This window comes from Peromyscus eremicus, chromosome 1, assembly GCF_949786415.1.
Source record: "Peromyscus eremicus chromosome 1, PerEre_H2_v1, whole genome shotgun sequence".
In the NCBI taxonomy this organism is placed as follows: Eukaryota; Metazoa; Chordata; class Mammalia; order Rodentia; family Cricetidae; genus Peromyscus; species Peromyscus eremicus.
The window spans coordinates 194,877,131-195,021,309 of NC_081416.1; the positions used below are offsets into that span (position 1 = coordinate 194,877,131).

A 144,179-nucleotide genomic window follows, 5' to 3' on the forward strand; every position below is an offset into this window, starting at 1 on the left:
TGAAATTATTAAATTCGCAGATAAATGGAGCTGGAAACAATCATTCTAAGGCAACCCGGGCCCAAAAAGACAAACTTCTTTTTCCCCCCCTCCTATCTGTGGGTGTTAGCTTTGAATCTTTGGAAATGTATGTTTCATTTGAAATACTCATAGAAGCCAGTAAATTTTGTAAGGGGCCACAGGGATGTGCGTGCGTGTGTGTGTGTGTGTGTGTGTGTGTGTGTGTGTGTACATGTGCACGGGTGATTTCATGGGAGAGGGTGACAGAACAAAGTGGTATGAAAGACTTAACGGGTAATAACAGTACAGGAAGGCTTAGATTGGGATGGGGAATAGGAGGGCATGGTAGATGAAGAAATACTGGGAGGGTTAACTAACACTAAAGACGTTTTGAAAAACATCATGAGGAAACCTACTACTGTACAAGCTTGTTGGTGTTGTTGACTGCTGGATATCAGGGATTTCTCCTGTCTCGTCCTGTGAAAACTAGGATTACGGACACAACAAGTGAGCACACCATACGGCTGGCTTTACATGGGGCTGGGAATTCGAACTCAGTTCTTCATGCTTGCACTTTCCCTACTCAGCATCTCCCCAACTCTGTATTCTTAGTATTAATGTAAGCATGAGAATGGTGACTGACACCCAGAGCGGCACTCAGTTTGTCTTAGGCAGCTGGAAAAGTTGGGATAGAAGCCCTTCCCTCTCGGGTGGACGGTTTTCAATCACTGCAATATTTGCCCCAAGCTCGGGGATTCCAAGTCTTGCGACAAAGCCTGGACCCAAGGCCAAGATCCTCCTCAAAGACCCCGAGATCCCTAGAGGCCAACCCCACCTCCTCGGTCCGGTCCCTTGGGTCCCCGAAGCGACACCCATAGGGATAAAGAAGCAGAGAGAACTCGACATGCACCGGTGCGGGTTGGGTACCTTCTCCGACTGTGGCCTCAGACCCCTCCCCTCGCCCGCCCAGCCTCCCACCTCCACCCCAACGCCCCCATCTTACTCACCGCCGAATCGCAACACAAAGGCCGCCGCTACTAGCTGGGATTGCGCCTGCGCGCCGACTACACCTCCCAGAGGCCCGTGCGTGCGCTTCCGGTCTCGCCCCTTGGTCCTGACCCTCATGCTGTGGCAGACAGGCTCGGAGTGCGAGCATAGACCGAGATCGACCCCGGTTCGTCACTTGTCACAAACCGCAGGAGGAAAGTTGAGAGCAGCACCAGAGCTTAATACTGTAGCTCCCAGAAGGCTGCGCGCGGGCTTTACGTCTCTCCGCTCGCCCCGCCTCCTCGAACTCGGACTCTTGGGCGCCTGAGAAGTCGGTTTCCTGCCCCATTGTGCCTCCCGACACTACAATTCCCAGAGGGCCACGCGCGCCTTCGCTTTTTCTTTTGCTGTTAGGTTCTCGGCGCTGGCCTATTTACCTCCATGCTGAAGAGTTTTTGACTGACTGAAGGGCTAATAGAGGATCTGAAGAAGTTGAGAGAAGCAGTGGGAAGGGGCCTGGTAACGGTTTCCCAGACATGAAAAGCCCTGAGGTGTTTGATGAAGAGAGGAGGTTGGTCGTGAGAATGCCAGGACATTTGAGCATTGACTTTGCTTTCTTATTGGAAACGCAACCATTAACTCTATAAGACAAAGCTGTGAACAAAACACGAGCACAAGTTTTTTTTTTTTTTTTAATTTTTATTTTGCCATACAATTCAGTTCTACATATCAGCCACAGATTCCCTTGTTCTCCCCCCTCCCCCCCCCCTCACCTTCCCCCCAGCCCGCCCCCCATTCCAATCTCCTCCAGGGCAAAGCCTTCCCCACAGACTGAGATCAACCTGGTGGACTCAGTCCAGGTAGGTCCAGTCCCCTCCTCCCAGGCCGAGCCAAGCGACCCTGCATAGGCCCCAGGTTTCAAACAGCCGACTCATGCAATGAGCACAGGACCCGGTCCCACTGCCTGGATGCCTCCCAAACAGATCAGGCCAATCAACTGTCTCACCCACTCAGAGGGCCTGATCCAGTTGGGGACCCCTCAGCCATTGGTTCATATTTCATGTGTTTCCATTCGTTTGGCTATTTGTCTCTGTGCTTTATCTGACCTTGGTCTCAACAATTCTCGCTCATATAAACCCTCCTCATTCTCGTTAATTGGACTCCCAGAGATCCACCTGGGGCCTAGTCATGGATCTCTGCATCCAGATCCCTCAGTAGTTGGATGAGGTTTCTAGCACGACAATTAGGGTGTTTGGCCATCCCATCACCAGAGTAGGTCAGTTCGGACTGTCTCTCGACCATTGCCAGCAGTCTGTTGTGGGGGTATCTTTGTGGATTTTCTGTGGGCCTCTCTAGCACTTTGTTTCTTCCTATTCTCATGTGGTCTTCATTTACCATGGTCTCCTATTCCTTGTTCTCCCTCTCTGTTGTTGATCCAGCTGGGATCTCCCACTCACCCAAGCTCTCTTTCCCTCGACCCTCGCCCTTCACTACCCCCACTCATGTCCAGGCTGTTCATGTAGATCTCATTCCATTCTCTGTCATTGGGCGATCCCCGTGTCTTTCTTGGGGTCCTGTTTTCCAGGTAGCCTGCCTGGTGATGTGAGTAGCAGTCCAGTCATCCTTGTTCCACATCTAGTATCCTGTTATGAGTGAGTACATACCATGTTTGTCTTTCTGAGTCTGGGATACCTCACTCAGGATGATTTTTTCTAGATCCATCCATTTGTCTGCAAACCTCATGATGTCATTGTTTTTCTCTGCTGAGTAGTATTCCATTGTGTATATGTACCACATTTTGTTTATCCATTCTTCAGTTGAAGGGCATCTAGGTTGTTTCCATGTTCTGGCTATTACAAACAACGCTGATATGAACATAGCTGAACAAGTGCTCTTGTGGTGTGGTTGAGCATTCCTTGGGTATATGCCCAAGAGTGGTATAGCTGGATCTTGGGGGAGATGGATTCCCAATTTTCTAAGAAAGCGCCATATTGATTTCCAAAGTGGTTGTACAAGCTTGCATTCCCACCAGCAGTGGAGGAGAGTTCCCCTAGCTCCACATCCTCTCCAGCATAAGGTGTCTTCAGTGTTTTTTATCTTAGCCATTCTGACAGGCGTAAGGTGGTATCTCAGAGTTGTTTTGATTTGCATTTCCCTGATGATTAGGGATGTTGAGCAATTCCTTAAATGTCTTTCAGCCATTTGAGTTTCCTCTGTTGAGAATTCTCTGTTTAGTTCTATAGCCCATTTCTTAATTGGACTGTTGGGCATTTTGATGTCTAATTTCTTGAGTTCCTTATATATTCTGGATATCAGTCCTCTGTCAGATGTGGGATTGGTGAAGATCTTTTCCCATTCTGTAGGCTGTCGCTTTGCTTTGTTGACCGTATCCTTTGCCCTACAAAAGCTTCTCAGTTTCAAGAGGTCCCATTGATTGATTGTTTCTCTCAGTGTCTGTGCTACTGGTATTCTATTTAGAAAGTGGTCTCCTATGCCAATGCGTTCAAGACTACTTCCTACTTTCTCTTCTAGCAGGTTCAGAGTAGCTGGATTTATGTTGAGGTCCTTGATCCACTTGGACTTAAGTTTTGTGCACGGTGATAGATATGGATCTATTTGCAGCCTTCTACATGTTGATATCCAGTTTTGCCAGCACCATTTGTTGAAGATGCTTTCTTTTTTCCATTGTGCACTTTTGGCTTCTTTGTCAAAAATTATTTGTTCATAGGTGTGCGGATTAATGTCAGGGTCTTCAATTTGATTCCATTGGTCCACATGTCGGTTTTTATGCCAGTACCAAGCTGTTTTTATTACTGTAGCTCTATAGTAGAGCTTGAAGTCAGGGATCGTGATGCCTCCAGAGGTTGTTTTATTGTACAGGATTCTTTTGGCTATCCTGGGTTTTTTGTTTTTCCATATGAAGTTGAGTATTATTCTTTCCAGGTCTGTGAAATTGTGTTGGTATTTTGATGGGGATTGCATTGAATCTGTAGATTGCTTTTGGTAAGATTGCCATTTTTACTATGTTAGTTCTGCCTATCCATGAGCATGGGAGATCTTTCCATTTTCTGACATCTTCTTCAATTTCTTTTTTCAGGGACTTAAAGTTCTTGTCATATAGGTCCTTCACTTGCTTGGTTAGTATTACCCCAAGGTATTTTATGTCATTTGTGGCTATAGTAAAGGGTGATGTATCTCTGATTTCCTTCTCCGCTTTTTTGTCCATTGTATATAGGAGGGCTACTGATTTTTTGGAGTTGATCTTGTATCCTGCTATGTTGCTGAAGGTGTTGATAAGCTGTATCAGTTCCTTGGTGGAATCTTTGGGGTTGCTCAAGTATACTATCATGTCATCTGCAAATAGGGAAAGCTTGACTTCTTCCTTTCCAATTTGTATCCCCTTAATCTCCTTATGTTGTCTTATTGCTCTGGATAGAACTTCAAGTACTATATTGAATAAGTATGGGGAGAGCGGACAGCCTTGCCTCGTTCCTGATTTTAGTGGAATTGCTTTGAGTTTCTCTCCATTTAATTTGATGTTGGCTGTTGGCTTGCTATAAATTGCCTTTATTATGTTTAGGTATGTTCCCTGTATTCCTGATCGCTCCAAGACCTTTATCATGAAGAGGTGTTGGATTTTGTCAAATGCCTTTTCAGCATCTAGTGAGATGATCATGTGGTTTTTTTCTTTGAGTTTGTTTATATGGTGTATCACATTGACAGACTTTCGTATGTTGAACCATCCTTGCATCCCTGGAATGAATCCTACTTGATCATGGTGGATAATTGTTTTGATGTGGTCTTGGAGTCTGTTTGCCAGTATTTTATTGAGTATTTTTGCATCAATGTTCATGAGGGAGATCGGTCTGTAGTTCTCTTTCTTTGTTGTATCCTTGTTTGGTTTGGGAATCAGGGTAATTGTAGCCTCATAGAAGGAGTTTCGTAATGTTCCTTCTGTTTCTATTGTATGGAACAATTTAGAGAGTATTGGTATTAACTCTTCTTTGAAGATCTGGTAGAATTCTGAACTGAAACCATCTGGTCCTGGGCTTTTTTTGGTTGGGAGACTTTTAATGACTGTTTCTATTTCATTAGGGGTTATTGGACTATTTAAATAGTTTATCTGGTCTTGATTTAATTTAGGTATGTGGTACCTATCCAGAAAATTATCCATTTCTTTTAGGTTTTCCAGTTTTGTGGAATAGAGGTTTTTGAAGTATGACCTGATGATTCTCTGGATTTCCTCAATATCTGTTGTTATGTCCCCCTTTTCATTTCTGATTTTGTTGATTTGGATGCTCTCTCTCTGTCTTTTGGTTAGTTTGGATAAGGGCTTGTCTATCTTGTTGATTTTCTCAAAGAACCAACTCTTTGTTTCATTAATTTTTTGTATTGTTCTCTTTGTTTCTATTTTATTGATTTCAGCTCTCACTTTGATAATTTCCTGGCATTTATTTTTCCTGGGAGACTTTGCTTCTTCCTGTTCTAGAACTTTCAGGTGTGCTGTTAAGTCACTAGTGTGAGATTTCTCCAGCTTATTTATGTGGGCGTTTAGTGCTATGAATTTCCCTCTTAGTACTGCTTTCATAGTGTCCCATAGGTTTGGATATGTGGTGTCTTCATTTTCGTTGATCTCTAGGAAGTCTTTAATTTCTTTCTTTATTTCTTCCTTAACCCATTGGTGATTCAGGTGGGTATTGTTCAGTTTCCATGAGATTGTAGGTTTTCTGTAGTTTTTGTTGTTGTTGAAATCCAACTTTAGACCATGGTGGTCTGATAGAACACAGGAGGTTATTCCAATTGTTTTGTATCTGTTTAGATTTGTTTTGTGACCAAGTATGTGGTCGATTTTAGAGAAGGTTCCATGGGGTGCTGAGAAGAAGGTATATTCTTTTTTGTTAGGATGGAATGTTCTGTAGATGTCGATTAAGTCCATTTGAGTCATGACATCAGTTAAGTCCTTTATTTCTCTCTTAAGTTTCGATTTGGGGGATCTGTCCAGTGGTGAAAGTGGGGTGTTGAGGTCTCCCACTATTAATGTGTGGGGTTTTATATGTGATTTAAGCTTTAATAATGTTTCTTTTACATATGTGGGTGCCCTTGTGTTTGGTGCATAAATGTTCAGAATTGAGACTTCATCTTGGTGGATCTTTCCTGTGATGAGTATGTAATGCCCTTCTTGATCTCTTTTGATTGATTTTAGTTTGAAGTCTATTTTGCTGGATTCAGGATGGCTACACCCGCTTGTTTCTTAAGACCGTTTGATTGGAAAGTCTTTTCCCAGCCTTTTATTTTTAGGTAGTGTCTATCTTTGAATTTGAGATGTGTTTCTTGTATGCAGCAGAAAGATGGGTCCTGCTTTCGTATCCATTCTGTAAGCCTATGTCTTTTTATAGGTGAATTAAATCCATTGATATTGAGGGATATTAATGTCCAGTGATTGTTCATTCCTGTTATTTTTTGGTGGTGATGTGTGTGTACTTTTCTTCGTTGGGGTTTACTGCTGTGGCTTTATCTATTGCCTGCATTTTCGAGGGTGTATCTGACTTCCTTAGGTTGGAATTTTCCTTCTAGTGCTTTCTGTAGGGCTGGGTTTGTGGATAAATATTGTTTAAATCTGGCTTTGTCATGGAATGTCTTGTTCACTCCATCTATGATGATTGAAAGTTTTGCTGGGTATATTAGTCTAGGCTGACATCCATGGTCTCTTAGTGTCTGCATTACATCTGTCCAGGTCCTTCTGGCTTTCAAAGTCTCCATTGAGAAATCGGGTGTTATTCTGATAGGTTTGCCTTTATATGTCACTTGGCCTTTTTCCTTTGCTGCTCTTAATATTCTTTCTTTATTCTGTACGTTTAATTGTTTAATTATTATGTGGCGAGGGGACTCTTTTTGGGGGTCTAGTCTGTTTGGTGTTCTATAGGCTTCCTGTATCTTCATAGGCATTTCCTTCTTTAAGTTGGGAAAGTTTTCTTCTATGATCTTGTTGAATATATTTTCTGTGCCCTTGAGTTGGTATTCTTCTCCTTCTTCTACCCCTATTATTCGTAGGTTTGGTCTTTTCATGGTGTCCCAAATTTCTTGGACATTTTGGTTCATGACTTTGTTGACTTTAGTGTTTTCTTTGACTGATGAATCTATTTCTTCTACTGTATCTTCAATGCTAGAGATCCTCTCTTCCATCTCTTGCGTTCTGTTGATTATACTTGCATCTGAAGTTCCCAATCGTTTTCTCAGATTTTCTATTTCCAGCATTCCCTCTGTTTGTGTCTTCTTCATTTTTTTCTATTTCCCTTTTCAGGTCTTGGACTGTTTCCTTCATTTGTTTCATTGATTTTTCTTGATTTTCTTTCAGTATTTTATTGTTCTCTTCCAGGACTTTTTTGATTTCTTCTAATTTGTTTGCCCTTTCCTCTAGTTGTTTACAGCGTTCTTCACATTTTTTTTGTCTTTTCCTCTACACGAGCCTCTAGCTTCTTCATGATGACATTCATAAGGCTATTTTCTTCTGCTTCTTCCAATTTCTGATGTTCAGGTCTAGGTGTTGGAGGAGGGCTAGGGCCCGGTGATGGTGTATTGCTATTCATTTTGTTGTATGTGTTTCTGCCTTGACGTCTGCCCATCTCCTTGTGGTTCGTTCTTGGCCTTATCTGCACACTTGGTTCAGACAGAGCTGACAGATTCAGGAAGTCTCTCTTTCTTGTCCAGATGGGAGCTCTCTTGTCCAAATTGGAAGTCTGTGCTTCAGAAGGGAAGTCCTGGGCAAGATGTGAGCTGGGGGGCCGGCCTCCAAGTCTCAGGAAGAGGCTTGGGGCTCAGGCGGATGGGCGTGGGGGCAGGGCGTGGAGACTGCAGGGTCTGCCAGTGGTCTTGGAGAAGGGGATCCTTCCCGGTGGGGCTAGAAGGGAACCTGCCCGGGGACCAGAACCTGGGGCCAAGTTGGGCAGGTCTTCCCCGGAGTGGCTGGTGCCCAGGGATGGGGTCGGGGGCAAGCTAGGGCACTCACCTGTGCTTCAGAAGGGAAGTCCTGGGCAAGATGGGAGCTGGGGGCCAGCCTCTAAGTCTCAGGAAGAGGCTTGGGGCTCAGGCGGATGGGCGTGGGGGCAGGGCGTGGAGACTGCAGGGTCTGCCAGGGGTCTTGGAGAAGGGGATCCTTCCCGGTGGGGCTAGAAGGGAACCTGCCCGGGGACCAGAACCTGGGGCCAAGTTGGGCAGGTCTTCCCCGGAGTGGCTGGTGCCCAGGGATGGGGTCCGGGGCAAGCTAGGGCACTCACCTGTGCTTCAGAAGGGAAGTCCTGGGCAAGATTGGAGCTGGGGGCCCGGCCTCTAAGTCTCAGGAAGAGGCCGAGCACAAGTTTTTTTTTTTTTTTTTGGTTTTTCGAGACAGGGTTTCTCTGTGTAGCTTTGCGCCTCTCCTGGAACTCACTTGGTAGCCCAGGCTGGCCTCGAACTCACAGAGATCCGCCTGGCTCTGCCTCCCGAGTGCTGGGATTAAAGGCGTGCGCCACCACCGCCCGGCGAGCACAAGTTTTATCTCAGAACACCAAAGACATCCCCGGAAGATCAGCCATAGGCAGTTACCAGGCCGTATTTAGTACCTCAGTATAAAAATCAACATTGGCCTGTACTTTGTTATGCAATTATTGAAACTGTGCTATTGAACAGGAGCACAATATTCAAAGATGATATGCTTCCATTCACTGAACTGACGTTTTCTGAAAATTCACTGCCAACACCATTCACGGGGGTAGCAGCAAACAGTAGAGTAGGTGTGGCATTCGTTGTCACTAAACAGTGATTTCATATCCTAATGTGTGCAAAGTCTTTTGGCCTTTGCCAAACAACTACAGCCAAGAAAGAATGTGGACAAAGATTTATTACCTGTAGCAGGTAAGCAGAGCAAAAGTGATGGCGTTTAGGGGTGCAGGGAAGGGTTCATTTTCTCTGTCAAAGAAAAGGTGAAGCAGTGTGTAGTGGCATAGCACCTTTAATCCCAGCACGGGGGAGGCAGAGGCAGGTGGATCTCTGAGTTCGAGGCCAGCCTCGTCTACCTAGATAGAGTTCAGGACAGCTAGGGCTGTTACACCACCACCTCCCCCCAAAAATAGAAAAGGTGAAAGATGTGTTACCAGAAATCTTGGGGAGTCCCAGCAGAGCCATCATATAATACTTGGGAAATTAGGGTCCCCTCTTGAGGTTCTTAGTTTAACTAATAAGAGAATTTAAGAACAGTTACAGATGGAAGCTTGAGGACAAACAGACTCAAACAGAAGCTTGCAGAGTTTAAAATGAAAACCCCAAGGCAAGCTAACTATGAATCTCACAGCTGCCTGAAAAGAAGAATGGAGAAGAACAAAAGCCGTGCTGTTTGAGATAAGGCTGCAGGAGGTCAGATACCTGCTAGCAGACATCCGCATGCTGCAGAGGAGGGGAGCTTTAGAAAGAGAGCAATTTCAGTGTTAGATAGGGAGTCTTGGTCTTTGGTAAAACATTCTTATTTTCATTTTATGTGTATGAGTGGTTTGTCTACATGTATATATACACTGTGTGTTCAGTAGTGTGGAGGGCATTGGATCCCTGTAGGATCTGGAGTTACAGTTTTGAGCCATCAGGTAGGTGCTAGGAACAGAAACAGAACCCTGTGCGCTCTCTTCTCTCTTCTCTTCTCTTCTCTTCTCTTCTCTTCTCTTCTCTTCTCTTCTCTTCTCTTTTCTCTCTCTCTCTCTCTCTCTCTCTCTCTCTCTCTCTCTCTCTCTCTTCCTCTTCACAAGACAGGGTTGCTGGGATTAAAGGTGTGGGACACCAACCCTGTGCTCTTAAACTGCTGAGCCACCCCTCCAGCCCCAGTTAGGACATTTAAAAAGCATACTTAGGCTCTGGCCAGCATCTAAAAGAAAAAGTTATACTTTTTGAAGGTGGATAGACTAAGTTGAACCTCATGGTGGCTCATCTCTTAGGTACTGCATTGGAGGTGGGGATTCTGAGAAGAAAAAAAAAAGCACATTAACATAAAGTGAACTCACCTTTCCTTGGGGCAGTCCAAGCCAGGTCCTTGATTAACTCTTAAGGGAGCAGACTATGTAAAGTTTCTATTCTTTACAAAAGGAGATATTTCCAAAGCAATACCTCCCGAAACAAAGGGAGCATGGGAATTTTATTCTGGGCATCTGTTTCTATGTGTCAGCAGGCATGGGACAAAGACTTGGCTCCTCACTGCCACTCTCAGTAGCCTCAATTGTTGACCTGAATTTTCAGGGATCTCCACTTAGGCCAAACTAGGATTCATGGCTTCCAAAAAAGATTTCAGGAGTAGCAGATTAATGAAATAGAGTTGGAGATTTTTAAAAATAATTTATTTTTATTTTATGTGTATTGGTGTTTTGCTATGGGTGTCAGGTCCCCTGGAACTGGAGTCACAGACAGTTGTGAGCTGCCATGTGGGGGCTGGGAATTGAACCCAGATCCTTGGGAAGAACAGTCAGCTCTCTCAACCACTGAGCCTTCTCTCCAGTCCCAAATTTGGAGATTTTTAGGAAAGATAAATTTTAAAAATGTGTTTATATTTTGCCTGCATATATGCATGTACACCACCATGTGTGTGTCTGTTGCCTGTTGAGACCAGAAGATGGTGTCAGTTCCCTGGAACTGGATGGATCTGAGGTGTTATATGGTTTCTGGGAACCGAACTTGGGTCCTCTGCAAGATCAACAATTGCTCTTTATCAATGAACCATGCCTCCATCCCTGAAGGATATATATTTTTAAAGATTTATTTATTTATTATGTATACGGTGTTCTGCCTGTATGTACGCTTACCTACCAGAAGAGGGCACCAGAGGGCTCATTATAGATGGGTGTGAGCCACCATGTGGTTGCTGGGAATTGAACCCCGGTCCTTTGGAAGAACAGCCAGTGCTCTTAACCTCTGAACCATCTCTCCAGCCCAGAAAGATATTTTAGTACAGGCTAAAGTATGAGAGTTAAGAGAAAAAGAAGCAGTCAGAATAAAGACACATTCAAGTAGGAGTGTGTGCTTCCTAAGGAAGAGAAAGGAAAAGACACACCCAAGGGAGAGCAAGCAATTGTCTTAGTGCTAGCCATGCATGCTATATTGGTGGTTCTTATATTATATCTGAAAAGGCTGCTAAGAAATCCTCCCTCCCCATTCTTTCTGTTTTTAGGCAAGAGAGGAGATGGCTCCAGGATTCTGTGTATGGAATTATAATCTGATAAGGGAAAACTAGAAGCTCCTAGGGTCCTACCAAAAGTTTGTAGGGTGAAATTATGAGAAAACTGCAGGTTTATGTGCTGTGGGATGGTCTGTATGTCAAATGTGTTGCTGATTGGTCAATAAATAAATCACTGATTGGCCAGTGGCCAGGCAGGAAGTATAGGCGGGACTAACAGAGAGGAGAATAGAGAGAACAGGAAGCTGGGTGAGGGAGACACTGCTAGCCACTGCCATGACAAGCCGCATGTGAAGATGCCGGTAAGCCACGAGCCATGTGGCAAGGTATAGATTTATGGAAATGGATTAATTTAAGCTATAAGAACAGTTAGCAAGAAGCCTGCCACGGCCATACAGTTTGTAACCAATATAAGTCTCTGTGTTTACTTGGTCGGGTTTGAGCGGCTGTGGGACTGGCGAGTGAGAGAGATTTGTCCTGAGTGTGGGCCAGGCAGGAAAACTCAAGCTACATTTATGGTTTGAAGAGGACTTTAAGCAGTTGCTATTGTTCTGGAATTCTTGCTTCTCTGCTGGCAAGAGGCTCCAACCAGAATCTGGAGTGAGGGGCTCCCTTTTCATGTCCCCAAGATTTTCTTTGACTTTTGGACCTGCTTCAATATAGAAAAACACCCTGTGTTCATACCTCCTCAGGAGTAGTGTCACAAAACAAAGGGTGTGAGCTGAGGAAGGCAATGAGGACTCTTCTCCTGGGCTTGGAATTGCCACTATATAACCATTGGCTAGATGTTAACAAATGCCGCTGTTCCAGGTACTAAGGCTGGGTGTTCCGTCATATTGGCTGCACTTCAAACTACTAGCAGCCGGCTACAAAGGAATTCTCTTTCCCCAGACAATGGCTGTGTTGCTGCCACTAAAGGCAACTTTTCCTAAGTCTCTATCATTCTAAGAAAACTCGAGATTCATAGGCTAGGGTGAAAGTCTGCAAGCTCAGAGAGTTAGAGTAGCTAAGTGGCTAACTTTCTCTCTTTGCTGGTGTCCTGTAAGCCGCTCTACTTCCACACCACCCCAACTGAAAAACCCATGCTAAGCTCCTCCCCGCTACTTCCTGCCAACTAGTTGCTAACCCTCCTCTCTGGGCCCAGTTTAATTTTATTTAATTAACGCTAATGCAGCATATCTTTACGTAGTTAAGCAAATGCAGCATAAACAAATGTAACACAGCTGTGCCTAGTTAAACAAATGTTCCACAACAGGTGGGAAAACATGTGACTGGACTGACATGGCTTTGGTTCATCAGAAGCCCACAGTTCTCTGGGTGCACACCACCAAACAGAACAGAAGCTTGCTGAAAGTGGGAGTGCCTAAAATAGGCCTGGAAGTAGAAAGTCCCTGGAGGATAGGAAGGGCCACCATAGTGGGATAGTCAGGGCTGTGTTCTGTGTCACCCGCTGCTGGCTGCTGGTCTCTGGAGTGGGAGTGTTGCATGTAAGTACTCACTGTGCAAAGTGGCTTCAGGAGGGAAAACAAAATGAGATTGCGGAGTCCTTGTTATTCGCTTTACTGTAAATTAGGGCACGGGCAATGCCATGGATCAGCTGCTTAATTTTCTTGGTAGTTAAAATTGATTTGGCCCTTCAGGGCAGTGCTGGCTCATTTATGTATTTATAACTAGTTGGGAAATGTCTCTTGTGAGAAAATTGACTTTGTAGAGTCAGGATGATCACTCCCACACATTCAGGACACCTCAAATCTAGATCCACTGGGAGGCGGCCTGGAGCCAGGAAGAAGTTTCCAATATATATATAAAATTAAATATATATTTATACAGATATAAGTATATATTTATATATTTCAAATATCTATATCTATATCCATGTATCTGACAGAGTCTCACTATGTAGTTTGGCCATCCTGGAACTCTGGAGATCAGGCTGGCCTCAAACTCACAGAGGTCCACTTGCCTCTGTCTCCCAAGTGCTGGGATTAAAGTTGTGCCACCACAACACCCCACTACCCCACCTCCAAACTTTTTATTAGCAAAACTTTATCCCAAATGAAATCTAATGCAAAAATTCCAACCTCAAAACCAGAGCATTTGAAAGTAGACTTACTGTAGCTAGCAAGGACTAGGGGTACAGGGAACAGGATTCTATTTGAAGTGTTGAGAATATTCTGCAACTAGGTTGTAGTGGTGGTATGCAACGCTGGAATATTTCTAAAATCTATGGAACTTCTAAGGGATAGCTGACATTTAATCCCTAGCTCATGGATGTCTGATGGGGTCCCACACCCAGGGTACAGGATCTTCTGAATTGCAAGAGAAACCTGTGGTTCAGAGTCTCCACTGTACTGGTTCTAGTTTGGGATCAGTTCTTTCCTTTCTCCCCACAGGATATTTGGCAGTGTCTGGGGATGCTTTCAGATGGAGTAAGGGGTGTTACTTGTCGTCTACCTAATGGAAAGGTGTCCACCTCATAGTATACAGAAAGTTGAAAGGAAAAGAGAGAGACGATGGTTCCATGGACAAGATAGGCTTTTCAAAAGCACATTACAAGTGGTCTGGTGCCTTATTGAGACCCTAGCTCCTAACAGCCCATTGAACTATGAAATCATCATGGATTTAATGATGAAGCTAGTGCCCTTATGGTCTCATCACGTCTTGATAATACCACCAACTGAGGACCAAACCTTCAACACCCGAGATAACAATATCATAACATTCTACCCTTGGCTTCCAAATGTTTGTGCTCATCTTTATGAAGCAAGGCATATTTAACTCATCTCCAAGAGTCTTGATGTCTCAATAATTCTGGTGTTTCTCAAAAGTCCACACCTAGAGTATCCTCTGAGACTCAAGGCAAACCTTTAACTGTGAGCCCCCTAAAAAACAAAGAACAACCTTTCATGCTTACCAAATACAATAACACAGCAAGCATTCCCATTCCAAAAGGAGGAAATGGAGACATAGAAAGGAGAGATGGGGCCTTGATGGTGGGGCACACCTTTAATCTCAGCACTTGGGAGACAAAGGCAGGTGGATGCCTGGGAGTTTTAGGTAAGCTTGGTCTATGTTAGTTCCAGGCCAACCAAGGCTACATAGTGAGACCCTCTCAGGAGGGAGAGAGAGAGAGAGAGAGAGAGAGAGAGAGAGAGAGAGAGAGAGAGAGAGAGAGAGAGAGAGAGAGGACTGAAACTCAGAAGGGTAAACATTAAGTCTTGTAGCTCCGTGCCTTGCATCAGAATATGTGATGGCATGATGTTACAGTAGGCTTGATCAGGGCTCTGTGGAGACACATTAGGGAAGCTATTTCTCTGGCATGGGTGGAGATTTAATATTTCAAGTTATCCCAAACACAGAAGAGTTAATCCAGGTGTGTAGTTGTGTTAGTCAATCATCTAGCCATAGAACCAGGCTAGTTCACCTTAAGCCACACCAAAAAGATAGAAGGAATGATTATACCTTTACTGAGCTAAAGGTATAACTTTGCTTCTGCACCAACCCCCTCCGAATTCCCAACCCATAGGGCAGTCAGTACAGAGCCTTCAGGACTCAGCAAAGCATAACAACATTTTCTTCTTTCTGTCTCTCTTCTAAGATGTTTTCTCTAACATTTTGGGCGTCTCTTTCTCTCCAAAGTTCCCCTTTCCCACCATGTGGGTGATTGCTGGCCATTGTGGCTGACGCCCATGCCTAACATTTCAAATAGCATGGCTTTCTTTCTTCCTCTTCTTTATCTCCCTCCTCTGGGCAGCTGGTGAGGGTCACAATTGGTCTGCTTTGGAGTTTTTTTTTAAACTTTAATAAAATTGTCCTCAAGTTTCTTTTGTGAGTCTGTTCTTCAATTCTTTGAATATGAAGACTAAGGAAAAACCGTAAGAGGAACTCTGACAACTCTAGTAGGATTCCCCAAATTTTCTGGGAACAACGTGAGCTCCAAAAGGGCTTTGAAGTTCTGTCTCTATGGCTTTTCTGGCTGCAGCCCACATGACTTTTCTCCTGGGCTGACTTTGCCTGTGGCCTGTGACATTCTATAGACATTCATATTCCTGGCATTTTGAACATCCTGGTATCTCTAGTGCATTTGGTATCTTTCCCATGGATGCATACATTATTCTCTCAGAGACTGCTGCAGGGAATCCTATCATATTACAAATTGTCTGACTTCTCAGGCTTTCTTTTAAAATTTGAGTAGGGGCTGGAGAGGTGGCTCCTGGTTAAGAGCACTTGCTGTTCTCCCAGAGGACCTGGTTTTGATTCTCAGCACCCATATGGTGGCTCATAACCATCTGTAACTCCAGTCCCAGGGGATTTGATACTCACTTTTGGCCTCTGAGATCACTTTTTTTCCATGTAATGCACAGATATACATACAGGCAAAAATCCCACACACATAAAAATAAATAAAATAAATAAATGTATTGTGGAAACCCTCTGTGACCCCCACACCTCATGCATTCTGTATGTCTGCAAAATCAGCATTGTGTGAAAGATAGAAGAAGGTTTGGTGCTAGTGTAAGCAGTAGTCAGACTGCAGCAGCTTCTGTGTCTGTGTGTAGATGGCTGAACATGGGAAGACACTTTCCTAGCCAGTCTGGGCAAGCAGGGAGCCCTGGATCTCTCTCTTTTTCACTTGAAAGCAGTCTTACAAACAGGTTTACACCTGTATAGTCTTTGCTTCCCTAATGGATGAAGTTCCATCATGGTCTAATCACCACTAGCTGAGGACCAAGCTTAAAACACGTGGGTCTTTTAGGTGGGCATTGCATATCCATACTAGAATGCATATCCTGTTATGTGATCTACAATGCACCAGACAGCCCCTAGCCACAAAGAATCACATGTTGCAAAATGTTAGTTGTTCCAAAATCAGGACATCCTGATCTCATGTAGATAACACCCTTTTGGTCCAAAGAAAGCACCTTGGGTTCTGTTTGCTCTTCTGGGTCAGATGTCTGTGTTCTTGTATATTAATGAAGAAGCAGAGGCTTAGCAAGCTTAAGAGTTACTTCCTCATTGCAATTTCCATTTGAAGTAGTGTTTCTCCAAAGTGATGAGTTCTAGAATGTTCCCCATATATATGGGCTTTATTAAGATGAAATCCACCTGTCATTTAATGATTTAACTTTTTTCCTTTTATTTTTTAATTAAAATTTCTTATTTATTTATTTAGTGTGTGTAGGTCAGAAAGACAACTTTTAGGAATCAGTTCTCTTTCTATCATGTGAATTCTGGGGATCGAACACATTGTCAGGCTTGGTGGCAAGCACCTTTACCAATTGAACCATCTTGCTGGCCCTAGTTAACTTTTGTGCAATATACAATTCAGTGTTATGGTATACAGTTGGCCCTTGAGCAACATGTGTTTGAACAGTATTTATTAAATAACATATTGATAATAGCTTTTAAAAAATAATTTATACACATATATATATCTATTACAAAAACAAATTTAGGTGACCATGGTGTCACATGAATATAATTCTAGCGTTAGGAAGGCTGGTTAGGAGGATCATGAGTTCAGGGCTAGCATGGGCTACATTGTGAGACTCTGTCTCAAAAAAAGCTTAAGGGCTAATTTCACCACATCATTTTTGGGGTCTTTTTCCATTTTCATGTATATGTGTATGTGTTATGCATGTGTTTGTGTATGCGTGTTCTTATTTGTGAGGGTGCACATGTGTGTGAGTGTGTCTGTAGGTGCTTGTAGGGAGAATCAAGGTTGATGTCGGGAATCTTTCTGGGTTGCTCTCTGGATTGCTTTCCCATTCTGTTCATCAAGATAGGCTCTCTTAATCAAACCCAGAGTTCACTGATATGGCAAGTCTTACCTTACCAGCTTGCTCTGGGGATCTCCTGCCTCCCTCTGAGGCTGGAATTACAGGTGGGCCACCACACCCATGCAGCATTTACTTGGGATCTGAATTCAGACCCTCATGCTTGCATGGCAATCACTCTCTGTGGAGGCATCTCTTCTTCACATCCCTACTGAGACTCATTTTTATTAAAAAACAGTTTTCTTATTGGGTCTAAACAGGTATCTCTCTGATGTGTAGCTGTTTCCTCTGAAGTAAAGCATTCTCTCCTGGAGGACAGAGGGAGACTCATAAAAGTCAGGAAGCCAGTTTAAAAGCTGCAGGAAGTTCCACACTTATGACTCAAGAAGTTCAAAAAGTTGTAAGATTCATAAGGCTCCTCCACAAGCTGATATAAACAGTAAGCAATTGGCAGGGCAACAGGAAACTCTTCTATGGTGGTACCTTCAGGTTGAGGGAAAGAGCTCAGGGATGCAGTTTTCATGAGCTATCATCCATGCTTAGGTGGGTTTTTCAGTAGCGCAGCTGGTCAAGAGTTACTCATGCTTCTATAAGTAAAGTCAATGAATGCACTGTTTCCAAACTGTACTTGAATGTCTTTGATCTGTCATTAGTGTTCTGTGTGGGTAAGTAGATATATGTTCCCACCTCCCCAGGACACTAACCCACCATGGTTTTAATTTAAATGACCTTGACCTTGCTGACAGGGAATGTTGAACACCCTCCTTCAGGCACAGAGAGCTGCTGAACTTTTTCCATTCTGGAGAGCTGCTCACAACTCAGCTTCCTTCTGCAGCATGGACCCATCACCCTGACCACAGAGACATACCACCTCATAAAGGACTGCCCTCTGGGGCTGAAGAGGCTCCATCCTGTCTGAGACCCTCTACTTGGTTGCTCAGGGCAAGAGGACTAGCCCAGGGCCTGGTAAAGCTTTGGGAACATCTATCTACAGATGCTGCCAGTGAGGCTCAAGGGGGTCATGGGCTATTTGCTTTTTGTACCCACCTGGGGTCTCTCTCCAAAACAGTGCCCTGAACACCATGGGAATAACTGCTCCTGGGCTTGCAAGTCCCCCAGGAGGCAGTCAGACCTGTTGTCGCCCTTCCTGTAGTCTGCAGATGATGCCCAGAGCTGTGACCTTGGATGCAGAGAGGCCAGAAAGCCTCAGGAGAAGGGGATAAAACTTTTAATGGCTCTGGGATTTAGTGGCTGTCCACCTCTACCACCTCAAGATCAATATTCTCCCCACAGCCTGCAAGCCTAGAGCTCCCAGTGTGGTCTTAGCCTGAGGTCCTTGATCAAGGGCAGTCTCCCAGATAAAAGCCCCCTTCACTGCTAGCCATTGCCCCATGTGGGGCTGTCCTGTCACTGGCTGTCTGGCCCCCAGCAGGCATGTGGCTGTGTACTCTCCTTCCTGTTCTCTTTGGCTGTCTCTCTGGGTCTGCTTTTTCTGTACCAAGATCCTGGCTGTTGCCAAGGCAGAGGCCCCGCTTTGACCGTCCTGGAGATGTAATAGTGGGGGGCAGCTTCTCCATCTTTCGTTTTTCTATTGGTAACCTGTCTGACTTCACTGCCCCACCATCTGGACTTGTGGCTTCAGGGTAAGTGCTGGATGTGGGATAGGATTCTCTGAAATCCCGAAGCAGCTTTATAAGCTTGTGTGAAGTCTTGGATAAGGGTTGATTCTCATAATCTGGGATAGATGGCCACCCCCTTTCTCTGTGTATACATGGAGCAGCTCTGGTGCTCTCCTTTTACATCACTTCTGTCTGTCTGTCTGTCTTGTTTGTACCAGACTGAAATACAGGCTGCTTATGTACTGGCTGTACTCCACAGGCCAGGGTGGGGAGGGGGGGATTCTTGATTCTTTTGTATATCCTTGGTTCTTAAAATAGTGTCTAGGTAGGTGTATTTGTTGAATGAATTCATGTGTAAATAATACATTTTCATCACTTATCAGCCCCATGATTCCTCTCTACTGTGTTCCTCTTCATTTCATTTTGATTTTTGAGACAGGATTTCTCTGCATAGCCCTGGCTGTCCTGGAACTCTTTCTGTAGACATGACTGGCCTCAACCTGGGAGATTCACCTGCCTCTACCTCTGGAGTGCTGGGATTATAGGTGTATATCGCTACCACCAGGTACTGTATTCTTTTAGCTTGTAGTTTTTTCTAAGAGTCTCATGTAGCCTCCAATTCACTAGGTAGTCACAGATGACCCTGAATTTCTGATCCTCCTGCCTCCACCTCCTGGGTGCTTGGGATTATAGGAGTGTACCACCATACTAAGTTTATGAGGTGCTGCAGATCAAACTTATGAATTGAGCCATAAACACCCCCACTTTTCCCATTTTTGTCCAAGCCTTTTCAACATACTGTTGCACGCAGTAGTTCCAACACAGCCTTTTTGGTTGTTTTTTAAATGTTTGTATTTAACTTTATTTCTTTTTAATTGGCTGAGTATTATGGGGCATATGACTGTACTCCTAGCACTCAGGAAGCCGAGGCAGTAACATTGATAGTTTCAAACAAGATTGGAGTACAGAATGAGACTTGAGTCAAAAAATAGTTAAGAGTGTTTTGTAAAGTAACTACAATCATTTTGTATTCGGCTACAAATGCAAGAGATTTTCACTTCTGCGTTTTCACATTTAAAAATCACTTTAAATGACAAGTTTTTTGAGACAATATCTCTTTGTGCTCCAACTGGCCTGGAACTCCTTGTGTAGTTCAGGCTAGCCCCAAACATGGGATTATAGGTATGAGCCACCCCACTGGCTTGCTTTTTCTTTTTTTTTGACACAGGGTCTTGCTCTGTAGACGTGGCTATTGTAAACTCACTATCTTCCTGCCTCCCCAACCTGAGTGTTGGAATCGAAAGTGTGTGCCACTATACCTGGATCCCATATTATTTTTTAAGCCAATGAGTGATAATTGTATGTATGCATTGGATGCAAAGCTGTATTTTAATAAATGTATACATTATAGAATGATTAATCAAGTTCACCAACAAACCCATCACTTTATATACTTATTTTTTGGTGATGTGAATGTTTAAAATCTAACATGGGAGTTGGAGACTGGAGAATTGGAAAGTAAAGGTCTTAGAGTCTGGGAAAATGCCTGAGGTGGTGAAGTGTCTGCTGTGTGATCATGAAGACCTGAGTTTGATTCCCAGCACCCAGGTGAAAGCCGAGCATGTTGAACATCTGTAACCCTGGTTAGGAAGAGTGAGACAGGCAGATCCCTAAAGGTCGATGGCCGGCCAGCTTATCTGAATGGATGAGGTCCAGGTTCAGTGAGATAACCTGTCTCACAAAATAAGATGAAGAGGGACCAGTCAGATGGCTCATGGGGTAAAGCACTCAGCATGCAAGCCTGATGGATAACCTGAATTTGATTCTTCCCTGGAACCCACATAAAGTTGGAAGGAGAGAATTGACTCACTAATTTGTTCCATGACTTCCATGTGTTGTAGCATGTGTGGGTCTACAGACACACAACGTACACATATGAACACATAACATTGTGCAGGCCTAGTGCAGACACCTTCAGCTGCCATATCACGTCTGCAATGTCTGAATCATGTTCTGAACCAGCATTGCACATCTCTTCTCCCCAACCTTTGGCTCTTAGGTTCAGCACTTCTGAAATAGATGTTAGTTGTGAGAAATTGTAACCAACCGTACTATGCAATAGATTTTTTTCTCTGTTTCCTCAAGACAGGGTCTTTTATGTAGTTCTGGTTCCTGGGTCTGGCTATGTAATCCATGCTGGTCTCCAACTCACCAAGATCCACCTGCCTCTGCCTCCTGAGTGCCTCCTAAGTGCCAGGACCCAGCTTATTTAATACATCTTCACTTATCCCTCCTGTCTTCTGAAACTGTCTCTTCTGATTACTGTCTCCACATTCCCTCTGACTCCCCTTTATGTATTCTGACCTGTGCTCCTCTGCACATCTGTGTGAAAGTATTTGTGGAGATGTAGGTTTTACATGTATCCTTTGAGTCACCGTGTTTATTCCTGTTCCATTTACCCCATCATGAGTGATGAATGTGGGCTTCTCTTTCCCTCAGCGTTTCCAACTGGGGCTACTGGGTGGCCCAGAGTTTCGTCTTTGCCATTGAGGAGATTAATAGGAGTGCTCACTTGTTGCCCAATGTGACCCTGAGCTTCTCTATTCGAAACTCTGGGGACACAGTGCATGGAGCCCTCCATGAGACAATGAGCTTTCTCACGAGGCAGCAGGAGCCCATCCCCAACTACACATGCCAGCATGGCTCTCCTCAGGCTGCCTTGGTTGGGGACACGAGGTCATCCCTGTCTGTGTCCATGGCCAGACTTCTGGGACTGTACAAGTTTCCCCAGGTGAGTTGCTCAAGCCTTCTTCCTTCCTGAATGTAGTGCAATCCCTTACTGATGATAGTGAAAATGATGGTGATGGTCACAGTAGTGAGCAGCTCTACTGTGCAATCCCTTACTGATGATAGTGAAAATGATGGTGATGGTCACAGTAGTGAGCAGCTCTACTGTGGAGCCAGTCTCTCTGTAAATATTCTCCATGTCCAACACGGTTCTCCTACATGTATAGAGTTTAGAGAGAACTATCATCCTCCTGCATTGAGGAGGAAACTGCATTTTTTATTAAATATATATATTTTAAACATTTTAGTGGTTTGAAAGAAAATGGCTCCAAACGGAATGCCACTATTAAGATGTAGCTTTGTTGGAGTAGGTGTGGCCTTGTTGGAGGAAGTGTGTCACTGTGGAGGTGGGCTTTGATGTCTTCTATGTTCAAGTTACTGCTAGTGTGGACAGTGCACTTTCTGTTGCATGTGGATCCAGATGCAGAATTCTCAGCTCCTATTCCAGCAACATGTATGCCTACATTCTGCCATGTCCTGGCGTGATGATTATGGACTAAACCTCCGAAGGTGTAAGCCACCCAGTAAAATATTTTCCTTTATAGGAGTTGCCATGGTCATGGTGTCTCTTCACAGTAATAGAAGCCCTAACTAAGACAAAGATTTACTTATTTTTTTAATGTGTATTAGTATTTTGCTTTCATGTATAAATGTATGCACATGTGTGCCTGGTGCCCATGGAAGTCAGAAGAGGGCACTGGATTCCCTTGAAGTTGAGTTACAGACTGCCATGAGGGTGCTAGGTCTTCTGAAAGTGCAGCAATACTGTTAACCACTGAGCCATTTCTCTAGCTTATTAGTTATTATTATTATTATTATTATTATTATTATTATTATTTTTTTTTTTTGTGTGTGTGTGCCACAGTGCCCATGTGGAGATCTGAAAACAACTTTTCTTCTCTTCTTCTATCATGTAGGTTCCGGGTATTAAGCTTAGGTTTCCAGGCTTGGTGGCAAACACCTTAACCTGAGGAGACATTTTTCCAGCTCTCTCACACCCACACAAAGCCCCCCAAACCAAAAACAAGCAAAGGGACAAAAGCAAAAAACTCCACCCTAAACAACTTATCAGTAAAGCTTGCCTAGCTGTAGATACTAGAACTGGGATTTGAGTTTAGGCAATTGGGCTCATGCCACTTGCTCCCATCTACCCCCTAGATGTTCCCTGTAGCCCAGCCATCAATGTCATTCCCACAATGGAGACCGTATCTGACAAACATCTCTTCAGTTCATAGTTTTAAGAGGAAACTTGAGGACAATTTCTCCATTTAAGGTGAACAATTCAGTGATTTTTATCTAAGCATGATTACCACAGTTGATTTGAGAGTATTTTCATCTTCCTGAGAAAAGAGCCACCCCTCTCAACCCATTGGCTACAACATCCCATGATTCCTACTCTGAAGCAAACTCTAATCTACTTTCTGTCTCTGTGGATTTGGCTTTTCTGGTCATTTCACATGACTAGACTCCCACTATGTGTGTATATCCAGACTGGCCTCTTTCACTGAGCATGCCTTCAAGGCTCATTCATGTTGTAGCATGTGCCAGCATGCATTTCACTCCTTATCAACATTTATAATCTTTGTATGCAAAGACCGGGTTTTGCTTTATCCATTTATCAGTTCATATACCTTCGATTATGAAGTACACTCATGTGTTTGAAGACTTAACCCCCCCTCCCCTGGCCGTGGGCTTGTGTTAGAAGGTTATGCAACCTTTAGGAGCTTGGCCAGTGGAGATGGGCCTTAGGGTTAAATATGGTCTCACTTTCTGTATGTTCCCTGCTTCCTGTTCCACAAAGAATGAGGATTCCCAGGTCCATATCTACCTCCATGGCACCATCTGCTGCTGTGTGTACACCGCCACATGGATTGTACTTTTTCAAACTGTGAGCCTAAAGCTTCCTCACTAAAGTTGCTTCTTGTCAGTTATTTCTCTCACACCAATGAGCAATCACTACTAGAGCTGGTTCCTCTTTGGGGCTCTCATGTGTGCTGTTTCTATGAATATTTGAGTATAGTTTTTTTTTTAATGTCCATATAATTTTGGTTATCATAGGAATGTAGATAAAATTGCTGGGTCAAATGGCAATTCTGTTGAACTATTTAATCAATCACTAAACTGTTAATTAGCTTTTCCTTGCTATGACAGACATACCTGAGATGCAGAAACAGCCTAAGAGAGGAAAAATTTATTCTGGCTTAGTTTCTGAAGCTTCACACTTTGTGATCTGATGCCATTGTTTCTGGGCCTGTGGTAATCCAGAGCTTCATGGCAGAAGTGTGTAGTAGGACAGACACCCCAATGGTCAGGAAGCAGAGAGACATAGTGTGTGGGAGACACACTACATCCACCTGGACACAGCTCCAGAGATCTGGTTCCTCCCACCTACTTTCCATGGGGTCTATAAAATGCCACCACTATGACTCCATTAAAGGACTAACCATTGATCAGGACAGAGCCCTCAGGATCCAGTCACTTCCTAGAAGCCCATCTGCTGGAAACCAAGTCCCCACATGTGAATCTTCTGGTAACATATTAGATTCAAACCATAATAGTCACTTCAAGAACTGGGATGTGGCTCTGTTGCTAGAGCACTTGTCTAGCACACACAAGGCCCTGGTTCTAAACTCTAGTGTTCCTGTAATATAGCAGTCAGGAGGTGGAACAGGAGGATCCAGTGTGCCATGTTATCCTTAGCTATATAGTGAGATTGAGGTTAGCCTTGGCTAGTTGAAACCCCTTCTCAATATATATATATATATTTATATATATAATATATATATAATATATATATGTGTGTAAATATAGACACATACACACATGTATATATACATACACACAAATGTATATATACACACATGTATATATACATACATACATACACAAATGTATATGTATATTCATGCCTCACATTAACATAAGTATTGTATGAAGATTCTGATTTAAATCCATTTGCTTTTTGCTATGAAGTCTCTAAATTTGAGTAAATTCCAGTCTCTTTGAATGTCTCACATTTGTTAATTTTTTTTTTGAGATGGGCTTTCCTCTGTCCTTTGAAACTGGATGGTGTAATCCACAGAATTTTATTCAAAGACTTATCTATCACCACTTTCCTCACTAAAGTGCTTCTGAACTTGAGATTTCTGTAAAGTTTGTAATTTTGTTTCTTGAGACACAGATTCTTACCCTGAAGACCTAGGTGGCTTAGAACTCACTATGTAGAACAGACTGGCCTTGAAATTGCAGATACATTCTCATGCCTCAGCCTCCCAAATGTTACATTACAGGTATGTTTCACTATGCCCCTCTGTAAGGCAGGATTATTTGTTTCTTTGAAATTCTGGCATATTTAATGTTTGTGTATATATTTCCATGAGTGTATGCTTCTCTGTGTGTGTGCCAGTGTATGAACCTTTTCATAGGTGTGGGGGCTACCTGGTGGCCTCCTTCATCATTCTCCACCTATCACCCCCCATTTTTAAAAACTAGGCCATTCTCTTTTTATTTAAAAAATTTCCATAAAATGTGTTTTAATCATATTCTTTCCCCTCTCCCAATTACTCCCAGACCTTCCCACTTCCCTACCCACCCAACTTCATGATGCATACTCTCTCTCTTTCTCTCCCTCCCTCTTAGTCTTTCACTCTGTCCCTCTCTCTTACCCCATCCCTCTCCCCTTCTCCCTCTCTGTCTCTCCCTCTCAAAAACAATGAAAACACAAACAAAAATTAATGACAAAACCCAGCAAATCAAAAAGAACCAAAATTCCCCCACAAAACAAACACAAACAAACAAACAAACAAACAAACCTGAAGTCTATTTTCCGTTGGTAACTACTTCTAGGCATGGGTCCTATGCTGCAATGTAGTTGTTATATCCAGTGAGATGCCATTTTAGAAAGCTAAATCCCTTTCCCAGTAGGTATCAATTGCAAATAGTTTCTTGGTTAGCAGTGGGACTTTGATTTCCACCTCCCTTTCTCAGAGCTGGGACTTTGTCTGGTTTGAGCCTATTGAGATCCTGTGCCTGCTGTCACAGTCTCTGAGTTCATATGTGCATCAGTTCTGTTTTGTCTGGAAGATGCTGCATCCTTGGAGTCATTCATCACTTCTTCTGCTTTTATAATCTGTCCACCTCTTCTTCCACATGGATCCCTGAGCCTTGAGGGGAGGGACTTGATGAAGACATCCCATTTATGACTGATTACTCCAAAGACTTTCACTCTCTGCATATTGTTCAGTTGTGGATCTCTGTTAATTACCAAGAAAGAAGATGCTTCTCTAATGAGGTTTGAGCAAGGCACTGATCTGTGAATGTAGCAATATGTCATTGGGAGTCATTGTATTGCTATGTTTCTTTAGCAGAATAATAATAGTAGATTTTCTCCCAGGTCCTATGACTTGTCTAGTCTCAAGTTATTGGCCACTTTAATGTCAGGTTGGATTCTATCTCATGGAATGGGCCTCAAATCCAATAAAAAAGTAGTTGGTTACTTCCCTAACATTCTTGCCACTATTGCACCAGTATATCTTATAGGCAGGTTGCTGTTGTTGGACACAGGGTTTGTAGCTGGGTGGTAGTGTTGATTACTTTCACCTCCAGTAATGTGGAGTGCTTTGCAGAGCCACAAACGCTAGTCAGTAGGGGGTAAAGCTTCTGGGTGGGCTCCAGCTCGATTTCTCCAGTGTTTGATGACATAAGTAAGCAGTATGTTCAGCAATAGAGCCTTACCATCAGGTTGTGGAGAATAAACAATGGTCTTAGGAATAGTCTATGATGTTTAGGAGATTCTGTGGGACCTCTTTGGCCAAATACTCAACAAGATGTAGCTCATTCCTGGCACTGGAAGGTTTTTAAAAACTAATTAATTAATTAATTAATTAATTATTTTTACATTCTGACTGCAGCCATCCCTCCTTCCTCTTCCCCTCCTCCCTCCTCTCTTCTCTCCTCTGTCCCCTCAGTCCACTACTCCTTTGTAATCAGTCAGAAAGGAGCAGGCCTCCCATGTGCTTCAGCAAAGCATGACATATCAAGATGCCTTAAGACCAAGCACCTCTCCCTGTATTCAGGCTTGGCCAGGCAATCCAGCATGAGGAATAGGTTCCCAAGAGCCAGCCAAAGCACTTGCTCCCTCTGCTCCCATTGCCAGGAGTCCCACATATAGACCAAACTACACAATTGTCACATATATGCAGAGGGCCTAGTTGGGTCCCATGCAGGCTCCCTGGTTATTGGTTCAGACTTTGTGAGTTCCCATGAGCCAGGCTAGTGGTTTCTGTGGGTTTTCCCCACAGAAATGTTTTCCCGCAATGTTCCTGACCCCTCTTTCCTACAGTCCCTCTTCCCTCTCCTCAGCAGGACTCCCCAGCCCACTGTTTGGCTGTGGGTCTCTGAATCTGCCTCCGTCAGTCACTGGATGAAGGCTCTTCGATGACAATTGGGGTAGTCACCAATCTAATCACAGGGGATGGTCAGTTCAGGCTGTGCATCCACTGCTGCTAGGAGTCTTAGCTGGGGCCACCTTATAGAGTCGTGCAAGTTTCCCTTGCCTCAGGCTTCTACTTGACTCCATAAGGCCCCCATTTCCATGTCATCTCTCTCAGCACTGTCCCCCTCCACCCACCCCACAACCCAACCCCTCAAGTTCCCAAGCCGACCCATCCCCAGTCCATCTAGGAGATCTCCTCTATTTCCCCTTCTCACAGAGATCCATGCATCTCGCCTTGGGCTCTCCTTGTTACCTAGCATCTCTGGGTCTGTGGATTGTAGCATGGTTATCTTTTACTTTACACTTAAGGTCCACTTATGAGTGAGTATCATGTTTGTTTTTCTGGGCCTGCTATCCCCCCTTTTTAACTTTTATTTTTCTCCCATACGTTATATCCTGACTGTAGCTCCCTCTCCCTTCACTCCTCCCAGTCTCCCCGCACCTCCCACCTCCCTGAGATCAACTCCTCCTTTGTTTCCCTTTAAAAAAAGAAAGAAAGAGCAGATATCCTCCCAGGGATATTCAGTGAACATGGCCTAACATGATATAATAAGACTGGGCACAAACCTTCATATCATGGCTGGATGAGGTAATGTAGGTAGAAAAAGGTTCCCAAGTATAGGCAAAAGTCAGAGACACTCCCACTCCCATTGTTGGGAATCCCACAAGAACATCAAACTATACAACTGTAAGGTATATGCAGAGAAGCTATCTCAGACACATACAGGGTCTACATTTGTTGCTTCAGTCTTTGTGAGCTCCTATGAGCCCTGCTTAGTTGATTCAATGGCCTGTTGTTCTCATGGTGCTCTTGACCCCTCTGGTTCCTACAATCTTTCTTCCTCCTCTTCTGCTGGGTTCCCCTTGCTCTGACTAGTGTGTGGCTGTGAGTCTCTGCATAAGCTGCTATCAGTTGCTAGATAACAAGCTTCTGATGATAATTGGGCTAGGCACTGATATATGACTATAGCAGAATATCATTAGGAATCATTTCATTGATTTTTTTGCCAGTTGTGTTTGATTCTGTCCTGGGTCTCTGGGCTGTTCTGCCTCTGGTTCCTGGCCATACAGGCAATGTGACTCTCTCTCTCTCAGTGTGGGTCACTAGAAGGACCAGTCATGGGTTGGCCACTCCAATAAGTTCTGTGCTACCATTGCCCCAGCACATCTTGCAGGCAGTGCAGAGTGTACGTTGAAGGTTTTATGACTAGGTTGATGTCCTAGTCCCATTGCCAAGAGCCTTGTTTGGTTATAGAAGATGGCCAGTTTGGGCTCTGTATCCCCCATTACTAGGAGACTTTGCTAGGAAAAACAAAAAACTCAGGATACCTAAAACAATCCTGTTAAATAAAAGAACATCAGGAGGTATCAACACCTCTGATTTCAAGCTGTACTACAGAGCTATAGTAATAATAACCTCATGGCATAAAACCAGACAGGTTAATTAATGGAATCTAATTGAAGACATAGATGTAAGTCTACACACCTATGGACACCTGATTTTTGATAAAGAAACCAGAAATATACAATGGTAAAAAGAACCCATCTTCAACAAACTGTGCTGGTGTAACTGGATGTTAGCATGTAGAAGAATGCAAATTGATCCATATCTATTACCCTGCACAAAACTCAAGTACAAGCTGGGCATCAGTGGTGCACAACTTTAATTCCAGCACTCGGGAGGCAGAGTCAGGTGAATCTCAATGAGTTCGAGGTCAGCCTGGTCTACGGAGCGAGATCCAGGATAGGCACCAAAACTACACAGAGAAACCCTGTCTTGAAAAATCAAAACAACAACAACAACAACACAAAAACAAAACCCCCAAACAAAACAAAACAAAACAAAAAACCCTCAAGTACAAGTGGATTAAAGACCTCAACATGAAAACAAAATACACTGAACCTAGTAGAAGAGAAAGAGGGGAATAGTCTTGAATGCATAGTCTTGGCACAGGAGATAACTTCCTGAACAGAACACCAATAGCATAGGCACTAAGAACAACTATCTGTAAATGGGACCCCATGAAACTGAGAAGCTTCTGTAAGGCTAAGGACACTATCAATAGAAAAACTGGCAGACTGCAGAATGGGAAAATATTTCCACCAACCCCACATCCAACAGAGGCCTAATATCCAAAATATATAAATACCCAATTAAAAATGGGGTAGAGATTGAAACAGAATATTTTCAACAGAGGAACCTTAAGTGGCTGAAAAACACTTAAAGAAATGTTCAACAACCTTACTCATCAAGAAATGCGAATCAAAACTATTTTGAGATTCTATCTTACACCTGTCAGAATGGCTAAGCTCAATAACAAAAGTGACAGCTCATGCTGGTGAGGATGTGGAAAAAGGGGAATACCCCACCACTGCTGGTGGGAGTGCAAACTTGTATAGCCATTTTGGAAATCAATATGGCAGTTTCTTACAAAATTGTGAATTGATCTCCTCAAGTCCCAGCTATAACCCTCATGGGCATATACCCAAAGGATGCCCCATCATACCACAAGGATACTTATTCAACTATATTAATAGCAGCATTATTTGTAATAGCCAGAGACTGGAAACAATGTAGATGTCCAACAACTGAAGAATAGATGCAGAAAATGTGATACGTTACATGATGGAGTATTACTCAGTTGTTGAAAACAATGTCATCATGAAATTTGCAGGCAAATGGATGAAACTGGAAAAAAATCTTTCTGAGTGAGGAAACCCAGACCCACAAAGACAAACATGGTATGTACTCACAAGTGGTCATTAGCTGTTAAGTAAAGGATAATCATGCTACAATCCACAGACCCAGAGAAGCTAAGCAACAAGGAAGGCTCAACGGGGGATGTACGGATCTTCCTGGAAGAGGATATGGAATAGATTTTTCAGGTGGACTGGGGATAGGTGGGGACAGGAACAAGAGGAATCAGTCCTTTCTTGAAAATTCTTCATGTTTTATATTTAAATATACATTTATGTGTATTTGAATATGTCTGTGTAGGAGGAAGCCTGAAGAGGGTATCAGATTTCCTTGAGCTGGAGCTACAGGCAGATGTAAGCTGTTTGATGTGGGTGCTGGGAATTGAACATGGGTCCTCTGCAAGAACAACAAGGGCTCTAAACTGCTGAGCCATGTCTCTATCCCTCTCCTTCCCACATTTAAACCAGATCATCAGCCCATGCTTAAGACTATATCTCATCCACTCTTCTATCCTGGATCTTCCTTGACAGGTCAGTTATTCATCCTCACTACCCAGCCTCAGTGACAAGATCCAGTTCCCATCTTTCCTGCAGACCCTGACTAGTGACCTCACATCCTCCCTTGCAGTGACTCAGCTGATAATTCACTTTCAGTGGTCCTGGGTGATCATTTTGGCCCATGATGATGACTTTGGGCAGCAGGCCAGCTCTCTGGCCACTCAGGAGCTGAGCACAGCTGATGTGTGCATTGAGGTCATCCTCCATGTTCCTTCCCATGAGTCCCTGGGGAAAATTAAAGAGATTGTCCAGAAGATGCAAAAATCTACAGCCAGGGTTGTTCTGGTTTTCCTAAGCAATGCAAATTTCCAGCTCATCCTGTATGGCTTACTGGATGTCCCTGTCTCAGGCCAGGTCTGGGTTAGCAAGGACACTCTGCACATGGCTCTTGCCCTGACCATTCCAGGCATTTCCCAGGTATTGCATAGCACATTTGGCCTTCTGTATCACAGCAGCAGGGCAACTGGCTTCCCTGAGTTCCTTGCTCACCTGTGGCCCAGCCAGACCCCAGAAGACATGTTCATAAAGAAGTTCTGGGAGTTCACCTTTGGTTGTACATGGCCCCACCAGAGCAGCACAATGACAGATGGTGTCCAGTTGTGCTCAGGGAATGAGAGTCTGAAAAACGAGCAGTGTCCTTTTGCAGAAGTGAGTAAAATTGATGCTGCTTACACAGCTGTCTACAGCATTGCTCATGCCCTGCAAGACATGATAACCCATGGGCACCAGCATGGGAAAGTTACAGACTCTCAGGACTTCCAGCCCTGGCAGGTGAGAGAGGCATGTGTGGAGTGGGTGATTCAGGTATGTTTGGGGAAGAGGACATTGGTTCCAACTAAGCTATAGAAGTGAAGCTGACTGCATGCTTCAGCAAGGATGCCTCATACTTGCCACTGAGAGGCATCTTAGAAGGAACAGTGGACAAGGATTCCATGCTATGTGTGTGATCTCAGATGAGTTCTGTCCATGTGGCTTGCCTAACTTAGCAAATACAGGATGCCTAGTAAAATTAGTATTTCACATAACAGTAAATAGATTTTTTTAGCGTCACAAATTTAAGCTTTGATAAACAGTTGATGACTTTTAGTATAGGCATGCTGCAAATCAGAATTTCAAACAGATATCCAATGCCATTTATTTGTTTTTCATTTTTTGGTATATGGTACATGTGTGTGGGCACATGTATGTGAGCTTGGAGACACATGTGGTGGGGAGCACACTCATGTGTACAACATGTGGGAAGGTCTGAGGATGATGAGGATTCATCTTTCAATCCTCTTCTATTTTGTTTTGGGGCAGGGTCTTTCACTCAATCCCAGAACTTGTTGATGTGTGTAGTCTTGCTAGCCAGCTTGGTCTGGGCATGTCCTGCCTCCACCTTCTGAGGATGTAAGTAGAGATTGGCTGCTACATCCACCTGACATTTACATGGGTTCTGGGGATTTAAAGTCTGATTCTCAAGCATTTATGACCAGTGCTTTAATCATGAAGCGATCTCCCAAGTCCTTACTTATTATTGTGTTTTAAAATATTAGTGATCAATTCATATACATATATAGTGCATTTTGGTATTCTTGGCACAAGTCTGTCTGTCCATCCATCCATCCATCATCTATCTATCTATCTATCTATCTATCTATCTATCTATCTATCTATCTATCTATCTAATCTTCTCAAATCCATTCAAGGTAGCATATGCCCAGATCTGTAAGGGACCCCTCTGTAAACCAATTGTTTCATGGTGAGATTATCAGTGGTGGACAAGGAACAGGTACATTTTCACTCAAATGACCCGAGTCTCTACTGTGTGCCTGGTGAAGGTACCTGTGGTTGTAACCAGATAGACAGTAATGGAAGTTGACTTTTTGTCTGAGAGTGACAGATTAAAAATTACAAGAGGCCAGACTTTCTTGGTCATGCCTGTCATTTGGGCAGGTTGGGGCCATAGAATCCTGAAGTCAAGGCCAATCTGCACTACAATGCAAGATCCTGTCACAAAATTAAAATATGTGTTGAGATATCTGTGTGTATTTTATGAAGATGTAAAGTAGATGAAGGAGTGAGGAATGAGTAAAGGAGGGAAATGAAAAGCTGGAAGAGTTCTCTTTGTGTGGAAATATGTGAGTTCCAGACTAGAGGATGAGAAGTCTCACCATGGCTAGAAGTGCTATAGCATTGCAGATGGCAGGGTCAGCATGTGTCAAGACCCTATAATGAAGACAAATAGAAGAGCAACATGAGTGGGACTGATGAATAATAGGAGACTGGTTGGAGTGAATGGGTGGTCTAGGTAGGCTGGGGAAGTCTGTGGAAGTCCTGCTAGGATTTGGAGTCTACTGAGTGTGATGGGAAGACTGAGGACAGTAGTGCACAGCCAAATGAGACCCTGGAGCAGGAACCACACTGTCATGTTTTTGGGTTTAATTTTAAGGCTGTTGCACATGTACATACACACACACACACAGAGTATCAGGTTTAAAATTATCTGGATTAATTATTATGAATTATTATTTATTAAAACTAGAATGTTTTTGTTAGTCTGAAAATATCACAGGTTCTTGATCTCTGTTATGCCTAATGGGTCCAGTCCTTGGATGAAGTGGCACTCAATCACTTCAGAGACCATTGGCATGTGGTAATTTGGATAAAAACACCTGACTGGTTCTTGCCAAGGTACAATGTCTCCTTTCTGTTTTCAGCTGCTTCATACTCTTAGGAAGGTGCACTTCAAGAATCCTGATGGAAGTATATTATGTTTGATGCCAATGGAGATTTGGTAACAAAATTTGACATTTTCCAAGGGCAGAAGACCCCTGAGGGTGTATTCCCTTTGGTCCATGTAGGCATGATAGACCCTCAAGTCTCTCCGGAGAGCAAAATGAAGTTCCATTTGATGGAGGATGTTCATGTGAGTTGCTTGAATGCAGAGATGACTCTTGTCTGAGTGTGTTAAAGTGACAGGGGAAAATCCAAGTCCAGGATTCCTTATCTCCATTTGTGCATGAAGTAGATGTAGCCCTAAATTGGGCCAGTCAGGTATAGCTGGCTATGCTGTTTACCTCCTAAGAGATCTTTCTCTTGATGGTCTTGATTCACCAGCAAAAATGAAAATATAAAAGCTGGGATCAGGAGATGGCTCAGTGGTTAAAGTATTTTGTATGCAAGTACAAGAACCAGACTTTGGATCTCCAGAACACTTGTACATGATGAGTGGGCAGTGTGGCCCACCTGTAATTTCAGTCTTGGAAGGTGGAGACAAAGAGATGCATAAAGCTAACTGGCTAGTAAGACTAGCCATATCAGTAAACTCTGGGTTTTACTTTGAGCCTCTGCCTCAAGGAGCATAGTGAAAAAGCAGTTGAGGATGATTCCCAACTTTAACCTTGGGCCTCCACATGTACTTGTCCATACATGAACATGATCCCTCATGAATGTACAAGTGGAAAACAAATATTTGTACCATACGCACACATAAACATGGAGAAAGAAAAGAACATACTAGACTCACTAATAGAATGAGAATCTGCAGCTTGTATTCACTTGGGATATTTTCATTGTCTGTGTTCGGGACCTGATCTGAGAGGTGGACGATACTGATCCACTAAGTCAAACACTTTCCCATAGTCTATCTGGGACGTGGACTCAACAGACACTTAGTTTATCTGCTGTGTTAGCTTCTTTTCCCCACTATGAGCAATACCTGATAAACAGTTCAAAGAGAGGAAAGGTTTTTATTGCCTCCTGGTTTGAGAGCTCCAAGTTCAGACGTATCCTTTGCTTTGGGTGTGTGTGGTTGAGGCAGTATGTCATACATGGCAGCAGGCATGTGTGGTGGAAGAGGTTGCTCAATTCATGGGTGCCAGGAAGTAGGGAGGTGGGGAACTAGATAGATTAGATAGGTAAACAAGTTACATCTTACCTGTGCATACTCTCTGTGACCCACTTCTGCCATCTAGGTCCTACTTCCATTTCCACCATCTACAATAAATCATCAAGTTATGAGTCCAATGAAAAAATAATCCGTTCATTAGGTGAGAGGCATCAAGATCCAATCATTCTTCAACAACCTACCATCTAGTAACTTGTGCTCCAACTCATGAGACTTTGGGAAATATTTGAGATTCAAACACTGACATTTATTAACACAATTAGAAGCAGTGTTGAGATAGATATGTCTATGTGTGGAGTGTGGAACATAGAAATGCCCCAGATCCCTGTCCGGTGCCAGTGAAGAAAGAGTCCCCTCCTATGCAGCTTTATCTAACTTAGTTCTGGTGGCATCTCCAGTCAATGGTGGCCTTAAGGTTTTCCACATGAGAATGAGATTCCCATTTTTGGATTTCTCAAGCATAAAGGACACATGCTATGTGTTCCAAGGACTTCTTTGAAGAACCTTTCAATGGCCTTGATCATGGGAGGGTTTTCTGCTGTCTTCTGTTGTGGCAGCGATGTCAGCATGCCACACTCCCATTTCATAATCCTTGCGTGGAGGTAGAACTCCACTAAGAAAAACTGAGTCATCCTTGGCAGGTCCAAGGTAAAGGAGAGGATGATTAAGTGTGGTGTGAAAATATGTGTGTGTGTGTGTGTGTGTGTGTGTGTGTGTGTGTGTGTGTGTGTGTGTTGAGGGAGTCAGTACCTGTAATTTTTCTCTTATTGAAGCTAGTTGATACTTTATTATTAGATTTTTAAGTGAAACACATCAGAGCAGTCAAACTGTAAATCTCAACAACTTCACAGAGGTAGATGGAGAAAAGTAAGAGAGATCATCATGTCTTCTGAGTTAGGCATGGAGGCCAGCAGGCAGGCAGCCACAAGGCTGCTGGAAGCTTCAGTTAAAGAAATAGAAAGCCAAGAGCATCAAGGAAAGCGTGTCTAGGATATGGAGAGTATCTAAAAGAAAGAAAGAGTTAAAAATATGGAAAAAGAAAAAATCCTCTTTTCTGAGTATTTGAGTTGAGCAGGCTGACTTGACAGTACTTCATGGCAGCACTTCTATAATGTCTGCCGATACAATGCTACTTCAAGTTTTATTTTGCATGTTTTCTAGCATGTATATTTGTGTAGTATATGCATGCTGGTGCCTGGGGAGGCTATAAGAGGGCATTGGAACCCCTGGAACTGGAGTTACAGTGTGAACTGATATATGGATGCTGGGAACTGAACCCTGCTCCTCTGGAAGAGCAGACTGTACTCTGAACCACTGAGCCTTCTCTCCTGCCCCCATGCATTCTATAGTTGATGTAGGAGCCCCAGAGACTGGGAAAGAAAACACATCACAATATTTAGCTATGTTTTTGAATCCCTTAGTGATGCAAGCCAGATGTAGCCCTTCCTATATTTCATTCAAAGGTACATCTCCAATCTGGCATCTGCTAGGATAGACAGGTTTTCTGAAAGGCATCTCATCTAGTGGGCTGTGAGGAAACTGTTCTGTTTTGGTTCTCAGGCTGAGGTCAAGCATCTGTATTCATGGAGAGTCCCTGGTGACACTATGCTCACTGTTACTAGGTGCCCAGCTCTGTCTGCAGTGAAAGCTGCCTTCCAGGGTTCAGCCAAGTGCCCAGGCTGGGAGCCCCCCACTGCTGTTTTGATTGCAGTCCCTGCCCTGAGGGACAGTTTGCAGACCAAAGAGGTAAGGGCACGTGGAGCTGGAATCTGAGGGTCAAGAGGGCACTGTGAGCCTCCTGTATTTGCCCATTGTCTTTGTTACTGTTCTACTGCTGTGAAGAGACACCATGACCAAGGCAGCTTCTAAAAGAAAAGCATTTAACTGGGGGCTTCCTTAGAGTATCAAAGGGTAAGTCCATGACCATCATGGCAGGAAACATGGCATGAGGCAGGCAGCCATGGTGCTTCAGCAGTAGCTTAGATCTTACCTTCTGATCTACAGGTACCAGGCAGGCTCAGAGGTGGAGGGTGGGCCTGGTGTGGTAGTTTGAACTTTCAAAAGCCACCCCCCCATAGACACCCCTCATCCAACAATGCTACACCTACCAATCCATCCCAACAGTCCACCAACTAGGAACCAAACATTCAAATATATGAGATGGTGTGTAGGCTATTCTAAGTCAAACCTCCACACCCATCCACTGAGGGATATGTGGGTATTACACAGTCTTTGCTTTCCTGTGGAACACCAGCCAGAATTTTAGACTTACAGTTGGTCTCAAGTAAATGCTTTATTGAGACAGACAAGTGTATGGATCATAATTGGAGTGCATAATGAATTCTCCTCTAGAAAACACTGTACATACTTTGCCCCTGATCAAGAAAGATAGCATATGCTACTTAGACAAGATTCTAATGGTTCTGTAATCAGAACCCTGGCTTTTGCTGACACTGATGAATTTCACTGGCTCTTGAAACCTTTTGTACGTGGAATTGCATGGTAGATGTTCTTTTGTGATTTCTTTCCTCCTCTGTATTAGTGGGATTCATTCTAGAAGTTGAATGGCAGCAGACCACCACATCCCACACTGTTTGAGCTTCAGAACATATTCCTTTACCATTCTGAAAGCTGGAAATATAAAGCAAGTTGACTTTAGGGTTGGTTCGGTATGTGGTCTCACTCCTGCCCTGGCAGAGTCATCTCCTAAGTGTGTGTTTTCATTTTGTCTTATTTGTGTGTGTGTGTCTTGCTTTTTTTTTTTTTTTTGGCTTGTTTGGTTTATAAACACTGTCTCATCATGCAGCTCTGGCTGATTTTTAACTCCTCATGTTGACCAGTCTGCCCACAAACTGATAGAAATCTACCGGCCTCTGCTCCTCAAGTGCTGAGATTAAAGTCATGCGCTGCCAGCCCCAGCCTCAACTCCCCTTTCTTATTAGGATAGTAGCCCTGTTGGAATAAGGGTCTAGCCTGGTGACCTCATTTAAACTTTATTACATCGTCTCCAGTTTACTCATGACAAAATATATCCCATTTTGAGGTGCTTAGGGACAGGACTTGAACAAATGAAATTTGTGGGCACAGCTAAGGCTAAAACATTTGTTAATATGATCAGTTACTGATACTCTTAGAAAGAAATGAACCATTAAAAACTCACAGAGGAGACAGGTTGTACTGGCACATTCCTATAATCTCAGCACTCAGGAGACAGAGACAGGAGGAACTTTGGTGATTTTGGTCTGCCAGTATAGTAAACTCAGTGATGTCCAGGTTCAGTGAGAGATCCTGTCTTAAAACCTAAGGTGAAAAGGGGGCTGAGGAGGTGCCTCAACAGTTAGGAACACCCACATGGTGGTTCACAACCAAGTGTACCTCCAGATTCAGGAGAACTGATGCCATCTTCTGAGTTCTGCAGGCACCAGGCATGCACATGATTTCCATACATAGGTATAGACAAAAGAGTCAACAAGTAAAATAAAATAAGGAATTACAAACAATGAGCTGCAGAGTCTGGTGAAATGGTTCATCAGTTAAAGTATTCACTGTCAACCCTGACAGCGTAAGTTCAGTTCCTGGGACCCACATGGAGGAAGATGAGCTCCAAATTCCTGACAGTTGTACTGACCTCCACTTGCACACCTTGGCATGTCTGAGCCCATGCAAACATGCACGCAAACAATAAACAAATAAGTTAGATTAGAAAAATAAGGAAGGGGAAGTGGTTGAGCAATAACATCTGATGATAATGTCTGGTCTTGACAAGTGTGTGCATCCACTTACATACATTTGTGCACACCCAAACCTGCACATACACAAACTCACACAAATTAGGGATAGTGGTGCAGGCCTGTAATCATAGCACTTGAGAGGATGTGGAAGGAGGCTTAGGAGTTGAAGGTCATCCTCTGCTACTCAACAAGTTCAAGGCCAGCCTGAGTTACATGAGACACTGTTTGAAGACAGAAACAAAACTCCTCACAAAAAGATACAGACTGTGCAGGGTTTTCCTTTGTGTCTCTGCCTCTAATACCAGACATTCCAGCCCTGGACACCAGGAATAATTCAAAATACATGACTTGATGGAAAGGCTGTAAGAGCAGTTAGTGCTTGGGACGCCTTCCTTCAGAGCTGGTGTAGTTCATTTGGTGTTGTAGAAATGGTGTCTGTGTGTCTCCCATAGACATGAAGAGCTGTCTTCTGTGCCCCAAGGAGCAGTACTCGAGCCACACGAGAGACCGCTGCCTGCCCAGGACAGAGATCTTCCTGGCCTTTGAGGAACCTCTGGGCTTCATGCTGGCTTTGGTGGCACTCTTCCTGGCTGGTCTGGCTGTCCTGGTTCTGGGAGTGTTCCTGAAGCACAGAGACAGCCCTGTGGTCAGGGCGAACAACAGAAGTCTCAGCTACTTACTCCTGCTCTCTCTTTGCCTCTGTGCCCTGTGTGCCTTGCTGTTCCTTGGGCGACCCAGTGTCTCGACATGCCTCCTCCGTCAGACCACCTTTGCTGTGGTGTTCACAGTGGCTGTGTCCTCTGTTCTGGCCAAGACTCACACAGTGGTCCTGGCCTTCAGGGTCACCAGGCCAGGGGACAGGATCCGGGTATGCCTGAGCCCTGGGGCTTCCACCTCAGTGGTCCTTATTGCTTCCTTCATGCAGGTTGTTCTTTGTGGGGTCTGGCTGGCCACCTCTCCACCATTTCCAGACAGGGATATGGTCTCAGAGCCCCAGCCATTGTCATCCAGTGCCAGGAGGGTTCTGGCACCATCTTCTTCTGTGTGCTGGGCTACTTGGGTTTTCTGGCAGCAGGTACCTTCTCTGTGGCTTTTCTGGCCAGGGGCCTGCCAGATGTCTTCAATGAGACTAAGTTCCTGACCTTCAGCATGCTGCTCTTCTGCAGTGTCTGGACAGCCTTCCTGCCCCTGTACCACAGTGCCCGGGGCAAGTCCACTGTGGCTGTAGAGATCTTTTCCATCCTGGCCTCCACTGCTGGCCTTCTGGGTGGCATCTTCCTCCCCAAGTGCTACATCATCTTGCTGAAACCAGAGAGGAACACTGCTGCCTGGCTAAGGCAAGGCCACCAGGCACAGCAGGAGAGGCAGAGTGAGATGCTCCAGAGAAGGTGTGTCCCCAGATCCATGCCATAAACCTTTATTACCTGTTTCTCGGGAAAGTCATCAGGACCAGCCATGTGATTTTGTCTCATTGTTTTTGTGGAGATCAAAAGGTATTTAAAAGACACATCATGATTAAAATGAGATACTTTTAACAAAACACTCATGAATATCACTTGATAGTAGGACCACATAGATGGTTATTTATTATTCTCTATGTATTGCTAAAATTTATCACAATTGAGATAGTTAGAAAGGGGAGCTGACAAGATGGCTCAATGGTAAGAAGCACTTACCATTAAACTTGGCAACCTGGGTTTGATACAGAGGATCCAGATGTTGGAAGAAGAGAGGTGACATTACTAACTTGTTGTGTTATCTCTGCTTGCTAATGGAAGCACCTCCTATTGGCATAGCACCTCCTATTTGCATACAAACAAAATATAAACGTAAATTGTGAAAAGGGTAATGAAATGATGATGATCTCAAGTGTTGCTGAGGGTGTGAGGAGTTGACAGGCTGATCATTGATCTCTCCTTTTAGTTTTGAGATCATCAGTAGTGGGGATTGAGCCTTTCACTTGCAGTTACTGCACAGACTTACCATGTGATTTAGCAATCTCACTAATATATATATATATATATATATATATATATATATATATATATATATATAACCCAAGAAAAATAAAAACATATCGGCAAAGACTGTAAATGAATCTTCAGAGAAACATTATTTAGGCACTAAAAGTTGAAACACTCAAAATATTTATCAGTTTATGAATGTTTGGTATGACTTACTCATTCCTAGGATGTTATTTGGCAATAAGAAAAATAATTATATAGAAGAAATAGAATACTGCTTAATATGTGGTTCAATACTGAGAATTTTATACTGAGTTAAGGAAGCTAGATAAAGAAAATAATATATTTTAATATTTCAATCTATGAAGAAGCAAACCAGAAAGACATATTTTAAAATAGTGTTTTTTTGAGGTTTGTGGAGGGGACATTGGAAGTGAGGAGTATAGATTAAAGGGTGCAGTATTTCTTTCTGGGATGATGAAGGTCTGAAATTTATTTGGTGGGGCTGTAGAATTGGCTCAGTGGTTCAGAGCTCTCACTCCTCCTCCAGAGGCCTCAGTTTGGTTGCCAGAACATACGTCAGGCAGCTCACAGCCACCTGTAATGCCAGCTCCAGTGGATCCAACACCCTGGTCTCTGTGTGCACCTGCACTGATGTGCTCATACTACACCCCATGCTTAATTAAAAAATGACTTGGTAATGGTTGTAAGACTCCACCAATATGCTAAACATCACTAAATTGTCATCTCCTTTTATTTATTTATTTGGGACCAGCTTTTCCCACATCAACCAGGCTGACTTCAAACTTGTAGCAATTCTCCTGCTTCAGTGTCCTGAGTGTTGGGATTTTAGATATATTCCCACACCTGGATAGTTGCATAAAGTAAATTGTAAATGGATGAATTTTATACTGTGTGAATTGTGTCTCAATAAAGTTTGTTTTTATAAAAAATTATCCATCAATTACAGAGTGTGAATTTCCATTATTTCCTGATTTCTAAGAAAAGATCAAGTAGTCTTCACCCCAGAGATGCATGGAGGGCTCAATATACGAAAATCTGTTAGTATAATACACCATATAAACAAACTGAAAGAAAAAAAAAAGCCCAGATTATCATCTCATTTTTGAAGATTGAAATTGAAGAGGATATCAGAAAATGGAAAGATCTCCAATTCTCATGGAAAGGTAAGATTAACATAACAAAAATGACAATCTTACAAAAAGCAACCCACAGATTCAGTGCAACCCCCATCAAAATCCCAACCCAATTCTTCACAGACCTGGAAAGAACAATACTCAACTTCATATGGAAAAACAAAAAACCCAGTATAGCCAAAACAATCCTGTATAATAAAGCCACCTCTGGAGGCATCACCATCCCTGACCTCAAGGTCTACTATAGAGCCATAGTAATAAAAAAGCTTGGTATTGGCATAAAAATCAACATGTGGACCAATGGAATGTAATTGAATATCCTGACATTAATCCACATACCTATGAACACCTGATTTTCAACAAAGAAGCCAAAACTGTACATTAGAAAAATAAATCATCTTTAACAAATGGTGCTGGCATAACTGGATGTCAACATGTCGAAGACTGCAAATAGATCCACATATATCAGCATGCACAAAACTGAAGTCCAAGTGGATCAAAGACCTCAATATAAATCCAGTTACACTGAACCTGACAGAAGAGAAAGTGGGATGTAGCCTTGAATGCATTGGCACAGGAGACCACTTTCTAAATCTAACAACAGTAGCTCAGACACTGAGAGAAACAATCAATCAATGGGACCTCTTGAAACTGAGAAGCTGTTGTAGAGCAAAGGATACGGTCAACAAGGCAAAGCGACAGCCTACAGAATGGGAAAAGATCTTCATCAACCCCACATCTGACAGAGGACTGATATCCAGAATATATAAGGAACTCAAGAAATTAGACATCAAAATGCCCAACAGTCCATTTAAGAAATGGGCTATAGAACTAAACAGAGAATTCTCAACAGAGGAAACTCAAATGGCTGAAAGACATTTAAGGAATTGCTCAACATCCCTAATCATCAGGGAAATGCAAATCAAAACAACTCTGAGATACCACCTTACACCTGTCAGAATGGCTAAGATCAAAAACACTGAAGACACCTTATGCTGGAGAGGATGTGGAGCTAGGGGAACTCTCCTCCACTGCTGGTGGGAATGCAAGCTTGTACAACCACTTTGGAAATCAATATGGCGCTTTCTTAGAAAATTGGGAATCCATCTCCCCCAAGATCCAGCTATACCACTCTTGGGCATATACCCAAGGAATGCTCAACCACACCACAAGAGCACTTGTTCAGCTATGTTCATATCAGCGTTGTTTGTAATAGCCAGAACATGGAAACAACCTAGATGCCCTTCAACTGAAGAATGGATAAACAAAATGTGGTACATATAGACAATGGAATACTACTCAGCAGAGAAAAACAATGACATCATGAGGTTTGCAGACAAATGGATGGATCTAGAAAAAATCATCCTGAGTGAGGTAACCCAGACTCAGAAAGACAAACATGGTATGTACTCACTCATAGCAGGATACTAGATGTGGAACAAGGATGACTGGACTGCTACTCACATCACCAGGGAGCCTACCTGGAAAACAGGACCCCAAGAAAGACATGGGGATTGCCCAATGACAGAGAAATGGAATGAGATCTACATGAACAGCCTGGACATGAGTGGGGGTAGTGAAGGGCGAGGGTCGAGGGAAAGAGAGCTTGGGTGAGCGGGAGATCCTAGCTGGATCAACAACAGAGAGGGGGAACAAGGAATAGGAGACCATGGTAAATGAAGACCACATGAGAATAGGAAGAAGCAAAGTGCTAGAGAGGCCCACAGAAATCCACAAATATACCCCCACAACAGACTGCTGGCAATGGTCGAGAGACAGCCCGAACTGACCTACTCTGGTGATGGGATGGCCAAACACCCTAATTGTCGTGCTAGAAACCTCATCCAACTACTGAGAGATCTGGATGCAGAGATCCATGACTAGGCCCCGGGTGGATCTCTGGGAGTCCAATTAGCGAGAATGAGAAGGGTTTATATGAGCGAGAATTGTTGAGACCAAGGTTGGATAAAGCACAGAGACAAATAGCTAAACGAATGGAAACACATGAAATATGAACCAATGGCTGAGGGGTCCCCAACTGGATCAGGCCCTCTGAGTGGGTGAGACAGTTGATTGGCCTGATCTGTTTGGGAGGCATCCAGGCAGTGGGACCGGGTCCTGTGCTCATTGCATGAGTCGGCTGTTTGAAATCTGGGGCCTATGCAGGGTCACTTGGCTCGGCCTGGGAGGAGGGGACTGGACCTACCTGGACTGAGTCTACCAGGTTGATCTCAGTCTGTGGGGAAGGCTTTGCCCTGGAGGAGATGGGAATGGGGGGCGGGCTGGGGGGAAGGTGAGGGGGGCGGGAGGGGGGAGAACAAGGGAATCCGTGGCAGATATGTAGAACTGAATTGTATTGCAAAATAAAAATTAAACAAACAAACAAACAAACAAACAAAAAAACCCAAAAAACAAAAAACTGAAGTCCAAGTGGATCAAAGACCTCAATATAAATCCAGTTACACTGAACCTGATAGAAAAGAAAGTGGGATGTAGCCTTGAATGAATTGGCACAGGAGACCACTTTCTAAATATAACAACAGTAGCTCAGACACTGAGAGCAACAATTAATAAATGAGACTTTCTGAAACTGAGACGCTTCAATAAGGTAAAGGACATGGTCAGTAAGACAAAATGACAGCCTACAGAATGGGAAAAGATCTTCACCAATCTCACATCTGATAGAGGGCTGATCTCCAAAATATATAAGGAACTCAAGTAACTAGACATCAAAATACCAAACAATCCAATTAAAAAATTTGGCTACAGAAATGAACATAATTCTCAACAGAAGAATGTCAAATGGCTGAAAGACATTTAAGGAATTGCTCAACATCCTTAGTCATCAGGGAAATGCAAATCAATACAACTCTGAGATACCATCTTACACCTGTTGGAATGACTAAGATCAAAAACACTGAAGACAGTTTATGTTGGAGAGGATTTGGAGCAAGGGGAACACTCCTCCATTGTTGGTGGGAGTGCAAACTTGTACAGCCACTTTGGAAATCAGTATGGCGGTTTCTCAGGAAATTGAGACTCAATCTACCTCAAGACCCAATGATACCACTTTTGGGTATATACCCAAGGAATGCTCCATCATAGCACAAGGACACTTGTTCAAGTATGTTCATAGCAGCATTATTTGTAGTAGCCAGAACCTGGATACAACCTAGATGCCCCTCAACCAAAGAACGGATAAAGAAAATGTGGTACATTTACACAATGAAGTATTACTCAGTGGTAAAAAAACCAATGACATCATGAAATTTGCAAGCAAATGGATGGAAAAAGAAAATATCATCGTGAGTGAGGTAACCCAGACTCAAAAAGACAAACATGGTATGTGGTCACTCATAGGTGGATACTAGAAGTAAAGCAAAGGAGAACCAGCCTACAACCCACAGCTCCAGAGAAGCTAGGTAACAAGGAGGACCCTAAGAGGAATGCATGGAATGCCCTGGGATTGGGAAATAGATGAAATCTCCTGAGTAAACTGTGGATGAGGGGAGCAATGGAGTATAGGAAGTGGTGGGTGTGAGCATGGGGGAATGGGATCGTTGAGCTGGAACATGGGCAGAGTGTGAGAGAAATGAAGGAGATTTCTTGATAGAGGGAGCCATCACTGCTATAGGAGAAACCTTCTGCTAGGAAAATTCCCAGGAATCCATAGGGATGACCCCAGCTTAGACTACTAGCAGTGGAGGAGAGGGTGCCTGAGCTGGCCTATCCAGGTGATTAGATTGGTGAATACTCTGTCATCATAGAGCCTTCATCCAGTAACTGATGGAAACAGATGCAGAGAGCCATGGCCAAGCACCAGGCCAAGCTCTGAATTCTAGTCTAAGAAAGAGATGAGGGATTCTGTGAGCAAGGTGCATCAAGACCATGATGGGTAAACTTACAGATACAAGTGAACAAAGCTAGCGGGAACTCGTGAACTTTGGACTGTCAGATGTGCATGGTCTGTATGGGACTGGACTGGGCCCTCGGCATGGGTGAGACCATTGTGTAGCTTGGTCTGTTTGAGGGGCCCCTGACAGTGGGAATAGGATCTATCCCTGGTGCATGAACTGGCTTTTTGGAGCCAATTGCCTATGGTGGGACAATTGCACAGCCTTGATCCAGGAGTAGAGGCTTGGATCTGCCTCAGCTGAATGTACCAGAATCCCCATGGGAGACCATAGCCTTTTAGACGAGGGGCTAAGCCGGGCAGTGGTGGCGCACGCCTTTAATCCCAGCACTCGGGAGGCAGAGCCAGGCGGACCTCTGTGAGTTCGAGGCCAGCCTGGGCTACAGAGTGAGTTCCAGGAAAAGGCTCCAAAGCTACAGAGAAACCCTGTCTTGAAAAACCAAAAAAAAAAAAACCCAAAAAACAAAAAAACCCAAATAGACGAGGGGCTGTGGGGTGGGCTGTTGGGGAATGCTAGGAGGGAGTGGGAGAAGAGATGAGGGAGGACCTGTCGTTGGTATGTGGAAGGAATAAAAAATTTCTCAATAAGAAAGGAAAAAAATAAAAATAAAGTTGCATAATGTAAATGGATGAACTGTACATTATGTGACTTATATCTCAATAAAGCTTGTATTAATAAAGAATTATCTATCAATTACAGAGTGTGAACTTCCATTATATCCTGATATTTAAGAAAAGATCAAACATTGAAAGTGAAAGTTCAATAAGCATAGGCTGAAATATTAGTGAACTGGAGTATTGCTGGTTTTATTTATCTGTTTTTAATTTTATACATTTATTGCTTGATAGATTTGTGTGTGCATGTTCCCATCTATGTTTTTGGACATGCAAGTGCCAAAGCACTATGTGGAGGTCAGAGGATAAGTTTGAGAAGTCAGTTCTTTTCTCTCATCACCTACGACCTGTACATTTAATGAGGATCATCAGGCTGCCTTTACTTCTAAGGTGCTGAGCCATCGATTTGGCTCCATTTTAGGCTTCAGTGTGGGAATTATGATTATGTTAGAAAATTCTACTCATCTGTTGGAGTAACAGAGTTTAGAATTTGTCTTCTTACCTGAGTATATCTTTTTTGTATGTATAAAGTGTGTGTGTGTGTGTGTGTGTGTGTGTGTGTTTGTGTGTGTGTGCCATGGCTTGTGTGTGGAGAAAGAGGATAACTTTGTAGAGTTGGTCCTCTCCTACCTCTATGTAGGTTCTTAGTATCACACACTGGTCATCAGGTTTGTGTATCAAGTGATTTTTACCTGAAAACCATCGTGGCAGCTTTGGGATCTGTTTTCAAGTGATAGAAGAAAGGCTCAGTCTTTTGGGAGGATTTCTCATGACTCTACAAAGACATGGATATTTATTGTTTTCTACTGATTGGTTTTTGTATGTCCAAATTATCCATGATATACCACTCTAAAAATTCCTAAGGAACAACAAAGATCACCCAGAACATAGAGTGTGAAAGAAATAATCCATTTTAGCTACTCAGGTATTTGCTTCTTGTACCTACCTGGGTCTCTCTACAGAACAGTGCCCTGAGCACAGCTGGTCCTGCACTTGCAAGTCCCCCAGGAGACAGTTAGAGCTGTTGTCGCCCTTCCTGTAGTCTGCAGATGATGCCCAGAGCTGTGACCTTGGATGCAGAGAGGCCATGAAGCCTCAGGAGAAGGGGTTAAAACTTTTAATGGCTCTGGGATTTAGTGGCCACCCACCTCCACCACCTCCCGATCAACATTCTCCCCACAGTCTGAAAGCCCAGGCTCCCAGTGTGGTCTTAGCCTGAGGTCCTTGATCAAGGGCAGTCTCCCAGATAAAACCTCCTTCACTGTGAGCCACTGCCCCAGGTGGGGCTGTCCTGTCACTGGCTGTCTGGCCCCCAGCAGGCATGTGGCCATGTACTCTCCTTCCTGTTCTCTTTGGCTGTCTCTCTGGGTCTGCCTTTTCTGCACCAAGAGCCTGGCTGTTTCCAAGGCAGAGGCCTCGCTTTGATCGTCCTGGAGATGTAATAGTGGGGGGCAGCTTCTCCATCTTTGACCTCTCTGTTGGTAACCTGTCTGACTTCACTGCCCCACCATCTCGACTTCTGGTTTCAAGGTAAGAGCTGGATGTGGCATAGGAATCTCTGAAATCCTGAAGCAGCTTTACAAGCTTGTGTGAAGTTTTGGATAAGGGTTGATTCTCAGAATCCCAGCTAGATGGCCACCAGTTTTCTCTGTGTATACATGCAGTAGTTCTTTTTTTCTCCTTTTACATCACCTCTGTGTGTCTGTCTTTCTTGTTTGTACCAGACTGAAGTATAGGTTGCTCATGTACTGGTTGTAATGTATGTGCTCCACTGGCCAGGGATGATTCTTGATTCTTTTGTATATCCTTGGTTCCTAAAGTGGTATCTAGGTAGGTGTGTTTGTTGAATGGGTTAGTGTGTAAATAATAGATTTTTTCATTATTTATCAGCCTCCCTGATTCCTCTGTACTATATTCCTTTTGCTTGTTGTTTTTTTCTAAGCCTCCTAAGCCTCCAATTCACTAGGTAGTCGAAGATGACCTTAAATCATCCTCCTGATCCTCCTGCCTCCACCTTCTGAGTGCTGAGATGACTGACCATATCACCAACTCAGTTCCTTAGGTGCTGGAGATAAAACTTATGAACTGAGCCATCCACAGTCACACTTTAAGACATTTTTGTCCCATCTTTCTCAAAATACTGTTGCATGCAATAGTTCTCAAACAAGTATTTGGAATATTATTTGGTTTTTAAATGTTTGTTTTTAGCTTTATTGGTTTTTCATTGCAGCAGTGACTGAGCATAGGGCATATGGCTGCACTCCTAGCCCGCAGGAAGCTGAGGCAGGAGCATTATTAGTTACAGGCAAGATTGGGGTGCATAATGAGACCTGAGTCAAAAAGAGTTGTTATGAGTATTTTCCAGTTTGGTGGCGATGGCGCATGCCTTTGATTCTAGCACTTGTTATCCAGAGCCAGGCAGATCTCTGTGAGTTCAAGGCCAGACTGGTCTACAGAGTGAGATTCAGGAGAGGCACCAAAACAACACAGAGAAACCCTGTCTTGAAAAACCAAAAACCAAACCAAACCAAAACAAAAAACCCAAAAAACAACCACCCCCCGAAAATAACATAACAAACAAAAAACAAAAAACCCCAAAATAAAAAACAAACAAAAAATCCCAGTATTTTCTACAGTAACTACCATCATTTTATAATCAGCTACAAATGCAAGAGATTTTCACTACTGATTTTTCATATTTATCATCATTTTTATTACTTTTCTTTGAGACAGTACCCTACTTTGTGCTCTAACTAGTCTGGAACTCCTTGTGTAGTTCATACTAGCCCTGAAACTCAGGATTACAAGTATGAGCCACCAACACAGTGATCACAATGACTTGTCCTTGAGTATTTTTTCTTTTTTGAGAGAGGGTCTTTTTGTGTAGGTGATGCTAGCCTAAAACTCACTATCTTCCTGCCTCCACAACCTGAGTGCTGGAATCACAGGTGTGTACCATCATACCTGGATCCCATGTTGCTTTAAAGTCATCGGGTAATAATTGTATGTACGTATTGGGCACAAAGATGTATTTTAATGAATATATACAATATAGAATATTTAATCAACCCACCAGAAACACATCACTTTGTATAATTATTTTTTGGTGATGTGAACATTTAAAATCTAATGTGGGAGTGGAGATAGGAGAATCTAAAATTGAAGGTCTTTGGGGATGAGGAAATTCCTGTGTTGGTGTCCTGTCTGCTGTGCAAGCCTGAAGACCTGAGTTTGAATTTCCAGCATCCATGTGAAAACCCAGCATGTTGATCATCTGTAACCCTGGTTAGGAACAGTGAGACAGGCAGATTCCAAAGGTCACTGGCCGGCCAGCCTATCTGAATGGATGAAGTCCAGGTTCAGTGAGTTAACCTGTCTCAAAAAGGAAGTTAAGAGGAGCCCTTGAGATGCCTTATGGGGTAAAGTGCTCGGCATGCAAGTCTTATGGATGACCTGAACCCTCCCTGAAACCCACATAAATGTGGAAGGAGAGAATTGACTCAAAAGTTGTTTCCTGACCTCTATGTGTTGTAGCATGTTTTGGTCTGCAGAGACATCATATACACACATGAAAACAGAATAATGTTCTTTAAAAGGTGGAGAAGCAATTGAGAAAGATATCCTGACATCCCATCAGCCTTTACCCTCCATAGGGATACACCATGCACACAATACCAACTCTGACACACACACACACACACACACACACACACACACACACACAGAGGTGCAGGGCATGGTTGAAGATGATACAAGAAGTCAATTTTTCTCTTATCCATATGTGCATACACATATACATGTAAAAGGAGTTCAATATCATTCTAAGTTATATAGTGAATGTGAGGTTACACTGGGTGATAGGAAGTCTTGGCCTCAAAACAATAACAAATCTACTCTTGATGTTAAGTTTAGAAATTAATTAAAATATAACAGCATCAGTTGGATGTGGTGGTGCTTGCTAATTGTCTTATTACTCAAGAGGCAGAGGCAGGTGGATTTCTGTTCTTTGATAGTTACATGCACTTATATTGTTTATTCTCATTTCCCCAGACTCTCTTCTCTTCCTTCCACACTTGAAATTACCTTCTCCTTCTTGGAGGTCACTTTCCCACATTCATGCTGTTTTGTTTTGTGACTCACTGATTTTAACCAGGACCAATTGTCATTTTGGAACTGTCCACTGCAGCTTGGTGGATTCACCTGTTCCTTACATGACTGAAGATAATGAGTCTCTTCTCCCCCAAATACATTAGTTGACAATAGTTCAGCAGGGAAGAGTAGGGCCACACAAGGAATTTTCCAGTGCATGACTGGCTGCTGACAGGCTCACATGTCTGCAATGTCTGCGTCATGTCCTAAAGACAGTATTTCATATCTCTTCTCCCTGTCTTCTGGCTCTTGGGTTGAGTACTACTGAAATAGATTTTAGTTGCTATAAATTGTAACCAACTATACAATGCAATAGATTTTTACTTTGTTTTCATGACACAGAGATTCTGTATGTATCTCTGGTTCTTAGGTCTGGGTATATAATCCATGCTGGTCTCTAACTCAGGAAGATCCACCTGCCTCTGTCTCCTGAGTGCTGGGATTAAGTTGTGGCTGCATTCCTGCTGAGTTATTACTCTTGGCCTGGCTCTGGAGAGTAGCACCTAGCCCTAATCCACCCTTTGTTTAACCAACACCTTTTGTTTCTCTTATTGCCCTATGTGAATCTTGTCTGGGAGTCTCCCAAGGATCAAAGGCCTATGCAAAACTTGGTTCAGAAAACCCAGAAAACTGTGGTACCTGTGAAATCAAGGAATTTGCAGTTGGCATTTTATCTTTGGGAGCTCCTTCCAGGTTGCTTTGAAGGTATGGAAATTAACTGGCTAAACTGTAATAGAGAGAAAATAAAAATGCCCTCGGTAAAGGGAAAGTACTTTGGTCCTTTGAAGCTGAACCCTCCTGCAGCCACCAAAGGGTAAATTCATTTTTTTTTTTTTTTTTTTTGGTTTTTCGAGACAGAGTTTCTCTGTGTAGCTTTGTGCCTCTCCTGGAACTCACTTGGTAGCCCGGGCTGGCCTCGAACTCAGAGATCCACCTGGCTCTGCCTCCGAGTGCTGGGATTAAAGGCGTGCACCACCACTGCCCGGCAGGGTAAATTCATTTTTAAGATGCCTCTGATTCTTCTTTCCATGGATCCCAGTGAACCCACACACCCTTGCCTTAACAAACAGCAACAATTGTCTCCCAACATGATGCCACCACACTCAGATTGTTTAATACATCTTCACTTATCCCTCCTGTCTTCTTAAACTGTCCCCTCTGATTACTGTCTCCACATTCCCTCTGGCTCCCCTTTATGCATTCTGACCTGTGCTCCTCTGCACATCTGTGTGCAAGTATTTGTGGAGATGTAGGTTTTACATGTATCCCTTGAGTCACCGTGTTTATTCTTGTTCCATTTACCCCATCATGAGTGATGAATGTGGGCTTCTCTTTCCCTCAGCGTTTCCAACTGGGGCTACCGGGTGGCCCAGAGTTTCGTCTTTGCCATCGAGGAGATTAATAGGAGTGCTCACTTGTTGCCCAATGTGACCCTGGGCTTCTCTATTCGAAACTCTGGGGACACAGTGCATGGAGCCCTCCATGAGACAATGAGCTTTCTCACGAGGCAGCAGGAGCCCATCCCCAACTACACATGCCAGCATGGCTCTCCTCAGGCTGCCTTGGTAGGGGACGCGAGGTCATCCCTGTCTGTGTCCATGGCCAGACTTCTGGGACTGTACAAGTTTGCCCAGGTGAGTTGCTGAAAGTCTCCTTCCTTCCTGAATGTAGTGCAATCCCTTACTGATGATAGTGAAAATGATGGTGATGGTCACAGTAGTGAGCAGCTCTACTGTGCAATCCCTTACTGATGATAGTGAAAATGATGGTGATGGTCACAATAGTGAGCAGCTCTACTGTGGAGCCAGTCTCTCTGTAAATATTCTCCATGTCCAACACGGTTCTCCTACATGTTTAGTGTTTAGAGAGAACTATCATCCCTCTCAATGATGAAGTTAGTGGAAAATTTCCTTTTTTTATTTAAAATATATTTTTATATTTTTTAATGTGTACATGTATTTCGCATTCTTATATATATAATAAATATATGAAGTATATATTTATATACAAGCACACACATATATTTCTCATATCGTATATCAATATATCATATATGTATCACACATATCACACACATACACACATATGTATCTATGTATATATGTATTTATGTAAATATGTATTACACGTGTGCCTGGTTGCACTTGGACATTCAGAACAAGGCACTGGATTCCCTAGAACTGAAGTTACAGATGTTTTTTATCTGTCACAAGGGAGCTGGATTTTGAACTCAGATCTTCTGAAAGAGCACCAAGTACTGTTATCCACTGTACCATCTTTTCAACCCTTATTTATAATTTGTGTGTGTGTGTGTGTGTGTGTGTGTGTGTGTGTGTGTGTGTGTGTATACTCAGCACCAGTGCAATGGTGTCCATGTTGAGGTCAGAATACATTTTTAAGGTGTCAGTTCTTTTCTTCTACTATGTTGATTCAGGGGATTAAGCTCAGATTTTCAGGCTTGGTGGCAAACACCTTTACCTGAGGAGATATCCTTCTAGCTCACAGAGAAATAAATACACATGCATGTACACACACACACACACACACACACACAAACACACACACGGATTTATCAGTAAGTTCTTCTAGCTGTAGGTGTTTGGAATTTGAGTCTAGGCAGTTGGGCTCATGCCACTTGCTCCCATCTACCCCCTGGATGTTCCATGTAACCCAGCAATCAGTGTCATTCCCACAAGGTTGGCCATATATGACAATCATCTCTTCAGTTTATAGGTTTAAGAGGTGACTTTAGGATAATTTCTCCATTTAAGATGAACAATTCAGTGACTTTTATCTTAGGATGAGTACCACAGTTGATTTGAGAACATTTTCATCCTCCTGCAGAAAGACATTCCCCTCAAGCCCAAAGGTACAACATCACATTATTCCTACCCCGAGACAACCTCCAACAATTTGGTGTGATCCTTACATATGCACCATCACACACACACACACACACACACACACACACACACACACACACACACCCCACATGAATTTAAAATATAACAACCTAAGAGCTGTGTGCATACCAGAGAGTCAGGCCAATCCTAGCTGAAGTACAGGAACTGAATATGAGATGGCAGATTAAGGACAGATGCTCAGAGGGGAGCAGGTAAAGCTATGGTTCTGGGCTTCATTCCAGAAGCCACAGGGCTGTGTCTGGGATGATCAGCCAGTGAGGCGCACAAAGCTGCTTGTTGAATCAGCACAATTCTCAAATCAGGATGCTCAAGTCCTTCCATGAAAATTATTTATGTTTTAAAATTTAATATACATATATGAGTATGTGTATATGTTGGAGTCTATGCCACGGATGCAGGAGGAAGCCAGAAGATGGTATCAGATTTCCTGGAGCTGGAGTTACGGGCAGCTGTGAACAACTTGAGATGTGTGTTGGGAATTGAACATGGGTCCCTTGTAAGAACAACAAGGGCTCTAAACTGCTGAGCCATGTCTCCATCCCCTTCCTTCCTACATTTAAAACAGATCATCAGCCCATGCCTAAGTCCAGATCTCATCCACTCTTCTATCCTGGCTCTTCCTTGACAGGTCAGTTATGGATCCTCACTACCCATCCTCAGTGACAAGATCCAGTTCCCATCTTTCATGCGTACTGTGACTAGTGACCTCACATCCTCCCTTGCAGTGACTCAGCTGATAATTCATTTTCAGTGGTCCTGGGTGATCATTCTTGCCCATGATGATGACTTTGGGCAGCAGGCCAGCTCTCTGGCCACTCAGGAGCTGAGCACAGCTGGTGTGTGCATTGAGTACACCCTCCATGTTCCTTCCCATGAGTCCTTGGGGAAGATTGAAGAGATTGTCCAGAAGATGCAAAAATCCACAGCCAGGGTTGTTCTGGTTTTCCTAAGCAATTCTAATTTCCAGCTCATCTTGTATGGCTTACTGGATGTCCCTGTCTCAGGCCAGGTCTGGGTCAGCAAGGACACTCTGCACATGGCTCTTGCCCTGACCATTCCAGGCATTTCCCAGGTATTGCACAGCACATTTGGTCTTCTGCCTCACAGCAGCAGGGCAATTGGGTTCCCTGAGTTCCTTGCTAATCTGCGGCCCAGCCAGACCCCAGAAGACATGTTCATAAAGAAGTTCTGGGAGTTCACCTTTGGTTGTACATGGCCCCACCAGAGCAGCACAATGACAGATGGTATCCAGTTGTGCTCAGGGAATGAGAGTCTGAAAAACAAGCAGTACCCTTTTGCAGAAGTGAGTGAAATTGATGTTGCTTACACAGCTGTCTACAGCATTGCTCATGCCCTGCAAGACATGATAACCCATGGGCACCAGCTTGGGAAAGTTACAGACTCTCAGGACTTCCAGCCCTGGCAGGTGAGAGAGGCATGTGTGGTGTGAGTGATTCAGGGATGGCTGGGAAAGAGGACATTGATTCTGAGTAAGCTACAGAAAAGCTGACTGTATGCCTAAACAAGGATTCCTCATACTTGTATCTAAGAGGCATCTTAGAAGGAACAATGGACAAGGATTCCATGCTATGTGTGTGATCTCAGATGAATCCAGTCCTTGTAGCATCGCTTGTTTTAGTAAATACAGGGTTCCTAATAAAATTAAAATTTCATATAACAATAAATAGATTTCTTTTAGTGTCTTAAAACTGAGCTTTGATAAACAGTAGTTGATTTTCAGTATAGGCATGATACAAATCAGAATTTCAAAGAGATACCAAATGCTACTTATTCATTTGTCCTCTTTTGGGTATGTCGTAGGTGTCTAAGGGCTCATGTGCATTGGCTTGCAGGCCCATGTGGTGGGGGTGCACTCATGTGTACATTATTCTTCCGTCACTCATCTACCTTATTCTTTAGGGCAGGGTCTCTTGTTCAGACCCAGAACTTGTTGATGTGGCTGGTTTTGCTAGTCAGCTTTTTCTGGGCTCCTCTTGTCTCCACATTCTGAGGATGTAATTACAGTTGTGCTGCCACATCCACCTAAAATTTAGATGGGTTCTGGGGACTTGAGGTGTAATCCTCAAATTCTTTTTTAATTTCCTCACAAACTTTAATTATTGATTACAAAGTCTTTTCATGGTATATACATTTTCTAAAGTCTTCCATGATTACAAAAGCATATCAAAGTAAAGAAACAAGAGGAGCAAACAGCAAATATCATGAGAACTAAAATCTAACATTATGATAAAATCAATTCTTTTAAGTCAGTATCTTTTTCCTTAGAGTTGGTATCATAAAGCCTTATGGTTACAGAAAAATTAGACAGTATATCTCTATTTAAGTTTGACTAAATTAAAATAACCAAAGTTATTTCCTACTACCTGTTATATCCAGCTTCTCCTGTATTATTCTATTAATCTACTGTAATAAATATCTGATCTTTCAATGGAAATCTCATTCCTCAGTCCCTTGTTTAAATTCCTTCTTTTATATCTGTTATAAGACCACCATCCTTTCCCTTGACCCCTGAAATACTGTGCATTTCTCTGTGTAATCCTCAAACTTTTATAGAGAGTGTTTTAATCCCTGGGCCAACTCAAAGTCCTCAATTATTATTCTGTTTTAAAATATTACTGGCCGGGCGGTGGTGGCGCAAGCCTTTAATCCCAGCACTCGGGAGGCAGAGCCAGGCGGATCTCTGTGAGTTCGAGGCCAGCCTGGGCTACCAAGTGAGTTCCAGGAGAGGCGCAAAGCTACACAGAGAAACCCTGTCTCGAAAAACAAAAAACAAAAAAACAAAAAAACAAAAAAAAATATATTACTGATAAATTCATATACATATATAATGCATTTTGGTATTCTTGGCACCAGCCTGTCTGTCTGTCTGTCTGTCTGTATCTATCTATCTATCTATCTATCTATCTATCTATCTATCTATCTATCTATCTATCTATCTATCAGTCTTCTCAAATCCATTCAGGGTAGCATAGGCCCAGATATGTAAGGAGGCCCTTGGAAGAAACGTTGCTCCCTGGTGAGGTAACTAAAGAGAGTAGTGACCACGGAGAGGGTATATTTTCATCACCTTCACTGAGATGACCTGAGTCTCTACTATGTGCTTGGTGAATGTACATGTGGTTATCAACCAGATGCACAGTGATGGTTGTTGGATTTTTGGCTGAGAGTGACAGATTTCAAATTACATGAGGCCCGGCTTGGTGGCCAATGCCTGTTATGCTAGCACACAGGATGTTGAGGTCAAATAGAAGAGGTTGGAGCAAATAGAAGAGCAACATAGGAAGGACTGATGAATAATGGGAGACTGTTTGGAGTGAATGGGTGGTCTAGGTGAGCTGGGGCCAGTCTGTGGAAGTCCTGCTAGGATTTGGAGTCTACTGAGTATGATGGGAAGACTGAGGACAGTAGTAGACAGCCAAATGAGACTCTGGAGCAGGAACCACATTGTCATGTTTTTGGGTTTAATTTTAAGGCTGTTGAGGTGGCTTAGTGGTTAAAGGCACTTGTCCCCAAGCCTAAGTTAGATTCCTGTGTCCCACATGGCAGCAGGAGAGAACATTCCTGAGAGTTGTTCTCTGGATTACTCAGTATGAAAGAGCTGTACAACACATACACACACACACACACAGAGCTAGGATTAATAATTATCTTGATTAAGTATTATGAATTTTTAATTAATTATAACTAATCATATTTGTTAGTCTGAAACGATCACAGGTCTTTTATCTCCCTTTTAACTAAGGGTGCTGTCCTTGGTTGAAATGACTCTGTATCATTGCAGAGGTGAATGGAATGTTGCATTTTAGACAAGACCCTGAGCTGGTCCTTGCCAGTGTACAATGTCTCCCTTTCTTCTTCAGATGCTTCATGCCCTCAGGAAGGTGCACTTCAAGACTCCTGATGGAATCAAGATTATGTTTGATGCCAATGGAGATTTGGTGACAAAATTTGACATTTTCCAAGGGCAGAAGACCTCTGAGGGTGTATTTCACTTGGTTCATGTAGGCATGATAGACCCTCAAGTCTCTTTGGGAAGCAAGATAATGGTCTATTTGAAGGAGGATCTTCAAGTGAGTTACCTGACTGCAGTGATAAGTCTTGTCCTAATGTGTTAAAGTGACAGGGCAATTCTAAGTCCAGGGCTCCTCATCTCTGCTTGTGCATTTAGTTGATGCAGCTCTGGATGGCCCAGTCAGTTATAACTGGCTATGCTGTTTACCTCACAACAGATCTTTCCCTGAATGATATTGATTCACCAGCAAAAATGACCTGACAGTACTGTAGCACTTCTTAATGTCTGCCAATACTTACAGTTGTTTTTCAAGTTTTGTTTATATGTATGGAGCTTTTTAAGCATGTATATTTGTGTAGTATGTGCATGCCTGGTGCTTGTGGAGGCTGTGGAGGGCACTGGATCCTCTAGAACTGGAGTTACAGTGTGAGCTGCTATATGGGTGATGGGAATTGAACCCTGTTCCTCTGGAAGAGCAGCCTGTACTCAGAAGCACCGAGCCCTCTGTCCTGCCCAAATACCTTTAATTATTGGTATAGGAGCCCCAGAGATACTGGAAAGACAACACATCAAACTGTTTAGCTATGTTTTTGAATCCCTTAGCTAAGTAAGCCAGATGTAACCCTTCCCTGTTTACACTCAAAGGTACATCTCCCATCTGCCATCTGCTGGGATAGATATGTTTTCTGAAAGGCATTTCATCTAGTGTTCTGTGAGGCAACTGTTCTGTTTTGGTTCTCAGGCTGAGGTCAAGCATCTGTATTCCTGGAGAGTCCCTGGTGACACTGTGCTCACTGTTACTAGGTGCCCAGCTCTGTCTGCAGTGAAAGCTGCCTTCCAGGATTCAGCCAAGTGCCCAGGCTGGGAGCCCCCCACTGCTGTTTTGATTGCAGTCCCTGCCCTGAGGGACAGTTTGCAGACCAAAGAGGTAAGGGCACGTGGAGCTGGAATCTAAGGGTCAAGAGGGCACTGTGAGCCTCCTGTATTTGTTCATTGTCTTTGTTACTGTTCTACTGCTGTGAAGAGACACCATGACCAAGGCAGCTTCTAAACGAAAAGCATTTAACTAGGGGCTTACTTAGAGTTTCAGTCTGTCACTATCATGGCATGAAGTGTGGCCTCAGGCAGGCAGGCATGGTGGCATAGCACTAGCTGAGAGCTTACCTTATGCTCCAAAGTGTCGCGTCTGCCTCGACCAGCAAGGAAGACGCAACACCAGGCTCTTCTCCAAGCAGTTTATTCAGGAACCTGAGACAATCTTCTGACCCCAGGGAAAGCCATCTTATGACTCCGGGGAAAGCCAGTCCTCACCCTTTATAGCCACTGGGCAACCAACCCCGTAGTGCCACGTGGACAATGCCGACAGGGTCAGACATACACAAGCAAGCCAGATACCACGCCCAAGCCAAATAATTTGTTTATCCCAGAGAGCACCTGCCATCGGGAAGGTGGAAGCTAGACGCAGGTGCCATCTTTGAGGCGCGGCCGTGCATGGCTCTCTACAGTTCCCCCTTTATTGTTTTAAGCAGCAGGCAAGAGCAGAGGTCTAATCTCTGCCCAAATACAACTTGGACATTGTACTGGTGTTAGTCCATGTGTCATCCACCCAGAGAACCCTTGACCCGTCCGATACCCTTTTTTGCAGAGGTGGGAATTAGGGTATCAACCCACATGCAATTAGACTGGCTCTTCTTGGGTTTTGCAATACAGCTAGACCCAAGTGCAGTGCACTAGCCTCGCATCCTGCACGATCAAGCTTGTAATGTGGCCAGCCAGGCTGGGGAGACTGTCCAGCCTCTATGCCTGTAAAGGCTTGGATAATCATGGCTGCATTGTGCTGCTGAGAAACCCTTAAACGAACAATGCACCACAGGCACATCAGGGAGACAAGTACCAGTAGGCCTGCCAGGGCACCTAATTTCACCCACTCCTTTAAAAAGGTGATAGAATTTCACAGCCAAGACATCATTTCCGCAGTGGAGGCCAGGTGCACACCTGTGGAGTTGACTGCAATGATCTCATTGCGCAGGATCTGGGTCAGGTTATCCAACTCCACCGACCAGGTTCCGCTCGTGAGTCGATCCTCAGCTGCTCCTGCTGGCAGCTATCAGGATCAGGCACATCAGCTTCCGGGGTGTCATCCCGTCTCTCCGTCTGAGGGGCCTGTCGCACCAATCGTTCAGGTACCCAGATAGGGTCTAGCTGGTCCTGTGGGAAAACACAAACAGAACCTTGTGCCCATGTCAGCACGGGATCGGTGCCATGCCAGCTACCCGTGAGGATATCTTTCCACTTTACCATGCCCTTCATAGGGCTGTATGGATTATGATGCCTATCTGCTGATGAACTTCCCAAGGCATCCAAATTAAAAAAATTTAAGGTGAATAATGCCAGAGAGAGTCTTTCTCTTGGGGTTTGGTCATGGCCTATTCCCCCTTTTTGTTTTTGAAGAATTTCTTTGAGGGACTGATGCGCACGCTCCACAATGCCTTGGCCTTAACTACTTGGCGCACATCTGCACGAGAAAGGGAAAATTTAGCCTGCAACGTGCATGCATTCATGATCCCAGTAAGACCTCTTATGGTGGTGGAGGATCTTTCTATCAATAAACCCACCGTGCCCGGCTTCAAAGGGCCTTTAAAATCAGACTCCACTAATTGTACTCCCATCTGCGGAGTCAGTAATTTTAAACTGCACCGTTTTCACTGTTAGCTCAGGTTTTTCTGTGTTGCATTGATTTTCCACAGATCTCAGCTGCGGATGCCTTGTTGTGCTGGTTCTGGCGTCCACCATTCTTAGCTTCTTAGCAGCTTTTGGAGCTTTTGAAAACCGCTCAGACTGCCTGCTTTGCAGTCTCCTAGGACACTAACTCTGTATCTCAGGTTCTTTCACCACATATATTAAGCTTAGATTCACAATCAACATTTACACCTTTTCACAAAATCACATATAACATGTGCTTAAGCCTAAACTCACACTCAACATTTACATATTTTTACGAACTCACATATAACATATTAACATCTACTTATTTATACTCTTTAATGAAACTATAGAACTACTTTAGCAAATATATTTCTTATTACTTCTTATATACTTCTTATATTCCTTATTTAAACTTACATTTACAACTAACATCTTATTTAAACTTACATTTACAACTAACATCTTATTTAAATTTACATTTACAACTAACATCCTTACTTCTTACAAGCTTATTACTACACGTCTTAAGACTACCTTAGATACTTCTTGCAAGCTTATATTCTTAAAGGAACTCTATAGATCTATTTTACAAACTTATATAGGGCTACCATTAGCATATATTTAACTTAGCAAACACCTAAAGATTTCTTAACACAGATTTAACAAGACAGAATTTCTACAAACTCACATATCTTATTTTCATCCCGGACAGATTCCGCTAGAGACTTGATGACCTTAAAATCCAAAGGTTCATGGTATCTCTGTTGAGTCTGGGCATTGAGAAACACTGGGCAAGCTAGCTGCATTTCAGTTCTAACCTGTCTCCAAACCTCCGGGTTACTCTTCTTAATCTTTAATTTCTTTGAAAGGAGCAGCTCTTTAAGAGCCAGAAAAATTGGGTGCAAAGAAGTTGCGCCCATGATACTAGCAGCACTTTAGCCTTCACCTGCTTTCACTTTCTTTAATTTTCCCATCCGCTTTTGTCACGGCTCTAGTCTTTAATTTTCCCGTCCGCTTTTGTCGCGGCTCTACTTAATTTTCCTGTCCGCTTTTGTCGTGGCTCTACGTTTTCCCGCTTTTGTTGCGGATCCCCACCTTACCTGGGGACTTACCAGTGCACTGCCCTGACTGCGAAGAGTTCTGAGCCTTAAAGGTTCCCTGTACGGGCCACGACTTGTCGCGTCCGCCTCTACCAGCAAGGAAGACGCAACACCAGGCTCTTCTCCAAGCAGTTTGTTCAGGAACCTTGAGACAATCTTCTGACCCCAGGGAAAGCCAGCCCACACCCTTTATAGCCACTGGGCAACCAACCCCGTAGTGCCACATGGACAATGCCGATAGGGTCAGACATACGCAAGCAAGCCAGATACCACGCCCAAGCCAAATAAGTTGTTTATCCCAGAGAACACCTGCCATCGGGAAGGCGGAAGCCGGACGCTGGCGCCATCTTTGAGGTGCGGCTGTGCACGGATCTCTGCATCAAAGACAGCAGGAAGGCAGAGAGGTAGACATGGGGCCTGGTGTGGGAATTTGAACTTTCAAAATTTCACATCCAACAATGCTACACCTCCCAATCCACCCCCAACAATCCACTAACTTCTAACCAAACGTTCAAATACATGAGATTTTGGGGGCCAGCCTCAGTCAAACCACCACACCCATCCACTGATGTTGCAAGTCTTTGCTTTCCTGTGGAACACCAGCCATAACTATAGTCTTACAGTTGTTCTTAGGTAAATGCTTTATTGAGATAGAGAAGTGCACAAACAAATTTAGGCAGCGTAGTGCATTCTCCTCTAGCAAACACTACACATCCTTTGGATCCAATCAAGAAACAGGCATAAGCTACTTACTCCACAAGATTCAAGTGGTCCTATAATCACAACCCTGGCTTTTGCGGATGTTGATGGATTTCAGTTACTGTTTAAACCTCCTGGAAGTGGAATTGCATGGTGGTTGTCTTTTTGTTACTTATTTGTTCCTCTGTATTTGTGGGATTCATCCTAGAGATTGAATGGCAAATGACCACCATATTCACAGTGGCTGTTTGAGCTATAGAACTTATGCCTGTATAATTCTGAAGGCTGAAAACGCAAAGTCAAGTTTTCATCAGGGTTGATTTTGTCTGAGTCCTATTCTTGCCCTGGTGGAGTCATCCTCTTTCTGTGTCCTCTCATTTTGAGGTAATTTATTTCTTTATCTATCTATCTATCTATCTATCTATCTATCTATCTATCTATCTATCTATCTATCTATCTATCAGTCTGTCTATCTATCTATCTATCTATCTATCTATCTATCTATCTATCTATCTATCTATCTATCTATCTATCTATCAGTCTGTCTATCTATCTATCTATCTATCTATCTATCTATCTATCTATCTATCTATCTATCTATCTATCTTTGTTTGTTGTTTGGATTTAAAACAATGCCTCATTGTGCAGCCCTGTCTTGCTTAGAACTCACTACATTGACCAATATGACCCTGAACTGATTCAAATCGACCTGCCTCTGCCTCTCAAGTGCTGAGATTAAAGTCATGTGCAGTCAAACCCAGCTGAGGGGTAGGACTTCATATAAATTTTGGTTTCACAGCTCAGTCTAAAACATTTGTGAATATAATCAGTTACTGATACTCTTGGGAAGAAATGACCCATTAAAAACTCACATAGGAGACCCGGTGTGGTGGCACATTCCTGTAGTCCTAGTACTTAGGAGACAGAGACAGAAGGGAGGATCTTTAGGATTGTGGCAGTCAGAGTAGTCAACTCAGTGATCTCCAGGTTCAATGAGAGATCCTGTCTCAAAAACTAAAGTGAAGAGTGGTCTGAGAGGGTGGCTCAGTGGTTAGGAGTGTTGGATCACACCATCTATAACTCTAGTTTCAGGGCAAACGATGCCATCTTCTGCAGTTTATGAAAGTGTACAGACCACAACTTCAGCAAGTAAAGTAAAACAAGAAACTTTAAAAGGAAATAGTACATTTCTGAGGCTGGTGAAATGGTTCATCAGTTAAAGCACTCCTTGCCCAGACGGAGAGCCTGAGTTCAGTTCCTGAGACCCACATGGAGGAAGATGAGCTCCAAATTCCTGACAGTTGTACTGACCTCCACTTGCACACCTTGGCATGTCTGAGCCCATGCAAACATGCACGCAAACAATAAACAAATAAGTTAGATTAGAAAAATAAGGTGAGGGAAATGACTGAGAAACAATATCTGATCGTCTCTGGTCTCCACATGCATGTTCATCCACTCAAATACTTGTGTTCACACACAAATATGCTTACACAAATTCACACAAATTAGTATAGTGGTGCAGGCCTGTAAACACAGCACTTGAGAGGATGTGGAAGAAGACTTAAGAGTTCAAGGTCATCCTCTGCTACTCAACAAGTTCAAGCCAGCCTGAGTTACACGAGACACTGTTTGAAGACAGAAACAAAACTCCTCACATAAACAGATACAGATTGTGCAGGGTTTTCTTTGTGTCTCTAATACCAGCCATTCCAGCCCTGGACACCAGGAATAATTCAAAATACATGACTTGATGGAAAGGCTGTAAGAGCAGTTAGTGCTTGGGACGCCTTCCTTCAGAGCTGGTGTAGTTCATTTAGTGTTGCAGAAATGGTGTCTGTGTGTCTCCCATAGACATGAAGAGCTGTCTTCTGTGCCCCAAGGAGCAGTACTCGAGCCACACGAGAGACCGCTGCCTGCCCAGGACAGAGATCTTCCTGGCCTTTGAGGAACCTCTGGGCTTCATGCTGGCTTTGGTGGCACTCTTCCTGGCTGGTCTGTCTGTCCTGGTTCTGGGAGTGTTCCTGAAGCACAGAGACAGCCCTGTGGTCAGGGCGAACAACAGAAGTCTCAGCTACTTACTCCTGCTCTCTCTTTGCCTCTGTGCCCTGTGTGCCTTGCTGTTCCTTGGGCGACCCAGTGTCTTGACGTGTCTCCTCCGTCAGACCACCTTTGCTGTGGTGTTCACGGTGGCCGTGTCCTCTGTTCTGGCCAAGACTCTCACAGTGGTCCTGGCCTTCAGGGTCACCAGGCCAGGGGACAGGATCCGGGTATGCCTGAGCCCTGGGGCTTCCACCTCAGTGGTCCTTATTGCTTCCTTCATGCAGGTTGTTCTTTGTGGGGTCTTGCTGGCCACCTCCCCACCATTTCCAGACAGGGATATGGTCTCAGAGCCCCAGCACATTGTCATCCAGTGCCAGGAGGGTTCTGGCACCATCTTCTTCTGTGTGCTGGGCTACTTGGGTTTCCTGGCAGTGGGTACCTTCTCTGTGGCTTTTCTGGCCAGGGGCCTGCCAGATGTCTTCAATGAGACTAAGTTCCTGACCTTCAGCATGCTGCTCTTCTGCAGTGTCTGGATAGCCTTCCTGCCCCTGTACCACAGTGCCCGGGGCAAGTCCACTGTGGCTGTAGAGATCTTCTCCATCCTGGCCTCCACTGCTGGCCTTCTGGGTGGCATCTTCATCCCCAAGTGCTACATCATCTTGCTGAAACCAGAGAGGAACTCTGCTTCCTGGCTAAGGCAAGGCCACCAGGCGCAGCAGGAGAGGCAGAGTGAGATGCTCCAGAGAAGGTGTGTCCCCACATCCACACCACAAAACTTCATGATCTAGTACTTGTGAAAGTCACTAGGATCATCCATGTGATTTTGTCTCACTGTTTTTGTGTGGATGAAAATGTATTTAAAAGACAGATCAAGATTAAAGTGAGATTCTTTTAACAAAACACTCATGACTATCAGTTGATAGTGGCCACATAGATGGTCATTTACTATTCTCTATGTATTGCTAAAATTGATCACGATTGAGACAGTTAGAAAGGGGAGCTGACAAGATGGGTCAATGGGTAGAAGCACTTACCATTAAACTTGGCAACCTGGGTGTGATACAGATGACCCATATTTTGGAAGGAGAGAGTTTACATCACTAAGTTGCTGTGTTACCTCTGCTTTCTACTGGAAGCACCCCCTATCTGCATACACACAAAATATAAATGTAAATTATGAAAATTTTGATGAAATGATGATGATCTCAAGTGCTGCTGAGGGTGTGAAGAATTGACAGGCTGATCATTGATCTCTCCTTTTTGTTTTGAGATCATCAGTAGTGGGGATTGAACCTTTCACTTGCAGTTACTGCACAGACTTACCATGTGATTTAGCAATCTCACTCACAGATATATACCCAAGAAAAATAAAAACACGTCTGCAAGGACTGTAAATGAACCTTCAAGGAAGCATTATTTAGGCACTGAGAGTTGAAACATTCGAAATGTTTATCAGTTTATGAATGTTTGATATGACTTACTCATCCCTAGGCATTATTTGGCAATAGGATATAAATATAAAAGAAGTAGAATATTGTTTAATATGTGGTTAAATACTGAAAACTTTACACTGAGTTAATGAAGCTAAATAAAGAACATAATATATTTTAATATTTCAATCGATGAAGAAGTAAACCCAGAAAGACATAAATTAGAATAATAATTTTTGAGGTTTGTGGAGGGGACATTGGAAGTGAGGAGTGTATACTAAGGGGCGCAGTGTTTCTTCATGGGCATTGAAGGTCTGGAATTTGTTTGGTGGGGCTGTAGAGGTGTCTGAATTGTTCAGAGCACTCACTTCCCCTCCAACTGCCTCAGTTTGGTTGCCAGAACCCATGTCAGGCAGCTCACAGCCACCTGTAACTCCAGCTCTAGAGGATCCAACACCCTGGTCTCTGTGTACACCTGCACTCATGTGCACCCCATGCTTAATGAAAGAATGACTTGGTAATGGTTGTAAGACTCCACCAATAAGCTAACTGTCATCTAACCACTAAACTGTCATTTCCTTTTATTTATTTATTTGGGACAGGCTTTTCCACATCCTCCATGCTGGCTTCCAACTTGTAGGAATCCTCATACTTCAGCATCCTGAGTGTGATCCCACATCTGGAAAATTGTATACTGTAAATGGATGAATTGTTCACTATGTGAATTATGTTCAATAAAGCTGATATTAAAAAAGAATTATTTGAATTGTGTAGAAAAGGGGGAGGAAAGATTCTGGGAGGCAGAGGGGCCAAGGACCCCACAAGAAAACCCAACCCCCAGAATCAACTGACTTGAGCTCATAGGAATTAACAGGGACTGAGTGGCAACCAGAGAACTAGCATTAGTCTCACCTATATCCTCTGCACATTTGCTATAGTTATGTTGCTTGATCTTCTTGTGCAACTCCTAACAGGGAGCAGGGAAAGTCTCTGACTCTTTTTCCTCCTTTTGTGACCCCTTCCTTCGACTGTGTTGCTTTGTCCAGCCTATGTGTTTTTGGTGGGGGGAGGTGCCTAATCTTGCTGTGGCTTGGTGTGCCATGGCTCCCTGATATACATGGGAGGAGCGCACTTTTTTGGAGAGGGGGGGAGGGAGCTGATGGGAGGGAAGGGGGATCTTGGGGGTGGAGAGACTGGGGGAAGGAAAAGGAGGGAGGTTGGCTATGATGGGTCTGGGAAGAAATTAATTGGTTAATAAAAAATAAAATTATCCATCTATTACAGAGTGTGGACTTTCATTATATCCTAATCTGAGAAAAGATCAAACTTTTTAAAGTGGAAGTTAAATACAGGTAGGCTGAAATGTCAGTGGACTAAAGTTATTGCTCATTTATTCGACTTCTTTTTAATTTTATACACTTATTGATGGGCAGATTGGTGTGCATGTGTGGGTCTGGGTTTTTGGACATTCAAGTGCCACAGCACACGTGAGGAGATCAGAAGGTAAGTTGCAGAAGTCAGTTCTCTTCTCTAATCACGCAGAGTCTGGAGATTCAGTGAGGGTCATCAGGCTGCCTTTACTTGCTAAGGAGCTGAGCCATCACTTTGGTTCTATCTTTAACCTCTATAAGGGGATTCTGGTTATGTTAGAGAATTATACTTATCTGTTGGAGTAACAGAGTTTGAAATTTGTCTTCTAACTTGAATATATCTATTTGTGTATGTATGAAGTGTGTGTGTGTGTGTGTGTGTGTGTGTGTGTGTGTGTGATGGCTTGCGTGTGGAGACAGAGGACAACTTTGTAGAGTTGGTCCTCTCCTTCTACCTCTGTGTGGGTTCTTGGGGAACACACACAAGTTATCAGGTTTGTGTATCAAGTGATTTTACCCGAAAACCACCTTTGGCAGCCTTGGGATCTGTTTTCAAATAATAGAAAAAAGGCTCAGTCACTTGGGAGGATTTCTCATGACTCTACAAAGACATAGATATTTATTGTTTTCTGCTGTTTGGTTTTATGTATGTCCATATGCTCCATGATAAAATTTTTTTGAAAAATTTTTAAAGAAGTGCAAAGACCACAGATAACATGGATTTGTGGATCAACATATTATAGAAACAGAGTGTGAAAGAACTATTCCACTTTAGCTACTCAGGTATTTGCTTCTTGTACCTACCTGGGTCTCGCTACAAAACAGTGCCCTGAGCACAGCTGGTCCTGCACTTGCAAGTCCCCCAGGAGACAATCAGACCTGTTGTCATCCTTCCTGTAGTCTGCAGATGATGCCCAGAGCTGTGACCTTGGATGCAGAGAGGCCATGAAGCCTCAGGAGAAGGGGATAAAACTCTTAGTGACTCTGGGATTTAGTGGCCACCCACCTCCACCACCTCCCGATCAATATTCTCCCCACAGTCTACAAACCTGGAGCTCCCAGTGTGGTCTTAGCCTGAGGTCCTTGATCAAGGGCAGTCTCCCAGATAAAAGCCCCCTTCACTGCTAGCCATTGCCCCATGTGGGGCTGTCCTGTCACTGGCTGTCTGGCCCCCAGCAGGCATGTGGCTGTGTACTCTCCTTCCTGTTCTCTTTGGCTGTTTCTCTGGGTCTGCCTTTTCTGCACCAAGATCCTGGCTGTTTCCAAGGCAGAGGCCTCGCTTTGATCGTCCTGGAGATGTAATAGTGGGGGGCAGCTTCTCCATCTTTGACCTCTCTATTGGTACCCTGTCTGACTTCACTGCCCCACCATCTGGACTTGTGGCTTCAGGGTAAGTGCTGGATGTGGAATAGGAATCTCTGAAATCCTGAAGCAGCTTTACAAGCTCTTATGAAACCTTAGATAAGGGTTGATTCTCAGAATTCCAGCTACGTTTCTCTGTGTATACATGCAATAGCTCTGGTGCTCTCCTTTTATATCACGTCTGTCTGTCTGTCTGTCTTTCTCATTTGTACCAGACTGAAGTATAGCCTGTTCATGTACTGGCTGTAATGTATGTGCTCCACAGGCCAGGCTGGGATTCTTGATTCTTTTGTATGTCCTTGGTTCCTAAAGTAGTCTTTAGGTAGGTGTGTTTGTTGAATGAATTCATGTGAAAATAATAGATTTTTCATCATTTAACAGCCTTAATCATTTATCTGCACTGTATTCCATTTGCTTATTCTTTTTTCTAAGGGTCATGTAGTCTCCAATTCAGTAGGTAGTCAACGATGACCCTGAGCTCCACCTGGGGCCTGGCTGTGGATCTCTGCATCTGCTTCCATCAGCCATTGGATGAGAGTTCTATCATGAATGTTAGGGTGTTTGGCCATCCGATCACCAGAGTAGGTCAGTTTGGGCTTTCTCTTGACCATCGCCAGTAGTCTATTGTGGCTGTATCTTTGTGGATTTCTGGAAACCTCTCTAGCACTTTGCTTCTTCCTATTCCTGTGTAGTCTTCATTTACCACTGTCTCCTAGTCCTTGTTCTCCCTCTCCCATTCCCCTAAGCTCTCTTTCCCCCGACCCTTGCCCTTCTTTACCCTTCGTGGGACCCCCCCCCACCCCCCATGAGCAGTTTGCTCATGTAGATCTCATCCATTTCTCTGTAGTTGGGAGATCCCTGTGTCTTTCTTAGGGTCCTCTTTACTAGGTATCCTCCCAGGAGTTGAGAGTAGCAGTCTAGTCATCCCTTGTTTTACATCTAGTATCCACTTATGAGTGAGTAATAACATGTTTGTCTTTCTGAGTCTGGGTTACCTTGCTAAGGATGATATTTTCTAGATCCATCCATTTGCCTGCAAATCTCATGATGTCATTTTTTTTCTCTGCTGAGTAGTATTCCATTGTGTACATGTACATTTTCATTTATCCATTCTTCATTTGAGGGACATCTAGGTCGTTTCCAGGTTCTTGCTATTACAAACAATGCTGATATGAACATAGCTGAGCATGTGGCATTGTCCTCCTGTCTTCTTAAACTGTCCCTTCTGATTACTGTCTCCACGTTCCCTCTGGCTCCCCTTTATGTATTCTGAACTGTGTTCCTCTGCACATCTGTGTGCAAGTATTTGTGGAGATGTAGGTTTTACATGTATCCCTTGAGTCACTGTGTTTATTCTTGTTCCATTTACCCCATCATGAATGATGAATGTGGGCTTCTCTTTCCCTCAGCGTTTCCAACTGGGGCTACCGGGTGGCCCAGAGTTTCGTCTTTGCCATTGAGGAGATTAATAGGAGTGCTCACTTGTTGCCCAATGTGACCCTGGGCTTCTCTATTCGAAACTCTGGGGACACAGTGCATGGAGCCCTCCATGAGACAATGAGCTTTCTCACGAGGCAGCAGGAGCCCATCCCCAACTACACATGCCAGCATGGCTCTCCTCAGGCTGCCTTGGTTGGGGACACGCGGTCATCTCTGTCTGTGTCCATGGCCAGACTTCTGGGACTGTACAAGTTTCCCCAGGTGAGTTGCTGAAAGTCTCCTTCCTTCCTGAATGTAGTGCAGTCCCTTACTGATGATAGTGAAAATGATGGTGATGGTCACAGTCTTGAGCAGCTCTACTGTGCAATCCCTTACTATGATAGTGAAAATGATGGTGATGGTCACAGTAGTGAGCAGCTCTACTGTGCAATCCCTTACTATGATAGTGAAAACGATGGTGATGGTCACAGTAGTGAGCAGCTCTACTGTGCAATCCGTTACTATGATAGTGAAAACGATGGTGATGGTCACAGTAGTGAGCAGCTCTACTGTGCAATCCCTTACTGATGATAGTGAAAATGATGGTGATGGTCACAGTAGTGAGCAGCTCTACTGTGCAATCCCTTACTGATGGTAGTGAAAACGATGGTGATGGTCACAGTAGTGAGCAGCTCTCCTGTGGAGCCAGTCTCTCTGTAAATATTCTCCATGTCCAACACGGTTCTTTTCCGTGTATCGATACATTGATGAAGTAACTGAGAAAGTTCTTTTTCATTAAAAAGTATTTTTAAAGATTTACTTATTTTTTAATGGTATGAGTATTTTGACTTCATGTGTATATGTATGTACCACATTTGAGCCTGATGCCTATGGAAGTCATAAAAGATCATTGGGTTCCCTAGAAGTGGAGTGGCAGATGTTGATTCTGGGAAGTGAACCCAGGTTGTCTGAAACAACAGTAATACTGGTAAACACTACACCATCTATCCAGCCCCTTATCTATTATTATTATTATTAATGTGTATGTACACTTAACACTGGAGCCATGCTGCCCATGTGGAGGTCAGAAGACAACTCTTGGGAGTCAGTTCTCTTCTCAAATCAGGATGCTCAAGTCCTTTCCTGAAAATTATTTATGTTTTAAAATTTAATATACATATATGAGTATGTGTATGTGTTGGAGTCTATGCCACAGGTACAGGAGGAAGCCTGAAGAGGGTATCAGGTTTCCCAGAGGTGGAGTTACAGGCAGATATGAGGAACCTGATGTGGGTGTTGGGAATGGAACATGCGTCCACTGCAAGAACAACAAAGGCTCTTAACTGCTGAGCCATGTCTCCATCCCCTTCCTTCCCACATTTAAACCAGATCATCAGCCCACGCCTAAATCCAGATCTCATTCATTCTTCTATCCTGGCTCTTCTTTGACAGGTCAGTTATTCATCCTCACTACCCATCCTCAGCGACAAGATCCAGTTCCCATCTTTCATGCGTACTGTGACTAGTGACCTCACATCCTCCCTTGCAGTGACTCAGCTGATAATTCACTTCCAGTGGTCGTGGGTGATCATTCTGGCCCATGATGATGACTTTGGGCAGCAGGCCAGCTCTCTGGCCACTCAGGAGCTGAGCACAGCTGGTGTGTGCATTGAGGTCACCCTCCATGTTCCTTCCCATGAGTCCCTGGGGAAGATTGAAGAGATTGTCCAGAAGATGCAAAAATCCACAGCCAGGGTTGTTCTGGTTTTCCTAAGCAATTCTAATTTCCAGCTCATCCTGTATGGCTTACTGGATGTCGCTGTCTCAGGCCAGGTCTGGGTCAGCAAGGACACTCTGCACATGGCTCTTGCCCTGAACATTCCAGGCATTTCCCGAGTATTACACAGCACATTTGGCCTTCTGTATCACAGCAGCAGGGCAACTGGCTTCCCTGAGTTCCTTGCTCACCTGCGGCCCAGCCAGACCCCAGAAGACATGTTTATAAAGAAGTTTTGGGAGTTCACCTTTGATTGTACATGGCCCCACCAGAGCAGTACAGTGACAGATGGTATCCAGTTGTGCTCAGGGAATGAGAGTCTGAAAAACAAGCAGTATGCTTTCCCAGAAGTGAGTAAAATTGATGTTGCTTACACAGCTGTCTACAGTATTGCTCATGCCCTGCAAGACATGATAACCCATGGGCACCAGCATGGGAAAGTAACCGACTCTCAGGACCTCCAGCCCTGGCAGGTGAGAGAGGCATGTGTGGAGTGGGTGATTCAGGTATGTTTGGGGAAGAGGACATTGGTTCCAACTAGGCTATAGAGGTGAAGCTGACTGCATGCATGCTCCAGCAAGGATGCCTCCTATTTGTAACTGAGAGGCATCTTAGAAGGAACAATGGAGAAGGATTCCATGCTATGTGTGTGATCTCAGATGAGTCAAGTCCCTGTGGCTTGCCTAACTTAGGAAATACAGGATGCCTAGTAAAATTAATATTTCAGATAACAGTGAATAGATTTTTCATATCCCAAATTTATGCTTTGATAAAAAGTGAATGACTTTCAGTATAGATATGCTGCAAATCAGAATTTCAAACAGATATCCAATGCTATTTATTTATTTTTTGTTTTTTTGGTATATGGTACATGTATGTGGGCACATGTGTGTGGGCATGGAGACACATGTAGTGGGGAGCACATTCATATGTACAACATGTGGTAAGGTCTGAGGATAATGAGGAGTCACCTTTCAATCCTCTTCTATCTTGCTTTGGGACAGGGTCTCTCACTCAAACCCAGAACTTGTTGATGTGTCTAGTCTTGTTAGCCAGGTTGTACTGGGCATCTCCTCTCTCTACCTTCTGAGGATGTAAGTAGAGATTGGCTTCCACATCCACTGACATTTATATGGGTTCTGGGGATCTGAAGTCTGATCCTCAAGCTTTGATGACCAGTGCTATAATCCCGGAGCCATCTCCTAAGCCCTTACTTATTTTTCTATTTTAGAAATATTACTTGATAATTGTATATACTCACACACATATATAAATTTACATATGTTTGTCATTTCCCCCAGTCTTTATCTATCTATCTATCTATCTATCTATCTATCTATCTATCTATCTATCTAACCATCCATCCATCCATCCATCCATCCATCCATCCACCCACCCACCCACCCACCCTTCCTTCCATCCTTCCTTCCTTCCTTCCTTCCTTCCTTCCTTCCTTCCTTCCTTCCTTCCTTCCCCCCTCTCTCCTCCCTCCCTTCCTCCCTCCCTCCCTCTCTTCCTTCCTTCCTTTCTTCCTTCCTTCCTTCCTTTCTTCCTTTCTCCAATGCATTTATGGGAACCTAGGCACAGATATGAAAGGGGTCCCTTGGAAGACTAGTTGTTCCGTGGTGAGGTCACCAGAGAGAGTGGTGGCCAATGAAGGTGAGCATGTTCCTGACTTTCACTCAGATGACCTGAGTCTCTTCTGTGTGCCTGGTGAAGGTACAGGTGGTTTTAAACCAGACAGAGAGTGATAGCTGTTGTTGGCTTTTTCCTGAGGGTAACAGATTAAAAGTTACAAGAGGCCAGATTTTGTGGTCATTCCTGCCATTTTAGCACACAGGAAGTTGAGGCCAGAGAAGCCCCAGTTCAAGAACCACCTGAACTATAAGCAAGATCATATCACAAAATAAAAATATCTGAGTGTTAGTTTTTCGGCTGCGTTGTGTTCTTACCCTGCAAGGAAATGCCACGAAACATGACAGAATCCGCTAACAAGAGTTTTATTAAAGGTAAAGGGACAGAGAGTGAACAGGCCTGCGGGAAACACGTGTGTGGAGAAGAAGAAGGAACCGGGAACATGGCGCCAGATTTTAAAAGCTGGGCGTGGACAGATCAGCGTCACTACTACATGCAAGCGCGTAGATCACACGGCCACGTTGCACACCTATGTGGCTAATGGAACGTCACGGATCTTGGTCACGCGAGATGCCCTGACCCGGAAATGGCTATCCTGACCTGGACCTGGCTAGGCGGAAGTGTCCGCCAGGCATATGCGAACACGCCTGACCATGGGGACTTGTTGTAAACCTTTCATCCCTGACTCTTCCTTTTTTAAAATAGAAAAATTGTGGTTGACTGGGTATGGGGGCGACGTTTCTCTCAAAGACTGCTTCCAGCTGAATAGTGGGCGTTGGTTGGCTCTTGGGGGGGGGGAGATGAGAGGATATCTTGTGAAGTCCTGGGATGATGGTGGGCAGGTCCTGGAATGAAGTTCTGCCGTCCTCTCATTCTGCGGCTGTTCATCCGTGCTGTGGCGGGGAACCTTCCGTGCTGTGGCTAGGAACCTTCTGTTTGACAAGATACTGTTGACATAGAAAAGGCTTAGAGAGAAAGAATCATTATTATATTTTGGAGTTGGCATTTGTCTGAGGTAGATCTGGCCTGTCCAGATAAAGACATGTGATTTTTACCTGAGGTAGATCTGGCCTTAGTACTCTGCTTAATTTTTATCTGAGACAAGCCTTATTAGAGGTAGTTTATTTAAGGTACCTGTTTCCCTTATTAGGTTAGCATTTAGGAAACGCAGGTGATCAGTTGCTGAGTATTGAACAATGATAGATTATTGTTATTACATTATTCCTTACCGCCTGGATATTTCTGATGGTCCTTTTTGCCTCCGGCTCTGTGTGGTCCTAGTTGGGAAAGGAAGGGGTGATACCTTATTCCTCTGGAATTGGTGACAAGGCAGTGGATCCTGATGTCCTCTGGAGCTTGAGAGTGAGAGGCTCTGTTTGTTTCACTGTATATGAAGAGAGATTTTTCTGGCATGGAGGTGAGATAAAAGGTTTTAGATGAGACAGGTGGACCCAGTGAGGAAAGCCCTCGAGTTCAGCAGCCATGGGGGTTACAAGAATGACCTTGAAGGGTCCCTGCCACTTAGGGGAAAGGGGTGAAGGGCGCTGGCCTGGAGGGAAGAGAAGAACCTGATCCCCAATGTGTATTGGAGGTGGACAATTATTGTCACACGGCTGAGGTAATGAACAGTCTGCATAGCTCCATAGAATAGACCTTAGGAACAGTTGGAGGTTTGGATAAAAGACCTGGTGTTAGAACTGGCCTTCCATACATTAGTTCAAACGGAGAGACTGAAAGAGGCTTTTTAGGGAGAGCCCTGAGCCTGAGGAGAGCTAGAGGCAATAATCTTACCCAGTCGAGATGAAGTTCCTGTGACATCTTAGTAAGAATAGTTTTTAAAGACCGGTTGGTACGCTCCACCTTTCCTGAGGATTGAGGGCGGTATGGGATATGGAAATTCCAGGAAATATTTAACGCCTTAGCTAGTGTCTGAGAAATCTGAGAAGTGAATTCTGGGACATTGTCAGACTGGAGAGAAGCAGGGACTCCGAACCGAGGAATAATTTCTTGGAGAAGGAGGTCTGCAACTGTCTGAGCCCGCTTATTAGAAACCGGATATGACTCCACCCAATTTGAAAATGAGTCCACCATTACGAGGAGATACTTAACTTTCCTGACAGTGGGCATATGGGTAAAATCGAGCTGCCAGTCAGTCCCTGGAAGGGAACCTCTAGCCTGGTGGGTGGGAAAAGGCTGACTCCTGTACTTGGTATTGGGATCTGTTTTTTGGCAGATCTCACAAGAGGCAGTAATAGTTCTTAAGAACTGTAAATCCTCAGAGGTGGGCTGCAGGTGAGCTTTTATGAATTGAGACAGAGCAAGATTATTAGGATGAAAGAGCTGGTGTAGATAGGAAAGAATTTGTCTAGTGTCTGAAGTTCCCTGTGAGGGTGTAGGCTGTACTGTATGAATTCCCTGTGGTGGGTGAGGTGAGACTTGGCCCTGGAGGGCCGCTGTCCTGGCTGCCTGGTCAGCCTGGTTGTTTCCCTTAGAGATGATGGAGCTATTGGTCTGATGAGACCGGCAGTGGACAATTCCTATAGCTCTGGGGAGGTGGGAAGCCTCCAGCATGGCCATTATTTGGCCTGAGTTAGATATGGATCCCCCTTTTGTTGTGAGGAGGCCACGTTCCCTCCAAATAGCAGTGTGGGACAGGAGGATATGAAAAGCATATTTGGGGTCTGTGTAAACATTTAGAGATTGTCCCTGTGCCAATTGGAAGGCACAGGTGAGAGCTATCAGCTCAGCTTGCTGGTTAGTGGTGTGTGTGGGTAATGCCTGTGCCTCTACTATCTCAGTATCTGACACTATGGCATAACCTGCTTTACAGGTCCCTTCATATAAGAAGGAGCTGCCATCTGTGTACCAGGTATAAGTAGCCTGAGGCAATGCGCCCTCCTGTATGTGTGAAGGGTGAGGTAGCAGCTCTTCTAAAGTTTCAGTGCAGGAATGAGAAGGAGACTAGTCAGCATTAGGTTGAGGAAGGAGGCTTGAAATATTGAGAGGTGGACAGGTCCGGAAAGTAAGCGTGGCATCCTCTAGTAATGCCACCTGGAGAGAAAGAACCCAGGAAGGAGGTAAAGTTTGTAAGCCTTTATAAGTTAAGAGATGGGACAGATTATGGTGAGAGAAAACAGTAATAGATGACCCAAAGCTTAGCTTCTTTGAGTCCCGAATAAGGAGCTCTGCAGCTGCTAAGGCACGGATGCAAGGTGCCCAGCCCTGACTGGTAAGGTCTAGCTTCTTTGACAGATAGGCTACAGGTGCAAAGGAGGGTCCCAGCTGATGCCCTAGAGTTCCCAGGGCAAATCCCTCTTTCTCTGCTACATAGAGGGAGAAGGGACGGGTTAAGTCTGGGAGATGGAGAGCTGGAGCCTGAAGAAGAGCCTGCTGGAGCTTTTGGAAAGGTTTAGTGACAGGATGAAGGAGGGGCTCGTGCAGCGAGCCCTGAGCTGCCTCGTATAAGGGGCGAGCAAGGAGAGAAAAAGATGGAACCCAGGACCGTAAAAAGCCAGCTATTCCTAGGAAAGACAGAATCCGCCATCTGTGGTGGGGCCGCTGCCAAGATGCAGATTTTCGTGAAGACCCTTACGGGGAAAACCATCACACTCAAGGTTGAACCCTCGGACACTATAGAAAATGTAAAGGCCAAGATCCAGGATAAGGAAGGAATTCCTCCTGATCAGCAGAGGCTGATCTTCGCTGGTAAGCAGCTGGAAGATGGCCGTACTTTGTCTGACTACAATATTCAAAAGAGTCCACCCTTCATCTTGTGTTGAGACTTCGTGGTGGTGCTAAGAAAAGGAAGAAGAAGTCTTACACCACTCCCAAGAAGAATAAGCATAAGAGGAAGAAGGTTAAGTTGGCTGTACTAAAGTACTATAAGGTGGATGAAAATGGCAAAATTACCCATCTTCGTCGAGAGTGTCCTTCTGATGAGTGTGGTGCTGGAGTTTTCATGGCTAGCCACTTTGACAGACATTACTGTGGCAAGTGTTGTCTGACTTACTGCTTCAACAAACCAGAAAGACAAGTAGTTGTGTATGGATAAATAAAAAGATGGAACCCAGGACCGTACAAAGCCAGCTATTCCTAGGAAAGACAGAATCTCCTGTTTAGTAGAAGGGACTGTGAGGGACTGGATTAGACGCTTCCTGTCTACAGTAATAGTTTTGTGAGTTGGAGTAATGGATAGACCTAAATAGGTGACCTGGGGAGTTGACAGCTGAACTTTAGAAGGAGATACCCTGTAACCCCGGCTGGATAAGAAATTTAGGAGAGCAGAGGTGTTAGTTTGGCTAACCTGTAAGGATGGGCTACAGAGCAAGATATCATCCACATATTGTATTAGTTTAGAGCCAGGGAGAGATAGAGAAAGCAGGTCAGAGGCCAGAGCCTGACCAAATAGGTGTGGACTGTCTCTGAATCCCTGTGGCAGAACAGTCCAGGTCAGCTGTGTGGACCGGTGGGTGTCAGGGTCAGTCCAGGTAAAAGCAAAGATATTTTGAGACTGAGGACTGAGAGGAATAGAAAAGAAGGCATCTTTGAGATCTAGAACTGAGAAGTGAGAGGTTCCTGAAGGGATAGTGGACAGGAGAGTATAAGGGTTAGGCACTACAGGATGGAGAGGGACCACTGCAGAGTTAATGAGCCGGAGGTCTTGAACCAGGCGGTAGGTTCCATTAGACTTTTTAACTGCAAGTATGGGAGCGTTAAAAGGTGAAGAGGTTAGGCGGAGCACCTTTTTCCTGAGAAGGTCAGAAATGATAGGCTTAAGTCCTCTTAGGCTCTGGAGTGAGAGAGGATACTGAGCTTGGGTGATATACCTTGCAGGATCTTGTAGCTGGATAATAACAGGCTGATGGTGCCTAGCAATAGAAGGGTTCTGGGTATCCCAGACTTTTGGGTCTACCTGAGAGCCTGGTAGGGGAAAAGAATTGTTAGAGTCAGAAGAGTGAGTGGCTAGGAGGAGAAGTAAAGGAGCTGCTGGCGCATCTGGGATGAGGCAAATGTGTGGAGCGAAAGAAATGGACGCTCCTACCTTAGCTAGAAGATCCCTCCCCATTAAAGGTACAGGGCAGCTTGGCACCACTAAGAATGTGTGTGTGCGAGGGATGCCTCTGAAAATGCAATTGAGTGGTGGTGTCTGATGAGGTAGATAAGGCTGTCCCCCAACTCCGACAATAGGGAGACGAGCAGGAGAGGTGGGCCCCCAAAACTCTCTCAGGACAGAGTAGGTAGCTCCGGTGTCCAAAAGGAACAAGATGGGGCACCCATTGACCTTTATAATTACCCTGGGTTCCCTGTGTGAGATGGGAGTGGCCGGGGCGGAAACCGGGCAGTGTCAGTCCTCGCTGTAAGACAAGCCTACAAAGTCAGCTGGAGGGTGGTCTTTATCTGGCATTCCTTTGTCGCTTGGGACACTAGGACAGTCAGCTGACCAGTGACCCTTTTGGTAACAGTTTTGACAAGGCTTTGTTGGTGCCCTTCGTGGGCCGAAGGTGCAAGCCCAGGCCCAATGGCCTTCTCTCCCATACTTGAAACAGGGACCAGACGGCTTTCGGGGAGCCAGTCGGATGGTGCTTGCCAGCATCTGGCAGCTCCTTCTATGGGCTTTTTCATCTCTACCATGGTACACCTTAAATGTTATCGCCAGCATATCTGCCTGTGGAGTTAGAGGGCCGTTCTCCAAACGTTTAAGTTTATCCCTAATGTCAGGGAAGCTCTGTGAGACAAAGTGGTCATTAGCAGCTGCCTGCCCTCAGGGCTCTCTGGGTCTATGCTAGTGAACTGAAGTAGAGCCTTGGTGAGCTGCTCTAGGAAATGAGACGGATTTTCGTCCTTATCTTGAATAACCATTTTTAGTTTTTCATAGTTTACTGGTTTTAGGGCAGCCTTACGGAGACCTGTCAGGAGACAGGTAATAAACCTATCTCTGGCTAGACAGCCACCCTGGGTGTTATAATCCCAGTGTGGCTCTCGGTCAGGAACCGCCTCAGCTCCTGGAGGGTGTGAAAGGTTAGTTTGATGAATTTCGTCTGCGTGAGTCCTAGCCTGCTCCCAAACCCACCTGCACTCCTCAGGAAGTAAGTTATTAGAAAGTATCATGAATATATCATGAAAGGTGAGACTATAAGATTGAGTTATATATTGAGACTGTTTAATAAATGCAGCAGAATTAGAAGTATAAGAACCCAGCTTACTTTCTATCTGAGAGAGTTCTGCTAGAGAGAATGGAACATGAACTTTAACCAGTCCATCCACACCAGCCACCTCTCGCAAAGGGAGAACAGTGGAAGGTTTTGAATGGCTGGAATCTGGCAATTTAGCAGTCCGAGAGCGGGTGGTAGGAGGAGTGAAGTTTGGAGCTAGGGCAGGGCCTTTGGAACTGGCCACTGCCGAGGAAGGAGCAGCTTTAGAAGAAGAAGAATCCAGAAGAGGAGCGGAAGGAACAGTTGTTCTAGGAGTTGGAGCTAGAGGTCGAATAGGTGGAGGTTGGTTAGCAGGATCTAGAGTCAGAGATTCCGGAGTCAGAGAATCCTCCAGTTCAGGCATAGCTAAGAGCATATGAGCAGGAGAGAAGGAATCCAGAAGAGACGGTTTAGCCCTGAGAAAGAAAAACGCTATGATATAGGGCAACTCTTTCCATTTGCCTGAACGCTGACAGTAATTAGATAACTCCTGTAAAATATCAGGATCTAAGGAGCCGCTCGGCGGCCATTTTTTGTTGTTTTCTAAAGCATACTTTGGCCATTTTTTAGAACATAGACAAGTTAGCTTAGGAATCTTTATGTAAGGCATTAAACTGAGAGGTTTTAGAGCTTCAACAAGACAGCCTAACAGAGAGGAAGGACTAACAGGGTTGGAAGCCTTGTTTCCCATGTCTGCAGCAGAGAGGCAGAAAAAAAATAAAAAAAAACAAAAACAAACGTGATCCGGAGCCAAGGCCCCAGGCGTCCCAAAGGCCAAGGACAGATACCAGGCACAAGCTGCTCCTTGGCTCGTCAGCCACAGAAGCAGGGGCCTCCTGCCACGTGAGGAAAGGATTCCCCGGGAGTCCAGACAGCGTCTGCCGCTTCGTCAAGTCGGATGAGCGTGTGGGCCCCACGTGGCCCCCAGGACGCACCCAACGGTGGTGGTCCCAACGCAAGAAATATCTCAGGCTGCAGATGTGGGAGAGGGCTAGAAATCTCAGGTCTGCGATAGGGGCCGACCATAGCCAATGAAGACGGTGGCCGGGGTTTCCCCCGGTCTCAAGAATACTTGTGAGGTGCCGGATGATCAACGGTTGTTCTCACAGATTCAGGAAACACTTTACGCTGGCTGAAAAATGGGGGGACTCACCAATCGGAGAAAGCGGTGTTGCATGGAATTTTTGCGGTCAGGCGAAATGGAGAGCGGTCTGTCGCGTACGGAGCAGAGTTTCACAGTCCCCGGTTTACGGGTTTCCAGGTGCAGGGAGCCCGGAAGTGGCCGCTTTGTTCACAGCACCAAAATGTTAGTTTTTCGGCTGCATTGTGTTCTTACCCTGCAAGGAAATGCCACGAAACACGACAGAATCCGCTAACAAGAGTTTTATTAAAGGTAAAGGGACGGAGAGTGAACAGGTCTGCGGGAAACACGTGTGTGGAGAAGAAAAAGTAACCGGGAACATGGCGCCTGATTTTAAAAGCTGGGCGTGGACAGATCAGCGTCACTACTACACGCAAGCGTAGATCACATGGCCACGTTGCACGCCTATGTGGCTAATGGAACGTCACGGATCTTGGTCACGCGAGATGCCCTGACCCGGAAATGGCTATCCTGACCAGGACCTGGCTAGGCGGAAGTGTCTGCCAGGCATATGTGAACACGCCTGACCGTGGGGGCTTGTTGTAAACCTTTCATCGAGTATGAAGAAGTCTGTGTGTATTCTATGAACAAGATGTAAAGTAGATGAAGGCTGAGGAGTGAGTGAAGGGAAGTGAAAGGCTGGAGAAATTCTCTCTGTCAGGAAATACCTGAGTTCCAGACAAGAGGATGAGGAGTCTCACCATGGGTAGAAGTGATAGCATTGCAGATGGCAGGGTCAGCATGTGTCAAGACCCTAGAATGGAGCAAATAGAAGAGCATCATGGGCGGGACTGATGAATAATGGGAGACTGGTTGGAGTGAATGGGTGATCTAGGTGGGCTGGGGCCAGGCTTCGGAAGTCCTGGTAGGATTTGGAGTCTACTGAGTGTGATGGGAAGACTGAGGACAGTAGTGCACAGCCAAATGAGACCCTGGAGCAGTAACCACATTGTCATGTTTTTGGGTTTAATTTTAAGGCTGTTGAGGTGACTCAGTGGGTAATGGCACTTGTCCCCAAGTATAAGTTGGATTCCTGAGTCCACCATGACAGCAGGAGAGAACATTCCTGAGAGCTGTTCTCTGAATTTTACACCATGAGCTTCACACACACACACACACACACACACACACACACACACACACAGAGAGAGAGAGAGAGAGAGAGAGAGAGAGAGAGAGAGAGAGAGAAAGAGAGAGAGACAGAGAGACAGAGACAGAGAGAGACAGAGAGAGACACACAGAGAGAGACAGACAGACAGAGGTTTAAAATTATCAGGATAGATTATTATGAATTATTACTTTATTAAAGCTAGAACATTTTTGTTAGTCTGAAAATTTCAGGTCCTCAATCTCCCTCTTGCCTAGCGGAGCCAGGTCTTGGTTGAAGTGGCACTGTATCACTTCAGAGACCATTGGCATGTGGTAATTTGGATAAAACACCTGGCTGGTTCTTGCCAAGGTACAATGTCTCCCTTCCTTCCTCAGCTGCTTCATGCCCTCAGGAAGGTGCACTTCAAGACTCCTGATGGAAGCAAGATTTTGTTTGATGCCAATGGAGATTTGGTGACAAAATTTGACATTTTCCAAGGGAAGAAGACCCCCGAGGGTGTATTTCACTCGGTCCATGTGGGCATAATAGACCCTCAGGTCTCTTCAGGGAGCAAGATGATGATCTATTTGAAAGAGGAACTTCGAGTGAGTTGCTTGAATGCAGAGATGACTCTTGTCTGAGTGTGTTACAATCACAGGGCAAATCCAAGTCCAGGGCTCCTCATCTCTGCTTGTGCATTTAGTTGATGCAGCTCTGGATGGGCCAGTCAGTTATAACTGGCTATGCTGTTGACCTCACAACAGATCTTTCTCTGAATGATATTGACTCACCAGCAAAAATGACCTGACAACACTGCATAGCAGCACTTTGTAATGTCTGCCAATACTTAAAATTGTTCTTCAAGTTGTATTTGCATATATGAATTATTCCCAGTATGTTTTTTTTGTAGTATGTGCATGCCTGGTGCTTGTGCATGCTGTGGAGGGCACTGGATCCTCTAGAACTGGAGTTAAAGTGTGAGCTGCTGTATGAATGCTAGAAATTGTACCCTCCTCTTCTGGAAAAGCAGCCAGTAATCTGAACCACTGAGCCTTCTTTCCTGCCCCATACCTCTAATTGTTGGTTTAGAAGCCCCAGAGAGACTGGAAAGACAGCACATCTAACTGTTTAGCTATGTTTTTGAATCCCTTAGCCATGCAAGCCAGACGTAGCCCTTCCTCAATTACACTCAAAGGTCCATCTCCAGTCTGGTATCTGCTGGGATAGACATTTTTCTGAAAGGCATCTCATCTAGTGGGCTGTGAGGAAACTGTTCTGCGCTGCTTCTCAGAATGTGGTCTAGCATCTATATCCGTGGAGAGTCACTGGTGATACTGTGCTCACTGTTACTAGGTGCCCAGCTCTGTCTGCAGTGAAAGCTGCCTTCCAGGGTTCAGCCAAGTGCCCAGGCTGGGAACCCCCCACTGCTGTTTTGATTGCAGTCCCTGCCCTGAGGGACAGTTTGCAGACCAAAAAGGTAAGGGCATGTGGAGCTGGAATCTGAGGGTCAAGAGGGCACTGTGAGCCTCCTGTATTTGTCCATTGTCTTTGTTACTGTTCTACTGCTGTGAAGAGACACCATGACCAAGGCAGCTTCCAAAAGAAAAACATTTAACTGAAGGCTTCCTTAGAGCATCAAAGGGTAAGTCCATGACCATCATTGCAGGAAACATGAAATCAGGCAGGCAGTCACGGCGCTTCAGTAGTAGCTAAGATTTTACCTTATGATCTACAGGTAACAGGCAGGCAGAGAGGTGAAAAATGTGTTACCTTATGATCTACAGGTAACAGGCAGGCAGAGAGGTGAAAAATGTGCCTTGTGTGGGATTTAATTTTCAGTGGCCACCCCAAGTGCCACCCATCATCCAGCAATGCTACACCTCCCAGTCTATCCCCAAGAGTCCACCAATTAGCAACTAAACATTCAAAAATATGAGGCTATGGGGTCCATTCTCAGTCAACCCGCCACACCCATCCACTGAGATGTTGCACAATCTTTGCTTTCCTGTGGAACACCAACTAGAATGATAGTCTTACAGTTGTTCTTAGTTAAAAGCTTTATCAAGACAGACAAGTGCATGGACCATAATTTGGCTGCAGAATGAATTCTCCCCTAGCAAACATTGCATATCTTTGCCCCCCCCCCAAATAACAAACAGGCATAAGCTACTTTCACAAGCTTCTATTGGTCCTGTAATAGAACCCTAGCTTTTGCTCACACTGATGAATTTCATTTGCTTTTTCAACCTCTTGTAAGTGGAAGTGCCTGGTAAATGTTCTTTTGTGATTTCCTTCCTCCTCTGTATTAGTGGGGCTCATTCCAGAGGTTGAATGGCAGCACACCACCACATCCCATACCGTTTGAGCTACAGAACTTTTCCCTTTACCATTCTAAAAGCTTGAAATGCAAAACAAAGTTATCACCAGGTTTGGTGTTGTGTGTAGCCTCACTCTTGCCCTGGTACAGTCATCCCCTCGTGTGTGTGTGTGTGTGTGTGTGTGTGTGTGTGTGTGTGTGTGTGTGTGTTCCCTCTTTTTTTCAGTTTGTTGTTTGGTTTTGAGACAAGGGTTTGCCATGCAGCACTTGCTGGCTTGGAACTCTCATGACACCAGTCTGCCCCCACACTGATAGGAATCTATCTGCCTTTGTCTTTCAAGTGCTGAGATCAAAGTCATGTACAGCTACACCCAGTCTCAACTCCCCATTCTTATTAGAATAGCAGACTTATTGGAATTAGAGTCTACCCTGGTGACCTCATTTAAGCTTTATTAGAAAATCTCCAGCTTGCTTATAGCAAAATACAGTGGCATTTTAGGTGCCAAATAAGAGGACTTCACAAAATGAAATTTGTGGGCAGAACTCAGTTGAAAACATTTGTTAATATGACTAGTTACTGATACCATATTAGGAAAAAAATGAAACATTAAAAACTCACATAAGAGACCAGATGTGGTGGCACATTCCTTGAATCTCAGCACTCAGGAGATGAAGACAAGAGGTTCTTGGAGATTGTGTCTTGTTATTACAGTCAACTCAGTGATCTCCAGGTTCAATGAGAGATTCAGTCTCAAAAAATATGATCGTGAGGGACTGGCAAGGAGGTTCAGCAGTTAAGAGCACCCATATGAGGACTCAGCCTTCTGTAACTCCAGTTTCAGGGGATCTGATGCCATCTTCTGACTTCTGCAGGAACCAGGCATACACATGATTTCCATATATATATATACCGAAAAACACTGAACAAATAAATAAGCAATTCCAAGAAAGTTATTGAGACTAGTAAATGGCCCTTCAGTTAAAGCATTCACTGTCAACCCTGATAGCCTGAGTTCAGCTTCTGGGACCCACATGGTGGAAGATGAGCACCAAATCCCTGACAGCTGTACTGACTTTCAGGTGCATACCAAGGCACAACACATACACACATCAAAATATACAAATAAGTTTGATTAGAAAATAAGATGGAGGAAATGATTGAGAAATAATATCTGATAAACTCTGGTCTGGACAAGCATGTGCATCTACTCAAATACATGTTCGCACACACAAACCTGCACGTAGGGAAACTTACATAAGTTAAATATAGTGGTGCATGCCTGTAATCACAGCATTTGAGGGGATGTGGAAGGAGGCTTAGGAATTCACGTCAGCCTCTGCTACTCAACAAGTTCAAGGTCAGCCTGAGTTATATGAGACACTGTTTGAAGACAGAAACAAGACTCCTCACATAAAACAGATACAGACTGTGCAGGGTTTTCCTTTGTGTCTCTGCCTCTGGTATCAGCCATTCCAGCCCTGGACACCAGGAATAATTCATAAATACATGACTTGATGGAAAGGCTGTAAGAACAGTCAGTACTTGGGACGCCTTCCTTCAGAGCTGGTGTAGTTCATACAGTGTTGTAGAAATGGTGTCTGTGTGTCTCCCATAGACATGAAGAGCTGTCTTCTGTGCCCCAAGGAGCAGTACTCGAGCCACACGAGAGACCGCTGCCTGCCCAGGACAGAGATCTTCCTGGCCTTTGAGGAACCTCTGGGCTTCATGCTGGCTTTGGTGGCACTCTTCCTGGCTGGTCTGGCTGTTCTGGTTCTGGGAGTGTTCCTGAAGCACAGAGACAGCCCTGTGGTCAGGGCGAACAACAGAAGTCTCAGCTACTTACTCCTGCTCTCTCTTTGCCTCTGTGCCCTGTGTGCCTTGCTGTTCCTTGGGCGACCCAGTGTCTCGACGTGCCTCCTCCGTCAGACCACCTTTGCTGTGGTGTTCACGGTGGCCGTGTCCTCTGTTCTGGCCAAGACTCTCACAGTGGTCCTGGCCTTCAGGGTCACCAGGCCAGGGGACAGGATCCGGGTATGCCTGAGCCCTGGGGCTTCCACCTCAGTGGTTCTCATTGCTTCCTTCATGCAGGTTGTTCTTTGTGGGGCCTGGCTGGCCACCTCCCCACCATTCCCAGACAGGGATATGGTCTCGGAGCCCCAGCACATTGTCATCCAGTGCCAGGAGGGTTCTGGCACCATCTTCTTCTGTGTGCTGGGCTACTTGGGATTATTGGCAGTGGGTACTTTCTCTGTGGCCTTTCTGGCCAGGGGCCTGCCAGATGTCTTTAATGAGACTAAGTTCCTGACCTTCAGCATGCTGCTCTTCTGCAGTGTCTGGATAGCCTTTCTGCCCCTGTACCACAGTGCCCGGGGCAAGTCCACTGTGGCTGTAGAGATCTTCTCCATCCTGGCCTCCACTGCTGGCCTTCTGGGTGGCATCTTCATCCCCAAGTGCTACATCATCTTGCTGAAACCAGAGAGGAACTCTGCTTCCTGGCTAAGGCAAGGCCACCAGGTGCAGCAGGAGAGGCAGAGTGAGATGCTCCAGAGAAGGTGTGTCCCCAGATCCATGCCACAAACCTTTATTACCTGTTTCTCGGGGAAGTCATCAGGACCAGCCATGTGATTTTGTCTCATTGTTTTTGTGGAGATCAAAAGTATTTAAAAGACAGATCATGATTAAAGTGAGATACTTTTAACAAAACACTCATGAATACCACTTGATAGTAGGACCACATAAATGGTTATTTATTATTCTCTATGTATTGCTAAAATTTATCACAATTGAGATAGTTAGAAAGGGGAGCTGGCAAGATGGCTCAATGGTTAGAAGCACTTACCATTAAACTTGGCAACCTGGGTTTGATACAGAGGATCCAGATGTTGGAAGAAGAGAGGTGACATTACTAACTTGTTGTGTTATCTCTGCTTGCTAACGGAAGCACCCCCTATTTGCATAGCACCTCCTATTTGCATACAAACAAAATATAAATGTAAATTATGAAAAGGGTAATGAAGTGATGATGATCTCAAATGTTGCTGAGTGTGTGAGGAGTTGACAGGCTGATCATTGATCTCTCCTTTTTGTTTTGAGATCATCAGTAGTGGGGATTGAACCTTTCACTTGCAGTTACTGCACAGACTTATCATGTGATTTAGCAATCTCACTCATATATATATATATATATATACCCAAGAAAAATAAAAACGTGTCGGCAAAGACTGTAAATGAATTTTCAGAGAAGCATTATTTAGGCACTAAACGTTGAAACACTCAAAATATTTATCAGTTTATGAATGTTTGGTATGACTTACTCATTCCTAGGATGTTATTTGGCAATAAGAAATAATTATATAGAAGAAATAGAATACTGTTTAATATGTGGTTCAATACTGAGAATTTTATACTGAGTTAAGGAAGCTAGATAAAGAAAATAATATATTTTAATATTTCAATCTATAAAGAAGCAAACCAGAAAGACATATATATATATATATATATATATATATATATATATATATTTTAAATTTTTATTTTGCAATACAATTCACTTTTACATATCAGCCACGGATGCCCTTGTTCTCCCCCCTCCCGCCCCCCTCACCTTCCCCCCAGCTCACCCCCCATTCCCATCTTCTCCAGGGCAAAGCTTTCCCCGCAGACTGAGATCAACCTGGTAGACTCAGTCCAGGTAGGTCCAGTCCCCTCCTCCCAGGCCGTGCCAAGGGGCCCTGCATAGGCCCCAGGTTTCAAACAGCCGACTCATGCAATGAGCACAGGACCCGGTCCCACTGCCTGGATGCCTCCCAAACAGATCAGGCCAATCAACTGTCTCACCCACTCAGAGGGTCTGATCCAGTTGGTGACCCCTCAGCCATTGGTTCATAGTTCATGTGTTTCTGTTCATTTGGCTATTTGTCCCTGTGCTTTATCCAACCTTGGTCTCAACAATTCTTTCTCATATAAACCCTCCTCATTCTCGCTAATTGGACTCCCAGAGATCCACCCGGGGCCTAGTCATGGATCTTTGCATCCAGATTCCTCAGTAGTTGGATGAGGTTTCTAGCTCAACAATTAGGGTGTTTGGCCATCCCATCACCAGAGTAGGTCAGTTCGGGCTGTCTCTCGACCATTGCCAGCAGTCTGTTGTGGGGGTATCTTTGTGGATCAGAAAGACATATTTTAAAATAGTGTTTTTTTGAGGTTTGTGGAGGGGACATTGGAAGTGAGGAGTATAGATTAAAGGGTGCAGTATTTCTTTCTGGGATGATGAAGGTCTGAAATTTATTTGGTGGGGCTGTAGAATTGGCTCAGTGGTTCAGAGCACTCACTCCTCCTCCAGAGGCCTCAGTTTGGTTGCCAGAACATACGTCAGGCAGCTCACAGTCACCTGTAATGCAAGCTCCAGTGGATCCAACACCCTGGTCTCTGTGTGCACCTGCACTGATGTGCTCATACTACACCCCATGCTCAATTAAAAAATGACTTGGTAATGGTTGTAAGACTCCACCAATAAGCTAAACACCACTAAATTGTCATCTCCTTTTATTTATTTATTTGGGACCTGCTTTTCCCACATCAACCAGGCTGACTTCAAACTTGTAGTAATCCTCCTGCTTCAGTGTCCTGAGTGTTGGGATTTTAGATGTATTCCCACACCTGGATAATTGCATAAAGTAAATGTAAATGGATGAATTTTATACTGTGTGAATTGTGTCTCAATAAAGTTTGTTTTTATAAAAAATTATCCATCAATTACAGAGTGTGAATTTCCATTATTTCCTGATTTCTAAGAAAAGATCAAGTAGTCTTCACCCCAGAGACGCATGGAGGGCTCAATATACGAAAATTGTTAATATAATACACCATATAAACAAACTGAAAGAAAAAAAAAGCCCAGATGATCATCTCATTAGTTGCTGAAAAAGCCTTTGATAAAATACAACACCACTTCATGATAAAGGTCTTGGAGAGATCAGGAATACAAGGAACATATCTAAACATAATATAGGCAATTTACAGCCAGCCAACAGCCAACATCAAATTGAATGGAGAGCAACTCAAAGCAATTCCACTAAAATCAGGAACAAGACAAGGCTGTCCACTCTCCTCATATCTATTCAATATAGTACTTGAAGTTCTAGGCAGAGCAATAAGACAGCAAAAGGAGATCAAAGGGATACAAATTGGATAGGAAGAAGTCAAAGTTTCCATATTTGCAGATGATGTGATAGTATACGTAAGTTTCCCAAAATTTCTACCAGAGCACTCCTACAGCTGATAAACACCTTCAGCAATGTGGTAGGATACAAGATTAATTAAAAAAAAATCAGTAACCACCTATATACAAATGATAAATGGGCTGTGAAAGAAATTAGAGAAACATCACCCTTTACAATAGCCACAAGTAATATCAAATACCTTGGAGTAACTCTAACTAACCAAGTGAACGACCTGATGACAAGACTTTAAGTCTTTGAAGATTGAAATTGAAGAAGATATCAGAAAATGGAAAGATCTCCAATTCTCATGGAAAGGTAGAATCAACATAACAAAAACGACAATCTTACAAAAAGCAACCTACAGATTCAGTGCAACCCCCATCAAAATCCCAACCCAATTCTTCACAGACCTGGAAAGAACAATACTCAACTTCATATGGAAAAACAAAAAACCCAGTATAGCCAAAATAATCCTGTATAATAAAGCCACCTCTGGAGACATCACCATCCCTGACCTCAAGCTCTACTATAGAGCCATAGTAATAAAAAAAGCTTGGTATTGGCATAAAACCCAACATGTGGACCAATGGAATCTAATTGAATATCCTGACATTAGTCCGCATACCTATGAACACCTGATTTTCAACAAATAAGCCAAAACTGTACATTAGAAAAAGAAATAATCTTTAACAAATGGTGCTGGCATAACTGGATGTCAACATGTAGAAGACTGCAAATAGATCCACAAATATCAGCATGCACAAAACTGAAGTCCAAGTGGATCAAAGACCTCAATATAAATCCAGTTACACTGAACCTGACAAAAGAGAAAGTGGGATGTAGCCTTGAATGCTTTGGCACAGGAGACCACTTTCTAAATCTAACAACAGTAGCTCAGACACTGAGAGAAACAATCAATCAATGGGACCTCTTGAAACTGAGAAGCTTTTGTAGAGCAAAGGATACGGTCAACAAGGCAAAGCGACAGCCTACAGAATGGGAAAAGATATTCACCAACCCCACATCTGACAGAGGACTGATATCCAGAATATATAAGGAACTCAAGTAACTAGACATGAAAATACTAAGCAATCCAATTAAAAAAATTGGCTACAGAAATGAACATAATTCTCAACAGAAGAATGTCAAATGGCTGTAAGATGTTTAAGGAATTGCTCAACATCCTTAGTCATCAGGGAAATGCAAATCAAAACAACTCTGAGATACCATCTTACACTTGTTGGAATGACTAAGATCAAAAACACTGAAGACAGCTTATGTTGGAGAGGATTTGGAGCAAGGGGAACATTCCTCCATTGTTGGTGGGAGTGCAAACTTGTACAGCCACTTTGGAAATCAGTATGGCGGTTTCTCAGGAAATTGAGACTCAATCTACCTCAAGACCCAATGATACCACTCTTGGGCATATACCCAGGGAATGCTCATCATACCACAAGGACACTTGTTCAAGTATGTTCATAGCAGCATTATTTGTAGTATCCAGAACTTGGATACAACCTAGATGCCCCTCAACCAAAGAACGGATAAAGAAAATGTGGTACATTTACACAATGAAGTATTACTCAGTGGTAAAAAAAAACAATGACATCATGAAATTTGCAGGCAAATGGATGGAAAAAGAAAATATCATCCTGAGTGAGGTAACGCAGACTCAAAAAGACAAACATGGTATGTAGTCACTCATAAGTGGATACTAGAAGTAAAGCAAAGGAGAACCAGCCTACAACCCACAGCTCCAGAGAAGCTAGGTAACAAGGAGAACCCTAAGAGGGATACATGGAATGCCCTGGGAATGGGAAATAGATGAGATCTCCTGAGTAAACTGTGGGTGAGGGGAGCAATGGAGTGTAGGAGGTGGTGGGTGTGAGCATGGGAGAATGGGATCATTGAGCTGGAACATGGGCAGAGTGTGAGAGCATTGAAGGAGATTTCTTGATAGAGGGAGCCATCACTGCTATAGGAGAAACCTTCTGCTAGGAAAATTCCCAGGAATCCATAGGGATGACCCCAGCTTAGACTACTAGCAGTGGTGGAGAGGGTGCCTGAGCTGGCCTATCCAGGTGATTAGATTGGTGAATACTCTGTCATCATAGAGCCTTCATCCAGTAACTGATGGAAACAGATGCAGAGAGCCATGGCCAAGCACCAGGAAAAGCGCTGAATTCCAGTCTAAGAAAGAGATGAGGGATTCTGTGAGCAAGGTACATCAAGACCATGATGGGTAAACTTACAGATACAAGTGAACCAAGCTAGTGGGATCTCATGAACTTTGGACTGACAGATGTGCATGGTCTGTATGGGACTGGACTGGGCTCTCTGCATGGGCAAGACAGTTGTGTAGCTTGGTCTGTTTGAGGGGCCCCTGACAGTGGGAATAGGATCTATCCCTGGTGCATGAATTGGCTTTTTGGAGCCAATTGCCTATGGTGGGACAATTGCACAGCCTTGATCCAGGAGGAGAGGCTTGGATCAGCCTCAGATGAATGTACCAGAATTCCCATGGGAGACCATAGCTTTTTAGATGAGGGGCTGTGGGGTGGGCTAGGAGGGAGTGGGAGAGAGATGAGGGAGGACCTGTCATTGGTATGTGGAAGGAATAAAAAATTTCTCAATAAGAAAGGAAAAAAATAAAAATAAAGTTGCATAATGTAAATGGATGAACTGTACATTATGTGAATTATATCTCAATAAAGCTTGTATTAATAAAGAATTATCTATCAATTACAGAGTGTGAACTTCCATTATATCCTGATATTTAAGAAAAGATCTAACCTTGAAAGTGAAAGTTCAATAAGCATAGGCTAAAATATTAGTGAACTGGAGTATTGCTGGTTTTTATTTATCTGTTTTTTTTTTAAATTTTTATTTTGCAATACAATTCAGTTCTACATATAGGCACAGATTCCCTTGTTCTCCCCCCTCCCGCCCCCCTCACCTTCCCCCCAGCCCGCCCGCCATTCCAATCTCCTCCAGGGCAAAGCCTTCCCCACAGACTGAGATCAACCTGGTGGACTCAGTCCAGGTAGGTCCAGTCCCCTCCTCCCAGGCAGAGCCAAGCGACCCTGCATAGGCCCCAGGTTTCAAACAGCCGACTCATGCAATGAGCACAGGACCCGGTCCCACTGCCTGGATGCCTCCCAAACAGATCAGGCCAATCAACTGTCTCACCCACTCAGAGGGCCTGATCCAGTTGGTGACCCCTCAGCCATTGGTTCATATTTCATGTGTTTCCGTTTGTTTGGCTATTTGTCTCTGTGCTTTATCCGACCTTGGTCTCAACAATTCTCTCTCATATAAACCCTCCTCATTCTCGCTAATTGGACTCCCAGAGATCCACCCGGGGCCTAGTCATGGATCTCTGCATCCAGATCCCTCAGTAGTTGGATGAGGTTTCTAGCACGACAATTAGGGTGTTTGGCCATCCCATCACCAGAGTAGGTCAATTCGGACTGTCTCTCGACCATTGCCAGCAGTCTGTTCTGGGGGTATCTTTGTGGATTTCTGTGGGCCTCTCTAGCACTTTGTTTCTTCCTATTCTCATGTGGTGTTCATTTACCATGGTCTCCTATTCCTTGTTCTCCCTCTCTGTTGTTGATCCAGCTGGGATCTCCCACTCACCCAAGCTCTCTTTCCCTCGACCCTCGCCCTTCACTACCCCCACTCATGTCCAGGCTGTTCATGTAGATCTCATTCCATTTCTCTGTCATTGGGCGATCCCCGTGTCTTTCCTGGGGTCATGTTTTCCAGGTAGCCTGCCTGCTGATGTGAGTAGCAGTCCAGTCATCCTTGTTCCACATCTAGTATCCTGTTATGAGTGAGTACATACCATGTTTGTCTTTCTGAGTCTGGGATACCTCACTCAGGATGATTTTTTCTAGGTCCATCTATTTGTCTGCAAACCTCATGATGTCATTGTTTTTCTCTGCTGAGTAGTATTCCATTGTGTATATGTACCACATTTTGTTTATCCATTCTTCAGTTGAAGGGCATCTAGGTTGTTTCCATGTTCTGGCTATTACAAACAATGCTGATATGAACATAGCTGAACAAGTGCTCTTGTGGTGTGGTTGAGCATTCCTTGGGTATATGCCCAAGAGTGGTATAGCTGGATCTTGGGGGAGATGGATTCCCAATTTTCTAAGAAAGCGCCATATTGATTTCCAAAGTGGTTGTACAAGCTTGCATTCCCACCAGCAGTGGAGGAGAGTTCCCCTAGCTCCACATCCTCTCCAGCATAAGGTGTCTTCAGTGTTTTTGATCTTAGCCATTCTGACAGGTGTAAGGTGGTATCTCAGAGTTGTTTTGATTTGCATTTCCCTGATGATTAGGGATGTTGAGCAATTCCTTAAATGTCTTTCAGCCATTTGAGTTTCCTCTGTTGAGAATTATCTGTTTAGCTCTATAGCCCATTTCTTAATTGGACTGTTGGGCATTTTGATGTCTAATTTCTTGAGTTCCTTATATATTCTGGATATCAGTCCTCTGTCAGATGTGGGATTGGTGAATATCTTTTCCCATTCTGTAGGCTGTCGCTTTGCTTTATTGACCGTATCCTTTGCCCTACAAAAGCTTCTCAGTTTCAAGAGGTCCCATTGATTGATTGTTTCTCTCAGTGTCTGTGCTACTGGTGTTCTATTTAGAAAGTGGTCTCCTATGCCAATGCGTTCAAGACTACTTCCTACTTTCTCTTCTAGCAGGTTCAGAGTAGCTGGTTTTATGTTGAGGTCCTTGATCCACTTGGACTTAAGTTTTGTGCACGGTGATAGATATGGATCTATTTGAAGCCTTCTACATGTTGATATCCAGTTTTGCCAGCACCATTTGTTGAATATGCTTTCTTTTTTCCATTGTGCACTTTTGGCTTCTTTGTTAAAAATTATTTGTTCATAGGTGTGCGGATTAATGTCAGGGTCTTCAATTCGATTCCATTGGTCCACATGTCGGTTTTTATGCCAGTACCAAGCTGTTTTTATTACTGTAGCTCTATAGTAGAGCTTGAAGTCAGGGATCGTGATGCCTCCAGAGGTTGTTTTATTGTACAGGATTCTTTTGGCTATCCTGGGTTTTTTGTTTTTCCATATGAAGTTGAGTATTATTCTTTCCAGGTCTGTGAAGAATTGTGTTGGTATTTTGATGAGGATTGCATTGAATCTGTAGATTGCTTTTGGTAAGATTGCCATTTTTACTATGTTAGTTCTGCCTATCCATGAGCATGGGAGATCTTTCCATTTTCTGACATCTTCTTCAATTTCTTTTTTCAGGGACTTAAAGTTCTTGTCATATAGGTCCTTCACTTGCTTGGTTAGTGTTACCCCAAGGTATTTTATGTCATTTGTGGCTATAGTAAAGGGTGATGTATCTCTGATTTCCTTCTCTGCTTTTTTGTCCATTGTATACAGGAGGGCTACTGATTTTTTTGAGTTGATCTTGTATCCTGCTATGTTGCTGAAGGTGTTTATAAGTTGTATCAGTTCCTTGGTGGAATCTTTGGGGTTGCTCAAGTATACTATCATGTCATCTTCAAATAGGGAAAGCTTGACTTCTTCCTTTCCAATTTGTATCCCCTTAATCTCCTTATGTTGTCTTATTGCTCTGGCTAGAACTTCAAGTACTATATTGAATAAGTATGGGGAGAGCGGACAGCCTTGCTTCGTTCCTGATTTTAGTGGAATTGCTTTGAGTTTCTCTCCATTTAATTTGATGTTGGCTGTTGGCTTGCTGTAAATTGCCTTTATTATGTTTAGGTATGTTCCCTGTATTCCTGATCGCTCCAAGACCTTTATCATGAAGGGGTGTTGGATTTTGTCAAATGCCTTTTCAGCATCTAGTGAGATGATCATGTGGTTTTTTTCTTTGAGTTTGTTTATATGGTGTATCACATTGACAGACTTTCGTATGTTGAACCATCCTTGCATCCCTGGAATGAATCCTACTTGATCATGGTGGATAATTGTTTTGATGTGGTCTTGGAGTCTGTTTGCCAGTATTTTATTGAGTATTTTTGCATCAATGTTCATGAGGGAGATCGGTCTGTAGTTCTCTTTCTTTGTTGTATCCTTGTTTGGTTTGGGAATCAGGGTAATTGTAGCCTCATAGAAGGAGTTTGGTAATGTTCCTTCTGTTTCTATTGTATGGAACAATTTAGAGAGTATTGGTATTAACTCTTCTTTGAAGATCTGGTAGAATTCTGCACTGAAACCATCTGGTCCTGGGCTTTTTTTGGTTGGGAGACTTTTAATGACTGTTTCTATTTCGTTAGGGGTTATTGGACTATTTAAATAGTTTATCTGGTCTTGATTTAATTTAGGTATGTGGTAACTATCCAGAAAATTATCCATTTCTTTTAGGTTTTCCAGTTTTGTGGAATAGAGGTTTTTGAAGTATGACCTGATGATTCTCTGGATTTCCTCAATGTCTGTTGTTATGTCCCCCTTTTCATTTCTGATTTTGTTGATTTGGATGTTCTCTCTCTGTCTTTTGGTTAGTTTGGATAAGGGCTTGTCTATCTTGTTGATTTTCTCAAAGAACCAACTCTTTGTTTCATTAATTTTTTGTATTGTTCTCTTTGTTTCTATTTTATTGATTTCAGCTCTCACTTTGATAATTTCCTGGCATCTATTTTTCCTGGGAGACTTTGCTTCTTCCTGTTCTAGAACTTTCAGGTGTGCTGTTAAGTCACTAGTGTGAGATTTCTCCAGCTTATTTATGTGGGCGTTTAGTGCTATGAATTTCCCTCTTAGTACTGCTTTCATAGTGTCCCATAGGTTTGGATATGTGGTGTCTTCATTTTCGTTGATCTCTAGGAAGTCTTTAATTTCTTTCTTTATTTCTTCCTTAACCCATTGGTGATTCAGGTGGGTATTGTTCAGTTTCCATGAGATTGTAGGTTTTCTGTAGTTTTTGTTGTTGTTGAAATCCAACTTTAGACCATGGTGGTCTGATAGAACACAGGAGGTTATTCCAATTGTTTTGTATCTGTTTAGATTTGTTTTGTGACCAAGTATGTGGTCGGTTTTAGAGAAGGTTCCATGGGGTGCTGAGAAGAAGGTATATTCTTTTTTGTTAGGATGGAATGTTCTGTAGATGTCAATTAAGTCCATTTGAGTCATGACATCAGTTAAGTCCTTTATTTCTCTGTTAATTTTCGATTTGGAGGATCTGTCCAGTGGTGAAAGTGGGGTGTTGATGTCTCCCACTATTAATGTGTGGGGTTTTATATGTGATTTAAGCTTTAATAATGTTTCTTTTACATATGTGGGTGCCCTTGTGTTTGGAGCATAAATGTTCAGAATTGAGACTTCATCTTGGTGGATCTTTCCTGTGATGAGTATGTAATGCCCTTCTTGATCTCTTTTGATTGATTTTAGTTTGAAGTCTATTTTGCTGGATATCAGGATGGCTACACCCGCTTGTTTCTTAGACCGTTTGATTGGAAAGTCTTTTCCCAGCCTTTTATTTTTAGGTAGTGTCTAACTTTGAATTTGAGATGTGTTTCTTGTATGCAGCAGAAAGATGGGTCCTGCTTTCGTATCCATTCTGTAAGCCTATGTCTTTTTATAGGTGAATTAAATCCATTGATATTGAGGGATATTAATGTCCAGTGATTGTTCATTCCTGTTATTTTTTGGTGGTGATGTGTGTGTACTTTTCTTCGTTGGGGTTTACTGCTGTGGCTTTATCTATTGCCTGCATTTTCGAGGGTGTATCTGACTTCCTTAGGTTGGAATTTTCCTTCTAGTGCTTTCTGTAGGGCTGGGTTTGTGGATAAATATTGTTTAAATCTGGCTTTGTCATGGAATGTCTTGTTCACTCCATCTATGATGATTGAAAGTTTTGCTGGGTATATTAGTCTAGGCTGACATCCATGGTCTCTTAGTGTCTGCATTACATCTGTCCAGCACCTTCTGGCTTTCAAAGTCTCCATTGAGAAATCGGGTGTTATTCTGATAGGTTTGCCTTTATATGTCACTTGGCCTTTTTCCTTTGCTGCTCTTAATATTCTTTCTTTATTCTGTACGTTTAATTGTTTAATTATTATGTGGCGAGGGGACTTTTTTTGGGGGTCTAGTCTGTTTGGTGTTCTATGGGCTTCCTGTATCTTCATAGGCATTTCCTTCTTTAAGTTGGGAAAGTTTTCTTCTATGATCTTGTTGAATATATTTTCTGTGCCCTTGAGTTGGTATTCTTCTCCTTCTTCTACCCCTATTATTTGTAGGTTTGGTCTTTTCATGGTGTCCCAAATTTCTTGGACATTTTGGTTCATGACTTTGTTGACTTTAGTGTTTTCTTTGACTGATGAATCTATTTCTTCTACTGTATCTTCAACGCTAGAGATTCTCTCTTCCATCTCTTGCATTCTGTTGATTATACTTGCATCTGAAGTTCCCAATCGTTTTCTCAGATCTTCTATTTCCAGCATTCCCTCTGTTTGTGTCTTCTTCATTTTTTCTATTTCCCTTTTCAGGTCTTGGACTGTTTCCTTCATTTGTTTCATTGATTTTTCTTGATTTTCTTTCAGTATTTTATTGTTCTCTTCCAGGACTTTTTTGATTTCTTCTAATTTGTTTGCCCTTTCCTCTAGTTGTTTACAGCGTTCTTCACATTTTTTTGTCTTTTCCTCTACACGAGCCTCTAGCTTCTTCATGATGACATTCATAAGGCTATTTTCTTCTGCTTCTTCCAATTTCTGATGTTCAGGTCTAGGTGTTGGAGGAGGGCTAGGGCCTGGTGATGGTGTATTGCTATTCATTTTGTTGTATGTGTTTCTGCCTTGACGTCTGCCCATCTCCTTGTGGTTCGTTCTTGGCCTTATCCGCACACTTGGTTCAGACAGAGCTGACAGATTCAGGAAGTCTCTCTCTCTTGTCCAGATGGGAGCTCTCTTGTCCAAATTGGAAGTCCAGGGCAGGATGGGAGCTCTTGTTCAGAAGGGAAGTCCGGGGGAGGATGGGTGCTCTCCTCTCTCTCTCTCTCTCTCTCTCTCTCTTTCTCTCTCTCTCTCTCTCTCTCTCTCTCTCTCTCTCTCTCTCCTCCAGATGGGAAATCCGGGGCAAGATGGGAGCTGGGGGCCAGCCTCTAAGTCTCAAGAAGAGGCTTGGGGCTCGGGTGGATGGGCGTGGGGTCAGGGCGTGGAGACTGCAGGGTGTGCCAGGGGTCTTGGAGAAGGGGATCCTTCCCGGTGGGGCTAGAAGGGAACTTGCCCAGTGACCAGAACCTGGGGCCAAGTTGGGCAGGTCTTCCCGAGTGGCTGGTGCCCAGGGATGGGGTTGGGGGCAAGTTAGGGGACTCACCTGTGCTTCAGAAGGGAAGTCCGGGGCAAGATGCCATTTATCTGTTTTTAATTTTATACATTTATTGCTTGATAGATTTGTGTGTGCATGTTCCCATCTATGTTTTTGGACATGCAAGTGCCAAAGCACTATGTGGAGGTCAGAGGATAAGTCTGAGAAGTCAGTTCTTTTCTCTCATCACCTACGACCTGTACATTTAATGAGGATCATCAGGCTGCCTTTACTTGCTAAGGTGCTGAGCCATCGATTTGGCTCCATTTTAGGCTTCAGTGTGGGAATTATGATTATGTTAGAAAATTCTACTCATCTGTTGGAGTAACAGAGTTTAGAATTTGTCTTCTTACCTGAGTATATCTTTTTTGTATGTATAAAGTGTGTGTGTGTGTGTATGTGTGTGTGTGTTTGTGTGTGTGTGCCATGGCTTGTGTGTGGAGAAAGAGGATAACTTTGTAGAGTTGGTCCTCTCCTACCTCTATGTAGGTTCTTAGTATCACACACAGGTCATCAGGTTTGTGTATCAAGTGATTTTTACCTGAAAACCATCGTGGCAGCTTTGGGATCTGTTTTCAAGTGATAGAAGAAAGGCTCAGTCCTTTGGGAGGATTTCTCATGACTCTACAAAGACATGGATATTTGTTGTTTTCTGCTGATTGGTTTTGGTATGTCCAAATTATCCATGATAAACCACTCTAAAAATTCCTAAGGAACAACAAAGATCACCCAGAACATAGAGTGTGAAAGAAATAATCCATTTTAGCTACTCAGGTATTTGCTTCTTGTACCTACCTGGGTCTCTCTACAGAACAGTGCCCTGAGCACAGCTGGTCCTGAACTTGCAAGTCCCCCAGGAGACAGTTAGAGCTGTTGTCGCCTTTCCTGTAGTCTGCAGATGATGCCCAGAGCTGTGACCTTGGATGCAGAGAGGCCATGAAGCCTCAGGAGAAGGGGTTAAAACTTTTAATGGCTCTGGGATTTAGTGGCCACCCACCTCCACCACCTCCCGATCAACATTCTCCCCACAGTCTGAAAGCCCAGGCTCCCAGTGTGGTCTTAGCCTGAGGTCCTTGATCAAGGGCAGTCTCCCAGATAAAACCTCCTTCACTGTGAGCCACTGCCCCATGTGGGGCTGTCCTGTCACTGATTGTCTGGCCCCCAGCAGGCATGTGGCTGTGTACTCTCCTTCCTGTTCTCTTTGGCTGTCTCTCTGGGTCTGCCTTTTCTGCACCAAGAGCCTGGCTGTTTCCAAGGCAGAGGCCTCGCTTTGATCGTCCTGGAGATGTAATAGTGGGGGGCAGCTTCTCCATCTTTGACCTCTCTATTGGTACCCTGTCTGAATTCACTGCCCCACCATCTCGACTTCTGGTTTCAAGGTAAGAGCTGGATGTGGCATAGGAATCTCTGAAATCCTGAAGCAGCTTTACAAGCTTGTGTGAAGTTTTGGATAAGGGTTGATTCTCAGAATCCCAGCTAGATAGCCACCAGTTTTCTCTGTGTATACATGCAGTAGTTCTGTTTTTCTCCTTTTACATCACCTCTGTGTGTCTGTCTTTCTTGTTTGTACCAGACTGAAGTATAGGTTGCTCATGTACTGGTTGTAATGTATGTGCTCCACTGGCCAGAGGCAATTCTTGATTCTTTTGTATATCCTTGGTTCCTAAAGTGGTATCTAGGTAGGTGTGTTTGTTGAATGGGTTAGTGTGTAAATAATAGATTTTTTCATTATTTATCAGCCTCCCTGATTCCTCTGTACTATATTCCTTTTGCTTGTTGTTTTTTTTCTAAGCCTCCTAAGCCTCCAATTCACTAGGTAGTTGAAGATGACCTTAAATCATCCTTCTGATCCTCCTGCCTCCACCTTCTGAGTGCTGAGATGACTGACCATATCACCAACTCAGTTCCTTAGGTGCTGGAGATAAAACTTATGAACTGAGCCATCCACAGTCACACTTTAAGATATTTTTGTCCCATCTTTCTCAAAATACTGTTGCATGCAATAATTCTAAACAAGTATTTGGAATATTATTTGGTTTTTAAATGTTTGTTTTTAGCTTTATTGGTTTTTCATTGCAGCAATGACTGAGCATAGGGCATATGGCTGCACTCCTAGCCCGCAGGAAGCTGAGGCAGGAGCATTATTAGTTACAGGCAAGATTGGGGTGCATAATGAGACCTGAGTCAAAAAGAGTTGTTATGAGTATTTTCCAGTTTGGTGGCGATGGCGCATGCCTTTGATTCTAGCACTTGTTATCCAGAGCCAGGCAAATCTCTGTGAGTTCAAGGCCAGACTGGTCTACAGAGTGAGATTCAGGAGAGGCACCAAAACAACACAGAGAAACCCTGTCTTGAAAAAACAAAAAGAAAACAAACCAAAACAAAAAACCCAAAAAAACAACCCCCCCAAAATAACATAACAAACAAAAAACCCCAAAATAAAAAACAAACAACAATCCCAGTATTTTCTACAGTAACTACCATCATTTTATAATCAGCTACAAATGCAAGAGATTTTCACTACTGATTTTTCATATTTATCATCATTTTTATTACTTTTCTTTGAGACAGTATACTACTTTGTGCTCTAACTAGTCTGGAACTCCTTGTGTAGTTCATACTAGCCCTGAAACTCAGGATTACAAGCATGAGCCACCAACACAGTGATCACAATGACTTGTCCTTGAGTATTTTTTCTTTTTTGAGAGAGGGTCTTTTTGTGTAGGTGATGCTAGCCTAAAACTCACTATCTTCCTGCCTCCACAACCTGAGTGCTGGAATCACAGGTGTGTACCATCATACCTGGATCCCATGTTGCTTTTTAAGTCATCGGGTAATAATTGTATGTACGTATTGGGCACAAAGATGTATTTTAATGAATATATACAATATAGAATATTTAATCAACCCACCAGAAACACATCACTTTGTATAATTATTTTTTGGTGATGTGAACATTTAAAATCTAATGTGGGAGTGGAGATAGGAGAATCTAAAATTGAAGGTCTTTGGGGATGAGGAAATTCCTGTGTTGGTGTCCTGTCTGCTGTGCAAGCCTGAAGACCTGAGTTTGAATTTCCAGCATCCATGTGAAAACCCAGCATGTTGATCATCTGTAACCCTGGTTAGGAACAGTGAGACAGGCAGATTCCAAAGGTCACTGGCCGGCCGGCCTACCTGAATGGATGAAGTCCAGGTTCAGTGAGTTAACCTGTCTCAAAAAGGAAGTTAAGAGGAGCCCTTGAGATGCCTTATGGGGTAAAGTGCTCGGCATGCAAGTCTTATGGATGACCTGAACCCTCCCTGAAACCCACATAAATGTGGAAGGAGAGAATTGACTCAAAAGTTGTTTCCTGACCTCTATGTGTTGTAGCATGTTTTGGTCTGCAGAGACATCATATACACACATGAAAACAGAATAATGTTCTTTAAAAGGTGGAGAAGCAATTGAGAAAGATATCCTGACATCCCATCAGCCTTTACCCTCCATAGGGATACACCATGCACACAATACCAACTCTGACACACACACACACACACACACACACACACAGAGGTGCAGGGCATGGTTGAAGATGATACAAGAAGTCAATTTCTCTCTTATCCATATGTGCATACACATATACATGCAAAAGGAGTTCAATATCATTCTAAGTTATATAGTGAATGTGAGGTTACACTGGGTGATAGGAAGTCTTGGCCTCAAAACAATAACAAATCTACTCTTGATGTTAAGTTTAGAAATTAATTAAAATATAACAGCATCAGTTGGATGTGGTGGTGCTTGCTAATTGTCTTATTACTCAAGAGGCAGAGGCAGGTGGATTTCTGTTCTTTGATAGTTACATGCACTTATATTGTTTTATTCTCATTTCCCCAGACTCTCTTCTCTTCCTTCCACACTTGAAATTACCTTCTCCTTCTTGGAGGTCACTTTCCCACATTCATGCTGTTTTGTTTTGTGACTCACTGATTTTAACCAGGACCAATTGTCATTTTGGAACTGTCCACTGCAGCTTGGTGGATTCACCTGTTCCTTGCATGACTGAAGATAATGAGTCTCTTCTCCCCCAAATACATTAGTTGACAATAGTTCAGCAGGGAAGAGTAGGGCCACACAAGGAATTTTCCAGTGAGTGCATGACTGGCTGCTGACAGGCTCACATGTCTGCAATGTCTGCGTCATGTCCTAAAGACAGTATTTCATATCTCTTCTCCCTGTCTTCTGGCTCTTGGGTTGAGTACTACCGAAATAGATTTTAGTTGCTATAAATTGTAACCAACTATACAATGCAATAGATTTTTACTTTGTTTTCATGACACAGAGATTCTGTATGTATCTCTGGTTCTTAGGTCTGGGTATGTAATCCATGCTGGTCTCTAACTCAGGAAGATCCACCTGCCTCTGTCTCCTGAGTGCTGGGATTAAGTTGTGGCTGCATTCCTGCTGAGTTATTACTCTTGGCCTGGCTCTGGAGAGTAGCACCTAGCCCTAATCCACCCTTTGTTTAACCAACACCTTTTGTTTCTCTTATTGCCCTATGTGAATCTTGTCTGGGAGTCTCCCAAGGATCAAAGGCCTATGCAAAACTTGGTTCAGAAAACCCAGAAAACTGTGGTACCTGTGAAATCAAGGAATTTGCAGTTGGCATTTTATCTTTGGGAGCTCCTTCCAGGTTGCTTTGAAGGTATGGAAATTAACTGGCTAAACTGTAATAGAGAGAAAATAAAAATGCCCTCGGTAAAGGGAAAGTACTTTGGTCCTTTGAAGCTGAACCCTCCTGCAGCCACCAAAGGGTAAATCCATTTTTTTTTTTTTGGTTTTTCGAGACAGAGTTTCTCTGTGTAGCTTTGTGCCTCTCCTGGAACTCACTTGGTAGCCCGGGCTGGCCTCGAACTCAGAGATCCACCTGGCTCTGCCTCCCGAGTGCTGGGATTAAAGGCGTGTGCCACCACTGCCCGGCAGGGTAAATTCATTTTTAAGATGCCTCTGATTCTTCTTTCCATGGATCCCAGTGAACCCACACACCCTTGCCTTAACAAACAGCAACAATTGTCTCCCAACATGACGCCACCACACTCAGATTGTTTAATACATCTTCACTTATCCCTCCTGTCTTCTTAAACTGTCCCCTCTGATTACTGTCTCCACATTCCTTCTGGCTCCCCTTTATGTATTCTGACCTGTGCTCCTCTGCACATATGTGTGCAAGTATTTGTGGAGATGTAGGTTTTACATGTATCCCTTGAGTCACTGTGTTTATTCTTGTTCCATTTACCCCATCATGAATGATGAATGTGGGCTTCTCTTTCCCTCAGCGTTTCCAACTGGGGCTACTGGGTGGCCCAGAGTTTCGTCTTTGCCATCGAGGAGATTAATAGGAGTGCTCACTTGTTGCCCAATGTGACCCTGGGCTTCTCTATTCGAAACTCTGGGGACACAGTGCATGGAGCCCTCCATGAGACAATGAGCTTTCTCACGAGGCAGCAGGAGCCCATCCCCAACTACACATGCCAGCATGGCTCTCCTCAGGCTGCCTTGGTAGGGGACACGAGGTCATCCCTGTCTGTGTCCATGGCCAGACTTCTGGGACTGTACAAGTTTGCCCAGGTGAGTTGCTGAAAGTCTCCTTCCTTCCTGAATGTAGTGCAATCCCTTACTGATGATAGTGAAAATGATGGTGATGGTCACAGTAGTGAGCAGCTCTACTGTGCAATCCCTTACTGATGATAGTGAAAATGATGGTGATGGTCACAATAGTGAGCAGCTCTACTGTGGAGCCAGTCTCTCTGTAAATATTCTCCATGTCCAACACGGTTCTCCTACATGTTTAGTGTTTAGAGAGAACTATCATCCCTCTCAATGATGAAGTTAATGGAAAATTTCCTTTTTTTATTTAAAATATATTTTTATATTTTTTAATGTGTACATGTATTTTGCATTCTTATATATATAATAAATATATGAAGTATATATTTATATACAAGCACACACATATATTTCTCATATCGTATATCAATATATCATATATGTATCACACATATCACACACATACACACACATATATATCTATGTATATATGTATTTATGTAAATATGTATTACACGTGTGCCTGGTTGCACTTGGACATTCAGAACAAGGCACTGGATTCCGTAGAACTGAAGTTACAGATGTTTTTTATCTGTCACAAGGGAGCTGGATTTTGAACTCAGATCTTCTGAAAGAGCACCAAGTACTGTTATCCACTGTACCATCTTTTCAACCCTTATTTATAATTTGTGTGTGTGTGTGTGTGTGTGTGTGTGTGTGTGTGTGTGTGTGTGTGTGTATACTCAGCACCAGTGCAATGGTGTCCATGTTGAGGTCAGAATACATTTTTAAGGTGTCAGTTCTTTTCTTCTACTATGTTGATTCAGGGGATTAAGCTCAGATTTTCAGGCTTGGTGGCAAACACCTTTACCTGAGGAGATATCCTTCTAGCTCACAGAGAAATAAATACACATGCATGTACACACACACACACACACACACACACACACACACACACACACACACGGATTTATCAGTAAGTTCTTCTAGCTGTAGGTGTTTGGAATTTGAGTCTAGGCAGTTGGGCTCATGCCACTTGCTCCCATCTACCCCCTGGATGTTCCATGTAACCCAGCAATCAGTGTCATTCCCACAAGGTTGGCCATATATGACAATCATCTCTTCAGTTTATAGGTTTAAGAGGTGACTTTAGGATAATTTCTCCATTTAAGATGAACAATTCAGTGACTTTTATCTTAGGATGAGTACCACAGTTGATTTGAGAACATTTTCATCCTCCTGCAGAAAGACATTCCCCTCAAGCCCAAAGGTACAACATCACATTATTCTTACCCCGAGACAACCTCCAACAATTTGGTGTGATCTTACATATGCACCATCACACACACACACACACACACACACACACACACACACACACACACACACACCACATGAATTTAAAATATAACAACCTAAGAGCTGTGTGCAAACCAGAGAGTCAGGCCAATCCTAGCTGAAGTACAGGAACTGAATATGAGATGGCAGATTAAGGACAGATGCTCAGAGGGGAGCAGGTAAAGCTATGGTTCTGGGCTTCATTCCAGAATCCACAGGGCTGTGTCTGGGATGACCAGCCAGTGAGGGGCACAAAGCTGCTTGTTGAATCAGCACAATTCTCAAATCAGGATGCTCAAGTCCTTCCATGAAAATTATTTATGTTTTAAAATTTAATATAAATATATGAGTATGTGTATATGTTGGAGTCTATGCCATGGATGCAGGAGGAAGCCAGAAGAGGGTATCAGATTTCCTGGAGCTGGAGTTACGGGCAGCTGTGAACAACTTGAGGTGTGTGTTGGGAATTGAACAAGGGTCCCTTGTAAGAACAACAAGGGCTCTAAACTGCTGAGCCATGTCTCCATCCCCTTCCTTCCTACATTTAAAACAGATCATCAGCCCACGCCTAAGTCCAGATCTCATCCACTCTTCTATACTGGCTCTTCCTTGACAGGTCAGTTATGGATCCTCACTACCCAGCCTCAGTGACAAGATCCAGTTCCCATCTTTCATGCGTACTGTGACTAGTGACCTCACATCCTCCCTTGCAGTGACTCAGCTGATAATTCACTTTCAGTGGTCCTGGGTGATCATTCTTGCCCATGATGATGACTTTGGGCAGCAGGCCAGCTCTCTGGCCACTCAGGAGCTGAGCACAGCTGGTGTGTGCATTGAGTACACCCTCCATGTTCCTTCCCATGAGTCCTTGGGGAAGATTGAAGAGATTGTCCAGACAATGCAAAAATCCACAGCCAGGGTTGTTCTGGTTTTCCTAAGCAATTCTAATTTCCAGCTCATCCTGTATGGCTTACTGGATGTCGCTGTCTCAGGCCAGGTCTGGGTTAGCAAGGACACTCTGCACATGGCTCTTGCCCTGACCATTCCAGGCATTTCCCAGGTATTGCACAGCACATTTGGTCTTCTGCCTCACAGCAGCAGGGCAATTGGGTTCCTTGAGTTCCTTGCTAATCTGCGGCCCAGCCAGACCCCAGAAGACATGTTCATAAAGAAGTTCTGGGAGTTCACCTTTGGTTGTGCATGGCCCCACCAGAGCAGCACAATGACAGATGGTATCCAGTTGTGCTCAGGGAATGAGAGTCTGAAAAACCAGCAGTACGCTTTCCCAGAAGTGAGTAAAATTGATGTTGCTTACACAGCTGTCTACAGCATTGCTCATGCCCTGCAAGACATGATAACCCATGGGCACCAGCTTGGGAAAGTTACAGACTCTCAGGACTTCCAGCCCTGGCAGGTGAGAGAGGCATGTGTGGTGTGAGTGATTCAGGTTTGGCTGGGAAAGAGGACATTGATTCTGAGTAAGCTACAGAAAAGCTGACTGTATACCTAAACAAGGATTCCTCATACTTGTATCTAAGAGGCATCTTAGAAGGAACAATGGACAAGGATTCCATGCTATGTGTGTGATCTCAGATGAATCCAGTCCTTGTAGCATCGCTTGTCTTAGTAAATACAGGGTTCCTAATAAAATTAAAATTTCATATAACAATAAATAGATTTCTTTTAGTGTCTTAAAACTGAGCTTTGATAAACAGTAGTTGATTTTCAGTATAGGCATGATACAAATCAGAATTTCAAAGAGATACCAAATGCTACTGATTCATTTGTCCTCTTTTGGGTGTGAGGTAGGTGTCTAAGGGCTCATGTGCATTGGCATGCAGGCCCATGTGGTAGGGGTGCACTCATGTGTACATTATTCTTCCGTCACTCATCTACCTTATTCTTTAGGGCAGGGTATCTTGTTCAGACCCAGAACTTGTTGCTGTGGCTGGTTTTGCTAGTCAGCTTTTTCTGGGCTCCTCTTGTCTCTACATTATGAGGATGTAATTACAGATGTGCTGCCATATCAACCTAAAATTTAGATGGGTTCTGGGGACTTGAGGTGTAATCCTCAAATTCTTTTTTAATTTCCTCACAAACTTTAATTATTGATTACAAAGTCTTTTCATGGTACATACATTTTCTAAAGTCTTCCATGATTACAAAAGCATATCAAAGAAACAAGAGGAGCAAACAGCAAATATCATGAGAACTAAAATCTAACATTATGATAAAATCAATTCTTTTAACTCAGTGTTTTTTTTTCCTTAGAGTTGGTATCATAAAGCCTTATGGTTACAGAAAAATTAGACAGTATATCTCTATTTAAGTTTGACTAAATTAAAATAACCAAAGTTATTTCCTACTACCTGTTATATCCAGCTTCTCCTGTATTATTCTATTAATCTACTGTAATAAATATCTGATCTTTCAATGGAAATCTCATTCCTCAGTCCCTTGTTTAAATTCCTTCTTTTATATCTGTTATAAGACCACCATCCTTTCCCTTAACCCCTGAAATACTGTGCTTTTCTCTGTGTAATCCTCAAACTTTTATAGAGAGTGTTTTAATCCCTGGGCCAACTCAAAGTCCTCAATTATTATTCTGTTTTAAAATATTACTGATAAATTCATATACATATATAATGCATTTTGGTATTCTTGGCACCAGCCTGTCTGTCTGTCTGTCTGTCTGTCTGTATCTATCTATCTATCTATCTATCTATCTATCTATCTATCTATCTATCAGTCTTCTCAAATCCATTCAGGGTAGCATAGGCCCAGATATGTAAGGAGGCCCTTGGAAGAAACGTTGCTCCCTGGTGAGGTAACTAAAGAGAGTAGTGACCACGGAGAGGGTATATTTTCATCACCTTCACTGAGATGACCTGAGTCTCTACTATGTGCTTGGTGAATGTACATGTGGTTATCAACCAGATGCACAGTGATGGTTGTTGGATTTTTGGCTGAGAGTGACAGATTTCAAATTACATGAGGCCCGGCTTGGTGGCCAATGCCTGTTATGCTAGCACACAGGATGTTGAGGTCAAATAGAAGAGGTTGGAGCAAATAGAAGAGCAACATAGGAAGGACTGATGAATAATGGGAGACTGTTTGGAGTGAATGGGTGGTCTAGGTGAGCTGGGGCCAGTCTGTGGAAGTCCTGCTAGGATTTGGAGTCTACTGAGTATGATGGGAAGACTGAGGACAGTAGTAGACAGCCAAATGAGACTCTGGAGCAGGAACCACATTGTCATGTTTTTGGGTTTAATTTTAAGGCTGTTGAGGTGGCTTAGTGGTTAAAGGCACTTGTCCCCAAGCCTAAGTTAGATTCCTGTGTCCCACATGGCAGCAGGAGAGAACATTCCTGAGAGTTGTTCTCTGGATTACTCAGTATGAAAGAGCTGTACAACACACACACACACACACACACACACACACACACACACACACAGAGCTAGGATTAATAATTATCTTGATTAAGTATTATGAATTTTTAATTAATTATAACTAATCATATTTGTTAGTCTGAAACGATCACAGGTCTTTTATCTCCCTTTTAACTAAGGGTGCTGTCCTTGGTTGAAATGACTCTGTATCATTGCAGAGGTGAATGGAATGTTGCATTTTAGACAAGACCCTGAGCTGGTCCTTGCCAGTGTACAATGTCTCCCTTTCTTCTTCAGATGCTTCATGCCCTCAGGAAGGTGCACTTCAAGACTCCTGATGGAATCAAGATTATGTTTGATGCCAATGGAGATTTGGTGACAAAATTTGACATTTTCCAAGGGCAGAAGACCTCTGAGGGTGTATTTCACTTGGTTCATGTAGGCATGATAGACCCTCAAGTCTCTTTGGGAAGCAAGATAATGGTCTATTTGAAGGAGGATCTTCAAGTGAGTTACCTGACTGCAGTGATAAGTCTTGTCCTAATGTGTTAAAGTGACAGGGCAATTCTAAGTCCAGGGCTCCTCATCTCTGCTTGTGCATTTAGTTGATGCAGCTCTGGATGGCCCAGTCAGTTATAACTGGCTATGCTGTTTACCTCACAACAGATCTTTCCCTGAATGATATTGATTCACCAGCAAAAATGACCTGACAGTACTGTAGCACTTCTTAATGTCTGCCAATACTTACAGTTGTTTTTCAAGTTTTGTTTATATGTATGGAGCTTTTTAAGCATGTATATTTGTGTAGTATGTGCATGCCTGGTGCTTGTGGAGGCTGTGAAGGGCACTGGATCCTCTAGAACTGGAGTTACAGTGTGAGCTGCTATATGGGTGATGGGAATTGAACCCTGTTCCTCTGGAAGAGCAGCCTGTACTCAGAAGCACCGAGCCCTCTGTCCTGCCCAAATACCTTTAATTGTTGGTATAGGAGCCCCAGAGATACTGGAAAGACAACACATCAAACTGTTTAGCTATGTTTTTGAATCCCTTAGCTAAGTAAGCCAGATGTAACCCTTCCCTGTTTACACTCAAAGGTACATCTCCCATCTGCCATCTGCTGGGATAGACAGGTTTTCTGAAAGGCATCTCATCTAGTGTTCTGTGAGGCAACTGTTCTGTTTTGGTTCTCAGGCTGAGGTCAAGCATCTGTATTCCTGGGGAGTCCCTGGTGACACTGTGCTCACTGTTACTAGGTGCCCAGCTCTGTCTGCAGTGAAAGCTGCCTTCCAGGGTTCAGCCAAGTGCCCAGGCTGGGAGCGCCCCATTGCTGTTTTGATTGCAGTCCCTGCCCTGAGGGACAGTTTGCAGACCAAAGAGGTAAGGGCATGTGGAGCTGGAATCTGAGGGTCAAGAGGGCACTGTGAGCCTCCTGTATTTGCCCATTGTCTTTGTTACTGTTCTACTGCTGTGAAGAGACACCATGACCAAGGCAGTTTCTAAACGAAAAGCATTTAACTAGGGGCTTACTTAGAGTTTCAGTCTGTCACTATCATGGCATGAAGTGTGGCCTCAGGCAGGCAGGCATGGTGGCATAGCACTAGCTGAGAGCTTAGCTTATGCTCCAAAGTGTCGCGTCTGCCTCGACCAGCAAGGAAGACGCAACACCAGGCTCTTCTCCAAGCAGTTTATTCAGGAACCTTGAGACAATCTTCTGACCCCAGGGAAAGCCATCTTCTGACTCCGGGGGAAAGCCAGCCCATGCCCTTTATAGCCACTGGGCAACCAACCCCGTAGTGCCACGTGGACAATGCCGATAGGGTCAGACATATGCAAGCAAGCCAGATACCACGCCCAAGCCAAATAAGTTGTTTATCCCAGAGAACACCTGCCATCGGGAAGGCGGAAGCCGGACGTCGGTGCCATCTTTGAGGCGCGGCCATGCATGGCTCTCTACAGTTCCCCCTTTATTGTTTTAAGCAGCAGGCAAGAGCAGAGGTCTAATCTCTGCCCAAATACAACTTGGACATTGTACTGGTGTTAGTCCAGGTGTCATCCACCAAGAGAACACTTGACCCGTCCGATACCCTTTTTTGCAGAGGTGGGAATTAGGGTATCAACCCACATGCAATTAGACTTGCTCTTCTTGGGTTTTGCAATACAGCTAGACCCAAGTGCAGTGCACTAGCCTCGCATCCTGCACGATCAAGCTTGTAATGCGGCCAGCCAGGCCTGGGGAGACTGTCCAGCCTCTATGGCTGTAAAGGCTTGGATAATCATGGCTGCATCGTGCTGCTGAGAAACCCTTAAACGAACAATGCACCACAGGCACATCAGGGAGACAAGTACCAGTAGGCCTGCCAGGGCACCTAATTTCACCCACTCCTTTAAAAAGGTGACAGAATTTCACAGCCAAGACATCATTTCCGCAGTGGAGGCCAGGTGCACACCTGTGGAGTTGACCGCAATGATCTCATTGCGCAGGATCTGGGTCAGGTTATCCAACTCCACCGACCAGGTTCCGCTCGTGAGTCGATCCTCAGCTGCTCCTGCTGGCAGCTATCAGGATCAGGCACATCAGCTTCCGGGGTGTCATCACGTCTCTCCGTCTGAGGGGCCCGTCGCACCAATTGTTCAGGTACCCAGATAGGGTCTAGCTGGTCCTGTGGGAAAACACAAACAGAACCTTGTGCCCATGTCAGCACGGGATCGGTGCCATGCCAGCTACCCGTGAGGATATCTTTCCACTTCACCATGCCCTTCATAGGGCTGTATGGATTATGATGCCTATCTGCTGATGAACTTCCCGAGGCATCCAAATTAAAAAAATTTAAGGTGAATAATGCCAGAGAGAGTCTTTCTCTTGGGGTTCGGTCACGGCCTATTCCCCCTTTTTGTTTTTGAAGAATTTCTTTGAGGGACTGATGCGCACGCTCCACAATGCCTTGGCCTTAACTACTTGGCGCACATCTGCACGAGAAAGGGAAAATTTAGCCTGCAACGTGCATGCATTCATGATCCCAGTAAGACCTCTTATGGTGGTGGAGGATCTTCCTATCAATAAACCCACCGTGCCCGGCTTCAAAGGGCCTTTAAAATCAGACTCCACTAATTGTACTCCCATCTGCGGAGTCAGTAATTTTAAACTGCACCGTTTTCACTGTTAGCTCAGGTTTTTCTGTGTTGCATTGATTTTCCACAGATCTCAGCTGCGGATGCCTTGTTGTGCTGGTTCTGGCGTCCACCATTCTTAGCTTCTTAGCCGCTTTTGGAGCTTTTGAAAACTGTTCAGACTGCCTGCTTTGCAGTCTCCTAGGACACTAACTCTGTATCTCAGGTTCTTTCACCACATACATTAAGCTTAGATTCACAATCAACATTTACACCTTTTCACAAACTCACATATAACGTGTGCTTAAGCCTAAACTCACACTCAACATTTACATATTTTTACGAACTCACATATAACATATTAACATCTACTTATTTATACTCTTTAATGAAACTATAGAACTACTTTAGCAAATATATTTCTTATTACTTCTTATATACTTCTTATATTTCTTATTTAAACTTACATTTACAACTAACATCTTATTTAAACTTACATTTACAACTAACATCTCATTTAAACTTACATTTACAACTAACATCCTTACTTCTTACAAGCTTATTACTACATGTCTTAAGACTACCTTAGATACTTCTTGCAAGCTTATATACTTAAAGGAACTCTATAGATCTATTTTACAAACGTATATAGGGCTACCATTAGCATATATTTAACTTAGCAAACACCTAAAGATTTCTTAACACAGATTTAACAAGACAGAATTTCTACAAACTCACATATCTTATTTTCATCCCGGACAGATTCCGCTAGAGACTTGATGACCTTAAAATCCAAAGATTCATGGTATCTCTGTTGAGTCTGTGCATTGAGAAACACTGGGTAAGCTAGCTGCATTTCAGTTTTAACCTGTCTCCAAACCTCCGGGTTACTCTTCTTAATCTTTAATTTCTTTGAAAGGAGCAACTTGTTAAGAGCCAGAAAAATTGGGTGCAAAGAAGTTGCACCCATGATACTAGCAGTACTTTAGCCTTCACCTGCTTTCACTTTCTTTAATTTTCCCGTCCGCTTTTGTCGCGGCTCTACTCTTTAATTTTCCTGTCCGCTCTTGTCGCGGCTCTACTTAATTTTCCTGTCCGCTTTTGTCGTGGCTCTACATTTTCCCGCTTTTGTCGCGGATCCCCATCTTACCTGGGGACTTACCAGTGCACTGCCCTGACTGCGAAGAGTTTTGTGCCTTAAAGGTTCCCCGGACTGGCCACCACTTGTCGCATCCGCCTCGACCAGCAAGGAAGACGCAACACCAGGCTCTTCTCCAAGCAGTTTATTCAGGAACCTTGAGACAATCTTCTGACCCCAGGGAAAGCCAGCCCACGCCCTTTATAGCCACTGGGCAACCAACCCCGTAGTGCCACGTGGACAATGCCGATAGGGTCAGACATACGCAAGCAAGCCAGATACCACGCCCAAGCCAAATAAGTTGTTTATCCCAGAGAACACCTGCCATCGGGAAGGCGGAAGCCAGACGCTGGCGCCATCTTTGAGGTGCGGCCGTGCACGGATCTCTGCACCAAAGACAGCAGGAAGGCAGAGAGGTAGACATGGGGCCTGGTGTGGGAATTTGAACTTTCAAAATTTCACATCCAACAATGCTACCCCTCCCAATCCACCCCCAACAATCCACTAACTTCTAACCAAACGTTCAAATACATGAGATTATGGGTGCCAGCCTCAGTCAAACCACCATACCCATCCACTGATGTTGCAAGTCTTTGCTTTCCTGTGGAACACCAGCCAGAACTATAGTCTTACAGCTGTTCTTAGGTAAATGCTTTATTGAGATAGAAAAGTGCACAAACAAATTTAGGCAGCGTAGTGCATTCTCCTCTAGCAAACACTACACATCCTTTGGATCCAATCAAGAAACAGGCATAAGCTACTTACTCCACAAGATTCAAGTGGTCCTATAATCACAACCCTGGCTTTTGCGGATGTTGATGGATTTCAGTTACTGTTTAAACATGCTGGAAGTGGAATTGCATGGTGGTTGTCTTTTCGTTACTTATTTGTTCCTCTGTATTTGTGGGATTCATCCTAGAGATTGAATGGCAAATGACCACCATATTCACAGTGGCTGTTTGAGCTATAGAACTTATGCCTGTATAATTCTGAAGGCTGAAAACGCAAAGTCAAGTTTTCATCAGGGTTGATTTTGTCTGAGTCCTATTCTTGCCCTGGTGGAGTCATCCTCTTTCTGTGTCCTCTCATTTTGAGGTAATTTATTTCTTTATCTATCTATCTATCTATCTATCTATCTATCTATCTATCTATCTATCAGTCTGTCTATCTATCTATCTATCTATCTATCTATCTATCTATCTATCTATCTATCTATCTATCTTTGTTTGTTGTTTGGATTTGAAACAATGCCTCATTATGCAGCCCTGTCTTGCTTAGAACTCACTACATTGACCAATATGACCCTGAACTGATTCAAATCGACCTGCCTCTGCCTCTCAAGTGCTGAGATTAAAGTCATGTGCAGCCAAACCCAGCTGAAGGGTAGGACTTCATATAAATTTTGGTTTCACAGCTCAGTCTAAAACATTTGTGAATATAATCAGTTACTGATACTCTTGGGAAGAAATGACCCATTAAAAACTCACATAGGAGACCCGGTGTGGTGGCACATTCCTGTAGTCCTAGTACTTAGGAGACAGAGACAGAAGGGAGGATCTTTAGGATTGTGGCAGTCAGAGTAGTCAACTCAGTGATCTCCAGGTTCAATGAGAGATCCTGTCTCAAAAACTAAAGTGAAGAGTGGTCTGAGAGGGTGGCTCAGTGGTTAGGAGTGTTGGATCACACCATCTATAACTCTAGTTTCAGGGCAAACGATGCCATCTTCTGCAGTTTATGAAAGTGTACAGACCACAACTTCAGCAAGTAAAGTAAAACAAGAAACTTTAAAAGGAAATAGTACATTTCAGAGTCTGGTGAAATGGTTCATCAGTTAAAGTATTCACTGTCAACCCTGACAGCGTAAGTTCAGTTCCTGGGACCCACATGGAGGAAGGTGAGCTCCAAATTCCTGACAGTTGTACTGACCTCCACTTGCACACCTTGGCATGTCTGAGCCCATGCAAACATGCACGCAAACAATAAACAAATAAGTTAGATTAGAAAAATAAGGTGAGGGAAATGACTGAGAAACAATATCTGATCGTCTCTGGTCTCCACATGCATGTTCATCCACTCAAATACTTGTGTTCACACACAAATATGCTTACACAAATTCACACAAATTAGTATAGTAGTACAGGCCTGTAATCACAGCACTTGAGAGGATGTGGAAGAAGACTTAAGAGTTCAAGTTCATCCTCTGCTACTCAACAAGTTCAAGGCCAGCCTGAGTTACACGAGACACTGTTTGAAGACAGAAACAAAACTCCTCACATAAACAGATACAGACTGTGCAGGGTTTTCTTTGTGTCTCTAATACCAGCCATTCCAGCCCTGGACACCAGGAATAATTCATAAATACATGACTTGATGGAAAGGCTGTAAGAGCAGTTAGTGCTTGGGACGCCTTCCTTCAGAGCTGGTGTAGTTCATACAGTGTTGTAGAAATGGTGTCTGTGTGTCTCCCATAGACATGAAGAGCTGTCTTCTGTGCCCCAAGGAGCAGTACTCGAGCCACACGAGAGACCGCTGCCTGCCCAGGACAGAGATCTTCCTGGCCTTTGAGGAACCTCTGGGCTTCATGCTGGCTTTGGTGGCACTCTTCCTGGCTGGTCTGGCTGTCCTGGTTCTGGGAATGTTCCTGAAGCACAGAGACAGCCCTGTGGTCAGGGCGAACAACAGAAGTCTCAGCTACTTACTCCTGCTCTCTCTTTGCCTCTGTGCCCTGTGTGCCTTGCTGTTCCTTGGGCGACCCAGTGTCTCGACGTGCCTCCTCCGTCAGACCACCTTTGCTGTGGTGTTCACAGTGCCTGTGTCCTCTGTTCTGGCCAAGACTCTCACAGTGGTCCTGGCCTTCAGGGTCACCAGGCCAGGGGACAGGATCCGGGTATGCCTGAGCCCTGGGGCTTCCACCTCAGTGGTCCTTATTGCTTCCTTCATGCAGGTTGTTCTTTGTGGGGTTTGGTTGGCCACCTCTCCACCATTTCCAGACAGGGATATGGTCTCAGAGCCCCAGCACATTGTCATCCAGTGCCAGGAGGGTTCTGGCACCATCTTCTTCTGTGTGCTGGGCTACTTGGGTTTCCTGGCAGTGGGTACTTTCTCTGTGGCTTTTCTGGCCAGGGGCCTGCCAGATGTCTTCAATGAGACTAAGTTCCTGACCTTCAGCATGCTGCTCTTCTGCAGTGTCTGGACAGCCTTCCTGCCCCTGTACCACAGTGCCCGGGGCAAGTCCACTGTGGCTGTAGAGATCTTCTCCATCCTGGCCTCCACTGCTGGCCTTCTGGGTGGCATCTTCCTCCCCAAGTGCTACATCATCTTGCTGAAACCAGAGAGGAACACTCCTGCCAGGCTAAGGCAAGGCCACCAGGCACAGCAGGAGAGGCAGAGTGAGATGCTCCAGAGAAGGTGTGTCCCCACATCCACACCACAAAACTTCATGATCTAGTCCTTGTGAAAGTCACTAGGATCACCCATGTGATTTTGTGTCACTGTTTTTGTGTGGATCAAAAGGTATTTAAAAGACATATCAAGATTAAAGTGACATTCTTTTAACAAAACACTCATGACTATCAGTTGATAGTGGCCACATAGATGGTTATTTACTATTTTCTATGTATTGATAAAATTGATCGCAATTGAGACAGTTAGAAAGGGGAGCTGACAAGATGGCTCAATGGTTAGAAGCTCTTACCATTAAACTTGGCAACCTGGGTTTGATACAGAGGACCCATATTTTGGAAGAAGAGAGTTGACATCACTAGTTGCTGTGTTACCTCTGCTTTCTACCGGAAGCACCCTCTATCTGCATACACACAAAATATAAATTTAAATTATGAAAAGGGTGATGAAGTGATGATGATCTCAAGTGTTGCTGAGCGTGTAAGGAATTGACAGGCTGATCATTTATCTCTCCTTTTTGTTTTGAGATCATCAGTAGTGGTGATTGAACCTTTCATTGCCAATTCCTTCACAGACTTACCATGTGATTTAGCAATCTCACAAACAGATATATACCCAAGAAATATAAAAACCCATCTGCAAGGACTGTAAATGAACCTTCAAGGAAGCATTATTTAGGCACTAAAAGTTGAAACACTCAAAATATTTATCAGTTTATGAATGTTTGGTATGACTTACTTATTCCTAGGACGTTATTTGGCAATAAGAAATAAATATAAGGGCTGGAGTGATGGCTCAGAGGTTAAGAGCACTGGCTGCTTGCTCTTCCTAAGTCCTGAGTTCAATTCCCACCAACCACATGGTGGTTCACAACCATGTATAGAGAGATCTGGTGCCCTCTTCTGGCATGCAAGCATACATACACTATATACATAATAAATAAACAAATCTTAAAAAAAGAAATAAATATAAAAGATATAGAATAATGTTTAATATGTGGTTAAATACTGAGAATTTTATAGTGATTTAAGGAAGCTAGATAAAGAACATTATATATTTTAATATTTCAATCTATGAAGAAGCAAACCCAGAAAGACACATACTAGAATAGTGTTTTCTTGAGGTTTCTTCAGGGGACATTGGAGGTGAGGCGTGTAGACTAAAGGGTGCAGTATTTCTTTCTGGGGCATTGAAGGTCTGAAATTTGTTTGGTGGGGCTGTAGACGTGGCTCAGTGGTTCAGAGCACTCACTCCTCCTCCAAAGGATCCAGTTTGGTTGCCAGAACCTATGTCAGGCAGCTCACAAGTCATTAATTAAAAAATGACTTGGTAATGGTTGTAAGACTCCACCAATAAGCTAAACACCACTAAATTGTCATCTCCTTTTATTTACTTATTTGGGACAGGCTTTTCCACATCAACCAGGCTGGCTTCAAACTTGTAGCAATCTTCCTGCTTCAGCGTCCTGAGTGTTGGGATTTTAGATGTATTCCTACACCTGGATAGTTCCATAAAGTAAATGTAAATGGATGAATTGTACTCTACTTGAATTATGTCTCAATAAAGTTTGTTTTAAAAAAGAATTACCCGTCAAATACAGAGTGTGAATTTCCATTATTTCCTGATATCTAAGAAGAGATCAAGTAGGCTTTATCCCAGAGATGTATGGAGGGCTCAACATATGAAATCTGTCAGTGTAATACACTGTATAAACAAACTGAAAGAAAAAACTCCACATGATCATCTCATAAGTTGCTGCAAAAGCCTTTGACAAAATACAACACCCCTTCATGATAAAGGTCTTGGAGATATCAGGAATACAAGGAACATACCTAAACATAATAAAGGCAATTTACAGCAAGCCAACAGCCAACATCAAATTGAATGGAGAGCAACTCAAAGCAATTCCACTAAAATCAGGAACAAGACCAGGCTCTCCACTCTCCTCATATCTATTCTATATAGTGCTCAAAGTTCTAGGTAGAGTAAATAAGATAGCAAAAGGAGATCAAAGGGATACAAATTGGAAAGGAGTAAGTCAAACTTTCTCTATTTGCAGATGATATGATAGTATACATGTGTCCCCAAAATTCCGCCAGGGCACACCTTCAGCAATGTGGTAGGATACAAGATTAACTAAAAAAACAATATTAGTAACCCTCCTATATACAAATGATAAATGGGCTGAGAAAGATATTAGAGAAACATCACCCTTTACAATAGCAACAAATACTATCAAATACCTTGGAGTAACTCTAACTAAGCAAGTGAAAGAGCTGTATGACAAGAACTTTAAGTCTCTGAAGATAGAAATGGAAGAAGATATCAGAAAATGGAAAGTTCTCCCTGCTCATGGAAAGGTAGAATCAACATAACAAAAATGACAATCTTACAAAAAGCAACCTACAGATTCAGTGCAACCCCCATCAAAATCCCAACACAATTCTTCACAGACCTGGAAAGAACAATACTCAAGTTCATATGAAAAACAAAAAACCCAGGATATCCAAAACAATCCTGAACAATAAAGCCACCTCTGGAGCCATCACCATCCCTGACCTGAAGGTCTACTATAGAGCTATAGTAATAAAAACAGCTTGGCATTGGCATAAAAATCGACATGTGGACCAACGGAATCTAATTGAATACCCTGACATTAATCCGCATACCTGTGAACACCTGATTTTCAACAAAGAAGCCAAAACTGTACAATGGTAAAAAGAAAGCATCTTCAACAAATGGTGCTGGCATAACTGGATGTCAACATGTAGAAGATTGCAAATAGATCTGCATATATCTCAGCATGCAGAAAACTGAAGTCCAAGTGGATCAAAGACTTCAATATAAATCCAGTTACACTGAACCTGACAGAAGAGAACGTGGGATGTAGCCTTGAATGCATTGGCACAGGAGACCATTTCCTAAATATAACACCAGTAGCACAGACACTGAGAACAACTATCAATAAATGGGACCTTCTGAAACTGAGAAGCTTCTATAAGGCAAAAGACATGGTCAATAAGACAAAATGACAGCCTACAGAAAAGGAAAAGATCTTCACCAATCCCACATCTGATAGAGGGCTGATCTCCAAAATACATAAAGAACTCAAGAAACTAGACATCAAAATAACAAACAATCCAATTAAAAAATGGGCTACAGAAGTAAACAGAATTCTCAACTGGAGAATGTCAAATGGCTGAAAGATATTTAAGGAATTGCTCAACATCCTTAGTCATCAGGGAAATGTAATCAAAAGACTCTGAGATACCATCTTACACCTGTCAGAACGGCTAAGAACGGAAACACTGAAGACAGCTTATGTTGGAGAGGATGTGGAGCAAGGGGAACACTCCTCCATTGTTGGTGGGAGTGCAAACTTATACAGACGCTTTAGAAATTAGTATGGTGGTTTCTCAGGAAATTGGGACTCAATCTACCTCAAAACCCAAATGATACCACTCTTGGGCATATACCCAAGGAATGCTCCATCATACCACGTGGACACTTGCTCAAATATGTTCATAGCAGCATTATTTGTATGGTTGTAGGATACAACCTAGATGCCCCTCAACCAAAAATGGATAAAGAAAATGTGGTACATATACATAATGGAGTGCTACTGAGCAGTAAAATACTATGTCATCATGAAATTTGCAGGCAAATGGATGGAACAAGAAAATATCATCCTGAGTGAGGTAACCCAGACTCAGAAAGACAAATATGGTATGTACTCACTCATAAGTGGATACTAGAAGTAAAGCAAAGGATAACCAGCCTACAACCCACAGCTCCAGAGAAGATAGGTAACAACAAGGACCCTAAGTGGGACACATAGAATGCCCTGGGAATGGGAAATAGATGAGATCTCCTCAGAAAACTGTGGCTGAGGGGAGCAATAGAGTGTAGGGGTGGTGGATGTGAGCATGAGGGAATGGGATTGTCTAGCTGGAACATGGGCAGAGTGTGAGAGCATTGAAGGAGATTTCTTGATAGAGGGAGCCATCACTGGAATAGGAGAAACCTTCCGCTAGGGAAATTACCAGAAATCCACAGGGATGACTAAAGTTTGATTGCTAGCAGTGGTGTAGGGGGTGTCTGAGCTGGCCTATCCAAGTGATTAGATTGGTGAATACTCTGTCATCATAGAGCTTTCATCCAGTAACTGATGGAAACAGATGCAGAGAGCCATGGCCAAGCACCAGGCCAAGCTCTGAATTCCAGTCTAAGAAAGAGATGAGGGATTCTGTGAGCAAGGTACATCAAGACCATGATTAGGATACTTACAGATATAACTGAACCAAGCTAGTGGTAATTCGTGAACTTTGGACTGACAGCTGTGGAGTCTGCATGGGTCTGGACTGGGCTCACTGCATTGGCGAGACAGTTGTGTAGTATGGCCTGTTTGAGGGGACCCTGACAGTGGGAATAGGATCTATCCCTAGTGCATTAACTGGCTGTTTGGAGCCAATTGCCTATGGTAGGACACCTTGCACAGCCTTGATGCAGTAGGAGAGTCTTGGACCTGCCTCAGTTGAATGTACCTGACTCCCCATGGGAGGCCATACCTTTTCAGATGAGTACCTGTGGGTTGTGTTGGTGAGGACAGCTGGGAGGAAGTGGAAGGAGATATGAGGGAGGACCTGTCATTGGTATGTGGAATGAATAAAAAATTTCTCAATGAAAAAGGAAAAAATAAAATAAAGTTGCATAATGAAAATGGATGAACTGTACAGTATGTGAAGTATGTCTCAATAAAGCTTGTATTAATAAAGAATTATCTATCAATTACAGAATGTGAACTTCCATTTTATCCTGATATCTAAGAAAAGATCAAACATTGAAAGTGAAAGTTCAATAAGCATAGGCTGAAATATTAGTGAACTGGAGTATTGCTGGTTTTTACTTATCTGTTTTTAATTTTATACATTATTGCTTGATAGATTTGTGTGTGCATGTTCCCATCTATGTTTTTAAACATGCAAGTGCCAAAGCACTATGTGGAGGTCAGAGGATAAGTTTGAGAAGTCAGTTCTTTTCTCTCATCACCTACGACCTGTACATTTAATGAGGATCTTCAGGCTGCCTTTACTTCCTAAGGTGCTGAGCCATCGATTTGGCTCCACTTTAGGCTTCAGTGTGGGAATTATGATTATGTTAGAAAATTCTACTCATCTGTTGGAGTAACAGAGTTTAGAATTTGTCTTCTTACCTGAGTATATCTTTTTTGTATGTATAAAGTGTGTGTGTGTGTGTGTGTGTGTGTGTGTGTGTGTGTGTGTGTGTTTGTGTGTGTGCCATGGCTTGTGTGTGGAGAAAGAGGATAACTTTGTAGAGTTGGTCCTCTCCTACCTCTATGTAGGTTCTTAGTATCACACACAGGTCATCAGGTTTGTGTATCAAGTGATTTTTACCTGAAAACCATCGTGGCAGCTTTGGGATCTGTTTTAAAGTAATAGAAGAAAGGCTCAGTCTTTTGGGAGGATTTCTCATGACTCTACAAAGACATGGATATTTATTGTTTTCTACTGATTGGTTGTTTGTATGTCCAAATTATCCATGATAAACCACTGTAAAATTTTCTTAAGGAACAACAAAGATCACCCCGAACATAGAGTGTGAAAGAAATAATCCATTTTAGCTACTAGGGTATTTGCTTCTTGTACCTACCTGGTCTCTCTACAAAACAGTGCCCTGAGCACAGCTGGTCCTGCACTTGCAAGTCCCACAGGAGACAATCAGACCTGTTGTCATCCTTCCTCTAGTCTGCAGATGATGCCCAGAGCTGTGACCTTGGATGCAGAGAGGCCATGAAGCCTCAGGAGAAGGGGATAATACTTTTAATGACTGAGATTTAGTGACTACTCACCTTCACCATATCACAATCAGTATTCTCCCCACAGCCTACAAACCTGGAGTTCCCAGTGTGGTCTTAGCCTGAGGTCCTTGATCAAGGGCAGTCTCCCAGATAAAAGCCCCATTCACTGCTAGCCACTGCCCCATGTGGGGCTGTCCTGTCACTGACTGTCTGGCCCCCAGCAGGCATGTGGCTGTGTACTCTCCTTCCTGTTCTCTTTGGCTGTTTCTCTGGGTCTGCCTTTTCTGCACCAAGATCCTGGCTGTTGCCAAGTCAGAGGCCTCGCTTCGATCGTCCTGGAGATGTAATAGTGGGGGGCAGCTTCTCCATCTTTGACCTCTCTATTGGTAACCTGTCTGACTTCACTGCCCCACCATCTGGACTTGTGGCTTCAGGGTAAGTGCTGGATGTGGGATAGGATTCTCTTAAATCCAGAAGCAGCTTTACAAGCTTGTGTGAAGTTTTGGATAAGGGTTGATTCTCATAATCTGAGATAGATGGCCTCCACTTTTCTCTGTGTATACATGGAGCAGCTCTGGTGCTCTCCTTTTACATCACTTCTGTCTGTCTGTCTTTCTTGTTTGTACCAGCCTGAAATATAGGCTTCTAATGTACTGTCTTTAATGTATGTGCTCCAAAGGCCAGGGGCGATTCTTGATTCTTTTGTATATCCTCGGTTCCTAAAGTGGTATCTAGGTAGGTGTGTTTGTTGAATGGGTTATTGTGTAAATAATAGATTTTTCATTATTTATCAGCCTCCCTGATTCCTCTGTACTATATTCCTTTGGCTTGTTATTTTTTTTCTATGTCTCATAAGCCTCCAATTCACTAGGAACTTGAAGATAACCTTGAATTTTTGATCCTCCTGCCTCCACTTTCTGAATGCTCAGATGATTGGACCATATCACCAACTCCTTAGGTGCTGGAGATAAAACTTATGAACTGAGCCATCCACAGTCACACTTTAAGATATTTTTGTCCCAGCTTTCTCAAAATACTGTTGCATGCAATAGTTCTCAAACAAGTATTTGGAATAATATTTGGTTTTTAGATGTTTGTTTTTAGCTTTATTGGTTTTTCGTTGCAGCAATGACTGAGCATAGGGCATATGGCTGCACTCCTAGCCCTCAGGAAGCTGAGGCAGGAGCAGTATTCGTTACAGGCAAGTTTGGGGTATATAATGAGACTTGAGTCAAAAAGAGTTGTTAAGAGGGTTTTCTACAGTAACTACCATCATTTTATAATCAGCTACAAATGCAAGAGACTTTCACTACTGATTTTTCACATTAATCATCATTTATATTACTTGTTTTTGAGACAGTAAACTTCTCTGTGCCCTGACTAGTCTGGATTCTCTGTGCAGTTCAGACTAACCCTCACACTCAGGATTATAAGCATGGGACAACACAGTGGCCACAATGTCTTGTCCTTGAGTGTTTTTTTTTTCTTTTTCGAGAGAAGGTCTTACTGTGTAGATGATGCTAGCCTAGAACTATCTTCTTTCCTCTACAAGCTGATTGCTGGAATCACACGTGTGTACCACCATACTTGGATCCCATGTTGTTTTTTTTATTAAAATGAGTAGTACTTGTATGTGTGTATTGGGTACAAAGATGTATTTTAATGAACATTTACAATATAGAATATTTCATTAACTCATCAACAAACCCACCACACTGTGTACTTATGTCTTCATGATTTGAATATTTAAAATCTAATGTGGGAATTGGAGACAGGAGAATCTGTAATTGAAGGTCTTAGGGTCTGGGGAAATTCCTGTATTGGTGACCTGTCCCTCTGTGCATGCCTGAAGACCTGAGTTTGAATTCCCAGAACCCACGTGAAAGCCTAGCATGTTGAGCCTCTGTAACCCTGGTTAGGAACAGTGAGACAGGCAGATTTCAAAGGTCACTGGCTGGCCAGCCTATCTGATTGGATGAGGTCCAGGCTCAGTGGTATAACCTGTCTCACAAAATAAGGTGAAGAGGGGCCCTGGAGATGCCTTATGGGGCAAAGTGCTTGGCATGCAAGCTTTATGGATGACTTGATTCCTCTCTGAAACCCACATAAAGGAGGAAGGAGAGAACTGACTCAAAAGTTGTTTCCTGACATCTATGTGTTATAGCATGTTTTAGTCTGCAGACACATCATATACACACATGCACACAGAATAATGTTTTTTAAAGGTGGAGAAGCAATTGTGAAAGATATCCTGACATCACATCGCCTTTACCCTCAACGAGGATACAACCATGCACACACATACTAACTCTGCCACACACACACACAGACACACACACACACACACACACACACACACACACACACACACACACCATGCTTGAAGACAATGCTAGAAGTCATCTTCTGTCTTATACATGCATGCACATACATATACAGATGATGACTGGGGTCATTTTTGGCTAAATAGTGAGTGTGAGTTCAGACTGGGTGGTGTGGAGACTCTGCATCAAAACAACAAAAAAATGTACTCTCAACATTAACATTTAGAAAAAATACACCAACATCAGCTGGATGCGGCAGCATTTTCCTTTAATCCCAGCACTCAAGAGTCAGAGGCAGGTGGATCTCTGATTTCCAGGCCAGCCAGGGCTATGCAGAGTCTTTTTATGTGAACAGCCCCATATTTGTATATGCACATATGTAGCTCACTTTTCTCCTTTCAACACCTCCCATGTGCCTCTCCCGCTCTAATTCATGGTCTTTTATTCTTTACTTATTTTGGTGTATAAATATGCAAACAAATATATAAATACATTAATGTGACCTGTTGAGTTAGTTTAGTGTTACTTGTATGTATATGTTTCAAAATTTTGTTGCATTTTTCTTGGTTCCTTTGATATTTTTATAATGTGCATTTTGTTTAATTCTCACCCCCAGCCTTTCTTACCTTCCTTTCACACCTGCCCTTCCTTCCTCCTCTATATAGGTCCTTTACCCACATTCATGGCCTTTTGTTTCATTAGCCATTGATTTTTTTCTTTTTTTTTGTTTTTTTTCTAGACAAGATTTCTCTTTGTAGCCCTGGCTATTCAAGAACTCACTTTGTAGACCCGGCTGTCTTGAGCCCACAAAGTTTCACCTGCCTCTTCCTTCCCAGTTCTGGGATTAAAGGCTTGTGCCACAACCACTGGGCTGTGACCCAGTGATTTTAACCAGGGATATCTGTGTGGTTGCAGGTTTGGAATTGTCCTTGTAGTTTGTGGGTTCACCTATTGGGTACATGACTGAAGACAATGAGTCTCTTCTCCCCCAAATACATTAGTTGACAATAGTTCAGCAGGGAAGAGTAGGGCCACACAAGGAATTTTTCAGTGCATGATTAGCTGCTGACAGGCTCACAGGTCTGCAATGTCTGAGTCATGTTCTAAAGACATCATTTCACATCTCTTCTCCATGTCTTCTGGCTCTTGGGTTCAATACTTCTGAAATAGATGTTGGTTTCTTTTGATTGTAACCAGCCATACAATGCAATAGATTTTTACTTTGTTTTCATGACACAGAGTTTCTGTAAGTAGGTATGGTGCCTGAGTTTGGCTATGTAGTCCATGCTGGTCTCTAACTCAGCAAGATCCACCTGCCTCTGTCTCTTGAGTGCTGGGATTAAAAAAGTGTTCTACCACACCCAGCTTATTTAATACATTTTGATTTATCCCTCCTGTCTTCTTAAACTGTCCCCTCTGGTTACTGTCTCCACATTCCCTCTGACTCCCCTTTATGTATTCTGAACTGTGCTCCTCTGCACATCTGTGTGCAAGTATTTGTGGAGATGTAGGTTTTACATGTATCCCTTGAGTCACTGTGTTTATTCTTGTTCCATTTACCCCATCATGAATGATGAATGTGGGCTTCTCCTTTCCTCAGAGTTTCCAACTGGGGCTACCGGGTGGCCCAGAGTTTCGTCTTTGCCATCGAGGAGATTAATAGGAGTGCTCACTTGTTGCCCAATGTGACCCTGGGCTTCTCTATTCGAAACTCTGGGGACACAGTGCATGGAGCCCTCCATGAGACAATGAGCTTTCTCACGAGGCAGCAGGAGCCCATCCCCAACTACACATGCCAGCATGGCTCTCCTCAGGCTGCCTTGGTAGGGGACACGAGGTCATCCCTGTCTGTGTCCATGGCCAGACTTCTGGGACTGTACAAGTTTCCCCAGGTGAGTTGCTGAAAGTCTCCTTCCTTCCTGATTGTAGTGCAATCCTTTACTGATGATAGTGAAAATGATGGTGATGGTCACAGTAGTGAGCAGCTCTACTGTGCAATCCCTTACTGATGATAGTGAAAACGATGGTGATGGTCACAGTAGTGAGCAGCTCTACTGTGCAATCCCTTACTGATGATAGTGAAAATGATGGTGATGGTCACAGTAGTGAGCAGCTCTACTGTGCAATCCCTTACTGATGATAGTGAAAACGATGGTGATGGTCACAGTAGTGAGCAGCTCTACTGTGCAATCCCTTACTATGATAGTGAAAACGATGGTGATGGTCACAGTAGTGAGCAGCTCTACTGTGGAGCCAGGTTTCCTGCAAATGTTCTCCGTACCCAATATGTTTCTTCTCTATATCGATACATTGGAGAGAACTATTGTCCCTCTCATTTATGCGGTAACTTAGAAAGTTCTTTTTTATTAAAAATATTTTAAAGATTTACTTATTTCTTTAATGGGTATGAGTATTTCGTGTAGACGGATTTCCAAACAGTCTTATTCAATAAGAAACGCAGAGCCAAATACAGGAGTGAAAGCTGTAGAGATCAGAGAAGTAGTGAGAGCCGCCAGCTAACCTTAGCTCACCACGCTGCCATAGCTTCCCAATTAACAGCTTCTTTTTGTCTAACCTCTGCCTTTATTGCCTTCTCATTGACTCTTAGCCCAACCACCTCACTTCCTCATCACTGCCTGTCTGTACAGACCTCCAGGTCTCTATGGTTGTTACTGGGATTAAAGACGTGTGCCACCACGCTTGGTTGAGTCTTTGAACACACATCGATTCTGCTTGCCAGGTGATTGATGAAGGGCGTGTGCTACCACTGCCTGACTTTTGCTTATGCCTGGCTATGTCCTCTGATCTCCAGACAAACTTTATTTATTAACATACAAATAAAATATCACCACAATTTTGATGTCATGTATATATATATATGCATATGTATATATATATATATATGCCACATATGTACATGGTGCCTATAGAAGTCATAAAAGGTCATTGAATTCCCTAGAACTGAACTTACAAAGGTCTTTTAGCTGACATGAGGGTGCTGGAATTGAGCCCTGGTCATCTGAAAGAATAGTAATACTGTTACACACTACCATTTCTCCAGCCCTTTATCTATTATTGTTATTATTATTGTGTGTAAGTGTGTGGGTATATGTGTGTGTGTGTGTGTGTGTGTGTGTGTGTGTGTGTGTGTGTGTGTGTGTGCATGTGTGTATATGCACTCAACACTGGAGCCATGGTGCCCATGTGGAGGTTAGAAGACAACTTTTGAGAATCAGTTCCTTTCTTATACCATGCAGGTACTGCAAGCCAAAATCAGGTTTCCAGGTTTAAAGGCAAACACCTTTACCTGAGGAGACATCTCATCTTTCCAGCATACAGAGAAAAAACTAACAACCCCCCAACCTGTTGTTTGAATCTATGATTGTCTTTTAATAAAAACCCAGAGCCAGATATCAGAGAGAAAGCTGAAAGATTAGAGAAGCAGAGCAGCCAGCCACTAGTTCTTACCTCTACGAAATCCTCAGTCTAAAGAGAGTGAGTTCCTGTTTCCTCACACCTTATATACCTTTCTCTGCCCTGCCATAGTACTTCCTGGGATTAAAGGCGTGTGTGCTTCCCAAGCAAAGGCATGAGATCTCAAGTGCTGGGATTAAAGGCGTGTGCCACCACTCCTGGCTCTGTCTCTCTCCTAGACTGGATCAATCTCATGTAGTCCAGTGTAACCTTGAACTCACAGAGATCCAGACTGACCTCTGCCTCCTGAGTGATAGGATTAAAGGTGTGTGCCACCACTGCCTGACCTCTACATCTAATCTAGTGGCTGGCTCTGTCCTCTGATCCTCAAGCAAGTTTATACGGTTACACGATATATCACCACAAAAACCCAACTTCTCTGTAAACGCTCCTGGCTATAGTTACTAGAGCTGGGATTTGAGTCTAGGCCACTGGGCTTATGCCACTTGCTCCCATCTCTTCCACGAATTGTTCCCTGTAATCCAGCCATCAGTCTCATTCCCACAATGGAGGCCATATATGACAATCATCTCTTCAATTCGTAGTTTTAAGAAGTGACTTGAGGATAATTACTTCATTTAAGGTGAACAATTCAGTGACTTTCATCTTGGCATGATTACCACAGTTGATTTGAGAATGTTTTCATCTTCCTGCAAAGAGACATCCCCCTCAAACTCATTGACTACCACATTCCATCATTCCTACCCTAAAGCAATCTCTAAAATTTGTCCTCTGATCTTTACATACCTCCCCCCTCTCTCTTCTCTCTCTCTCTCTCTCTCTCTCTCTCTCTCTCTCTCTCACACACACACACACACACACACACACACACACACTCACACACACACATGAATTTTAAAAAGAACAACATAACAGCTGTGTACAAACCAGAGAGTCAGACCAATCCTAGCTGAGGTGCAGGGATGAAATACTAGAGGGCAGATGAAGGACAGATACTGAGAGGAGAAGAGGTAATGCTATGATTCTGGGCTTCATTCCAGAAGTCACAGGGCTGTGTCAGGGATGATCAGCCAGCGAGGGGCACAAAGCTGTTCGTAGAAAAGGACAGCTCTCAAATCAGGATACTTAAGTCCTTTCCTGAAAATTATTTGTGTTTTAAAATTTAATATGCATTTATGTGTATGTATATGTCTGTGTGAATCTATGCCACAGATGTAGGAGGAAGCCAGAATAAGGTATCAGATTTCCTGGAGCTGGAGTTACAGGCCGATGTGAGAAACCTGAGGTGTGTGTTGGGAATTGAACATGGGTCCTCTGAAAGAACAACCAGGGCTCTTAACTGCTGAGCCATGTCTCCATTCCCTTCCTTCCCACATTTAAACCAGATCATCAGCCCACGCCTAAGTCCAGATCTCATCCACTCTTCTATCCTGGCTCTTCCTTGACAGGTCAGTTATGGATCCTCACTACCCATCCTCAGTGACAAGATCCAGTTCCCATCTTTCATGCGGACCCTGAGTAGTGACTTCACATCCTGTCGTGCAGTTCCTCAGCTGATAATTCACTTTCAGTGGTCCTGGGTGATCATTCTGGCCCATGATGATGACTTTGGGCAGCAGGCCAGCTCTCTGGCCACTCAGGAGCTGAGCACAGCTGGTGTGTGCATTGAGTACACCCTCCATGTTCCTTCCCATGAGTCCTTGGGGAAGATTGAAGAGATTGTCCAGACGATGCAAAAATCCACAGCCAGGGTTGTTCTGGTTTTCCTAAGCAATTCTAATTTCCAGCCTATCCTGTATGGCTTATTGGATGTTGCTGTCTCAGGCCAGGTCTGGGTTAGCAAGGACACTCTGCATATGGCTTTTGCCCTGACCATTCCAGGCATTTCCCGAGTATTGCACAGCACCTTTGGCCTTCTGCATCACAGCAGCAGGGCAATTGGGTTCCCTGAGTTCCTTGCTAATCTGCGGCCCAGCCAGACCCCAGAAGACATGTTTATAAAGAAGTTTTGGGAGTTCACCTTTGGTTGTACATGGCCCCACCAGAGCAGCACAATGACAGAGGGTGTCCAGTTGTGCTCAGGGAATGAGAGTCTGAAAAACCAGCAGTATGCTCTCCCAGAAGTGAGTAAAATTGATGTTGCTTACACAGCTGTCTACAGCATTGCGCATGCCCTGCAAGACATGATAACCCGTGGCCACCAGCATGGGAAAGTTATAGACTCTCAGAACTTCCATCCCTGGCAGGTGAGAGAGGCATGTGTGGAGTGGGTGATTCAGGGATGGTTGGAGAAGGGGACATTCTTTCTGACTAAGCTATGGAGGTTAAAGCTGACTGCGTACATCATCAGGGATACCTCCTACTTGGAACTGAGAGGCATCTTAGAATGAACAATGGACAAGGATTCCATGCTATGTGTGTGATCTCAGATGAGTCAAGTCCCTGTGACTTGCCTAACTTTACAAATACACAATGCCTAGTAAAATTCATATTTCACATAACAGAGAGTAGATTTTTTTTATATACCAAATTTTTGCTTTGGTAAACAGTGGATGGGTTTTAGTATAGACTTACTGCAAATCAGAATTACAAACAATATCAAATACCATTCATTTATTTTTCCTTTTTTTGGTATATGGTCCATGTATGTGGGCACATGAGTATGGGTAAGGGGGGGGTGCACACTCAGGTGTACATACATGTGGAAAGTTCTGAGGATGATGAGGAATCACCTTTGAATCCTCTTCTATCTTGCTTTGGGGCAGGGTTTTTCATTCAAACCCAGAACTTGTTGATGTGGCTAGTTTTTCTAGCCAGTTTGGTCTGGGAATCTCCTTACTTGCATCTTTTTGGGGATGTAAGTAGAGACTGGCTGCCACATCCACCTGACATTTATGTGGGTTCTGGGGATTTGAAGTCTGATCTTAAAGCGTTTATGACCAGGGCTTTAATCACGGAGCCATTTCCCAAGTCCTTAATAACTTTCCTTTTAAAAATATTATTTGATAATTTTATACCCATATATATATATAAATTTTTATATATACATATAAATATATATTGGTCATTTTGCTCCCAGTCTCTCTCTCTCTCTCTCTCTCTCTCTCTCTCTCTCTCTCTCTCTCATCTATCTATCTATCTATCTATCTATCTATCTATCTATCTATCTATCTATCTATCTATGATGGGGACTATTGGGGTCCAGCCCCTCAATAGTCCTCTCCCAGGGTCTGGGAAGAATCTACAACTAGCTGACAATCTAATTAATTAGATATGAAATGAATCTACATACATGAAACTCTTTAGTCCATACACTTCATTCTTCTGAGTTAGTTCTTTCTCTACACAGCTTCTATTCTGCTCTCATGTCTAGCTCCTTTCTTGCCTGATTTCTCTCTATATTTATTGGCTGACCCCTGTAAGTTCTATCTTAATTCTCTCATCTTAGTTCTGCCCCATCTAGGTTCTCATCCATCTAGTTCTTTCCCATCTTAGTTCCTCTTCCATCTCCTTCTTCCTTATCTTGTTCTTCCCCACCTGGCTCTTCCTCATCTTCCATCTTGTTCCTCTAGTACTCTGGTCTAGCCCTTCAATCTAGTTCTTTCCCACCTAGTTGGTTCCTCTCCAGTTCTTCGCACCTATTTCTTCCATTCTCTTTTCTCTTCTCCCTCTCATCCTCCCTCTGAAAATAAAACTGCCTTTTATCCCTTTGGCCCTTATCTCTCCAAGCTATCTCTACTCCCACAGTTTCTGCCAGGGTGGGGGGAAGTATGCTCAGCCGCTAGGCAACTTGGCTAAGCAACCTCCTCCGTCACAGCTGGATGTACCTGTAAGTAGGAATTCTTTAGTTCTGAGTTAATTGTTAAGGGTGGATCTAAAACTGGAGATAAGACTTTGGAAAGGAGAAAGTTAAGCTTAATTAGCACATCTGCCAGGCCTTCTCAAACAGAAACTTATGTCTGTTCTTAGAGAGTACAGAGGTGTCTCTGATAAGATACTTTTGTCCATCCAGAGATGGTCCTGGCTGGATGCTGCTAATGATAATAATTACAGAAAGGCCTGAAATTAGGGATCCTGGCTGCATTACTGAACAGAAGGTTATCTGAATATTCCTTTAGTAGAGGGGAAATGGTGCCCAATAAATGATGGAAAAGCTACAATAGCACGCGAGACATTCATAGCAAGAAACGGCTGATAATCAAAAGCCAATATCACCAAGACTCCTTGAGCCTCAGCATGACCTCTTGATGGCCCTTGGCCTCTTCCAGGTATTAGCTTGTCATAATCAGCTAAAATCCTACTTCACATATTTTTGTAGCTTGCACCATATCTGTCTGTCTATCTATCTATCTATCTATCTATCTATCTATCTATCTATCTATCTATCTATCATCTATCTGTCTGTCTGTCTGTCTGTCTGTCTATCTATCTATCTATCTATCTATCTATCTATCTATCTGTCTGTCATCTTTCTTTCTTTCTCTTTCCTTCCTTCCTTCTTTCTCTTCCTTCTTTCCTTCCTTCCTTCTTATCTTTCTCTTTCTTTCTCTCTTTCTCTCTCTTTCTCTCTCTCTCTCTCTTTCTTTCTTTCTTTCTTTCTTTCTTTCTTTCTCTCTCTCTTTCTTTCTTTTTTTCTTTTTCTTTCTTTCTTTCTTTCTTTCTTTCTTTCTTTCTTTCTTTCTTTCTTTCTTTCTTTCTTTCTTTCTTTCTCAAACCCATTCAGCGTAGCCTAGGCCCAGATCTGTAAGGGGCCCCTTGGAAGACAGGTTGTTCCCTGGTGAGGTCACCAGTGAGAGTAGTGGGCGATGAAACAGTGTGTTTTCATTACTTCCACTCAGATGACCTGAATCTGTACTCTGTGCCTGGTGAAGGTGGTTTTAAAGCAGATGGACAGTGATAGGTGTTAGCTTTCTGGCTGAAGGTGACAGATTAAAAATTACAAGAGGTCAGACTTTGTGGGCCATGTCTGCTATTTTAGCACACAGGCAGTTGAGGCCAGATAATCCCCAGTTAAGGGCAACTTGAACAATACAGCAAAATCCTGTCACAAAATAAAAATATGTGAGTATGATGAAGTCTGTGTGTATTCTATGAAGAAGATGTAAATTAAATGAAGGCTGAGGAGTGAGTGAAGGGAAGTGAAAGGCTGGAGAAATTCTCTCTGTTAGGAAATACTTGAGTTCAGGACAAGAGGATGAGAAGTCTCACCATGGGTAGAAGTAATAGCATTGCAGATGGCAAGGCCAGCATGTGTCAAGACCCTAGAATGGAGCAAATAGAAGAGCATCATGGGTGGGACTGATGAATAATGGGAGACAGTTTGGAGTGAATGGGTGGTCTAGGTGAGCTGGGGAAGTCTGTGGAAGTCCTGGTAGGATTTGGAGTCTACTGAGTGTGATGGGAAGACTGAGGACAGTAGTACACAGCCAAATGAGACTCTGGAGCAGGAACCACATTGTCATGTTTTTGGGTTTAATTTTAAGGTTGTTGAGGTGGAAGAGTGGGTAATGGCACTATCCACAAGCATAAGTTGGATTCCTGAGTCCCACATGACAGCAGGAGAGAACATTCCTGAGAGTTGTTCTCTGGATTACACAATATGAGTGAGTTGTACACACACACACACACACACACACACACACACACACACACACACAGAGAGAGAGAGAGAGAGAGAGAGAGAGAGAGAGAGAGAGAGAGAGAGAGAGAGATTTAAAATTATCTGGTTAATTATTATGAATTATTACTTATTAAGGTTAGAACATTTTTTGCTAGTCTGAAAATATCATGGGTCCTTCATCTCCTTGATACCTAATGGGTCTACTTCTTGGTTGAAGTGGCACTGTTTCACTTCAGAGGCCAATGGCATGTGGCATCATGGATAACCTCCCCGACAGGTCCTTGCCATTTATAATGTCTCCCTTCCTTCCTCAGCTGCTTCTTGCCCTTAGGAAGGTGCACTTCAAGACTCCTGATGGAATCAAGATTATGTTTGATGCCAATGGAGATTTGGTGACAAAATTTGACATTTTCCAATGGCAGAAGACCCCTGAGGGTATATTTCACTCGGTCCATGTGGGTATGATAGACCCTCAGATCTCTTTGGGGAGCAAAATGATGGTCCATTTGAAGGAGGATCTTCAAGTGAGTTGCCTGACTGCAGTGATAAGTCTTGTCCTAATGTGTTAAAGTGACAGGGCAATTCTAAGCCCAGGGCTCCTCATCTCTGCTTGTGCATTTAGTTGATGAAGCTCTGGATGGGCCAGTCAGTTATAACTGGCTATGCTGTTGACCTTATAACAGATCTTTCTCTGAATGATATTGACTCACCAGCAAAAATGACCTGACAACACTGCATGGCAGCACTTTGTAATGTCTGCCAATACTTAAAATTGTTCTTCAAGTTGTATTTACATATATGAATTACTCCCAGTATATTATTTGTGTAGTATGTTTATGCCTATTGCCTATGGAGGTTGTGGAGGGCACTGGATCCTCTGGAAATAGAGTTACAGTGTGAACTGATCTAGGGGTACTAGGAATTGAACCCTGCTCCTCTGGAAGAGCAGCCTGTACTCTGAACCACTGAGCCTTCTGTCATGCCCCCATATCTTTGATTGCTGATATAGAAGCCACAGAGAGGCTGGAAAGACAACACATCAAACTGTTTAGCTATGTTTTTGAATCCCTTAGCCATGCAAGCCAGATGTAGCCCTTCCTCAATTACACTCAAAGTTACCTCTCCAGTCTGGCATCAATAGGATAGACATCTTTTCTGAAAGGCATCTATCTCATCTAGAGTTATGTGAGGCAACTGTTCTGTTTTGGTTCTCAAGCTGAGGTCAAGCATCTGTATTCCTGGAGAGTCCCTGGTGACACTATGCTCACTGTTACTAGGTGCCCAGCTCTGTCTGCAGTGAAAGCTGCCTTCCAGGGTTCAGCCAAGTGCCCAGGCTGGGAGCCCCCCACTGCTGTTTTGATTGCAGTCCCTGCCCCGAGGGACAGTTTGCAGACCAAAGAGGTAAGGGCATGTGGAGCTGGAATCTGAGGGTCAAGAGGGCACTGTGAGCCTCCTGTATTTGTCCATTGTCTTTGTTACTGTTCTACTGCTGTGAAGAGACACCATGACCAAGGCAGCTTCTAAAATAAAAGCATTCAACTGGGGCCTTATTTAGAGTTTTGAAGTGCAAGCCCATGACTCTCATGGCTGGAAGCTTGGCATCAGGCAGGCAAGCATGGCGCTTCAGCAGTAGTTGAGAGATTACATTAAGATTCATAGACAGCAGGCAGGCAGAGAGGTGCAGAGTGGGCCTGGTGTGGAAGTTTGATCTTTCAAAGGCAACCCCCCATTGACACTCTTCATCCAACAAAGCTACAACTCTAAATCCATCCCCCAAATCCACTCATTAGCAAGCAAACATTCAAATATATGAGCCTATGAGGGTCATTCTCAGACAAACTACCACATCTATCCACTGAGATATTGTACAGTCTTTTCTTTCCTGTGGAACACCAGCCAGAACTCTACTCATATAGTTGTTCTCAGTTAAATGCTTTATTGAGACAGATAAGTGTATGAACCATCAGTGGGCTGCATAATGATTTCTCCTATAGCAAACACTACATATCTTTGGTCCCCAAACAAGAAATAGGCATAAGTTACTTCCACAAGCTTCTAGTGGTCCTGTAATGGAACTCTGGCTTTTGCTCACACTGATGAATATCATTTGCTTTTTAAACCTCTTGTAAGTGGAATTGCATGGGTAGATGTTCTTTTGTGATTTCTTTCTTCCTCTGTATTAGTGGGGTTCATTCAAGAGGTTGAATTCCATATTGTTGGAGCTGCAGAACTTATTCCTTTACCATTCTGAAAGCTGGAAATGCAAAGCAAAGTTATCATCAGGGTTGGTGTTGTGTGCAGCCTCACTCTTGCCCTAGTACAGTCATCTCCTAAGTGTGTGCTCTCATTTCATCGTGTGTTTGTGTTTGTGTGTGTGTGTGTGTGTGTGTGTGTGTGTGTGTGTGTGTGTGTTCCCTCTTTTTTTTTGGTTTGTTTTTTGGTTTTGAGACAAGGGTTCATCATGTAGCACTGACTGGCTTGGAACTCACATGACACCAGTCTGTCCCCACACTGATAGAAAACTACCTGCCTCAGTCTTTCAAGTGCCGAGATTAAAGTCATGTGCAGCTACACCTAGTCTCAACTCCCCATTCTTATCAGAATAGCAGCAATGTTGGAATTATCGTCTGTCCTGATGACCTCATTTAAGATTTATTAGAAAATCTCCAGTTTACTTATGGCAAAATATAGTGGCATTTTGAGGTGCCAAATAAGAGGACTTCACAAAATGAAATTTGTGGGCACAACTCAGTTGAAAACATTTGTTAATATGACTAGTTACTGATACCATATTAGGAAAAAATGAAACATTAAAAACTCACATAAGAGACCAGATGTGGTGGCACATTCCTTGAATCTCAGCACTCAGTAGATGGAGACAAGAGTATCTTGGAGATTGTGTCTTGTTATTATAGTCAACTCAGTGATCTCCAGGTTCAATGTGAGATCCAGTCTCAAAAAATATGATTGTGAGGGACTGGTAAGGAGGTTCAACATTTAAGAGCACCCATAGGGGGACTCAAAATCATTTGCAACCCCAGTTATAGGGGACTGATGTCATCTTCTGACTTCTATAGGAACTAGAAATGCACATGATTTATACATATGTGTGTGTGTGTGTGTGTGTGTATGTGTGTGTGTGTGTGTGTGAACAAAAAAACACTCAACAAGTAAAATAAAATAAGTAATTCCAAGAAAGTTGTTTAGACTAGTGAAATGGCCCTTCAACTAAAGCATTCACTGTTAACTCTGACAGCCTGAGTCCAGCTTCAGAGACACTGACAGTTTTTCTGACCTTCAGGAGGATACCAAGTAAGTCTGATTAGAAAAATAAGGTGGGCAAATTGATTGGGAAACAATATCTGATAATCTCTGGTCCCACAAGCATGTGCATCAACTTACATACATGTATGCACACACAAACCTGCACATACACAAACTCACACAAATTAGGTATAGTGGTGCAGGCCTTTAATCACAGCACTTGAGAGGATATGGAACAAGTCCCAGGAGTTGAAGGTCATCCTCTGCTACTCAACAAGTTCAAGGCCAGCCTGAGTTACACGAGACACTGTTTGAAGACAAAACAAAACTCCTCACATAAAACAGATATAATTGTGCAGTTATTTCCTTTGTGTCTCTACCTCTAATATCAGCCATTCCAGCTCTGGACACCAGGAATAAATCATAAATAAATGACTTGATGGAAAGGCTGTAAGAGTACTTAGTGCTTGGGACGCCTTCCTTCAGAGCTGGTGTAGTTCATATAGTGTTGTAGAAATGGTGTCTGTGTGTCTCCCATAGACATGAAGAGCTGTCTTCTGTGCCCCAAGGAGCAGTACTCGAGCCACACGAGAGACCGCTGCCTGCCCAGGACAGAGATCTTCCTGGCCTTTGAGGAACCTCTGGGCTTCATGCTGGCTTTGGTGGCACTCTTCCTGGCTGGTCTGGCTGTCCTGGTTCTGGGAATGTTCCTGAAGCACAGAGACAGCCCTGTGGTCAGGGCAAACAACAGAAGTCTCAGCTACTTACTCCTGCTCTCTCTTTGCCTCTGTGCCCTGTGTGCCTTGCTGTTCCTTGGGCGACCCAGTGTCTTGACATGTCTCCTCCGTCAGACCACCTTTGCTGTGGTGTTCACGGTGGCTGTGTCCTCTGTTCTGGCCAAGACTCTCACAGTGGTCCTGGCCTTCAGGGTCACCAGGCCAGGGGACAGGATCCGGGTATGTCTGAGCCCTGGGGCTTCCTCCTCAGTGGTTCTCATTGCTTCCTTCATGCAGGTTGTTCTTTGTGGGGTCTGGCTGGCCACCTCCCCACCATTTCCAGACAGGGATATGGTCTCAGAGCCCCAGCACATTGTCATCCAGTGCCAGGAGGGTTCTGGCACCATCTTCTTCTGTGTGCTGGGCTACTTGGGTTTCCTGGCAGTGGGTACCTTCTCTGTAGCTTTTCTGGCCAGGGGCCTGCCAGATGTCTTCAATGAGACTAAGTTCCTGACCTTCAGCATGCTGCTCTTCTGCAGTGTCTGGACAGCCTTCCTGCCCCTGTACCACAGTGCCCGGGGCAAGTCCACTGTGGCTGTAGAGATCTTCTCCATCCTGGCCTCCACTGCTGGCCTTCTGGGTGGCATCTTCCTCCCCAAGTGCTACATCATTTTGCTGAAACCAGAGAGGAACACCGCTGCCTGGCTAAGGCAAGGCCACCAGGCACATCAGGAGAGACAGAGTGAGATGCTCCAGAGAAGGTGTGTCCCCACATCCACACCACAGGTCTTTATGACATCGTCCTAGGATGCATCACCTGGACAACCCGTGTGATTTTGTGTCACTGATTTTATGGGGATCTAAAGGAATTTAATAGACAAATCAAGATTAAAGTGAGATACTTTTAACAAAACACTCATGACTATCAGTTGATATTGGCCACATAGATGGTTATTTATTATTCTCTATGTATTGATAAAATTTATCACAATTAAGATAGTTTAGAAAGGGGAGCTGACAAGGTGGCTCAATGGGTAGAAGGACTTACCATTAAGCATGACCACCTGTGTTTGATACAGAGGATCCAGATGCTGGAAGGAGAGAGTTAACATCACTAAGTTGTTGTGTTACTTCTGCCTGCTAAGGGAAGCACCTCCTATTTGCATACAAACAAAATATAAATGTAAATTGTGAAAAGGGTGATGAAGTGATGATGACGTCAAGTGTTGCTGAGGGTGTGAGGAATTGACAGGCTGATCATGGATCTCTCCTTTTTGTAGCTGGAGTTTTCTCCAGTCCTCCCCAGCAAGATGGAGCCCGCAACTACTTATAAAATAATCACTCAGAAACTTACATTAATTAAACTGCTGAGCCATTAGCTCAGGCCTACCACTGACTAGCTCTTACACTTAACTCAGCCCATTTCTGTTAATCTGTATGTCACCATGTGTTCCGTGGCTTTAACTGTTGCCTTTACATGTTGCTCCCTGGATGGCAGGCTGGCGTCTTTCCCAGACTTCCACCTCCCAGCCTCTCTTCTCTGTTTGTCCTGCCTATCCTATCCTTCCTGCCCATCTACTGGCCAATCAGCATTTTATTTATTCACAACATACAGGACATCCCACAGCACTTCCCCTTTTCTGTTTTTTTAAAGGAAGATTTTAACTTTAACATAGTAAAATTACATATAACAAAAAAGTTATCTAGTAAGAACTACAGTTACAATATCTAGTCTATTTGTATTTGGCAAAATTAAAGAAGATATCCTATCTATCTTATATTTGTGAGTCTAAGCTTTTATATCTAACTTATCTCTTATTATAACTAAGGCTATTATAACTATCTAGTTATTAACTACATCAAAGACCTCAGAGGGATTTAATTTTACCTAAGAAATGGGAGAAGGCTTCAAGCGACTTTTGAGAGTCTTGTGAGAGTAGACAGAGACCGCTGGTAGCTTGGACAGTCATCTAAAGTTTTTTTGTAAAGATGGGGCATCTGTCTTTAGCCCACAGGCCCAGAGTCTCTCAGCCACTTTTCTCTGTGTCCTGTAGAATGTCTGGTGTTTTTTTTTCTGCAAAGCAGGGACCTGAAGGACCATTTTGTCAAGCAAGGTTTAGTGGTCATCTTTCTATGGGTCCTGCATGTCCAGTTCATACATTTTTTTAAGTAGTCCAGGCAAGGACAGTTTCTTGCCCAAATGGCTATTTTTGTCAAGAAAAAGATAAAATCCATGCAGAGCATCATCGATGCCCATCCTCCTCTCTGAAGTAAATCAGTGCTGTCAGGAGCAGACATGTCTCACTGTCCAGAAAGTCTAAATTTTTAAAAGATTTAAAATGCCATATTCTGTAGATCTTTGAAGTCTTTGAACATTACCTATCCATCTGAAATATATCTATGTATACCTAGAAAACTGAAGTAACATGGCTACAAGTATGATTATCATAGATGACTCATTATTAATCTATTTTAATTATCCATTACAATTTTAGATGAGTTGTACAAATATAATACCTTAAACATGAGTAGAAATATACACACAGTATAACAAAATTAACTTTAAATTTGTGTCAATAAACTAAAATCTATACCAATGTAAAACATTTCAAACAAGTTGTTGCTCTTTAAAAGTAGGTTCATTAATCTATTCTTTCATCCTATCATATCTATATGATAGCCCCTTTTTTTCTTTAGAAAGCAATTGCATTTATAATCAACCTATTGAGATCATTAATCGTGGGTATAGAACCTTTAACTGACAGTTACTGCACAGACTTACCATGTGATTTAACAATCTCACTTGTAGATATTTACTCAAGAAAAATAAAAACATGTCTGCAAGGACTGTAAATGAATCTTCAGAGAAGCATTATTTAGGCACTAAAAGTTGAAATACTCAAAATATTTATCAGTTTATCAATGTTTTGTATGACTTACTCATCCCTAGGACATTATTTGTCAATAAGAAATAAATATAAAAGAAATAAAATACTGTTTAATATGTGGTTAAATATTGAGAATTTTATACTGAGTTAAAAAATCTAGATAAAGAACATAATATGTTTTAATGTTGGGATCTATGAAGAAGCAAACCCAGAAAGAGTTATAATATATATATATATATATATATATATATATATATATATATATATATATATATTTTGTTTTGTTTTGTTTTGTTTTGTTTTGTTTTTCGAGACAGGGTTTCTCTGTGTAGCTTTGCGCCTTTCCTGGGACTCACTTGGTAGCCCAGGCTGGCCTCGAACTCACAGAGATCCGCCTGGCTCTGCCTCCCGAGTGCTGGGATTAAAGGCGTGTGCCACCACCGCCCGGCTCGAGTTATATTATATTTATATTGAGGTTTGTGGAGGGGAGATTGGAGGTGAAGAGTGTAGCCTAAAAGGTGCAGTAGTTCCTTTTGGGGTGATGAAGGTCTCAAATTTGTTTGGTAAGGCTCTAGAGGTGGTTCAAAGATTCAGCGCACTCACTCCTCCTCCAGAGGACTCAGTTTGGTTGCCAGAACTCACATCAGGCAGCTCACAGCCACCTGTAATTCCAGCTCTAGAGGATTCACCATCCTGGTCTCTGTGTGCACCTGAACTCATGTGCTCATACTGAACTCCATGCTTAATTAAAAAATGACTTGGTTGTAAGACTCTACTAAATTGCCATCCTTTTATTTATTTATTTGGCACAGTCTCTTTCCACATCAACCATGTTGGCTTCAAACTTATATCAATTGTCCTGCTTCAGCGTCCTGAGTGTTTGGATTTTTAGATGTAATCCCATACCTGAGTAGTTGCATAAAGTAAATGTTAATGGATGAGTTGTACACTATGTGAATTATGTCTCAATAAAGTTTGTTTTAAAAAAGCATTATCCACCAATTACAGAGTGTGGACTTCCCTTATATCCTGATTTCTAAGAAAAGATCAAGTAGGCTTCATCCCAGGGATGCATGGAGGGCTCAACATATGAAAATCTGTCAGTATAATACATCGTATAAACAAACTGAAAGAAAAAATCACACGATCATCTCATTAGTTTCTGAAAAAGCCTTTGACAAAATACAACACCTCTTCATGATAAAAATCCTGGAGAGATTAGGAATACAAGGAACATACCTAAACATAATAAAGGCAGTTTACAGCAAGTCAACAGCCAACATCAAATTGAATGGAGAGCAACTGAAAGCAATCCACTAAAATCAGGAACAAGACAAGGCTTCCACTCTCCTCATATCTATTCAATATAGTACTCAAAGTTCTAGCTAGAGCAATAAGACAACAAAAGGAGATCAAGGGGACACAAATTGGAAAGGAAGAAATCAAACTTTCCATTTTTGAAGATGATATGATAGTATACATAAGTGACCCAAAAATTCTACCAGGGAACACCTACAGCAGATAAACACCTTCAGCAATGTGGTAGGATAGAAGATTAACTAAAAAATCAGTAACCCTCCTATATACAAATGATAAATGGGTCAAGAACGAAATTAGAGAAACATCACACTTTATAATAGTCACAAATCATACCAAATACCTTGGAGTAACTCTAAGCAAGTGAAAGAGCTGTATGACAAGAACTTTAAGTCTTTGAAGATAGAAATGGAAGAAGATATCAGAAAATGGAAAGTTCTCCCATTCTAATGGAAAGGTAGAATCAACATAAGAAAAATGACAATCTTACAAAAAGCAACCTATAGATTCAGTGCAACCCCCATCAAAATCCCAACACAATTTTTCACAGACCTGGAAAGAACAATACTCAAGTTCATATGAAAAACAACAAAACCGAGGATATCCAAAATAATCCTGAACAATAAAGCCACTTCTGGAGACATCACCATCCCTGACCTCAATCTCTACTATAGAGCTATAGTAATAAAAACAGCTTGGCATTGACATAAAAATCGACATGTGGACCAAAGTAATCTAATTGAATACCCTGACATTAATCTGCATACCTGTGAACACTTGATTTTCAACAAAGAAGCCAAAACTGTACAATGGTAAAAAGAAAGCATCTTCAACAAATGGTGCTGGCATAACTGGATGTCAACATACAGAAGATTGCATATAGATCCATGTCTATCTCCATACACAAAACTCAAGTCCAAGTGGATCAAAGACTTCAATATAAATCCAGTTACACTGAACCTGATAGAAAAGAAAGTGGGATGTAGCCTTGAATGCATTGGCACAGGAGAGCACTTCCTAAATATAACAGTAGTAGCACAAACTGAGAACAACAATCAATAAATGGGATCTTCTGAAACTGAGAAGCTTTGTAGGGCAAAAGACATGGTCAATAAGACAAAACAACAGTCTACAGAATGGAAAAAGATCATCACCAACCCCACATCTGACAGAGGGCTGATCTCCAGAATATGTAAAGAACTTAAGAAACTAGACATCAAAATACCTAACAGTCCAATTAAAAAATGGGCTATAGAGCTGAACAGAGAATTCTCAACAGAAGAATGTCAAATGGCTGAAAGACATATAAGGAATTGCTCAACATTCTTAGTCATCAGGGAAATGCAAATCAAAACAACTCTGAGATATCACCTTACACCTGTCAAAATGGCTAAGATCAAAAACAGTGAAGACAGCTTATGTTGGAGAGCATGTGGAGCCAGGGGAACATTCCTCCATTAGTGGGAGTGAAAACTTGTACAGCCACTTTGAAAATAAGTATGGTGGTTTCTCAGGATATTTGGACTCAGTCTACTTCAAACCCAATGATACTACTCTTAGAATATACTCAAGGAATGCTCAATCATACCACAAGGACACTTGCTCAAGTATGTTGTTCATAGCCGCATTATTCATAGTAGCCAGAACTTGGATACAACCTAGATGACCCTCAACCAAAGAATGGATAAATAAAATGTGGTACATATACACAATGGAGTGCTACTCAGCAGTAAAATTCTATGACATCATGAAATTGGCAAGCAAGTGGATAGAAAAAGAAAATATCATCCTGAGTGAGGTAACCCAGACTCAGAAAGACAAACATGGTATGTACTCACTCATAAGTGGATACTAGAAGTAAAGCAAAGGATAACCAGCCTACAAACCACAGTTTAAGAGAAGCTGGGTAACAAGGAGGTCCCTAAGAGGGGTGCATGGAATGCCCTGGGAATGGGAAATAGATGAGATTCCCAGAGTAAACTGGGGTGTGAGGGGGAGCATTGGATTGTAAGGGGTGGTGGATATGAGCATGGGGAAATGGGGTGGTTGAGCTGGAACATTAGCGGAATGGGAGAGCAATGAAAGAGATTTCTTGATAGAGGGAGATATCATGGGGATAGGAGAAACCTGGTGCTAGGGAAATTCCCAGAAATCTACATGGATGACCCTAGCTTAGACTACTAGCAGTGGTGGAGGGGGTGCCTGAGCTGGCCTACCCAGGTGATTAGATTGGTGAATACCCTATCATCATAGAGCCTTTATCCAATAAGTGATGAAAACAGATCTAGAGAGCCACAGCCAAGCACCAGGCCAAGCTTTGAAGTCTAGTCGAAGAAAGAGATGAGGGATTCTATGAGCAAGGTGCATCAAGACCATGATAGAGAAACTTACAGACACAAGCGAATCAAGCTAGTGGGAACTCATGAACTTTGGACTGACAGCTGTGGAGCCTGTATGGGACTGGACTGGGCCCTCGGCATGGGTGAGACCATTGTGTAGCTTGGTCTGTTTGAGGGGCCCCTGACAGTGGGAATAGGATCTATCCCTGGTGCGTGAACTGGCTGTTTGGAGACAATTGCCTATGGTGGGACAATTGCACAGCCTTGATCCAGGAGTAGAGGCTTGGACCTGCCTCAGCTGAATGTACCAGACACCCCATGGAAGGCCATACCTTTTCAGATGAGGGGCTGTAAGGTAGCTTGTGGTGGGAGAAGGCTGGGAGGAAGTGGGAGGAGAGATGAAAGAGGATCTGTCATTGGTATATGGAATGAACAAAATATTTCTTAATAGAAAAGGAAAAAATAAAAGTTGCATAATGTAAATGTATGAACCACACAGTATGTGAATTATGTCTCAATAAAGCTTGTATTAATAAAGAATTATCTATTGGGCCCAGTCCCTGGAACATAGTCGGTCCCCAGGAACCCCCACCCAACTCTGTGCCAGTTGCCGGCCAGCAGAGAAAACTCCTGCAGAAAGCCCCCCTATCCCCCATGGAAACTCCCCATCAGACCCTGCAATCTACTAGTTCCACACTCCACCACTATACCCATCTGCCTGTGACCCCAGTAATTTCTTGAGGTGAAAAAATCAAACTGCTAGCTCTCGTTGGACCAAGAGGTGAGTCACTCTTCCCACACCCAGAGAGTCCTGCCCCTAGGACCTGTGCCCTGGGACACAGCCTGTCCCCAGGAACCCCTACCCAACTCTGCCCCAGTTGCTGGCCAGGAGGGAATACTCCTGCAGGAAGGCTCCCACACACCAAAAACCCCCATCAGACCCTGCAATCTACAAGTTCCACACCCTGCCTCAACACCCATCCACCTGTGACCCCATCCTGAGGCATGGAAGCCAAACCACCAGCTCTCATTGGACCAAGAGTAACCTCCAGAGACAGGGAATCTGCCAGCCCTCATTGGACCAGGAGTGGCTTTCTGAGATATAAAATCTGCCAGCTCTCATTGGACCAAGACAGGATTCCTGAGAC

At 43.4% G+C, this 144,179-nt stretch overlaps 5 protein-coding genes and 1 pseudogene across 6 annotated transcripts; all 6 read left to right on the top strand.

Moving 5' to 3' along the window:
- Window positions 1-18,384: 18,384 nt before the first annotated feature.
- Window positions 18,385-39,736, top strand: LOC131904205 (vomeronasal type-2 receptor 26-like). The gene is given in 9 exon segments (XM_059255223.1): window positions 18,385-18,593; window positions 21,069-21,360; window positions 30,139-30,936; window positions 32,865-32,907; window positions 32,910-33,073; window positions 35,677-35,800; window positions 38,238-38,780; window positions 38,783-39,173; window positions 39,709-39,736. Coding segments are annotated over 9 exon segments (2,592 nt in total).
- Window positions 39,737-46,755: 7,019 nt separating this feature from the next.
- On the top strand, window positions 46,756-63,876 carry LOC131904209 (vomeronasal type-2 receptor 26-like). Its single transcript, XM_059255235.1, has 6 exons — window positions 46,756-46,964; window positions 50,926-51,217; window positions 53,136-53,933; window positions 56,389-56,598; window positions 57,345-57,468; window positions 62,900-63,876. Exons 1-6 carry the CDS (start codon window positions 46,756-46,758, stop codon window positions 63,874-63,876), a joined length of 2,610 nt encoding a protein of 869 aa, XP_059111218.1.
- Window positions 63,877-67,069: 3,193 nt separating this feature from the next.
- Window positions 67,070-85,446, top strand: LOC131904212 (vomeronasal type-2 receptor 26-like). Its single transcript, XM_059255250.1, has 6 exons — window positions 67,070-67,278; window positions 68,660-68,951; window positions 70,122-70,919; window positions 80,899-81,108; window positions 81,857-81,980; window positions 84,437-85,446. The coding sequence occupies exons 1-6, from the start codon at window positions 67,070-67,072 to the stop codon at window positions 85,444-85,446; spliced, it is 2,643 nt and encodes an 880-aa protein (XP_059111233.1).
- LOC131894962 (ubiquitin-ribosomal protein eS31 fusion protein-like) lies at window positions 75,625-76,134 on the top strand (annotated as a pseudogene).
- Window positions 85,447-98,515: 13,069 nt separating the features above from the next.
- LOC131904215 (vomeronasal type-2 receptor 26-like) lies at window positions 98,516-115,356 on the top strand. Its single transcript, XM_059255262.1, has 6 exons — window positions 98,516-98,724; window positions 102,665-102,956; window positions 104,890-105,687; window positions 107,960-108,169; window positions 108,916-109,039; window positions 114,380-115,356. Exons 1-6 carry the CDS (start codon window positions 98,516-98,518, stop codon window positions 115,354-115,356), a joined length of 2,610 nt encoding a protein of 869 aa, XP_059111245.1.
- Window positions 115,357-121,354: 5,998 nt separating this feature from the next.
- On the top strand, window positions 121,355-137,335 carry LOC131894928 (vomeronasal type-2 receptor 26-like). Of its 2 annotated transcripts, none has more exons than XM_059245299.1 (6): window positions 121,355-121,563; window positions 125,053-125,344; window positions 128,336-129,133; window positions 132,822-133,061; window positions 133,785-133,908; window positions 136,312-137,335. In XM_059245299.1, exons 1-6 carry the CDS (start codon window positions 121,355-121,357, stop codon window positions 137,292-137,294), a joined length of 2,646 nt encoding a protein of 881 aa, XP_059101282.1. In that variant the 3' UTR covers window positions 137,295-137,335. The 2 variants fall into 2 exon arrangements, with proteins under 2 accessions (XP_059101282.1, XP_059101289.1); XM_059245306.1 differs by having other exon boundaries at window positions 132,822-133,031.
- The last annotated feature ends 6,844 nt before the right edge of the window (window positions 137,336-144,179 follow it).

Excerpts from the sequence above, each read along its gene's own strand:
- LOC131904209 (XM_059255235.1), top strand. The coding sequence starts at position 46,756 with ATGTGGCCATGTACTCTCCTTCCTGTTCTCTTTGGCTGTCTCTCTGGG. Across the intron at positions 51,218-53,135 it reads GACTGTACAAGTTTGCCCAG|GTCAGTTATGGATCCTCACT; the intron begins GTGAGTTGCTGA and ends CTTCCTTGACAG. Across the intron at positions 56,599-57,344 it reads ATTTGAAGGAGGATCTTCAA|GTGCCCAGCTCTGTCTGCAG; the intron begins GTGAGTTACCTG and ends CACTGTTACTAG.
- LOC131904212 (XM_059255250.1), top strand. The coding sequence starts at position 67,070 with ATGTGGCTGTGTACTCTCCTTCCTGTTCTCTTTGGCTGTTTCTCTGGG. Across the intron at positions 68,952-70,121 it reads GACTGTACAAGTTTCCCCAG|GTCAGTTATTCATCCTCACT; the intron begins GTGAGTTGCTGA and ends CTTCTTTGACAG. Across the intron at positions 70,920-80,898 it reads AGGACCTCCAGCCCTGGCAG|CTGCTTCATGCCCTCAGGAA; the intron begins GTGAGAGAGGCA and ends TTCCTTCCTCAG.
- LOC131904215 (XM_059255262.1), top strand. The coding sequence starts at position 98,516 with ATGTGGCTGTGTACTCTCCTTCCTGTTCTCTTTGGCTGTCTCTCTGGG. Across the intron at positions 102,957-104,889 it reads GACTGTACAAGTTTGCCCAG|GTCAGTTATGGATCCTCACT; the intron begins GTGAGTTGCTGA and ends CTTCCTTGACAG. Across the intron at positions 105,688-107,959 it reads AGGACTTCCAGCCCTGGCAG|ATGCTTCATGCCCTCAGGAA; the intron begins GTGAGAGAGGCA and ends TTTCTTCTTCAG.
- LOC131894928 (XM_059245299.1), top strand. The coding sequence starts at position 121,355 with ATGTGGCTGTGTACTCTCCTTCCTGTTCTCTTTGGCTGTTTCTCTGGG. Across the intron at positions 129,134-132,821 it reads AGAACTTCCATCCCTGGCAG|CTGCTTCTTGCCCTTAGGAA; the intron begins GTGAGAGAGGCA and ends TTCCTTCCTCAG. Across the intron at positions 133,062-133,784 it reads TGACTGCAGTGATAAGTCTT|GTGCCCAGCTCTGTCTGCAG; the intron begins GTCCTAATGTGT and ends CACTGTTACTAG.